Below are 144,179 nucleotides of genomic sequence, written 5' to 3' on the forward strand. Positions count from 1 at the left end.
GTATTTCACAGGGATGTAAAATCAGGATACACTCAGAGGATTGGTTTCTCTGCTGACCTAATCTAATGCCATTCCAATAATCTCAGAAAATTGCGCTGATCAATACGAGAAGTGACTCTGCTCCTGCAATGATGAAAGCAGTAATTCAGCAAAAACAAGTAAAGGGGACTATAAAGTTCAGAAGTGGTGTAAACGTGATGTTTACCTAAACCAATAATCGTAATTAACATAGGATCAGTTGAGTCCACAAAGTTACAAGTGTGACTTTAAAGGCTTTAGAGTTATCTCTGTGTGTTAGAATAGCATAGGTGGAAAAACATTAGCGTCTCCCCCTTTCCTTACTAATTAAACTTGCTGTGCAGCTTAAACAAACCTCTACTTGCATCACAGCCACATTTGGCAAGTTAGCTTTACTTGGGCTGTTTTAACACATTTAAGGAGTCCTAACTATGATTCTAGTGTATCAACTCTTTTAAGAAAAAAATACAGAAAAGCGAGGTTTTTTGTATGCATGGGAAAGCGGGAATGGCTGTTGTGACTGTGGGATTCATGTTATGCATTCTGATAAAGCAACTTTATAGAGATAATTATTAAAACATGTTTTTGTTTTTATAGACTGGTTTCTTTTGCTGCTGGAGGTATGTTGCTCAGTCTGTTGTCTGAAAGAAACTCATGACAAAATGGGCAGACTGACAGGAAAATAAGACCTAATGATGGAGAAAATCCAAATGGAAAGCTTGCTGCAATTTGACAAGGATCCACCAGAATCACTGGACACATTACAAATGTGCCACTACTGCTTGCAATCCTAACTAAAGTAAGTCATAAATAATAAAATACTTTTATAAAAAGGGCTATTGAAAATTTGTTGTACAGCTAAGAAAAATACAGTCATTATATCCTGCATTGTTTGGGATTTTATTATTCAGTTTGCCTCACCGATGTGTATGCAGGCTTTTTTATCTAAGCTAGAATATTAATGTGTCAGTGTTTGCCCAGGGTTTTTTCTGAGCAGTTACTGTGTAATGGAATGAAGTGAGGAGTCCAGAACTGCAGGGTCCTAGGTGTTCTCTCTCTGCTTTAGTGGGGTACTCTCAGTAGGCTCAGGAAAACAAAAGAGAGCAATATGCAACTGCGTCGTCACTCATGGTTAGAGATCAAGCTGTGTTTGTAGGCATGTGTGTGTAAGTGTGCACTGGCTAAGTGTTAACATGCTTAGTTTTGTGAAGAACTTTCCTCCTATACCGTAACAGGCAAGAGCTTCACATTTGGTGTGGGAAGTTGCCTGATAGCAGAGAACAGAAACCTTCTGAGTAGCTGATTGCTGCTTTTAAAAAGATATCAATTGCTATTCCCTACAAATAAGATGGTTTTTTTTAATCAGAGGAGAAATACAGGTTCTCTTAGGCTTACTGGGCATGGTAGTGCATTTGTTGGATGTTTATTCCAGGGGAAGGTAAGAAATGTAATTATTATTTTCCCTTTGGGTTTTGTTGTGTTGAGGTAAGTATCCATAAACACTTTAAGACTCCATTAGTTTTGTTACAGAGTAGTTATGATCAGATATGCTGAATCATCAGATCTTTTAGTCACCTTGACATCTTTCTTTTCCCAAATAGCTCCTTGTTTTTAGGCTCTCCTTGCCCATCTCTTGTTTTTCTGCCATACTTCACATAAGAAAGGTTTTGGTTTTGTCTCGCTGCAGGCTGTATATTGCAACTTTTCTGCTTGCATTGACACTGAAACAGAGTGTTGAAAAGTTGGGGTGCAGCTCGATCTTAGTGTGAACACTGCACAATAAGCAGCAGTGCCTGACTTCTAACTATGTATGTAAATCTCACATATAAAAGGTAGAGCTACTGTTTCTTTCTGTTTAAGGCTGAAATGAAACGATGCTTGTTTTCAACAAGCATTCCTCATTTCTTCTTTTCAAAGCCATAAGGATTGTTGACCTACTTTTCAGGTGGAAAAAAAAAGAGACGTGAAGGCAGCAATCTGCTTTGTAATACACTGTAAAATTATTTCCCTCCAAAGTACATAAACAGTTATTTACATTCCAAAATGACTGACCTTCCAAATCTGAGTATCTCCTTCGATTCCTCAGTTGCTGCTTTTTAAAGTGAATGGTCAAAGATTAAGGAGAATGCAGCATTTGCTCATTTAAACCAAATCTTTAGCACATCTGTTTTTTCCTGCTTACTTGAAAGCAGATTTGTTGTTTTGCTGTTGTTTTTCTCAGCTCGTATTTGGAGGTGGGTGTTCATACAGGGACTTGGTTATATATATGCTCTCCTTCAGCCTTTAGGCCAAGAAGAATTTAACCACGGTGCATTTATGAGACCTGTGGGTGTGATCAAGAAGCAGGTTTTCAGAATCAATTGAATGATGGCGTGGTGTGCTGGAAAGGGACGGAGGAGATCTGAATGGAGTCTCTGCATGGCGGATAGTGTTTGGAAAGGGTCTCTGCTGCAGAGGATCAGCAGCCTGTCATTCACCGCCTCCCACTTCAGTTTCACCCCATCAACAGAGAAGTCAGAGTCTGGAATGCAAAAGCTGCCTTCTCAGATTTCTCTCTGACATCCAGTACTGAATGTACCTTCTGTATCTGAACCGAAAATTTCATCACCTTTTTTACTCTTCTGATTTCGCTCTCCTCATTTTGTTCCTTACATAAAGCAGGAAACACAAGCAAGGAAAGGCAGCCAGAAGGTCCCTCAGTCTAGAGGGGGGCTGGGATGTTCAAGACAATTACTCTGGGAGACTGTGTAGCTATGCAATAGCAAAGCCAAAGAAGAAGCCTTGGGAATTACATCAGCTTTTTTTTTTTTTTTTCATTTTTCCTCTTCAAAGGGGAAAAATCCTGAATAGGGTTATGAGCTGTCTAACCCTAATCAGCATTGTCCTACTTCACAGGAAAGTGTGTAGAATGAAACAAGAGCAGAGCACAGAGCTCCTGCAATACAGTTTTCAAAACCCAAGGCACATAATTTCCTGTGAAATCCTAAAGAATGGAAAGGGATAATATGAAACACAGGCTTTTCCCTGGTAATCCTCTCTGCCTCTACTCCATTTCACCTTCAATCTCCCTTTGTCTCCTTGCTGTCATTCATGACTCAGCACTGGCTTTCAAAAAAACTGCCTCTCTCTAACATGCTGACAGCCTCACACTCCTCTTGCAGGACTGCAGATCTGCTTTCTTTGTACACATAACCTGACTCATACCTTCTTGGACACTGGCCTTTGCCACTCACTTCCTGATGGTACAAAATATCACACTGAGTCTAAAAAAAATCCCATTCAACCAAAATGTGTTCCACTCTAGGACATCAGTGTTTTAAGATTACTCGGGTAATTGCAACATCAACCAAGTGACATGTTTTAGCCATACCCAGGGCCGTGCAAGTGGGCTGCTTACTCACCTGTACTTCAGTCCATGCTGGAAACTCAGTCCTGTAGCATTGTGCTGCCTACATGGCTGGACATAAAAGCCTAAACCTAAAACTCACTGTACCTCTCCTGCTATGCAGTGGCAGCACCCACTGCTGTACTTTCTTTTGCTTCCATATCGCTTGGAGTTCCATCTCTGCAGGGCAGACAATTTACTTCACTTTGTGATTATCCAGCAACCTGTGACAGTAATGAAAGATTTAAGCAGTTGCCAGCCTAATGGTTCTGACACACAGACAAAATGAAATAACTCAGAGTGGAGCTGGCAACTAGGAAACTTCAGAAACAAATTGATCTGGCAAGGAGTTTTCATTATGCTTCAGGGAACAGGTTGATCTGACAAAAATAGAAGTTGGGAAATAGATTACCTCTTGGAAAATGACACACTGAGGTGGTACAGTGAGATGAGGGGCGGTAGCTGATCCTGGTGCCAGGAGTTGGGGTTGGCTGGCTCAGTGGAAATGTGGAGATCGAGCCCTTTTTGGAACAGATTTTGTCATTTGCGTGTTTCGTAAAGCACTGTGCAGGCTTGTGGCTTTCTCCCGTGGCTTCTGTTGCAGTGAGGAGGCTCTGCCAGTCTGCATCATTCCTGACTTTTCTGCAACTTGCTCAACAACATCACGGCATCACTGAACTAACAGTCTTTCCTCCTTCTGTCTCTGGGGCCTCTACTACACCTCAGCTTCCCTCCTAAGTGTGGCTGGGGAGGGTAAGGATCCCTGGAGATTTTGCCCAAATTGCTCAATTGAGGGGTAGCTGCTGTCACAGGTACTGCATGGTTTTATACCTAGGTGCCAAGCAAATATTTAATGACAGGAGAGAAGCAGCTGTTTATAAGCTGCTATATAAGCCTCTGGTATGGTAGGGACAACAGGCCTCCATAAAGGTTAAAAGATTTTTACTGTGTACAAAAATGTTTTCCCATTTGTGTCAAACCAAAAAGAAATTCCCTTACACTTACACTAGTAATTAAAAATAAGTTCTTTCTTTCCACCTGTGAATATTCTTCTAAAACATAGTCTGCTCTCTGTGCAAACTCCTTCTGTCAGCTTTCTCTCATGTATTTTCAGTAGGTTTTTAAACATTTTTTTTTTTTAGCAATTAATCTTTCTGCTGCTCACTATTACCTTACATGGTCTATGCATCTGGGCTTGTTCTTAATGACTGCTATTCTCTGCACTCTGTTTTGACACTTGGTAGGAATAATAACTTATTGCTATTTTGTAACAGTAGGCATGAAGGATTTGAGAAAAAAATAAAAATTAGCCAGTATGTTGTTTCCCATGTAACAAGTGCTGCCAGCTGAATGGTTTAGCTAAGTTTTATAGGGAGAATAAATCTGAGTCTCAGGGGCAAAATGCTAAATACTTAGGTCGTGGCACATGCGGACAGTTTCCTACGTATTTGAAGATGCAAGAATGGGAAAAGAATTTCCCCCATTACAGGAATATTATCTTACATTTTACTGTGGTCGTGATGATGTGTTAAAATTAATGCAGCATAATAAAAATTGGTGCACGTCACAGGCAGTCCACTGATACAGGTTGCTTATTTGTATTTTGGGAAGCCCTGTAGTGGGACTTTCATTTCCTGCTAGGCTAAGAGTGCACTTTTTTAGGAGAATAAAATCTCAGAAGGATGACAGAAGTGCACTGTGGTAGATAAACACAGACTATATAAAGGAGCTCTTGCGATTTTTGCCTTTTCTCCTTACTGTCATTCTGACAATCTCATGGTTTCCTCCTAGCAATCCATCTGTTGCATCTTAAGTTAGGGTAATGTATAAATCTTGCAGTATTTGTAGAAATATTACAAGGGTAAGGCTGTTCGTGGTGGTTGTTTTTTGTGTGGTTTGGTTTGGTTGCTCTATTTTATCTTGTAAAGTGGTTTGGAAAATACACAGATGAAAATACCTAGCAGATAATGATGACAAGCTCTTGTAATCACAATCATTATACTACCAGGAAGACTTTGTGAATGTATTTCAGTTGTATGCTGCTGTTAGTAAAGAATTTTCCAGTCAGTGACATCTACATTTTTGTGTGTATTATAGTTAGCATGTAATCCAGTCATGGCTTTGAACATTTAAAATTGTTTCCCTTAATTCACATTATCTTTCACTAGGCAACATCGACTATTATTATATTCCTGCCCACACCATGATTTCTAGAATTCCTCAATAATTTAGGATTAATTAGGCTAAATGATTTTGTATGATCTTGGGGAAAATATGCCACGTTTTCCTTTTCCTTAAAAAATGCTATCTGATTCTTGATTTTAGCCTGTACTTCAAATTAAGCTAAATTACTTGTGACCAATGATTATATTTAAAAGGTTTGTCATAGACCATTTTCTAAAGCTCAGGATGCTTAGTGTATTACCTGCCGCAGTTGAACTCTAGGTTTATTAGCCAGCCTGTGAGAACAGATCAAGTTAGCCAAAAAAATTGTTGATTCAACGTCAGATTTGATGGGTAATGGGTCGAAAATTCCCCCCAACATGAAATTGCCAGATGACACCAAGCTGTGTGGTGCAGCAGACACACTGGAGAGAAGGGATGGCATCCAGAGGGACCTTGACAGGCTGGAGAGGTGAGTCCATGACAGCCTCATGAGGTTCAACAAGACCAAATGCAAGGTCCTGCACCTGGGTCAGGGCAACCCCAAGTTATACATAGAAGTTATACATAGGATAAACCAGGTTGGAAGAGACCTTCAAGATCATCGCATCCAACCCATCAACCAATCCAACCCACCTAAACAACTAAACCCCATGGCAAGCACCACCCAAGCACCAGTATAGGCTGGGCAGGGACTGGCTTGAGAGCAGCCCTGAAGAAAAGGACCTGAGGGTGCTGGTGGATGAGAAGCTCAGCATGAGCCAGCACTGTGTACTTGCAGTCCAGAAAACAAATCACATCCTGGGCTGCTTCAAGAGAAGCAGAGCCTGCAGGTTGAGGGAGGTGATTCTCCCCCTCTGCTCTGGTGAGATCCCACCTGGAGTACTGTGTTCAGTTATGGAGTCTCTATTACAGGAAGGATCTGGAGAGGCTGGAAGGTGTCCAGAGAAGGGCCACAAGGATGATCAGAGGGCTGGAGCTCCTCTGCTATGAGGACAGACAGAGAGTTGGGGCTGTTCAGTCTGGAGAAGAGAAGGCTCCGAGGAGACCTAATTGTGGCATTCCAGTATCTGAAGGGAGCCTACAAGAAAGCTGGGGAGAAACATTGTAGGCTGTCAGGTAATGATAGGACTAGGGGCAATGGAACAAAACTAGAAATGGGTAGATTCAGATTGGATGTTAGGAAGAAGTTCTTCCTTATGAGGGTGGTGAGACACTGGCACAGGTTGTCCAGGGAGGTGGTGGAAGCCTCATCCCTGGAGGTTTTTAAGGCCAGGCTGGATGTGCCTGTGATCAGCCTGATCTAGTGTGAGGTGTCCCTGCCCCTGGCAGGGGGGTTGGAACTGGATGATCCTTGAGGTTCCTTCCAACCCTAACAGTTCCATGATTCTATGATTTGTAGGTCTGTGCCTGACTGATCTACTTCACAGATTTCTCCCTTTGCACTGTGTCACTTCCACAGCTACCCCACACTTCTAAACACTGATTTTCAATACTTTCAGAATTGCCAGTCATCTCTCTTTCATCTCTCATACTGAGGTACCTTTTCTCTATACCTTACATCCAGTGACAGAGAAAACTCTGTGGGAGAAACTTATTTCCATCAGTTTGCATATGTCTTTCTCTACCTTCCTGAGGTTTGGGGTTTTAGACACTGCCCACTGCAAACTGTGCTGTTTCTTGGCAAATTTCCCCATGTGTTTTGTAATATCAGCAAGGTTGGGATATTGCCTCTAAAATATAAGAGGCAGGTAGGCAGACATGGTTGTCACGTGTAGGCAACTTACTGATAGGCTTGTAGTAGCTAATACACAGAGCAAATAGCAAGTCTCAGATGTCTTTGTAATATACGATGACTAACTTAGTCATGTTAGTTAGCTAATTTATTTACGTGAACAGAAATTTTGCCCCTTAACTGTAATGTGTGAGCCTGGTACATCATCTGCTGTGCAGTGTCTGATTCTCCAGGCAGAACTGTTTATATTCCATGATTTTCTAGGTTTCTGTAAGCTATTTCTAATGTATCTCTGTTAGATGCATCTTGTCATCATGTGCTTTATTTCTCATTCCTAACAGTGAAATACAAACCTTGTACTTAGTCATTTTCCACAAAGCAAGAACCCTCTGCAACTTAGAAGTGTTGAACACTGATTTACTGTTCATGTGTGAACAAATAAATTCTCCAGAGATCTGTTGTTTGGAGTGCAGGGTGCACAGCTTGCATCTGCAGCTGTGTGGTGTGTGGATGAGGTCATTCCCAACCACAGAGCCAGTTCTGTCTGCAGGCCTGCTGCTGAAAAAATCCCAGCTTGGAAGAGGAAGGGAAAGTGTGCACTGGGGGTCGAAAGCAATGGTTTTCATTGTGATAAAATCTGACTCACAGTTGCAGGTTGTGGGATTTTTAGCACTGTCCTCCTCAGAAGTGGCACTTCTAACGCACTTTCTGTCCTGCCCGATGGGAGGAGCAAGCAGCAGTATACATGCATCTTAGAAAGATAGGAAAATAGATCAAATTGTTCAAATACATGTGTTACAGAAACACATATGAAATCCAAATTCATTACTCTTAGTCTGTAATGAGCTATCCAGTCCCTTTCTAGAAACAGAATGGTTTTTGGCTGACATTTTTTTTTCTGTGATTCTTAAAGCAAAACTACAAGAGCCTGCTGCAGGACCTAGGCTAAAGTCTGACACTTGACAAACTTTGCATTTTCTGACACAAAGTATTGTGGCAGTGAATGAACATACAAGCGTTAATGTTTCAGCATAAAGACATTGACACATTTAACATGTCGTACAACTTTATGCAGCCTTTTTACACATATAGTCACATAATTATGATAGACATTTTTATCTGCCCAGAAGCTTTGGGAACAAGCTCACCGAACTGTGACTTTAGTCAATTTTTGAACTCGTCTTAAGGCAGAACATGATAAACTATTAGTAACAAAATGAGAGTACTTCTATGATGTTAGTGCTACTGGCAGTCTGGAAGGCTTCAGTCTCTTGGACATGCCAGCTGAAAAAGAGATGAGAGATTTTCTCTCTGTTTCTCCCTTTTAATTTTTAAGTAAGATTGCCTGTAAAGGTGAATTAAAATAGTGTTCATGGAGCCAAAAAACAAACAAAACCCAAGAAAACAAAACAACCAAACATAAACCAACCAAACACTCCTCCCTGCAAAAAAAAAACCAACCCCAAACAACCCTTAAGTGAAAAAAAGGATTAGTAATGTACTCTATTGCAAATGAAAAAAGATCAATAAGTGAGAAAACCTAATGAAGTAGCTTTAGACAACCCACAGTAAAGGAAAAAATGAAGGAAAACAAAAAAGATCTCAAAGAATCTGCTAGTGTGTCAAGTGACATCACACAAAGAGATCTTCATAGGTAAACTCAAGTGGGTTAGATGGTTGGTGAGTTGGTAAGTGGCTCAACAACAGAGATTCATGGTCAGCAGTGCAGAGTCTAGTTGGAAGCCTGTGGTCAGTGGTGTTCCTAAGGGATCAGTACTGGATCCAGTTTTGTTCAATATATATCTTCATCAATGACCTGGAGGAAGGGATTGAGTGTACCCTGAGCAAGATTGCTGATATGAAACTGGGGAATGGTGGTGACACACTGGAAGACTCTGCTTCCATCCAATGAGATCTGGAGAGCTGGGTGAAGGTCAACCTCATGAAGTTCAATAAGGACAAGGACACATCTGGAGAGGAATAACACCAGGCACCAGTACAGACCAAGGGGTCATCTTGCTGGAAAGCAGCTCCAAAGGGAAAGACCGTGGAGTTCTAGTGGACAGCAAGTTATCCATGGCAGAGCAATGTAACCTTGTGGCCAAGAGGGCCAAAGGTATCCTGGGGTGCATTAAGAAATGTGTGTCCAGCAGGCCTTCCCAATTCATGAGAGACAAACATGTGCTGGAGAGAGTCCAACAGAGAGCTACAGGGATGATTGGGGTATGTGAACCTCTCTCCTACGGGAAAAGACTGAGAGAACTGGGGCTGTTTAGTCTTGAGAAGCCTGAGAGGGGATTTTACCAATGTCTGTATATATCTGAGGGCTGGATGTCAAGGTGAAGGTGATAGGCTCTTTTTGATGGCGCTTAGTGATAGGACAAGGAACAACTTGTACAAGCTAGAACACAGGAGGTTCCACCTCAAGACCAGGAGACACTTTATGGTGGTGGTGACAGCACACTGGAACAGGCTGCCCCAAGAGGTTGTGGAGTCTTCTTCTCTGGTGACTTTCAAAACCTGCCTGGATGTGTTCCTATATGGCCTGCCCTAGGTGATCCTGCTTGTACTCAATGATCTCTGGAGGTCCCTTCCAACTCCTAATCTGTGATTCTGTGAAAGTACTGTGGGTGAGGCTGGTGTTAAGAAAGGATTTTTTGTGTTACTTTCAATAAGCCAACATCTAAATGATGCTTTAACCCCCCTGTTTATCAGGGTAGAGAAACAACAGTTTAAACAAATAAGAAGACTTATATAGGAATTCTGACCTCAGACCTGTTCAGGTTTACAGAACAGAAATCTGTTAAAGAGGCTATGTTACATTAGAAACAAATTGAGTGTGTCAGGTTTAACCCAGTTATAAGAAAACTGGGGTCCCATGGCACACAGAGTCATATGGCTGTGGAATACAGAAGAGAGATTTCCATCATATCATCGTTCCCAGGACATTACATTTAAATAATCACTGAATAACAAAATATCTTCCCTGCAAATGATATTTTGCCCAGTAATGTAATTAGAGGAAAATGCACTGCTTCCTGGAGACATGTTGGTCTTTGTGAAAATGTTGGTTTCTTTCTTGCAGGATGGATAGCTGATCATAACAAAAACAGCTGGAATAGCTGATAGCTGACTGCAGCACTTACATATGTAATATGAAAATTTAAGGCTCTTCATTTCTCATTCTGGTCTTGCTTTTCTTGGTTCTGTAAAGAAATAAAGTACAAGTGTCCTTTTTGTTACGTGATGGAGTGAAAATGCTAACACTATTATTTTATCTGCCTTTTTTTTCCCAGTGTCATAATTTTTTAATTACACAGATTGTCAAAGCAGATCCTATTTGTTCTCTCATAAAAATATTAGAAAGACCTTGCCACGAGGAAAAGGATGGGTAGATAAATTTCATATTTTTGTGGTCAGCCGTTTTTCTTTGTTTGAGCTGTTGCCTCCAGTGTTTATTCACAATAATATGGGAGGCTGCTTCCTAGAGAGTTAGGAGTCTGCAGAGCTGTGGAGAATAAGCATGTTTAATTTAGAGCACAGCTCTGTGTACATTAATTCAGGATCTGTGCACTGTCAGACTAGACAGCGAATATAAATTAATCTGGATGAGGTATGAGCACACCATCATATTTTTGCTAAATTTTCCAATGCAAGCAACATGCTGTTTATGCCACAGTTAGGCTTTATTCTGTTGCAGAAAAGGCAAAAGACGTCTGATCTATCATTAATCTACCAGGACAAATTTAATTCTTAAAAGAACCCTATAAAACAAATGAACAAATGTTGAGCTGTGACTTTAGCAAAGCCTGTGGCATGGTCTACCATTACATCTTCCTGGACAAACTGGAGAAACAGGAACTGGCTAAGGGGATAAGAAAGTGAATGGAAGACCAGTCAGTCCCCAGCCAGTACTGATGCATGGGATTACTCCATTCCAGATGCAGGATTTTCCCATTGGCTTTGTCGAACTTCATTCAGTTCCTTTCTCCAGCCAGCCAAGGTCCCTCAGGATGGCATCCTGCACCCTCCACGGCACTAGCCACTTCCCCCAGTTCAAAATCATGGGCAACCAGTTCCCATCATGCAGTTCATTAACAAAGACATTAAACAATAATGATGTCAGTATCTGGCCAGTTCCTGGAAAGTAGTTCTGCGAAAAAAGGCCTGGTGGTCTTGGTGAGAGGCTGAAGATGGGTCAGCAGTATAACTTTGCAGCAAAGGTGATCAGCCCCACCTTAGGCTGAGGGAGCTTAGCCAGCGGATCAAGTAATTTTTTTCTCCTCTGTTCAGCACTTGTGAAACTGCGCTTTGAGAACTGTGTCCTGGTTTGGGTTTGCCAGTACAAGAAAGACACTGAGACGCTGAAGTCAGTCCAGTGAAGGGCAATCAAGCTGATTTGGGGCTGATTCAGCTGTTCTAACTGGCTCTGCTTGGAGTGGTGGTCTGGGCCACGTGATCTCCAACCTGCATGAATCTGCATTTCTCTCTTGCAGAGTTTGTACCAGCTGAGCACTTTGTGTCATGTGTATGCATGCTTCAACCAGATTTGTTGTGCCGTGGAACCGTGACCTCATTTTTTTGATCTGTGCTGTTGTGACTATTTCCCCAGGGCTGCAGAGGAAGTGGAAATCCTATGCATTCATCCATGTCAGCTTTGCCAGTTACACAGGCTGGAGGATTTATTGCAAGCTGAAGAATGTGCTGCCAGTAATTTCTGAGCTAATGACCAAAAATATGTGAAGATGTGCATATGCACTTACTGTGTAGTGAAAAATAAACATATATCTGGGGTTAAAGGGAGTGCAGGAGACGTAACCAACAGTGTGGTGTTATGGGTAGGATCTCAATGTTTTCCTGTCTCAATTGTCCAAGATTCTTACTGAAACTATTTCACAGTGCCCCAGTGAGGACTTGCACTGACACAGGTTCAAAGAGTTAAAATAATCAAATTGCTTAATTTATTAAACTGACAGATACAGCAGATTTGGGATTGGCACTGATAAATGCACTAACTTCAAGACAATCTCAGGTTAATAAAACCTGGGTAGCATCCTACAAAGTCAAAGATGGAAACCTTTGCAGTAGCTCTAATATATAAAAGAAGTGCAGCAAAAGTTAACCTGCACGTTGAAGGTGTAGCTTTTACCAAGAAGGATGTCACTGTCTTGGGTAGAGGAAGAAGGAGCTCAGCCTTGTTGACTGTCCTCATCTCTGTCCCTTCCAAATGCTGCTGCTCCTGGCTGCGCTGCACTTCTGGTTCCAGTGGCAGTGCCCTGCACCTCTGCTGGTACTGGTGCTGAAGCTGGCCTCCTGAGAGGTGTTCCCTCTTGTGGGTTTCATACCTTAGCCCTGACTGTCCGTGCCTTCGTAGATGATGTTTAGCATGATCTGGGAGGAAAGTTGATTAACATAATAATATATGTTTAGCATATACTCATTTTGGCTCATTCGCATACTGAGGGTATGAACTTTAATGTTAAAATTGCAGTTAGTTAGGCAAAGGTCTTCACTTGGGCACTCTGGCCTTCAAAATCTGTTTTGAAGTTAGGTGTTTATGTTATTTTAACCTTGCTTCATCAGTTTTAGGCAGAGCAGGACTGTCTTACCTTCACAAGTCTCCTCTTTTGACTTTTGGCGAGCCACCTTTGTGGATCTTCGTTTTACACAAACACCTGCTGATGGTAAATTACCTTGGTCCCAGGCATGCTGAATCAACCGACCTTTCTGTCCCATGGTAATATAGGCAGTTCACTCACTGCTGCCTGCAAGGCAAGCTAAGAAAAAAAACAAGCAACCCAGAGTAAATCTAGATAGTTCCCTCTGTCATTACCTTTTGCTTAGAAATTTTTACAGGCTTTCAAAAATGCTGTATTGAACTTGAATAAAGCCTAGGAAATGCAGAGTCTGCTCATGTAGGGCTGTATTTTTGCAGGGGTTGTTACCTGTTACCATTGATTTTTTCTTCAAGGTTAGGAAAGGGGATGATTTCCACAGTGACCTATCAGATGAAACTGACCAAAGAGGTGAATATCTCAAGTCTTGTGGCTGTACTTTGCTGCAGCATGGTGAAGGTAGCGCCTCCATTATCTTTCTCATATGCTGACTTGGGAACAGTTTCCCCTCTAAGGTGGATGTATTATCTGAGTGCAGATGGATGAGGGTTGATTTTGATAATAGGAAAATTGAATTTTCTTTTCCATTTCCTATATTTAGTTGTCATGCATTGTCTCACAATATGTTTCTTCTTGTTTCCACCCGTTTGTGTAGTATAGGACTTGCCCTCAAGGAAGTGGCACCGTGTTAGAGATTGGTAAAAATAAATAGGTAGACTTACCAAAACAAATAATCCAGAGATGCATTCAGGATTTATTTTTTTCAATACTGTGTATTATATAGCTCAATAAAATTTCTCCTTTATACAGCATTTTTTCTTCTTTTAATAATCCTGCTAATAGAGGGGGTGAAAAAGGAAAGAATTCTATCTTTTCTTTAAATGTCACTCAAACATGTAGGTTTTGGTGGCAGGAGATTATAAAACTGAGATATGGATCTGGACTTTGAAATCTGGACCTGAGGATCTAGTTCAAGATATCCCTGCTCATTGCAGGAAGATGGGAGTAGATGACCCTTAAAGGTCATTCTATGGTTCTGATGAGCATAGATGCCTCTATAGGAAATCGTTTAGGGAAATAGGCCCATTTTTGTTTTCTCAAGACCGAAAACTTCACAATATTGAAGCATTCCTAAAGATGCTTATAACCTATACTTATAACCTAACCTTCCTAAGGTTAGGAATGTTTTTTTTCTTTGCAACATATTTATGCTGAGTCATTGAATGTCAAGATTTTTAATTATTTTCTCACGGGAGTGTTGCTGACAGAATGTTCATTTGGTATACAAATATTCAGAATGACTCGAGGGAAAAGGAGTACTACATGAAATATCATGATGGAAATCCTTGAAATGTTTTGACTACTGCTTGAAGTATTTTTAGAAGTAATCAGAGAATCATTTCATTTGGAAAAGCTTCCTGCTAAGCCAAGCAGTCCATGTTTCTGTGCTATGGCAGAGTTGGATAGTTCTGTGTGATGGAGGAAATGTGGGCTGACCCTTGACAGGGAGTTTCCTGTGATTATCTCAGCTGTGCAGAGCTGTGGTCACTTCACACGCTGTCATAGGAAAAGCCTTTCATACAATGATACAACAATATGCTGCGTGGTTACAAAGAGAAGTCTGTCCACTCTGACCCATGAAATCCCTCACAGTCTCAGTCCTTTAAGAGTTTACTCCCCTAAGTCTGACTCCTAGTGTAAAGATTCAATGGGGAAAGTAGTTTCATTTGATCTCCATCACACTACTGAATGAATAGGAATGAATTCTTACAGATTAATTAATTCAGTCTGAGAGGGTTCCTCCTGATAAACACATGCTGGCTACCATTTCATATCATCTCATCAAAGCATAAAGATGTTTACCAATGGGCAGAATCATTAATAATTTGCCAGCTGGCTATCTACGCTGCTAAGACATTAGCTATTGAAGCTCCATTTTTGTGTCTGTCTCTGTTATGTATTGGAAAAGGCATTTTGATATTGACTGCAATAGACAGCAATTTTATCTTAGCCTTACAATGTGTGTACAAAACTCTTATACATGAGAATATGGCTAGGGTGGAGTTCTACTTGTACACATAAATGTTTACTATAGGGAAAAAAAAGGAAAGTAGCTTAAAATATTTACCATTTATCTGTTGACATGGAGGTAGTTCCCAGATCAGGGATCAGATAAAAAGTCTTTAAAGATATGGTGTATTCTCCAAATAAAGAGCTAGTTTTTTAAATCTGTGTGGACCTCACCATCCTGATGAGCTCCTACATGCCGAGTAGATAAAGGCTTTACTGACCCAGCAGCAATGTGACCATGCTTATGCTGTGCAGGAATTTGAGATACAGCAGTTTACCACTAACCTCACAGACTATGCAGTGATCATTATACTGCATCTGCATTACCAAGAGCTTCACACCAGTGAATTGATGAGTTTGTACAAGATCCATTTGGTCTCCACTGCAGTAAAGCTGCTGGAATGACAAGTGATTATTTCCTAGTAATCTGTTGAAAGTGCATATTGGAAGGGGAAATGTTTATTGCAAGTACAGCTTAAATAAGGAACTGTTTTTGGAAGATATTCAGGTTTGGAGAACTGGCTTCAGAATAAATGTGCAGGGACTGATTAATCTTCTAACATTGGAGAGCATTAAATAGCTTTATGAATTAATAGCTTCTTTGAGCTGAGACTGTTTATTGCTTTCAGCACTGCTCCTTCAGTAGCAGGCGAGTTTTGAGTCCTCACACCTTTATTTTATTTTATCCCCCCCTCCCCCCTTCTGTCTTGGGTTGTTTGTTTTTAATGTAGACTGTTTCTCTGTGAACTGACTCATCTGGAAATTGAGTTGTGAGGTTGCTTTGTACATGGGAAGTTTTGTTGTGAAAAGGAATTTACGTTGTAACAAGGAAATGTGTGGAGACAGGGAAACACAATGAGATCCTAAGTGTTCTTTTGATGGATTTAATGATGAGATTTCTTTAAGGAACCACACAATGAGATAATGTTTGGATAGAAAAACTCTTAACTTACTTTTTAAAACGGAGTTTGTTTTGATTTGATTGATTTTGGATGAATGCCCCTTTCCTGGAGGCTTTCATATTGTTTATACTTGGCTTTCAAAACTGATTTGGGTTTTTTTTTCCCCTCCGAGTATAACAAATACATGATGTGTATATTTGGGATAATTTCTTCTATGTATTAATAGTTTTTTTTAACTGCTGTTTTTTCAGCCTTCAGAATGCCATTAGAAGCTCTGCACATGTATGTACTTGCATGCATGTATGTGAGGTCTGTATTTGTCATTCTTACAAACCAGTCCTTTTAAAATATGTGTTCCATCTGAACCCGTACTGTAATTTGCAAGCTGCCCTGTGGCAAATCAAGTCAGGGCTTTTTCTGCCATGCTGTCCACAAAGTTTCACATTATTTTGACTCTGGCATAAGCAATTTCCATTGTACTTGTCAGTACTTTATTTAGTTTAATCTTTGAATATATTCTCAGCTCAATATATTGATAAATGGCTTTCAGTGCTAGCTCTTGTCTTTCTCAGTAGAGTTCATTTATTTGTAAGGCCAGAATGGAGAACGGGACATAGCTAAAGGCAGCTGGGAAACAACATCTCCCCATGCAGTATTGAATAGATTTATGATCCATTCAGTGTAAGGTCCAGACAAAATCGAATTAATTAGAAAAAAGGAAAAAGTGCTTCCCCTCAGCCTTGCTAAGAGCAATGAAGCCTTTTGGTGTCATCCTGTTAGTTACTATTACATACAATTTATGCTGAAATCAGTTAAGAATACTCAGGTAACCCATCATAAAGGTGGAAAAGGTGGAGCTGTGAGGAATGGTGAGAGAAAGTAGAAGAGACAGAACCAGAGCAAAAGGGTGCTGAAGGGAAATTTTGGCTGCTGGGCCATTTGTTCCAAGTATTAGAGAGTGTGTCAAGAGTGAAACAGAGAACTGGGAGAAGGTATAGATTACAATTTTGGCAGGGCAAGTGAATGTCATCTCAGAAACTGGTCTTTTACCTCATTTGGGTCACTATTCTGAAAGTGCCTGTGGAATCATGTCTTCAGGAAGACCACTGAGGCTATTCAGCTTGAATATTTTTGTAAGTAATCTCATGAAATTTGATCTTGAAGAGACAGCTTAGACTGGGAAAGCCTTACTGCAGGGTTATCAACTTTTCATTGCAAACCTGATACCTTTATGCTTCAAAATGCTTCACAGGAGGTCTTGCCAGGGTTTGCTCTGGACTGCTTTCTTTTAAATGGAATTTCATTAATAACATGTGTGATGGAACAATTCACATATTGTAACTGTGGAAACTTGTTAGAGTAAATTAGAAGTTTAGAGGAAAGATCAGAATTCAAACCATATTTAGAAAACAGGAGAGATGACCCAAATAGTTACAATGGAATTTAGTAAGGAGAAGCCCCCAGTGCTCTGTTTAAGCAGATAAAATCAATCACAGATACTCAATGGGAAATAATTTGTTATATAACAACCAAATCACAACAAATTACCACAAATTCAGAGATCCTTAGAGAATCTGGAGAAGAAAAGCTTAGCGGGCACAAAATGGGCTGTACCTGGCTGTGGGTCACCTGTGGGGAAATGCTCTTGGCATACGAGTTCTCGGGCCCCTGCAATGAAGCTGGAGTTTAGAAATTGAGTAGAAAAGCTCAGACACTGGACTGTATGGGTACAGCAAACTGTGCAAGTGTGTTTGTGGAAGAGAAAGAGTGTTTGTGGAAGTGTGTATGTGGCGGCCAGTCAGTAGTGGAGTCCCCCAGGGATCAGTGCTGGGCCCCATCCTCTTTAACATCTTTATTGATGATCTGGATGAGGGCATTGAGTCCATCATCAGTAAATTTGCTGATGACACCAAGCTGGGGACAGGAGTTGATCTGCTAGAGGGTAGAGAGGCTTTGCAGAGAGACCTCGGCAGGCTGGACAGATGGGCAGAGTCCAATGGCATGAGATTTAACACATCCAAGTGCCGAGTTCTGCACATTGGCCGCAACAACCCCATGCAGTGCTACAGGCTGGGGTCAGAGTGGCTGGAGAGCAGCCAGGCAGAGAGGGACCTGGGGGTGCTGGTTGATGGTAGGATGAACATGAGCCTGCAGTGTGCCCAGGCAGCCAGGAGGGCCAATGGCATCTTGGCCTGCATTAAGAACAGTGTGGCCAGCAGGAGCAGGGAGGTCATTCTGCCCCTGTACACTGCACTGGTTAGGCCACACCTCAAGTACTGTGTCCAGTTCTGGGCCCCTCAGTTTAGGAAGGAGGTTGACTTGCTGGAATGAGTCCAGAGAAGGGCAACGAAGTTAGTGAGGGGCTTGGAACACAAGCCCTGTGAGGAGAGACTGAGGGAGCTGGGGCTGCTTAGCCTGGAGAGGAGGAGACTCAGGGGTGACCTTATTGCTCTCTACAGCTACCCGAAGGGGGGTTGTAAACAGGCAGAGGTTGGTCTCTTCTCCCAGGCAGCCAGCACCAGAACAAGAGGACACAGTCTCAGGCTGCAGCAGGGGAGGTTTAGGCTGGAGGTCAGGAGGAAGTTTTACGCAGAGAGAGTGATTGCCCATTGGAATGGGCTGCCCGGGGAGGTGGTGGAGTCGCCGTCACTGGAGGTGTTCAGGAGGAGACTTGACAGGGTGCTTGGTTGCATGGTTTAGTTGATTAGGTGGTGTTGGGTGATAGGTTGGACACGATGATCTTGAAGGTCTCTTCCAACCTGGTCTATTCTATTCTATTCTATTCTATTCTATTCTATTCTATTCTATTCTATTCTATTCTATTCTATTCTATTCTATTCTATTCTATATGCAAATAAGATGGATTTTCATAGTTGGTTTTATGTAACACATAAGTCACAGACAGAGTACCAAGCTATGACTTAATGCCTGGGAAACTCATCTAATGACTTTCTTTCTACAGTGGTCCTTTCCTAGCAAGCTGGACAAGTGCCGTTAGACTTGTGCTGTAAGGTAAATCTTGGACTGCAAATCCATCTGTGACAATGGGTGAATAGTTGAGAAACAAAAAAGTCATCTTTGTCTTGACTAAAAAATCCTATACGATTTAATTTAGAATTAGGGTAGAGCCTGTCTGCAAGAATTTCAGTGGCAGTAGTCTGGACAGAGGAAAGACTAGGATTTGCTTGAGGGCTTGTGGCCAAAACTTACACTTCTGTGGGATTCCCTGAAAATATAAAGCAAATGTATGCAGAGAGTTGGAAATCTGCGTACCATAGATGTCTGAACCCCTCTTGGCTCCCTTCTCCTGAACAACACAATATAGTCAGGGGGAAAACAAACAAACAAAGACAGGCAAATGCTTTTCTTCTTATATGGACATTATTTACAGAGTTGTTGCTCCCTGGTGGAGTTATAAATAAAATGAATAGAGGTAAAGGGTTCTTTTGTTTTTTCTTGTAACTGCAGAAGCGTAAGAGTTGCTGTGTTTAGAAAAAGATAGTTATCTTGACTGGAGTTCAGCTGTTACATTCACCCATCTAAACTAAGCTCCCTTTTTTGTTCACTATGTATTTTGGGCTTTATGAGAGTATTCTCTCACATTTTTCCTAACACCCTCCTGCACACAGATTTTCACAGACTGTCTTACTTAGTGGTATAGCACTAGACAAGAATGGGGTTTAACATTAGCACTGACATTGTGTTATCTTCAAAATGTGGGCTTTCTATCTTCCACTTGAGATATTAATAAACTTCAAAAGCGACTTTCAATCTGAAATAAAAGGCTCCAGGGATACCCTTAACTATGTCGACACTGCTGCTTCGTCTTGATGATAATCTTATCATGCAAAGGTGAAAAAAACCCCAGCTGATCTATAAAACATGTGTGGCACAAACCACTGCAGTTTTGAAATACAGATGTCTGAGTATTGACGCACGGATCATTTCAATTACTTGCTGCTGTAGATATGCAGCAGTCTCTCCACCACCAGTCTACCACAATTTGGTTCCGATAGTGGGTAGGCAAGTGGGGAGAAATGTTTCCTTTCAACTGTTGACGTGCTGGCTGATAAGTAAATGCTTAAATATTGTCATGCTGACTTGCTGTGATGTGATGGAAAGTAACAGTTTGAACCACGTATGCAGTAGGAAAAAAGACAAGATCTCTTTCTGTGATATTGTCATGCCCTTGGTAGGAAGTGTTGGTGCAGCAAAGTTGAGTCATCTGTACTGAAGTTCATCCATCAACAGTCTGGAGGGGAAAAGGGGACAAGCATTGAAGGAGGCTGATTTGCAGAATTTGTGCTCCTAAATTTCTGTGAGGCAGTGGATGAATTCAATAGAAAGATGGAAGGCTGTGTGTTTAAGTAATTAAAAGCACTTTGGGAAATAATTAGCCATTTTGGGGAAGCTGTAAGTGAGGGCTCATGCCTTAATTCCAGACCTTTTTAAGCCGTGGTGCAAATGTGATGTGATAGGAATGCAAATGAAAGCAAAAGAAACAATTCTCTTTTAAAATTTTGATTCAAGTTGTGTAACTATTTGCAGAGAAGTTCAAACACTTTTTTATTTGTTTTCAAATGGCCTATGCACAGCCATGATTTAGGGTTAAAAGCCCCTTCACTCCAGCCGTCAGAGTTAAAGGTCCAGGCTGGTGCTGACAGTGGTTTATCTTTAAATGCTTATAAAAATTCCAGAGGCAATTCCTACCTCTGCTGATTGGAGTTAACCTCTGTTCCACATGACAGTTGCCCCTAATTAAGTAAATGTCTGTTCAGTATGCTTTATAATGACAGAAAGACCTAGTCAGTGGCAATATAAAAGACTGTACAGGCTTGGCTTCAGAGATGTAGAGGAAAAACCCTTGCAGAGTTTCAATGAAAAGTACAGAGCAGAATGATAAATATACAGAGAATAACACTTACACATACATGTATAAATATACCCCCTCTGCTTGTATACATTTGTATAATGAAAGCCCTTATGTCTTTCTTCTTTCAGATCAGCTAAGCCAGTTGCTGAAATGGGGCTGTTTCCAAGTGCAGACAGGGCTGAGGCATGCATTATTGACTAAAACACTCCATTCTGGCCTCCTGGGGCATATAAGCATTTCAAACCATTCATAATAACGGAGTCCAATCCTATGCTGCAGGGCAAATGACTGCATCAAATGGCCAGCACAAAGCAGCAAGCCATGGTGCATCGTATTACCTCCATCTACTCCTCCCCCTTGGTGCTTGTGTAGGAAGTGTGGTCCAACATTTTTTATGCAGATCTAACTCTGGAAATCTTGGCACATCCATGTCTTGAACTATGTTACATGCTCCTTAGCCACAGTGAAAGACTTGGTCAAAATTCCATGATTTCAGCTGAGAAAAGTGTCTAAACCCAGCTCATGTGCTTGTTTACATTCCCAGTTGTGCTGCCCTGCCCCAAAAGAGAGGATATAGGAAATCCTGGTAAAGCATTAATTGTAATCATAAACAAATGGCTCTCTACAATGCTGACCTCCTTCTCCAAAGCTCTTCTAAATGTTAATGGCAGAGCTAGAGATCTATATTAGGCACTGTGACAGCAGGAAGAAATCTGGCAGTCTTACAGTGTCATTTTGTGGAAAATACATTGGAGCTGCTTCTGGAATAAATTTACATGAGAGCAAAGAGGAATTAAATAGAGACGAAAGCACAGATTTGCTTGTGATGATGTGGATGAGGATGGCAACTGCACAGAATGTTTAGTTGTATATCTCCCTTCTGTTATTGTGCTTCTGAATGATCAGCAGATGTGATGGGTAACATGAAGCCTGTCTCCTTTCTTCAGAATCAAAAAAGAATTGTCACAGTATTTCTATTCTTTGGTGGCTTGGAAGTGAGACAGCTAAATGCCAGAAGCTTCACCATGAATGACCACATCTTTTCAGCTAATAGCATGTGCTTGTGTAGCTAATGTGCTGAAGATCAATAACTCAGGACTGGATTTTTCTGTACCAAAATTGTCCCCAGAACATTTAAGCAGACTCCATGCAAATATGCACATAGATATGCATACAGGCATATGCATATATGTATGGATATATTTTTAAATATGAACGTACAAGACCTGGGTTGGGGGTGAAACAGAGATGCTATATGTGTTTCTCATCATGGCTCTTTACAAGCTTCTCCTTCTGCTGTCTCAGGTCCCCTGAGGTGCTCCAGATTGGCACAACCATGGAGACCTCTACCTACAGACTAGAAAAAAGATAGCTCTCTACTTCTGGGATCAAAAAGAAGATAAAATTGCTGTCTGGATTTTTTACCCCCCTCTCCTAAAAAAAAACAACTATTCATTCACATAGTTAATTAAACAAATCTGAAAATCCTGAGGGACACCAAAGCACCTTTTTGTACTAGGGCATAGAAACTCTTACCACCCCGCTTCAGAAGAAACCAAAAGCCAAGTAGACATGAGGACTATGTCAAAGAAAGAGAAAAACAGACCAGTGAGTGTAATTTCCAAAAATCACGGAAAGCCAAATAACCAGAGACTTCATGTCAGAGGGATGTGAATGAAAGAACTACCTTTGCAAACCAATGGAAGCTTTTCAAACCAACCCATGTCCAAATATATGACCTGCTGTTGATATAAAATAGAAGGAAACACTTAAATTGTGGCTGCCATCAGATTCTTCATTCTGAAAAGTTTTGTAATTGCAATGTGAGGGAACACAAATTATTGCCATGTTGTGTAATGCTCTTTTCAAAGTGATAAGCTTTATCTCATTTTGAAACATTTTACAGTACTTTAAAACATACAGGCCAAAATGATTTTCTTTGATCAGTCTGCAGGGATGTGTAGAAGATTACATACTTCACAGAGACAGCTTGCAGAGTAGTGGTTCAGAAACACTTAGAAATATCTTGGCTTATTACTGTGTTTATTTATTGCTGGGTTCACTAGGAGGTCTGTAGACTAGCATAAAAGTTCTGCAAAAGAGGAGAGCTGCAGCAATACAACTTATTTTTGAGTCTGTGGCAAGTGCTGGTTCGGGGTTTATTAGGATTTGAGACAAAAACCTCCAAACTGAACGTGTCTGGTATGTAATTCTGCAGTGAAACCATGACCACACACTGTTTCAGAGGCTTGGGTTGTTGTGGATCCATAACCTCTGGGTCTGAAAAATAGTCTTAGAAAGCACAGATAACTATTTATATTTAGTAATGCCCCGAGACTGCCGTCTGCTTTGTTTGGAAACAATTTCTTTACTAGAGACATGCAAGGAAGTGAAGGCAAAAGTCTGAAATTAACTGTGCCTTAAATCAGTCCTCTAAGTAGGAAAGAGTCTATTACTACTGTTAATGTTTTTACAGAACTCCAGCCAGGGAAAAATTACGTGTGTATAACACAGCTGTGCTGAAATCCTTTCAAGGAGAGGATAGATTGTTGTTTGGAGGAGAAAGCTTAAAAATGCAATGATCTAAGTCACAACAATTATAGATCCTTCCAGTACCATTGTTCAAATTACAACTTTAAAGCTAGCAGATGCAAAAAGAAATGTTTCTGAGCCCTCAGAGTCAGATGAAGAGAAATCTATTCGCTATAAGCTACCACTACAAGTTTGGTTGTCAGATTTTTTTAAGCTGTTGCAGCCATTTTTCACAGGATTTTAGTAGCTAGTAGTAGCTTAGTGATAAAAAGAATAAGTTCCATTATGGCAATTTAAAAAGCAACTCTTTGCGAGTGCATTTTTACACCAGACCCTAAAATCAGTAGATGCTTCTAAAATTACACGTAAATGTTATCAGGTCAACAACACATAGGTCAATAGGTGCAATAGGTCAGCTTAACAAAGCTTTTAACCAGCAGACAACCTGCTTTTCAGGATATGTTGCTTTTCTTGGAAAGGTTGTCTCACTGCCTTTGAGTTCTGCAGCGCTGGTATGTGGACTTTTTTCATGATGGAAAGCAAACAAAGTCTTATGTTATATTATGTTGTGTTATGCTGTGTTTGGGGACATTGCTTCAGCTCATTGTGAAAATCCAGACATCCAAATATGCAGAATACAGGGATGGTGAAACATCTCTGACTGTCTTAATGTGCATACACAGGAACACATGCACGCTCTCTAGGGAGGTGTGCAGTTCTCTAACAACTCAAACAAATGTCCAGGCTATTCTAAATTTGGGGAAATGTATGTTCTCACTAAAAAAACCCAAACAAAGTAGCCTGAAGAATGCCTGAAAACCAGCAGTCAGGCTCTGAATAAACAGAAATGAAGTTACAGGTTTATGTGTTTTTCCAGAGGTCTCTAAGAACATAACATTCTCCTTAGCTAGGACTTTTTTGTAGTTTTCATGCAGAATTGTGGAATAGCTTAGGTTGGAAACAATCTGGAGGTGATCTGCTCCCACTCCCTCTTTAAAACACTATTGATATTGTCTTTTTTTCTTCCTTCCAGAACTGGAGAATTTAGCATTACTCTTCTCAAATTAATTCCTAGCAGCTCAAAAATTTAATTTCTGTTACTGTTTTTTCCCCAGGATGTAGTGCTGATAGAATGTCTATAAATGCCATCATTTCTGCATGATGTTGCTCAGCTTAGCCTTAATTTTTTTTGTCTGCTCTCTAAATGGGGACCTCTTCTTGTGGTCTGATAGTGGAAGACAAAAAATCCCTCATAGTTCTCTCTCTGTATGTTGTCTCCTGAAATTCATTCTTTTCTGGAGGAGAAGGGCATTTTGGCATTAGGCATGGATCTGCTGCTTCTTGCAACACAATGAATAATTTGCTTACCTATGTGAATCATACATCTTAAGAGAACTTTCTTAAGAACCTTGTTCCTTCTTCACTTGTTTCTCCCCAAACCAAATGACACTTTGAGAACCTTTCTTGCTATTGCTCCCCATCATAGGGCATGGCGGATAAGAAGTAGAGAGCTCTTTTCTGTGGAAAATGTACATTGAAATTGTCATAGCTTTATTATTCTAAGACCCTTATACCGTACTTATTCCCACAGCATGTGAGTGCTTCCCAGTAGCATTTTCAAAAACACCAAGTAACATTTTAAATAACATGGCTAACATCTGTCACACACTCATCTACTTCTTGGGTAGGGCAGACAAGCACTTGTGGTAACATTTTTGGTGCTTTCATAAAGCATATGCTATGCATTACTATTAGTGAGGGCGAGGTCAAAGCAATATGCCTTGTATTTGGGAAGTGCTGAGGGTTGTGAAAGTTCTCAGTTTCTTAAGAATCCACTCTACAACTGCAGATCAGCTCCTGAAATGATCTTTGCCCTCCTTGTAGAGCACAACTACATTTATTTTTACAACTAATTTACAAATACTTTCCAAGTTTCACTGGCTTTTATAAATGCCTGCTTAGTAATTTTCAGGAGAGTCAGAGAGCAGGAATTAGTGGGTTGCTTCCACCTTTACAGAGACAGCAGTTTGCTCTGGAAACAGGAGAGTAGTTCTTGCCCATGGCCGGGAGAACGGTGTGCAGTGCAGGCTCTGCTACTGGAACATGAAGGCAGTGTAATTTGACCAATGGCACAAATCTGGAGTTGTGTGTCTCTGCTACAGGTCTTTTATGGCGAGGGAGCAAATATTAAATCATTATCCTGAGACTTCAGGTTCTGGTTGTCTGCATCCTGGAGAATTCTTGCAATAACAGCCATAAAGATGGCTGTGATTCCCATTATTCTGGGAAGCTAACATAGAGGAAATAAAGTTTTATGGTTTTATGGTGGCATAAATGGTGGAAGAAATGTTCCAGCACTTTGTTTTAGATGGAGGGATTGTTGATCCCGATATTTTGTGCTGGAATATATTCTGTATTGCACTACTTGAGAAACACTGAGTTGCTTCAATTGTTTCATCCACTAGAAAGAGATACAGTTTTCTTGTCAACCTGATAAAACAGTCATGTTTGAACATGTCATTGCCACACCCTTCAGTATTGGTGAAAAATCACAAATTGCTTAAATATAGATGTCTAAATGTTGTCTCAGCCTGAGCTAGTCATTAGGTTCACATAATCTATGAAGAGAGATAGACGCTCGGCACAGTGATTTATCTGACCTATAGGTGAAATGAATTGCTCTCAGGAGATGAGAATCTCTCACTAGTGATTATATAAAGGGATCCCAGAATGACACTCTTATCCTTAAACATCTGTCATCCCTGTGCCTGTGTTAGGGCAGATGAGTCCCACCTTTATTTGTTCACTGACAGACTAATGAAGACCCTAAAAAAGTTCCAAATATTTTTGCTGTTGTTTAGTAGCAATTTCTTCTGTGCTAAGCCTCATGTTCAGCTATGTGATTTATCCATGAAGCTCTTCCATACCTTATGCCAAAAGGCATGGCTGTATCTGTGAAAGGTATCTCTCTGTGTCATTACAGATTATTAACATTTACATTATTATAATCTAAATAGTCCATATAATAGGTACTAAGGAAAAAAATAATTTTATGGTACACCAAAATAATAGGTGCCAGATGAAAGTGAGGTTTCCCTATCAGGTTTTGGTGGAATCACTCCAGAAAGGCTCAAAACATTCCAGTAAATTACCTTTTACTCTTGTAATTTCTTTTAGCAAATATCTCATAATCTCCATAAAACCATGTAAGTTGCACTCAAATGCTGCAGATATGCCCCAGATGAGACACCATCTTCTGTGTTCCCTCTGCAGAAAGAGGATCATCTGTGCTGCTAAATAGTCTCCATTCTGTGTTCTGGTATGATTTCAGACTCTTCCAGGTTTCGATCATGAGCATCAATTAGATGAGGTTGTAACTGGCCTTTGTTTAGTTATACTATGAGCTTACTCAGAAATAGTAGGGCAGGTTGGAGGGAAGAGAGCTGGTGTCCAGAAGTGGTTTTGCTTCGACTGAAGTATGATTTGGAGTTATCTCAAGTGTCTCTCATATGCTAAGAAATGCATAAACTGAGCTAAACATTAGATCTAGAATTAATGCTGTGAAATATAGTAATGCCACAGATTTCAGTGAGTGTGTACAGAATAATTACTGTTTGCTAGCAACTGTGAAATTTTCAGCGCAGCAAATCTAACATGACTCTTCTCTCCAGGTGTGGAACAGGTTTTTAAATATGCTTCTTTTTGTCTGTGTTAGGTGCTTCAACGACTGTCAGTATTTAAGTGGCTATTCGTCTTCCTGCATAGAGAATCAAAACTACATGGTCAGTAACAAGGAAACCTCATTTTATTAGCCAAGCATTCCTTCACCTTCATCATGTAAATGGAGTAGTGTTGACTTTTACCGTTCTTCACATGGCATTTATTGTAGGTCAAGAGTTTTTGTCAAGGGAAGAACCTAATCCTTTTTGATGTCTGAGGTTTGGAAGATATGAATGCTGTAATGAAGATAGTGAAGAATATAACACTTTGTTCTTTAAATCCAGGCCATCTCTTAACTACAGATTTCTAAGTTTTTACGGACAATGAGTTCTTTCATTTGTATTTCCTTGCAGAGCATTGATAGCCTTTCTGATAAATTTGTTGAAATCTTCAAAAGTGATTCATCTGATTTATTTCATAGTAGACAATCACAGTGTAGGATCATGGAATCACAGAACAGTTCAAGTTCAAAGGGACCTTTGAAGACCATATAGTCTGACTCCCCTGTGACTAGATCAGGTTGCTCAGGGCCTGGACCTTGAATGTTTCTAGGGATTATGCATCTATCACTGCTCTGGTCAGCCTGTTGAGTGTTTCACCACCCTCACTGTAAAAATTTTCTTACTCATATCTAATCTACATCTATCCTCTTTCAGTTTAAAACCATTACCTCTTGTCCTGTCATAATAAGCCCTGCTAAAAAGGTGGTCCCCATCTTTCTCATAGGCCCCCTTTAAGTATTCGAAGGTCACAATAAGGTCTCCCTAGAGCCTTTGCTTCTCCAGGCTGAACAGCTTCAACTTTCTCACCTTCCTTCATAGGAGTGGTGTTACAGCCCTCTGATCATTTTTGTGGCCCTTCACTCAACTCACTCTTAACAAGTCTGTGTCTGTCTTGTACTGGAGACACCAGACCTGACAACATTATACCAGCTGATGTCTCACAAGAATGGAATAGGGGGTGAGAATCATCTCCCTTGACCTCCTGGCCATGCTTCCTTTGATGTGGCCCAGGATGCAGTTGACTTTCTGGTTTGTGAGCATACATTGTTGGCTCATGTTCAGCTTTTCATCCACTAGTACCCCCTAGTCCTTCTTGGCAGGGCTGGTCTCAATCCCTTTGTCCCCCAGCCTGTATTGGATACAGGGAATTGCCATATCCCAGTTGTAGGACCTTGCACTTGGCCTTGTGAACTTCATGAGGTTCATGTGGGCCCATATCTCAAGCTTGTCCAGGTCTTGCTGGATATCCTCTCTCTCCTGCATGTCAGCTGCACCCTCTGCTTGGTGTCATCTCCAAACTTGCCACTCAAGTCAAGATGACTTTTGTAATTTATTTTAATTTAGATGTTGCCTTCCAGAGGTGAACTTGCCTGTTTTGTTGTTGTTTGCTCATGGCTGCCTCCTCTGCCCCACCCTTCCCTGGGAAATCTTTTCTATGGACTGATTTATAGGACTGTGAAGATGTTCCAGAGAATCCAACATCCTTATTACCCAGATAATATTTACAAGCAGTGTGTACTGTCTAGGAAAACTAATTTCTGATGGTGCTGTCATTTCACAGTGGAAGTTTAAAAATAACTATGGACTGATAGCATTAATGTATATATTTTTTTATTCATTCTCCCGTGAGGTCTGTTTCCTTACATTTTGAACCAAATTGGTTTCTATTGATATTGTTGCTTTTATTTCTGAGGCACTTTGCTGCACAAACCACCAGCAATTTTTTCACATTCGCTTTGATCATAGATCTTGTTAGGCATTTTAACTGCTATGCATAGTCAAATGGGACTTGCTTTAAAAGAGAAAGAAGATTTCCAGGTCCTTGACAAAATGCTATGCAGCCAGTCATGTTTGAAGTTTATCAGCTGATTTTGCTGTTCTAAATACGAATTATCTTCTGTGTTCCTTACTTTTTAACATTTTCAGGCAAAAATGGTGAATTATTCGCTGATAAATAGAATAGAATAGAATAGAATAGAATAGAATAGAATAGAATAGAATAGAATAGAATAGAATAGACCAGACCAGGTTGGAAGAGACCCTCAGGATCATCGTGTCCAACCTGTCATCCAACACCACCTAATCAACTAAACCATGCAACCAAGCACCCTGTCAAGTCTCCTCCTGAACACCTCCAGCGATGGTGACTCCACCACCTCCCTGGGCAGCACATCCCAATGGGCAATCACTCTCCCTGTGTAAAACTTCCTCCTGACCTCCAGCCTAAACCTCCCCTGCTGCAGCTTGAGACTGTGTCCTCTTGTTCTGGTGCTGGCTGCCTGGGAGAAGAGACCAACCTCTGCCTGTCTACAACCCCCCTTCAGGTAGCTGTAGACAGCAATAAGGTCACCCTTGAGTCTCCTCTTCTCCAGTCTAAGCAGCCCCAGCTCCCTCAGCCTCTCCTCATAGGGCTTGTCTTCCAAACCCCTCACCAACTTCGTTGCCCTTCTCTGGACTCGTTCCAGCAAGTCAACCTCCTTCCTAAACTGAGGGGCCCAGAACTGGACACAGTACTCGAGGTGTGGCCTAACCACAGGGGCAGAATGACCTCCCTGCTCCTGCTGGCCATACTGCTCCTGATCTCATGTCACAGGGCACTGGCTGGCTAAAGGGTTCATAATGGGATGTTGAGCTTTTTGAATTCCAGCTTACTTCTGTTCTTTACAAGTGAAACTGCAGAGATTCTGGTATCTAAGTGGCCTTGCAGCTGCTTTGACAACCTCAGTTTTTGGTAAACCAGTGCCTGCCTTCCTCAAGAGAGATGAGATTTTCCTCCAGGCTTTCTGACTGATATTTTACTATAGCATGTCTTCTAAAGATTTTCAAATGCATGCAGTATTCTTTCCTTCTGTTGAAATACTTCAGTTAGCTGGGGTGAATAGAATGAGAAAGTATAAGGGGAAAGCAAGAGTAATTAAATGAGTTATGTTCAGAAATTGCCGATCCTGTGTCTGTGCAGCGGCCTGCTCCATTGTACAGGTCTTGCTAAAGTTGGAGGCTTCCCCTGTTAGGCAACAATTTTGGTTTCTTTTTTTCCCCCATCAATGTGTAACTGTTGTGGGACGTACCTGTTGCTTCACAAGAAATGAATTTTCAGAGTCCTGAGTCTTTTAGCTAATTACTTTGGAGCCAGTTTCAGTTGCCTGTACAGACAATACATTTCAGGGTGTTTATCTTCTCTGTTGCAGTTTACTGAAATTAATAAAAACTTCTGGGGGACAACCTAGGGAGATGTTCATAAATAACACAAACCAACTGAGTGTGAGAACCAAATTACAATGTGGTGAACATCTTGATGAACATTTCAGACCATATTCTGTGACAGAAACTCTAGAGCTGTTAGTTTCTGTCTTTTCTTGTGACTGGACAAGAAATCCATTTTCCACTGTACCTCTTAGTAGATTTTTCATGAACTCTGGAACTGCAGCATTGCCTTAACTACTGGCAAAATTTGCAGTGACCTTAACTGATCCTGCATGAAGTATACCAAATCCAGTGACACAGTAACACATAGGAAATGCAAAAGCATGCCTGAAAAATATCTTAGAACATCCTCTTAAGCAAGGGAATAGATGTATACATTTTGGGATACACATTTAGTACTTCTCTGTGTCTGTCCTGCCCAAGCCAAGAGTTAAAAGTCTGAAGGCTGTGAGCTCAAAATATGTGTCTTTGTCTACTTAAGCAATGTATTCCCTTGCTTTGGGTTTTATAATTTAGAATAGAGGATGTGACAGTTACAAAGAACATAGACAAGTGTGCATTTTACAGAGATTTAACAGTTGCTACACTGTTTCTGACTTTTCTGATCAAAGCACAGTAAATCCTGTCCTACCACAATCTTGAGCTTGTCTAAATTGCTGAAAATTCAACAGTCAGTATTTAGGCATCTGCAATATTTTAAATATAAATAAACAAGATATATAGGTAATATTTTTTGAGTCTGAAAATCATGTATTATCCAATGTCATATGGCAGGAAAGGGATCATCAGTTTAGTCAGCACCTCTTCACAATTAGATTTTTAGCCCGGGGAGAAACAGAACTGCAGCTGTGAGCACATTTAAAAGAGTCCTGGGGCCAAATTTTCATCCACATTCTGTGGGTGACTTGCAAGACTTGTACAGATATTTCTGTCCCTTTTCCTCACAGGTAGCCTCTTTATTTGCACAGTGTGGATGTGGTTACAAGGCTTTCCAGAAAAGCCTAGATGTCACAAATGTGAAACTACATGGAACGTTGAACAAGGAGAGAAAAAGCAAAAGCAAGAAAACATACATTAAAGGCTCAGGGCTACATGTGGGATTCTGAAGGACATTATAAAATGCTGTGTCTGGAAGGATCAACAGCCAGAGGGTTAACACATGGTTGGATAAACTCTTTTGAAAAGTCGGTTCTCGTGATGCCAAAAAAGAAAGAGAAGCCTTTGGAAAATGTGGCTCTGTCTAGTCCAACAGTGAAGGAAAACCAGCCTTGTGGTAGCCATCGGGATGTTTTCTGAAAGCTGCTGTGTAGGTCTCAACATGGGAGGTGTTTTCCATTATATTCCCAAATGTAAAAATCTGTGCAAATTTTTAAATGGAAGTTCTTTTGAGAAACAGCAATTACATGACCCTAAAATGTGCCCAGGTTTGCCTCTGGTTCATGAATGACAAGGCAGATTCTGCCTGAAGCCCTGTCTGGATTAATGGCAGATAGTGCCATGGTCAGGGCCTGTGTGCTTCCTAGACAGACCTGCCAGGCAGGCTGTTCCACCACCACTGTGAGCCTGGTGCTGTATTAAATCCAGATTTTCCCTTCAACCACTTCTGCTTTGTAAGATCCATCTTCCAGAACTACCAGGAAACTAGGATTCTTGCTTAGCACAGACTTGTGGAATTTTACATTTGGCTTCCTACAAGCCATGAAGATGTGCTCACTTTTTGTTTTCCTTTAAACACCATTAGCAACTTGTCAAAGAAGTTCTCCACCCTGCACAAGAATGTCTTTTTCACAATTAAGAAGTAGAGTGAAATATAAGTATTGTAAAGGATGCAACTCTGAGTGGAAATAGACTTTCAGAAAAGCTAAAAACAATGACAGAAAGAGTGTGAATTTGCTCATCTGTGAAATTTATTCTTCCCTAAATATAATTTTTTAAATCTCAGGATTCTTATTTCCTGCTTCCAGCACACATACACGAAAAGCAATGGCTTTAATTGATCTCACGGTCTTAGTAAACTAGACAGCTTTCTGGCCAAGCTGGAGAAATACATCAGAAATGGATTAATCTTACTTACACTCTGGAAGAAAGAAATCTGCTGAAACTTCTCCCCATATGCTGAGGGAAAGAGATGTTCTTCTGTGTAGAAATCCCTACTCCCTCTGTTTATTGGATTCTGCTCTCATTTGTGAGTAAGGGAACTCAGTCTGCTGGAGTCAGTTAAATTACAATGGTGGAGAATTGGGCCCTCTGGGTGAACAGACTTAGGGGGAAAAAAAAGCATTGGTTATTTAGGATCAGCCAGTACAGCTGTGGCAAAAGTCTGTTGTTTATATTTACACCTTTCAAGAAGGAGACTGTGTTTAGTGGTGTGTTGCTGCAGCAGCATTTGGCTGCTCATTGCAACATATAATTAGAGATGTTACAATTTGATGTGCCAAGCTGTGCATCCACTTCACACAATTTTTAAGATGATAATCGCTTTTACTGCTGGAATTTCATTCACTGGAATAGTGGAAAAGCCAAAAAAAAACAATTAGAAAAAACATATCTCATCTCCCCTCAGGTTAGTGTTGACAACCATGAACTAATTGGGAGAATAAAGTGTAGAACTTTAACTAGACTCCAGGTCCCATCCTAGTCTCTAAATCTTTATGGGTAATGCAGTTTGTATCTCATGTGCCTTTCTTCAGTTCAAATCAGTGCTGAACGCAATCATTGGCTGGAACATAATTGGAATTGGACTCTCAAAGGATGATCTTTTTCTTAGTAGGGATCTGTAATTACGATCTTTTCTCTTAGTAGCATTCTGTAATTATGATCTTTTTTATTAATAGGGTTCTGTAATTATGCATTAACTGCTTATCTGTTGTGCTTGGGGCAGTAAAATACACCAGAATTTTTTTCTCTTCCCTGTATCTTTGTGTGAAGGCCAAGGGAAATTTTTAAAGCAGATGTTCTATTCAAAAATCCATAAATCCATGCTGCATTTTCATGTATGACATATTGCATGGATCCATGTACACTATGAACATTAACCAAGTAAGCTCAGTCAAGTTACTCCAGTAATCTAAAAACAGCCAGCGAGAGAGGAGGAAGGTGTTTTTCTCCTACTGTATTTTACTATCATAACGGACATCTAGAAGTGTAAAAAAAAATAAATGGTTGACTTCTCTGCGTTATTTTAGCCTGACAGTCAATAAATCTACCAGAGTTGGCAGCTCAAAATATATTCAAATGGTATTTTGGATCACTCTGAGGCTTAGCAGTGTTCTAGGTGGAGTGCGTAGCCCTATTGGACATGGTCCCACAACATCTATGGCATGTCATCCCTGTCTGTCTTCCCTGCCAAACCCACAGGACTCTAATGATGTTACTGCTGGACTTCACACAAGCTAATAAAATTAAGATTTTTGCTTCATAGGAAAGTGGTAGTCAATGAGTTTAACAGATGCTGTGTGTCCTCTTGGTTTAGTCAGGGAGTTTAATGAATCATGACTTGAAACTTTTTTTTTTTCTTTCCCACCCCTGTTTTGCAGGATGGAATTTTAGAGAATATTCAGAGGGCTGGAAGTTTCATTTGAGATGTTTATTTTAGGATGCTATCCCAAGCTTTGTGGACTGAAAGAAGCTGGGAGGTGGCAAATGGGAGGCACTATTATGATGTGAAACAAAAAGGCAAAGGCAAAAGGCTAACAATTGTTTTCAAATGTAACATCGTTTTTTTGAAGTGATATTATAAATCATTATACTAATAAAAATCAGCAGGAAAGGAGAAAGAAGTGACCAGTTGTTTCAAGCTAGTATGCTAACCTCAGCCGTTTTAAATCAGTAGCTCTGTAGAGGTTGGTGCTGTCCCTTGTGACATTATAGCATATATGGTATCAGAATAATTTAAAAAGGGCCTTCTGAAACCCAAACAGAAAGGCAAATTGTGCCATTTTGCTTTGGGAAATTGAACTGTCAAAGTGGTACTGGAACAAGACAGATACTGCTAAGCTGAAATTCTTGTCTTCCTAACTGGTGCATCGCTTTAGTGCCTCTCCTGTGACATCTCATTCCTACGGGACTTTGAGTAGGAATGATGTTTGAGTACTGTTATGTATACCCTACATGAAATAGTTCTGCAAATAATGTGTTTAGTGGAAGAAACATACCCATAGCTCACAGTACAAGCAATGAGCTCAGCAATCAGGAATATTCAATTGCAGGTGACTAACATTTGGGCAGAGTACTTTGTTAGAAAAAACTGCTTCAGCTACTGAAAATTAAGTGTGAAATTGCCTAAAAATCTTTAGGCACCCCAGTGAATAGTTTTGGCCTAAAAACCTGGGGGGAAAAAAAAAGAAAAACAAAAAGAAAAAGAAAGCATCTCAAAGCTGTGGCACTTGAAAAAGTCAATTTTAAACAAAGTGATGTTGAAAACTAGAATAATGATTAACAATATCGCTCTAGTTGTTGAGCCCATCTTAAAGAAAACCTATGATTTCAACAAACTAATTCAACCTCAGAGAAATAACAATATTTTGCTGTTTCTGCCCAAAGTCTACTTATTTGATCTCCGCTCCATTTCACAATAGGGAAAAAGAAAGGAACGGAGGGATTTGGAAGATCTTTATTCATCTCTTCTTACGCACATCCTTCTCACTCACAGAATAATCAGAATATAGGTGAAACAAAAGCAGCAATCACCCTTCCCTTTCCCAGAAGCAAAGCTCCTGCAGTCCCTCGGTGAGTACGAGAAACAAATTTTTGCAGAAGTCATGATATAAAGCAAGTAGTGTACTGTAAATATAAAGTTACATACTTTGGTTTTCCCCTGTGTGGATAAACCTTTTCCCTCCTGGTGTGGGGGTATGGTTTTACTGTACAGCTGCATTTATTTACATGTGTTCCTGGAACTGTGAAAATCTCTTTGCCTAGATTTATAGGTTTGTATGCGTACAGTGGTTTGGCTTCTCTTAACGTTTTCTTCCCAAAACAAACCCAGTTCCTCTTGGGGCATGAGGTGGCAGGGGTTTGTAGTCTAACCCATATTCGCTGGAGCATATCTTCCCTCTTCCTCTCCCCTTCTACCAGCTGGAAAATGGGGGTAGCTGCAGGACTCACGCAGAAGTAGAGAAATCACTGCATTTTTTGCTCAAGTCCAGGTAATTAGTGGGGGTGTTTTTGAAGCCAGGGGATTGCTAACAGAGTCTTCCAGATAAACTTCCTGTTTACAGAAATGAAGCAAACCATCAGCTTTGTAAGATGTGGTGTTAAGAAGTGTTCCTGTGGGAAGAGAAAGAGAGAGGAAGCAAAGTTGACAAGAGAAGATTGATCAGATTCTTGTTTTTAAAGAACTGTTTGAGGAAACAAGATGTGGAGCAGGGTTTAGCTATTCAGTGAACATGGTCAAAATGTGCACAGCTTTGTGGGGGTGTATGCAGTTTCTTTAAAACTGTAATACAAGGTGACTCTGAAAACGTGCTTCACTTAGCCATGCAATGGAGAGGGTCTGTGCATATGTGAATGCAGTGCATCTTCTCTCTTCTTTACTTTTTTTCTGCCGTTTCAGAGAAAAGCTGCTCCTCCTGTGGCTTTTGCTGTCAGCAATAGATGAGAAAACCCTCTTCCAAATCTTTGGTTCTGCTTAGGGTCTTCCTGCTTCATCTCTTAGATGAAAGACTCTTCTTAGAGGGTTTTTTCCTGAATCAAAGGGAAGCTCTCTTTCTTTCCCCCTCCTTCTTCTCTCCTTCACTCTTATCAGCTTAGAAGCTGACAGGAGGTGAATGAGACTGTAAGTTATTTAAAAAATAATTGGCTTATTTTCAAGATATTGGTAATAAGGATAAAGCTGATATACAGCACTCATTCTTAACTTTAAACATATTAGTAGTCTGAGCCAGTTAATGGAGACTCATTTCTGGATTCATCCTCATTTGAAAGAGTCCTAGGCAGTAGATATTGAGAAACAGCAGCCTGAATTTACTGAGGGTATAATTTTGAATTTGGCTCTAGCTTTGGATCTGTCTGAATAAGATTAGTCTGAGGCATTCAGAGCTTTCTGTTCTTGAGGTTTTCCTTTAGCAGCTTACAAATGTCACTGTTTATGACACTGGCAACATTTGGAAGCTATAAAGCTATTGCTCCAGAAATTATTTTTGTAATGTACGACGACTGAGTTTCAGATGACGTAAATCAAAAAGAAAACCAGTTGAGTAAATTCCTGAATTAAAAAAGTCCTTTTGCCAAAGTCTGAGAGCTAAATTTCATTTCAAGCAATTTTATTTTCAGCTTGCAATTAGTCTGAAGTGTTCAGATGGATGTGAAATTATCCCAGATCTATTTGTTTTGATTTAAATTTAACCATTTCTGTAGCTGCTTAAAGGGCTCAGTTTCCAATGGGCTGACCTTCATTTATCATGCTAATTTCTTGATCTTCTTGCAAACAGCAAACTGTATAAGAATGATTTAAGAGAAACAAATCATCCATCCAGTTAAAATAATTCAGGAAAGTGAAATATCAGCCAGATTTGTTTCTCCTAGAATATGGGAATGGCTGGAATACTCTGGAGCAACATTGCAGAGGAATATTTAAAGCAAGGACAAAATTTTTAAGTTCAAGGGAACCCTGTAGTTTCATCAAGTCACCTAGTGAAAAAAAAAAACCAAAATACTTAACCTGTCCTTAAAATAAATGAAGTGAATCGGCCTCTGTAAGTAACCTTGCTGAGCAGAGCTGTTAATTTACTGAGCACTCACTTAATGGTCCATCACATGTTGTTTAATAGGCGCACCAGAAGAGTCAAACCCGTGAGAGGGAGAGATGTGCACCGGTCCTTTCTGTAGTTCTCTCCTGAGCTGTATCAGAAGCAAGAGTGCAAAATTTTGTGGTTTTGAGCTATCATTTTTTGAAGTTTACTCTGCAGTAGGACTAAAAGTGAAAAATCTGTTAATTGCTCTTTTATGAACAAAATGTTCATAAATAATGGTCCTTGCTCCAAAGTAAGGTTGACAAACATTTTATAATAAGTAATTAAAAGCTTTGACATTTTGGAAGTATTTACTAAAATCAGCTGATCCAAATTCTGGATTTTCTCTACATGCCAGTACAGAATTCCTTCTTATTTGTGCAGATTGGTTTCATTCCCATACTCTCTTCTGTCAGTGTTGGCTTTATGTCTTTAGACTGTAGGAGTATGTCTTTGCCCATTTTACTGGCATGAAGGTGGATTTTAGCTTCAATAAGTGGAGATTGGTTGTAAGAAGTAGCCTGTTTTGTAGGACAAAAGAAAACCAAAGTGGGGTATAATCTGTAATGGAACAGAATTGTGCTCTCTTTGAACTGTATGCTTTGCATTTCATGTTCTCTTTATGACCTTTCTGAAAGCATTAAGAGAAGTTTCTTTTGGACTGAAAGGATGTTTAACCTTGGCATTAGGAGTAAATTGCTGAGCTCCTGTGAATCTTTCATGTTCACTGTTTTGAACGGCCAATAGAGTATAATGCTGAACAAGGAATGCAATAGTGAGAGCACATTTTAGGTAGCTGTCTTTGGTGGAGCAGTGGTATAGTAGAAAAACCCCTAGAAGATAAAAAAATCCCACAATTGTTCAAGGGTGAAAACAAAAAGTAAATATACATCCTGCAAACTTTAATCATCTATAATTTGGATCTGCAGTTGAGCTAATTATTCAGCTCTCCGTTAGTCATTCAACTTCCACCCATTGCTCCTTGTCCTGTCACTGGGCATCACCGAGAAGAGCCTGGCTCCAGCCTCTTGGCACTCACCCTTTATGTATTATAAACACTAATGAAGTCACCTCTCAGTCTCCTCTTCTCCAAGCTGAAGAGCCCCAGCTCCCTCAGTCTGTCCTCGTAAGGAAGATGTTCCACTCCCTTAATCATTTTTGTGGCTCTGTGCTGGACTCTTTCAAGCAATTCCCTGAGGTCCTTCTTGAACTGAGGGGCCCAGAACTGGACACAATATTCCAGATGTGGCCTCACCAGGGCAGAATAGGAGAACCTCTCTTGACCTACTGACCACACCCCTTCTAATACAACCCAGGATACCATTGGCCTTCTTGGCCACAAGAGCACATTGCTGGCTCATCGTCAACCTTCCATCCACTAGGACCCCCAGGTCCTTTTCCCCAGAGCTGCTCTCCAGCAGGTCAGTCCCCAACCTACAGTGGTACAAGGGGTTGCTCTTTCCAAGCTGCAAGACTCTACCCTTGCCCTTGCTGAACTTCATTAAATTATATTATATATAAATATTTAAGCAGATTCTAAATATCCAACACAAAGTTGTCTTTGCTGAGATGTGATCGTATGGGCTGAAAGGTTGCATTAGGCAATAACACAAATAATCAGCAGGGAATAGGGGCAGATACATAGGCAATTAGGACCAGACTTATAAATTTATTAATGTAATTTGCAGATTATGTCCATTTGTGAGTAGTAGAAATACTAGTGATTAAAAAAAAAAAAGTTAAAACGCAACGAGTTCCCAGAGAAAATTACTGCTAATAAAGGCCTTGGGGGAATATATATAGAGAGAAAATAGATCAAGGATTTAACTTTAAAAATAAGAACAAAGGTGAAGAGGGAAACAGCTGAAGTATTAAAAGCTCAGATGAAGGTAAAGCCCATGCTGCTTTGAACAGAAATGGAGGTGAAAGAGAGATCTAGAAGTGACACAGAACAGGAAAGGAGACATGAGGTTACTTCCCATTTATATACCATGTGGTATGGCAATAAAAGAGATGAGAACTACCTCGAGACTATCTGAAATCATGAGGGAGAAGTGAGTTTCTCTCTGTGTGACAGGCAGAAATGATTTCATTTAGCTTTGGGAATCTTGTTAACCCAAATATGTTATCAGAATGTGACTGGAAGAGATAGAGAGAAAAACAGGAAAAAGAGTGAACAAAGAAAATTGAGCGTACCGAGTTTGACTGAATCATAACTAAATGAGTTTCGTAATATCTATGTTGGAAAAGGTTAAGTCTGAGAAGGAACGTGATGAGAAGTAATGACATGACATTAAAAACATAAAAATTAAATGTAGTATTATGAATAATTTGAAATTAACAGACTGAGCAATTGTGGGTAAAGAGAGATTTTGGCCAAAGACACCAGGGAAAACCCTTGTTTTTGCACATTTTTAATGTCCACAGAACAGACGGAGTCAGGCTTTTAATGTCTCACTTAAAAGATGCATGCAGATGGTGTTTTTTCTTGCATTTGAAAAATGAATTTCTACATTTTGATTATGTTGTCATTAGCAGTAGCCTTACTTGGTAATTAGAAAGCTGGTTCTTAGCATGTGTGAGAGAGAGAGAGATTGAGAAAGGAGGATGCTATCTCTTTGTTTCCACAGGGATATAATTAAATGCAACCAACAACATCATCAAAACAGTAGAGGAGATTCAAACAATAACTATGCTAACTGGAAATGGCTTATTGTTCAGTGAAAAACAGCTGATCTTCATCAGAAAAGGCCACATTATTTGCTGATACTCATTCTGGCCAAGAAAGAAAAGGAAATTCCGTGAGAAAAGGATTTTCCCTTTTGTGAATGCTGACTATTTCGTAGGTAAGTAGCTTTGAATTATTATTGATCTAGAAATTAAGCTATATGCAAGTGAGATTTTCTTTCATTGCTCAGTAACTTTTTAAAACAGAGGATAAAAAGCCAAATATTGTGAAACCCGCTGTTTGTCATCAGAAGAGAAATGAAGAGTGAGAGTGCAGTGAGAATATTTCCTCTCTGGAAAGCAGCTACTCCTTCAGGAACAGCATCTACAAGTACCAGTGAAGAACTAGGCCTGCTTGCTGCCCACTCTTTCCACTGAACAACCTTTTAAGTTCTCAGAAAAGCAAAAAACCAACCCTGAACTCTTAGGTGTGTTTGGAAAGTGAAATGATGAGTTTCTCTCCATGACACATTCGTTCCAGGCCACAGACTGTGCATGCATGATTTTTGTTACTGTCTTTCTCAGCTTTAGGACTACAGCAGGTGGGTGTCTGTATCTTTTCCAGCCTGTGTTAAATATGAAGTTATACTGCTAAGCCTTTCAAATGTACCAAACCACCAAGCTTCATTCAGCCAGGGGAGCTCCCAGTTTAGGAGGCTGGAGCACCACAGCTTCTGCTCATACCTCCCTGGAGCTATTATTCTTAGTGCCTGGAGAATGAGGTTCTAGGCCAGATACCAAAGCATGCCTGCAGAAACTGGTGCTGGAAGCATGAAATCTTTGAACATCTTTCTCTTCACTATTGCTTCCTGAATTATTTGGGTCCTTTCTGTACATCCTCATTACTATTTATTTATCTTCCTTTCAATATATGAAAGAACTGCTGACAAAGATCACTGTACTTCCTACCCTAACCTGTTCACCTCTCAATTTACCAAATCCCTTTAGAAGCTTCTCAATCTTTTTCATCAAGTTCAAAAACCTGTCTTCACATTGTCTTGGCTATCTGTAATACGACCCATACATCCCTCTTTTAGTTTGCCTGACAATTCTACTTATTTTTTACTTTCTGTTTCCATCTTCATACTTTAATTCTGCTCCTCCCAGCACCTGCTTTTCCCACTTGTAGTTTCAGACTTTCTTTCTCATGAAACACCATTTTTAGTTCTGATCAGTGGGACACCATCTCTTCCCCTTAAAGTGTAGTTAATACGAATTTTCTCTGTTTCTCCAGCTTCAGCTATTTGTACTGTGGACTCCTTAAAAAGCCCATTCTCTGGAGAAAGGAGGGGGCTTTTCCTCCATTTCTGGGTTTAATCCTGATTTGGCTGCAATTTACTTGGGGGAAGAATTATTTGGCTGAGGTTATAAGGCTGAGGTTCAGCATTAGGGAGAAGAAAGGATTGGACTGTGCCTAAGTATTAGCAGAATGGTGGAATTTCCCAGTATTTTTCATGGACTACTTGCTGGACCAAGAGATAAATGTTTGAAGTAAATCTAGTAATATTGTTGACTTCTTTTGAAAAGCCTCAAGTCATTTTGCTAGAGAGAGCTTTGTTGTAGTCTGAACTTCGAGCACCGTGGAGTTGGGAAGCAGTAGTCATCTTCTATAACACTAGATGATTGCTTTCCTTTTATGAGGAAATCAATGGTATTTGATAAGTAAACTGTGTTCAACATAGGTTGAATCTCTTTTTTTTTGTCCCCTGAGTTGCCACAGCAACATGAAATTTCCTTTCCCACACATTAGCTTCTCTAAAATATACTTCACAAATTGTCTCAAAAAAAAAGCCTTACATCATGCTGACAGATTGTGCTGTTTGCTCTCTTAGTATTTGGTGTTTTGTAGAGTTAGGATTATCGGAGCAAACGTACCTGATGCACAGAGAACACAGCGTTTGCAAATTTAACCTTAAGTGAAGGAAATGAAAAGCTAAAGCTGAATTAGTTACACACTGATGGCCTAGTGTGGTGGGTTGAAATTACCCCCCAAGATAAGATTTGGCAGACCAGCTCAGATAGAAAGCAAATGAAGCTATATTTACAAGCACACGTGGAGAAGAGGAGGCCCAGGGGAGACCTTATTGCTGTCTACAACTACCTGAAGGGTGTTTATAGCCAGGAGGGTGTTGGTCTCTTCTCCCAGGCAACCAGCACCAGAATGAGAGGACACAGTCTCAAGCTGCACCAGGGGAGGTTTAGGCTGGAGGTGAGCAGAAAGTTCTTCACAGAGAGAGTTGTTAACCATTGGGATGTGCTGCCCAGGGAGGTGGTGGAGTCACCATCCCTGGAGGTGCTCAAGAGGGGACTGGATATGGCACTTGGTGCCATGGTTTAGTAGCCATGAGGTGTTGGGTGACAGGTTAGACTTGATGATCTTTGAGATCTCTTCCAACCTTATTGATTCTATGATTCTAAAACTGCCACACCTAGCAAAACATCTGAATAGTCTGCTGGTACTCCTTAGGGTTCGGTATAACTAGGATAGAAAGCGTGCTTATTCCCAGCATTCAGAAGACAAGAAGTGACCCATTGGATATATCATTAGGGATATGCAGTGGCTTAGGAAGGTTTTCTTTCACGCTTTTCTCTTGCACTTTTGCCAAAATGGTAGCAGTTCCAGCAGACTTTCAATTAAATATCAAGTGCATATACATTGTTCTATGAGAGAAAAAATACTGAAAAGATTAAATGAAAGGGAATTTGTCTTAGCCATCCTTTGTTGAAGGAGTGATTAGGATAAGAGTAACTGTTAAAATAAATTCAATTTGTAAGATTTGAGAATAGATGCAAAAATCAAATAGTTCCCACTTACTGAAAAATAAAAAGTCCATGTCTGTCTGTAGTGCCACGTTTATCAACACCATTCTTTCTGGTGCCCCTTGTGGGGTGCGTCTTGAGAGATGAGAATAATTTTGCACCTCTCCAGCGGATGTGTGCGGATTTAGCAGTGATGGCTGCGCTCCACAGCGTTAGAGCTTAAGTGCACTCGCTTATGTTCCTGTACATCAAAAGGGCAACTATTTTTCACTGTTTAAACAGTGCTGACTGTTTGGCCTCAGTGAACTTTTCTGCATGTGCCTTTTTGAGAAACTTTTGGTAGGAAACTCCTTCACTTTTTATGAGCTTGTGTAGGAATGCTGGTGTGAATACAGAGAAAAGGCAAGGAAGGCTTTCTGAGAGTAACCATCTTCTTCTGTGAGAAGCTTGCAACAGCTTGTAAAAACTGTAAATAAAACTGACCTTCCCCAATACTGCTGTCATTTCTCTTTACCTTCTTACTATGCTGGACATGAGTATCAAGCAGTAGTAAGGACAGGGGAGGAAAGGTTAATTTTGTTCTCTCTAGTGATAAGTAGAACACTTAATAGATGATAAATTGGGGAATATTGACTCTCTAGAGACCTAATCAAACATGAATCAAGTCAGTCTCTTGTCAGCATGGGATAAAATGCCAGCTGGTGCATGGCTTTTCTGTTCCAGCTGGTCTTTTATACTTTGTAATATATTATGATGATCAGTTTTAATGCAGCTAATACTTGCACTTAAATAAGTAAAAACTCATAACAACACCAAACTGTAGGTTTCAGAGTAATAAATGCTGTTCCTTGTGGAAAAGTACTATAACATCAAATAGAAGTGAAATTGATAAAATTTAGCTATACTAAAGAACTGAAGAGGGAATTACAGCACCAGTCTTGCATCTGAATTTCTGTGGAACCTTTATGCTGGTGTCATAATGAGTTAATTTTGATGGAATCCAGCATGGAAGCAAGATTCTTTAGTTGAGATAGAAAAAGTCTATTTACGTAACTATTTCCTATCATTTTTTCCCCCTCAAGGGAAATATATTTCAAGAGATTTAGGATTTCTTGTATAATCTTACTGCATGAAAGTCTTACTTATCATTTTGGCTTAGATAAGGGATGGAAAATTGGTGTAATGTTGGATATGGGTAAGAATCAGGGGGAGAGACCTGCAAGAGAGAGATCCTGGTGGGATTTTGTGATAGACTATCCAATCAGGATGAAGTTTAGTGGCCATTGAGGTGTTAGGTCAATGGTTGGGCTTGATGATCTTAGAGGCGTTCTCCAACCAAAGCAATTCTGTAATTCTATAATGTGCCTTGTGTGGTAAAAAATCCCTCCATGCCTGCACATGCACTCATGTATGTGCATACCCAATCTTTCAGTATACCACTTGCCTAACAGTGCCTTTCTCATGGGATTTTATTGTGACGTATGAAAATGAATGTGTTGCATGTGTAACATCTGTGAAGAAATAAAAACTATCATTTATTGTGAAAGTGGACAAAGAGTCCTGCAAAAATAAAAGCTGATGTTGTGCCAGTTTTGAGCACCATAGAAACGCAGAAAGCTTTGCTTTAAAATCTATTGGGAAAAGCCAGTGTCAGCTCTTAGCAAGACATTTTCCTAGTTCCTTCATCACTGGCTGACTTACAGTTAGCTTCTCTAAGCAGCATTAGATTTTTGTTGAAATTTTTCCAGCTTTTCTTTTTTACATCATGATAAATTATTTCAGAACAGCTCCTTTACATGTAACTATAGAGTTATCTGCTCTATTCTAAAAATACTGTAAATCTGAAGTACTGATTTTGCATTCCCTTCTCTAAGCCACATAGGAGCTCACAGAAGTTAATAGGTTTGACCTAGAATTTCAGGAGCCAACAATGGAAAATGGATATCATTAGAAAGCCTTGAAAAACACATACCTCATTTCAGAACAATGAAAACATTTCGATTGTTTTGGAACTGTCTGGAAAAATGAAAGAATTCTGAATATATTCTAATGATTTTTTGGGACCTTTTGCATTTTCCAACATTTAAACCTGTTTTATTTCTAAACTCTTCCCAATTGCACTTACTAATAGAGCTTTATGTGTGGCTATTTATTCAAATAGATCCCTTACTGACAACCTTCCTTCTTCCATGTGAAGTTGGGCTCTGTCCTGCTTATTTCTCAAACGCTAATAATGTGATCTGCCACGCTCACTGCAAATGATATGCAAGGCCCCTTTCGACTCAGAAAATCCACTGGCACAAGCTGGGGGTATAAACAGAAAACCAATATAAATGGCAAAGCTAGTTCTTAAGAGACCAAATCAAAACAAGTGGCTTTACATCTAAAGAAAGTACACAATGGTGCTTTGAACAATGTTAATTTGTTACTATTTACAAGCTAAATTGGGGGTCACTGGATCCAGTTCTTCTGGCCAGTGCTACAAAAGGCACTTTTCTAACAGATGTTTTCTTCAAAGAGGTGAAATTAGATAAATTGAGCTCAAAGAAAGAATGCTAGATAAAACACTGCTGCTGCTGCTCAAAACAACAGTACTTTTAAATATTCTAGGAAAATAATTTTTGACTTTTCTTCATGTGTGATGCCTATAGGGCAAAAATACTAACTACTGACAGCACAGCATGTGGGACTTCACAGGCATTTTGAGTGTGCAATTTGACATGCTAGACTGACTAGGCAGCATCATGGAAAGAACGCTAAAAATAGGCATGGTATAGGTTTTCTGAGTAGTCCCTGGCTTATTACAATATTCTTTAAAATTGCATTAAAGTGATGCAATGATATGCTATTGTATTGGTTTCTTCTTTTCTGATGTCATCTCAAAAGTTCTCAGGGGGAAAAAAGGAGGCTGAGAGAGATGGCAAGACATAGACAGAGCACTGTGTGTTTTTACAACATGGCATCCATTATACATGAGTAAAATAGCAGTCGCTCAGCTGCAGTAATGGTAGGCATGACTGTTTCTCATATAAACTCATATTTCATTTATTCATTTCATCTTTCATTCCAAGACCCTGAGTCTCCACACATTTCTCTGCAAGTAAAGCTATGCACCCGAACAGTTATAGTGACTTCAGTGGGGATTACTTACATGAAGAAATTTAAGCATGAGAACAGAGTGTTTATGGGACAGAAGCCAAATGCTGTAGATAGCTGAGCTGAAAAAAATTGGCAATAGTATAGTAATATAAACATTTAAATGCAGAAACAGAAATACAGACTACAGCATTCCTTTCCATAGCCCTTTGGCAATTCCTCACTTCTTTTTTTCTGCCTTTTCATGGTGCAAACTGAACACGGGATGGAAGTTTTGGTCCTGGTTAATGGAAAGGGTAGAAAATACTCCTTGCTTTCAATAACACTTTAATGAGTTCTAGTCTTGTTTTCTTTAGATAAATTGTGTATCTATTAATGACTATACTTTTTCTATGTAAGTAAGTTTACCCAGTACATTTGTTGGAAGCCTGTTGTTTTGCATTCCTTTTCTCTCTCATCACTAGTCATAAAGGACATTAAAAAATGTGGAAGCAGCCCATGATATCGCACTGTACATCTCAGCTGACCATCACTGATCATAGACTATATGCCATTGTATTCACTTTTCCTTCCCTGTGTTCATTCACGTTAACAAATAATATTTATGTTAACAAGATTGCCCTTACCCAAGGTTATGGGGTAACTGATCATTAATTGAGACATGAAGTATTTCTTCAGGTTTTTATTAAACCTTGAAAGCCTCCAATGCTGTTATACAAACTACAGCTGCTCAGTTTGCAGCATTTGAAAAGCTGGAATTTGCTCTGTTGCACCGCTGTTCTGTTTTTTTTGCCTGCATTGGAAGAGTGGGAACCTCTGAAAGCACCAGGGTTTTACATTGTTTTGGTCAGCTTAATTGCTGGAACATGGTTTTGGTTTCAGATCAATTGCTACAAGGAGTAAACGTCACAAGAAAATTGATATACATGACAATTTATTTCCTTAGACATCTGTAAAATACTACAAGCTTCGCAGATTGAGATGTAACATTTGGCTCACATTAGGACTGGACAACTAAGGTGTAACAAGCATTGGTTCAGTTGTTCAATAATTTTTTCCATGCAATGAATCCTCCTTATCTTTCATTAACTGCCAATCAGGCCCTCCAGCTGCCAGGTGCCAAAAATATAGCTTGTTGTTTATTAGCATTAAAGCTACTCTTAAAAGTCAGACTGAAAGAAAATGACCTTTGCCAGAAGAAAAAATAAATACATTTTGCTTCTTCCTTCTGGTAAAAACTAGTTGAGAAGGCATATTCTCTGTTCAAAGCCAGATGAAGCAGTATGAGACTGATCTGAGGCTAATGCTCAATATCCACAGGGCTGCTATGCACAAAATTGAGCGATATAATGTGCTTGTGCTTATCCTGTGGAAAGAGCTGAGCATTTGACACATTGTATATCTCTGTGAATCTGTTCAATACTCCAGCACAGGTGCTTATTTAACACAATTTGATAGGACTTAGTGGTAAAGAAAGGTTTACTGTCTAATGGTTTCCCAATAAAGCTCAAGTGGTTTTAGCTTTCACAAATTGCTTCCCCTGTTGGTGAAGGAAGAGGAATCTGGACTGAAAGAACAAAAAGCAGATCATGTATAAAGATATTTCTGTTTCCCTTACCTCCTGGTTACTGTAGACATTTCTCTCTCCCCTGTATCAGACATATACAATAGCATCTGCCTGTAGGGAGCTAGACACATAGCAGTGGTTTGCTCTGAAGTGCTGGGTACTACAATTTGGGAATCATATTTGATCAAGGCCCCGGCAGGAGCAAGGTCTGGCTGAAATGGAGATACTTGACCTGCAACATCCCTTGGAGCTGGGATAGCAGAGGCATGATGTGTGGATGCTTCCTGGTATCTTGAACCATGCTGAAGTGCCTGTTTTCCACTGCCTGCCCTGGAAACAAGCTGTACAAGGCTGCTGAAGCTAGGATGGAGCTGCTTCTGTCTGAAACGCAGGAAAGACTAAGATTAACCCCCTACAGAAGAGTCCTTGGTTCAAAGTGCAGCAAATCAAACCTTTCATTAAGTAAGGTTTGTGGCAATTCCACAAGATGAAAATAAGGCTGAGCTAAAATTCTCTTCTGTTTTCCTACAGTATAATAATTGAACTTGGCATTCCTGTGACTCTGGGAGGAAACACTGATATGTTTTTTGAAACAAAAAGTTCTGTTTTATCGTTACAGTAAATTAAGCAATGCAACTCCATTTTCTGGAACACAGAAATAGGGATGCAGTTACTTTAGGTGTCAAAAATAAGTTAACAATGATAATTAGTAAATGTGGGTATTGTTAAGAAATTCTCTGACAGAAATTCTGTTCCCTGCTGTGAGTACCAAGTTATGAAGAGCTGATTTTTCCTGTTTAACAAACTGCCTCATTCATCAGAGCTGTGTGGTGAAAGTAGGAAGGGCAAATCATTAAACAAACACAAGAGAGGATCAGAATCAATGACAGCACTGAAGAAGAAAATGATTGCTGACTGCTTTTATGCCTGAAGTTTCTAGCTCCCTTTGACTTAAGGAAATTTGGACCAAAATCCCATCTTTTGAATATTGCACAGTGTTTCACGGGACCCATGCTTTCTTTGCCTTAGACCTTTTTAAACTGGGAAGGGTAGGGAGAAGCAATGTTTTAGAAAGGCTTGGAAAATGTTTAAATCTGCATTTATAGGAAAGATTGCCAAAATACTTGCAGCTTGGAGTATGAGTTTTAGTAGGTAAATGAGGAAATCACTCAAAATTACTTGTGTCTGAAATGTGAAGCTTCACCTGAGGTAGGGAATGGGCTTCATGCTGCTAGGCATTAAATATCAGCGACAAATTCATGACAAGGCAAGGAATGATAAAACAGCATTCAGTTTTATTCAGCAAGCATGATCCAGCAGTCCAGCCTATGTTTTTAGGTAGGAGCAAACATTACAAGCAAGGATAAATCAAGCAGCTTTCAAAATTCTAAATGGATTTACTGAAGAAAAAAGGTGGAGCTGGTTCTGAAAAAAAGTAGCTAAGTACTTTTAAAAATGGAAATAAATCTCACAAAGGGATTCCAAATGGCATGTATACTTTTTCCAGGGTTCAGGAAGAGAGGGTTTGTATTGTATGACAATGTTGGTTTAATGTAAAAGAGAACTTTAAAGATGAACTCATAAGGGTGAAATTGTAAATTTACATTTAAGCTGTGTTAAAAAGGAGAACTACTTCCCAAGTGTGGAAACCCTCATATATTTTTAAGCTACAAATAGAAAACTTGGATATTTAAAACCAACCAACCAAAAAAATGACCACCAAACAAAAAACCTCCACCCACCCAAACAAGCATACAAACAAAAACACACAAAAGAAAAGCTCCAAGAAATTTTCATAGAGCCTAGTTTAACTGTACTGAATAAGTCAAAGCAGAAGAGGTGAGTCACTCATTTTCCCTTCACATCTAATTTTTTGGGAGACTTTCACCATGCTTCCACCTTGCAGCTGGGAGGCTGCTGGGACAATGGATGTTCAAGAACATCCATCCTATCAAATCACCACTGTGTATAGCACAGAACCAGATATGTCTTGTCTTGCATTGACATTTTTGCCAAAGAATAACATGTAGGTATCCCTAAATCATGCCTTGTGGTGGAATTCACATATGTTCAGCAGACAGTGGAATGGGAAGCAGCCATTGCCTTTATACACAGGATTGCTCCCATACATTAAGACACTTTGGAGCTCTTGGTGTCTCGAGATTTTACAGAGGGCTGCAATTATAAGATTATCATGCACTTTACAGCCTTTAGTTGTCATAAAATCCTTCTAGCAGGATAAGTATCACAGTATCACAGTATCACAGTATCGCTTAGGTTGGAAAGGACCCCAAGGATCATCGAGTCCAACCTATCAACACAGACTCCATGCCTAGACCATGGCACCAAGTGCCACGTCCAATCTCCCCTTGAACACCTCCAGGGTCAATGACTCAACCACCTCCCTGGGCAACCCGTTCCAATGACGAACGACTCGCTCGGTGAAGAACTTCCTCCTCACCTTGAGTCTAAAACTCCCCTGGCGCAGCTTGTGACTGTGTCCTCTTGTTCCGGTGCTGGTTGTCTGGGAGAAGAGACCAACCCCTTCCTGGCTACAACCACCTTTCAGGTAGTTGTAGAGGGCAATGAGGTCACCCCTGAGCCTCCTCTTCTCCAGGCTAAACAATCCCAGCTCCCTCAGCCTCTCCTCATAGGGCTTGTGCTCAAGGCCTCTCACCAGCCTTGTTGCCCTTCTCTGGACACGTTCAAGTGTTTCGATGTCCTTCTTAAACTGAGGGGCCCAGAACTGGAATCAGCAATGGCAATAAATTAATACCAGTAAATGAATAGAAATGCAGACAGATAAACACAATAAAATCCAGTGCAGCATCTGAAATGAATATCACATGGATCATTCAGTGATTACTTCTGAAAACCAGAGATTTTTGTAGTGTCACTTGTCTTGAGGACTAGGTTGTGAGTAGGAAAGGATGGTTATATTTGTCAAGCATGCCCACCATGACTCCATCATTCAGCGACCTCCAGATGTAAGATGTCCTAGAAAATGTAATGGAAATCAAAAGCTTCAACTTAGTTGAGGGATTTGCAGGCTGAAGTGTTTGGAAAAGTAATAATGAATTTGCAAATGAACAGAGTAATTTTCTAGATTCATTATTTGGTTTGAACATGTGCAGTCATATGAGCAGTACTCATTCTTGTCTTATTAAAAGGTTTGGTCAAAAGTGAATCCACATCATAAAGGCTGAACTTCATTCAGATTAACACCAATTTTAAGCAATATTGAACATATTTTTCCTAATTTATAGCAGGGCAAAAGGCTAAGAGAAACCTTCATCTTTTATAATGGCAATATGCAGCTATGTTTAACAGACTTCAGTTATTCTGTTGACAATCTTAGTCAAAATGAGGAATCTTAAGAAATGGGGTTTGCCTGGACCTTAAGGGCCAGACTCGGCAGACATTTATATTGTTTCATATTCATACAATTAAACAGGCTTGTGTCAGGGTAATTGAAAGGAGATTTGGCCTTAGATATTTAAACTGTGAAGCAAAGTATATTCAGAGTATTTATTTTCTCCTTAATTCCCAAAGCATTAAAGTACTCTATTATAGAAGGCAGCCTTGGTTTTGAGGATGTGCTGCTGAACTCTGGTGCATCGGATATCATATGTTAAATATTTCCAATCTTTTAAAAAATATGTACTTAAATATAGTATTTTTCAGAACTGCCATTTGGCAGCTGAGGTAGCTGATGACTTAAACAATTTATAATTAGTTTAGGTTGCCTGCTAACATGGAAAGTACAAAGCAAGGAAGGAATTCTGCACAAGAAATAAACAGTGATCACCTGGGAGGGGGGAGGCGGGGGGAAGGGGTGGGAGGAATGGGGGCAGGGGAAGGAAAGGAGGACTAAAACACAGAGTAGATGAATTCTGGGGTGCAAGAAAGATCCTGCAAAATGCCCCAAAGAAATGCATCCCAGAGGCTTCTGGCTTCTGACTCCCAGTGAGCTTTACCAGCTCTGGGCATCAGTTTCAAACTAGGCATATGCACATACACACATATCCATGTGAACACTCACACACCACGTCTGCACGCAGAATTTTGGATGCTGTTGCACTTAACATTGTTGTGAATAAGTAAAGGCAGTGGACAGAATGCTTTCCAGGGTAACAAATACAACCCAGTGGAAGGAAAGCCATGGTGTCTGTAAGGCACTGCTGGTCTTTCTGGTCCCAGGTTGCATTAGGCCTGGAGAAATGCCTGGTGTGATGTCCTAGCTGAGACATGGCAGCAGCTGCAGCTGCTGTGTGGATGATGGCCCTCACTGGTGGTTACCAACTCCTGCTCAGAGGCCAATACACCTTTTTTTCCTGAGCCTACACACAGTCTATTTACTCTTGTGTGTTTTAAGAACAGCCTAACTGTCTCAATGCTACCTTTGGTAGAGAGCTAAGGGAACTCACACAGGGAATGAAGTTCCTTGGCACTTTTGCTGCACCTTCACCTATTTATGGGACATAAATAAAGAAAACCCTGCTGCATGACAGCATTATAAACTTAAGAAGACAGCCCTGCTGCCAATTCAGGTTAGTAGAATTCAGTTCTCAGCATTCACAGAAGTTGGCAGTTTGTGAAGTTAATATTGCATTTGGTGGCCTCAAAACTACAAGCTGGTTCTGAAATCCTGCAAGAGAAGGAATTCTAGATTTCTATACTCATGTATTCCTAGATGCCACTTAAAATAAAAAAGGAAAGATTAATTGTAGTAAAATTCAGTGAAACACTGTGTGCTGCTGTGCAAGCAGTCATGGCTACTTTTGTTTGGCCGTTGTGTTCTGTCTGGGTTTTGTTCCTCAAGTGTGTGCTTCATATTAAGCTATAACTACTGCAAGACTAAAGAGAATTATCACATAAATTGTCTCCCATTTTTGTCCAGATAGAAATTCTGCCAAAATATTATATGGCCAAGAACTGGCCATATAACTTCCAGATGAAAATCATTACATACTAATGGAGCAGCTGGACAAAAACTCTGAAGTTATATTCTTTTGTAATGACACGAATTTATGGAAAGAGCTCCAAGGACTTGCCACCACTAACTAACTCTCCTCCTACCACTGCAGCATTAGTACACCTATTAGCCCTATTTGTCAGTTGGAAAACAAAGGGAAAATGTTATCTGTCACTTCTGCATAAGCGATGAATAACCTTATCTGTAACAGACTGGGAAGAAAGCAAAGAAAGTGGGTTTGTCTTGGTTTTGTTTGTTTGTGTCGTGGTTTTGTTTGTTTGTTTTGTGTTTTTGTTCAACACTCATTGGTTTGATTTTGTTTGGACCATAGTGTTTTAGCAAAGGTGAGCCAACTCAGCTAATGGTAGTGCCATCCATCTTGGCAGCTGAAGACAGCATGGGCATTCTAACAACAGTTATGCTCTTTTTTACAACTTTAGTCCTTCTCTGAATTGCACCATCCCCTCTAATGTTATGCCCTGCACTTGTTATGATTCCCTAGTATAACTTATACAGGAACCCTTCACAATTTGACCAAGTTCAGTCAACATGTCAGTTGAAGAGGTGGAAAAATCACTGCTTTTGATTTCTTCTCCCCTTCTCCCACCAACTGTTGGACTACCATAAAACACAGAACATTTCATGCTTTTTTTTTTCTTTTCCTTTTTTCTGGGGGGAAGGGGAAAATGACAGCTTCCTTTTCAGACATCAGAGGAGACTTAAGGGATTGGTTTCTCTAGCAACTGGAAAGGGAGTGAAAAGAAGCCATCATGAAGGTTTTTTCCCCCACCACCCCCCCTTTTTTTTTAATGTGGCAAAGCAGATACTTGCAAAATGCAGATAGTACAGGTTCTGATTTATTGACTGTAGACAGAAATATAAATACAGAAGCATATACACTCTTCTGTGCTCAGTAACACAGTAAGACTTAATGACTTCAGAGTTCATACTTCTTTTATGTCCTAGGCATCTACATCGACAAACTCTATTATTTACTGCTAGGCAAACATTGATGGCAGAGCTCACTGCACATGGACACTAAACATCAGCCAGCCAAATACTTCCTGTATCTTCTCCCTTCCCTCACAGCAGTGCTGGCTCCATGAGGTCCCAATTTACATCTTTGACAGTCATGCAGTTTATTGACCTGGCCAAATACTTTCTGTTAAGGTGTTGTAAATCAGTTAGTACCATAGATACGTAATTTCAGAGGACTCAACCTTTTGTCTTTGCCAGGAAAATTAAAAATGGCTTAGCGATTTGTGCTTAGTGATGATAGGAAGGACATTATTCTTTTTATGACTGTACTTGGCCCTTGGCTAAAATAAGGAAGTACTTCCTATATTTATTCTGCTGTGACCATTTCAAGTGTTACATGGAAAGAAAACAAAAAGGTTTACTTCAATAAAATGCTGGGGATGACATATCCCTTTTCTGCTGCAGTTGTTGACACTAGTAGATCATAGATGACAGTCTTGTCTGGTCTACTGTACCTCTGTCAGGGCTTCCAAACTGCAAGAAGTTTCAACATTGGTTGGCTTTGCCTTGATGCATTTGATACATTGAAGAGCATGTGCAGAAGTCAAATTGAAGCAGTGGTGGTATCAGGATATGGATGTTCAGTTTCCATCTTTTCTAGTGAAACTTTCAGAAAACATATTTCCACTGGGCAAAGCTCATTCTTTTAAGCAGAAGTTCAAGCTCAGTGATGTTATGAAATGTGTATAAGAGAATGTTAAATGCAAAGTTAAGGCTAAAGTGAAGTTGAGACGACAGTGAAACAATCTGAAAGGGTAGAAATCTTGTGCTATTATTCTTGCCTTTTAGAGTATTTTATTAAAAATACATGTAATTTGCTGCCCTAAAGTTTGCATCTCTGTGGTTTTAGAAGTTACATCAGGACTGCAACCCAGCTGATGCAAAACTGCTCAAAGAGGGGCTCTCAGAAACCATTTTTGATTTCTGATTGGAGGAGCTGTGCCCGTGACACTGAAGACAAAGCAGCACAAGTAGCATTTTTTTCAGTCCTCCATCTCCCCAGTGTAATTTCAAGCTGCCATTCTTAAGTGTACTGAGAACCTATAAAGATGATATATGGGTTTTTTATGTTGCCTCATATGCTTCTTGACACCATGATGCACTGTCTCTCAATGCACTGCAGCAGTGTCTTGCCAAGGGTTATTGGTTTGAACGGTGTGACTGTAATCTCTGAGGCCCACAAGATGCGCTGGGTTAGTGCTCCCCAGTGCACCTGCTTTTCATTGTGGGGTGCACACAGAGTGTGGGTGGCATGGTAGCTCTGTGTTGAAATGCTAGCATGCCCATGGGGCACTTTTACCTCAAATTTTATTTTCCTTGATCACTGCAGACATGCTTTTAAAGGCAGTTTAAAAAAATGGCATGAACGCTGTAGTGGCCAAAAAAGGCAAAACTATGAGATAGATAGTAGCTATTCAAGTGTATCTGGCATTCATTCTATTTAATGTTCTTCCCCCATGACCTGACACAGACATGTTTTCATGTTAAGGTTTTTTAGCATGAGCATGTGTGCAAAGGCTGAGGGAATCACTGGGCTGAGTTCAAAGGGAAAGCTTACAAGGTGGGCTGAGGGGTTGCAGTGGTCTCTGGTGGAAGTGTTCAAACACTCCAGGGAACTGATTTTGGGACAACATCATCCCTTGCAGCAGTCTTGGGACTCAGAAATGGCAGCTCCTCAGGTGCACTGATGCCTAGCAGGCACTGATACCTTGCATGCACTGATACCTAATGTGCACAGATTCCTAGCAGGCACTGAGAAAAATAAATCCAACTGAATACCACAACATACAGAACAAAGCTAAACACTGATGAATAGATATCAGAGGTGCAGTTCACCATTTCATACATTCTTCTGTAAACTGCTAGTGCTAGAATCTACAGGGCTGAATACGCATGCTGCCCAGAGTCCAAGTATCCAAGTCTTTCCCATCTGTCCTGAGTCTGCCTCAGTATTTGTGCTTTGTTCAGATTTTTTTTTTGTCTTTGTAGAGCTCCTCATTTCCTGAACAGCCAGCAGCTTTGTGGGCTAAAATTAGGCTTCCTTCTCTTTTCTGCCATGGTACTAAACTCTGGTAAATGCTGTGTAATGTTGCTACATGATACAATAGTTTATGGTGATCCTGAGGTTTCCTGGAGAGGACACTGGAAATTTTTTTCTGCATTGGCATTATAAGGGGGACTTGTGGTTTTGAAGCCAAGTAGCTTTTACAGTAGTGACAGCTTTGAAAAAGGTCTTTGTGCTAGCATTATATCTACAGAAATCCCTGAACCTTCATTTCTGGGCAAAGAGATTTTTACCCTGCAGAAGACATCAGTAATGCTGGCTGCCGTTTGCAGATGCTGTGTGCAGGAGCAGGTGACTGTGCAGGCAGTGACAGCAGCTCTTTGCCAGTACTTAGACTGAGATGAATCCTTGGGCTGGCACAGCAGTAGAGAAGCAGCAGGCAAGGCCAGACATGCATGGGTCTTACTTGCATATAAGGCAGGCAGAACACAACTACACAAATACGTCTTGTGTAAAATGGAGAAGTGGTATCTTCTCACCATCCATGGGGAATTTTATAAGACCACACGAGAAGAGGCATAAACATGACATCCTGAGACTCAGCAAAACACTTGATCAGTTTCTGAATTTCATTGGTAGGGCACACAAATTATTTCAGGAAAAGAAATAGTCTGGGCCTGAGTTTTAATATGCAAGGAAAAAAATAATTGTCACAGAGTATCTATATATACACACCCACACACAGAGAAAATGCAGCATGAGTATCTTTTCTGCTGAGGAAATCCAAATTGACTTTAAGATTCAACTATAAAGCCAAAAATAAAGTACATGCCAAATGATTTTGAAAAGGCCAAAACCCATCTATTCCTTGACCTGAGGAAAGTTCTGCAGCACAGTATTCCTCCTATTCACTTCCTTTGCAAGGAAATCTGTTTAAATGTAATGTGAAAATGTTATGTGAGACACTCAAAACAAACATAAAGCTCCTTGTATATAGATCATTTCCCAAGAGAGAGAAATCAACTTACCTTACAAGTGACATATATAAGTTCAATACACCTGTATGAACTAAAGGGGTTTGGTAAGGGGTTTGGAGTTTACAGTTACAAGAATAATGCTCTCTAATTGTGGTATGAAAAGCTTTTTAAAGTCAGTAAAAGAAGACTACTTGAAGACACATTCTATGTGGAAACTCATTGTTTCTATAAAATGTTACTCACAATAGCTGCAGCTCCATCTGTCCTTAGCTCTTTATTACTTTATAATTATTTTAAAAATATTTAATCTTTTCCCTGCTGGGCATGAAATGCTCAGCAACACAGCCTGGGGAACAGAATGACTAATTATTTAGTGAAAGCAGTAAAGTGGAAGATGGATAGAATATTATCTCATGAACAGGGTGATCATCTTTAAAGATGGGGTTATTTTTATTTAAGTTATATTACATTTGGTTTTCTTTATGAACTAAACAAAGTACAATATGTTCAGACAGAATGTCACTCTAGAGCAGACAATAGCCTTTTAATAATTCAGTCACTATCAGAAGAACTCAAGATCAGACCTGACCCTGTTTCTCAGACTAGAGATGTATTTCATGGACTCTCTACATGCTTGTTAGCTATTTACCCCTTTCTGTTTTCCAAAACAAGACACTGTAGGAAAACGGGGGGGAGGGAGGGAAGTATGTAACAGTCAGTGTTAGAAATACATTGTTTACTACACTGAGAGCATTTTTTTAGCTTGACTTCCCAGTGAAATAAGCCTTATGTAATTATAACTTTGAAAACCATTAGATGACTTTTTTTGGTATCTGAAATAAGAGGATCCTACTAATCTTAAACCCATGAAAAAAAATTATACAAATTTCAATGAGGAATGATATCAGTTTGCATCCAAGGATAGTGCTTTCTGTCCAGTTTGCCAGCTGCCTCATACCAGCTGACCATTTGGTACATATGGATCATGCTACAAGATGTGGTGTGGACTGCTGTTCATAGTCAAGCAAAAAGAGAGAGAGAGAGACATGAAGTGGAGCAGTTAAGAGGGCACTCGAGGAAGATGTGGGGAGGTACAGCAGCATGCACCTGTATTACAGCTGCTGCTCCTAACACATTTGTTTTTACTGAGAACTGTGATTTAGGATGCTGCTGCTATCTCTGTTTCCAGTAGTATTTCTTCCACTGGGAATTTATATAGTGAGGTTCATTGCACTACCCTTCTAAAGTTTAATCTGCTAATCAAGTTACCTGGATCTTTTTATTTCAATGAAGATGAATAGTAATAGTACTATTAAAGGCTGAAATGAATTATCTTCTGAAGAAGTCATTCTCCATCCTGATGGTAGAGGATATATAAATTACTAGTTTAGACTGAACACTTTTGCACAGATGACTTTAGTTAACATAATTGTGGTATCAAATATTCTAGTTACCAGTGAGCATCTTCTGTTATCATTCAGCATGGCTGGAAACAGAAGCTCCCTAGGCTTGCAAGAACACAACCAAGGGACCTTGACATTCTTCAGTCTTTCCTTGGAGAAGCAAAAAGGTCTCCTGGGTGTCTAGTGCACGATTACAAGGAAACACAATGATGACAGATCATCACATTTTATTCTTACACCAGTTGTACTGCCAGAAATGACAGTGTGGGAAAGCAGTTAAACTGGAAGATTAAATGGCTGGCTGGAAATTAAACAGCCAGTCTTTCAAATGGAAGGAGGTTACTGCAGCAGTACAGGTTAGGAAGTGATCTGCTGGAGAGCAGCCCTGTGGAGAAGGACCTGGGAGTCCTGGCGGATAACAAGTTATCCATGGATCAGCAATGTGCCCTTGTGGTCAAGAAGGCCAATGGGATCTTGGGGTGTATTCAGAGGAGTGTGTCCAGCAGATTGAGGGAGGCTCTCCTCCCCCTCTACTCTGCCCTGGCAAGACCTTACCTGGAATATTGCATCCAGTTCTGGACTTCCCAGTTCAAGAGGGACAGGGGTCTGCTGGAGAGAGTCCAACAGAGAGCTACCTGGCTGACTAAGGGACTGGAGCATATGCCCTATGAGGAGAGTCTGAGAAACCTGGGGCTGTTCAGTCTTGAGAAGAGAAGACTGAGAGGGGATTTAATAAATGTTTAGAAATATCTGAAGGCTGGGGGTTAAGAGGGAGGGGACAGGCTCTTCTCCATTGCACCCTGTGATAGGACAAGGGGCAATGAATATAAAGTACAGCACACAAGGTTCCACTTCAACATGAGGAAGAACTTCTTCACTGTGAGGGCCACAGAGGTAGTGATAGGACTAGGGGGAATGGAATGAAGCTGGAGGTGGGGAGATTCAGGCTGGATGTGAGGAGGAGGTTCTTCACCATGAGAGTGGTGAAACCCTGGAATGGGTTGTCCAGGGAGGTCGTTGAGGCCCCGTCCGTGGAGGTGTTTAAGAGCAGGCTGGATGAGGCTCTGGCCAACCTGATCTAGTGTGGGGTGTCCCTGCCCATGGCAGGGGGGCTGGAACTAGATGATCCTTGTGGTCCCTTCCAACCCTGACTGATACTATGATACTATGATACTGGAAGAGGTTGCCTGGGGAAGTTGTGGAGTCTCTGTCTCTGGAGACTTTCAAGACCCATCTGAGCATGTTTCTGTGTGACCTGTGCTGGATTCTATGTTCCTGCTCTGGCAGAGGGTTGGACTTGATAATCTTCAGAGGTCCCTTCCACCCCCTAACATCCTGTGATCCTGTGATCCTTGATCCTGTGACCTGCCACCAGACAAAGTAACACTGTGGGCTGATCTGCTACCACCACTCTTATTCTCTGTACAGTATTACAGCTCTAGGTACCATACAGTGATGACATCAACTGTCCAGAACCTTTCCAAACAATCCTGCTGCAACTCACCAGAGGCATGTCATCACTCTTCAACATTTATTATTATACCTGTGTCAGATTTTCCAATCTGAGTACCCCGCTTACTGAAGGCGAGTTCAGTACTACCTGGGGAAGCAAACAAACCAACCTGAACATCTGAGAATTGGCAGAATAAATAGATTCGGAAATACTTTAGCTTTCAACTCTGCAAGACAAGAAACTGATTTTTATGGCTAATAGTTTCAGCAGCAAAATGGGTGTGTATATAAGCTCCGGGAAAGGGAATATATCCATGCAAATGTTAGAAGTGACAAATGATGTAAAAATGTATTTTGCTTTCTAATTTTCCAGCTATTTAATCAACAAATATTTTCCTCTTTTTGTGTTTGGTGCTGAGGAGGCAGATTTGCTTTCTAGTACAAAATTATGATGGAAAGCCTTATGATTGATACAGCATTTCTAAATTGTGAGATTATTTTGTTACACCTAGCAATTTCATCTGGTTCCTATGTCTCTGTAATTAGACACCGTATTGCTATTGTTGCACCTTAAAATTCCAAAGCATGGTACAATTTTTAGTTTCTTTCCAATTTTACATACTGTGGGCAGAATGAAATAACATGAAAGTGATGAAAGGATTGATTGAGCACATAAATGAGATTGGCTGTATGGTATATAGTCCTTTTCTTTCATGGGTTTTTCAAAAGAGTGTATAGTTCCCCCAGTAAAGACTACATAAATGAAATACATGCTGCTTTTAATAGCCCTGGGGTAGATGAATACTGAGGCAATCATGGGCCTGTAGATGCCCCTAGATTATATGCTAGAGAATCCCAATGAAGAGAATGTCCCCTGTCTTGAGAATAAGAATACATTGAAGAAGATCACATTTTTCTTCCCTTACCTATTTTTTCTCTAGGTACCCATGTCCAGCATGTCTCATGGGGCTCTTAACAGCCAGAACCAGTCTGATTCATGTACTTGCATCATTTCCTCACATTTTACAGTAAGGTGTTTTTGTAGGCACACTAAATTGCAAGAAGAAGGAATATAAATACAGCTCAATACATTTCATGTGTATTCACAATGACAAGATGATGTGAGTTTACACAGCAGCTGTGAAAATGCAAGTTTGGTCCGAATTATTATGCCTGCACCTATGAAGGAAAACAAGTTCTAATAACAGAGTTTTCTATGCTGTTTTTAGAGACAAACAGACAACAGAATTCCATAGAGTTTGTAAATTCTTTGGAAATTTTTTTTTTTGCCTATTTTGTCCAAACAGCAGTTACAGCACAGTAGTTAATACACTACTGCTGTGTAATGTGAGTTTCTGCCCGAGTCCATTGCAGGTCAGAATTTGTTTTTCTTAATGCTAGTGAAATATGGAAGTTGCTGTAACTGAAGAGAATATTGAGTTACTCATCTGTACTAGTGAGGTTTAGCAGAGTTTCTGTATCATTTAGTTCTTAACAGCTCCGTGAAAGCAGTTATGTGAAGCTCTGTCAGCTTTCCAGATCAGTTGTTTGCACCGATATATTGTTTCTTTACTGACATGGTCAAAATGCAATAACCTGGTCCCAGATCTGAATCACCTCTACCTTTTGTTATGAAATTCTAAAACATACTCAGTAATGTAGCTGTAATTGGGACTACAAGCACAAAATACATTTCACCTTGGATGGTCTACATTGCGCTGCTGAGATACTTGAATGTTTTTGAAAATTCTCAGTACCTACTCTGTGATGAGCTGTAACCTGACTAAAGTATCTCATAAACTGGAATATAGTTCTTTGATGATACTTACAAACTCCAGTGTCTCTTTTCTTTGCACTTCAGATTCCTGCCAGTTTTATTTGATTTCAAAGTTTTGAATAAAAAAGCCCATTAGTAATAATGGTCCCTCAAAGCATTCCGCTTCAGATTTCAGCCAGATACATTCTGGCATTGTTAAGGATTTTGAGTGCTGCTGAGTAACAGTGCAAAGTGCATTTCTCAGCACCAAATGTCTGAGGCTATCTGATAGAGCTCACAAAAGAGGGAACGGGGGTGAGTGAGATTGTTTTAATACAATTACTCTTAGGGACAGAATCAATACAAATATATTTTTTTCACTGAGACAACGAGGTAGAGAGAGTGATGCTCCCTCTCCAAAATCCTTGCTGTGATTTCAACTTTTTCATTTTATCTGTTCAACTGTAAGAGGAAGATCAGTCACTTTTGACTGGGAGCATTAAGCCAACGAAAATGTCTGATTTGGAAAAAAGGCATCTGTGCCTCAGAGTTGAAACACAGATCTGGTTAGCCTGATTTTCAAGTTTGTAGCTGAATCTAAAATACCTGTAGGGAACTGTAAAGTCTAGAAATTTTCTACCAGCAGGAAAGAGAAAAGAGATTAAAACACCCAGGTAACTGATTGATTGCGGAAATCAGGGAAGAAATGTCAGCCCTAACAGATTCAGTGACTTCTGTGGGGTCTCTTCACACTCCTCTTGGGGAAAAAATAGAATAGATTAGAATAGAAGTAACCAGATTGGAAAAGACCTTCAAGATCAGTGAGTCCAACCTATCCCCCAACACCATCTAATCAACTAAACCATGGCACCGTGAGCCCCATCTAGTCTCTTCTTAAACACCTCCAGTGGTGGTGACTCCACCACCTCCCTGGGCAGCACATTCCCATGGCCAATCTCTCTTTCTGGGAAGAATTTCTTCCTAACATCCAGCCTAAACCTTCCCTGGCACAGCTTGAGACTGTGTCCTCTTGTTCTGGTGCTGGTTGCCTGGGAGAAGAGACCAACCCCCATCTGGCTACAACCTCCCTTCAGGGAGTTGGAGAGAGCCAGAAGGTCTCCTTTGAGCCTCCTCCTCTCCAGGCTAAGCAACCCCAGCTCCCTCAGCCTCTCCTCCCAGGGCTATGTTCCAGACCCCTCCCCAGCTTTGTTGCCCTTCTCTGGACACCTTCCAGCAACTCAACATCCTTCCTAAACTGAGGGGCCCAGGACTGGACACAGGACTCAAGGTGTGGCCTAACCAGTGCTGAGTACAGGGGCAGAATGACCTCCCTGCCACGCTGTTCCTGATACAGGCCAGGATGCCATTGGACTTCTTGGCCACCTGGGCACACTGCTGGCTCATGTTCAGCCCACTATCAACCAGTACCCCCAGGTCCCTCTCTGCCTGGCTGCTCTCCAGCCACTCTGACCCCAGCCTGTAGCACTGCATGGGGTTGTTGTGGCCAATGTGTAGAGCCTGGCACTTGGATGTGTTAAATCTCATGCCCTTGGACTCTGCCCATCTGTCCAGCCTGTCGAGGTCCCTCTGCAGAGCTCTCCTGCCCTCTAACAGATCAACTCCTGCCCCCAGCTTGGTGCCATCAGCAAATTTACTGATGATGGACTCAATCCTCTCATCCAGATCATCAATAAAGATACTGAACAGGATGAGGCCCAGCACTGATCCTTGGGGGACACCACTACTGCCTGGCTGCCAGCTGGATGTGGCACCATTCACCATCACTCTCTGGGCTCATCCCTCCAGCCAGTTCCTAACCAGCTCAGAGTGCTTTTGACTCTCTAATTTTTTTCCTGCATGACCTAGCAACATCCTTAAACATTCCATGGGTCACCTCTTCTTCCTTCCAAAGATGATGCCTCCTCTTTTTTTCCCTTAATTCACTCAGAAGCTCATTGCCCATCCAGGCCATCTGCCCCATCTTCCGTCACATTGGCACAGCCTGTTCTGAGCCTTCAAGAGTTCTTTCTTGAAGCAGGTGCAGCCCTCCTGGACCCCTTTGTTTTTAAGGGCTGTTTCCCAAGGTACCTCCTGAGTTAGTTCCTTGAGTAACCTGAAGTCTACCCTATGGAAGTCCAGAGTGGAGGTTTTGTTGCTGCCCCTCTTAGCTTGACTGCATATTGAACACTCAATTATCTCGTAGTCACTGGAGGCCAAACAGCCTCCAACCACCACACCCCCACCAGCCCTTCTCTGTTTGTGAAAAGAAGGTCAAGCAAAACCTTACCCCTGGTAGGCTCACGCAGCAGCTGGGATAAGAAGCTGTCCTCCATCACTCTAAGAACCTTCTAGGCTGCCTCCTCTCTGTTGTGTTGAGTTCCCAGCAGGTTAAAATCGCTGGGTCAGTTCTCCAGGGCTTCTCCCAGGTGTTCACCTTTGGGCAGCTTGATTTGTCTGAGCCCATGCTTTGGGCATTTTTCAGGCAAATTCACTTATCTCACAAGGGAATGAAACCCCCCCATGAATACTCAGTTGAAGGAACCTAGTTAATATTTTTATATAATAAGCACAGAATGTTGTGTACATTTTTAAAATCTTTTTTGCCCCATGTTTTTTCACATGAAAGGAAAATGCTCTTAGAGTCCCCACTCGATGTTAATCTACATCTCTTCAGATCAGCTGTCACCTCTCAGCTCTATATGCCATGTCATACTTCTGACAACAGTTATATCAACATTGTAAGATATTGGTGTGACACATGGTAGAGCAATGTGTCAACAAGGAAGTCTGAGCAAATGTCTGTAGCAATATTTCATACTTCAGAGAGTTACCAAAATGGAATGTAGAATAAACACTTAGGGAGCTTGATGTTTGACTAAAGGGCTTCATCTGGGTAGATGAATTCAGCTCAGGTGAGTATCTATGCCTGTGATGTAAGAAGTGACATCTTTACAATAAAAGCCTGTTTGTACTTGAAGGATGAGCCAGGATGGAGTAGGCAGTGTGTCACTCATGGAAGCACTTACTTCTCCTACCCCCATCCCTGACATTCAGTGAAAAACCTGCTGGCAGAGCTGCAATGAGCACTGGGTTAGAGGAATGGGTGAGACACAGACCTTGAGGCCGATCTAACTTTGTTCATTTGAAAAGCAATCATGTAAACTCACAGCATTTTTTCCCTCTTACAAATCAACTCCAAATTTGAGCCCTCATATCTATTCTGATTTACTTATTCATATATAATTGCTAGCAATGTATCTAACTTTATGGTTGATGTGGCTATCGGGAGACAAACGTTATGTTAAAGAGCCAATTGAAATGGGGTGGATACTCATTAAGGTACTATTGATACTAGTCCCTACTACTCCTTGGTTTCCCATTTTTTCACTCAAATTGTGATGATACTAATTCTGTAATTTAAGGGAGTTTGCTCTAGCATCCTTTACATGTGGCATGCCATCTGTACTGGCAAGTAATGTTGTGGGTTTCTTGTTTTGGTCTTAGTTCTATTTTAACATCTTCACAGTTCCAGTGTACTTTTCATATGTTTGTAGTAATTGTCTTTTTAGCTCCTTACTCAGATTACTTCCTATGCATCAGTGTCAAATTCTCTTAAAGAGCAGTACATGCACTATGACAGCAGATTACTGATTGCAGTGTCCTTTGTGAAAGCAGCAATTCCTTGTGACCCCACTGACCTCCCTCTGCAATCCTGCGGTTTAGTCTTTGGCCTTTCTGTATTTCCCTCCCTCCCCCAAAAAAGCAAAACTGCCACTGATACTGCTTACGGTGTGACATATAGTTGTCTAAATTTTGTTTGACATACAGGATTAACTTACAATTGCTTTTAAGCTATCCCTTTTTTATATTTATAAAATCATCAGGTAGGTTTATAGACTAGATAATACTGAAATGATTCCTATGGCATTTTTGAACACAGAACATGTACCTGGAAAAGGTCTTCATATATTTGCCTGTATGGAGGTGAAAAAAAAGATTTGTACCTTTGAAAATTAATGGTCATGCACTGATGCTGCCATTTAGAATAAACCAAACCAGGTTGGAAGAGACCTTCAAGATCATCACGTCCAACTCAACTTCTGTCAATATTCTCATTTTTGTAGGAAAAGCATGAAAGAGGAAAATCCAATGGTCATAGACAAAATTCTTGAGCCTAAAAGACACAATGCTACAGGCAGGGCAGTATCAGCCTCAAAGAGATTGATCTAATAATTGATCTGATGGATACATTTTGAAGGTTGTTTTTAAGGATTATAGAGAATCCTAAGGAATGTTGCAAAATTACCCAGCTTGATAAGGGCATTGATAAAAACTGCATTACTACTGTGATCACAGCAGTATTACAGCTGTACATGAGACATTTTCCACAGGATACACAACTAATTTAGGCATCAAAACCAATATTTGATGAAATTTTAAGGAATGAAGCCCGAATTTCCAGGCTTCTTCATCAAAGATCAAAAAGATCTTAGAAACTGATTGAAAATTGAAAGGATAAAATGTTTGCTGAAGTGTTGTGTATTAACAGTCTGGCAGAATCAGAGCCACAGAACTTGAGTTAGGGCCACAATAAGAAAATATATATATAACTTCCTGCTAATACCCACTGTGGAAACAGTGATGGATGAATTAATCTGAATGATCTCATGCTGATGTGTCAGGCTATGTGACAACACAACTCAAATAAAATACAATTCTGTGATCCACATTGTAGCCTGCTGTCACAGATGACAATAATGATAATATAAAAGTGTCTGACAGGCCTATACCCAAATAGAGAGAATTGCTTTAGATATTAAGTCTGAGCCCAAAAAGACTGCCAGAACTGTGGAGAGAGACCTCGTGACATCTTACATAGAATAAACCAGGCTGGAAGAGACCTTCAAGATCATCGCATCCAACCCATCAACCAATTCAACCCACCTAAACAACTAAACCATGGCACCAAGCACCCCATCAAGTCTCCTCCTGAACACCTCCAGTGACGGCGACTCCACCACCTCCCCGGGCAGCGCATTCCAATAGGCAATCTCTCTCTCTGTATAGAACTTCTTCCTAACATCCAACCTAAACCTTCCCTGGCACAACCTGAGACTGTGTCCTCTTGTTCTGGTACTGGCTACCTGGGAAAAGAGACCATCATCCGCCTGTCTACAATCTCCCTTCAGGTAGTTGTAGAGAGTAATAAGGTCACCCCTGAGTCTCCTCTTCTCCAGGCTAAGCAATCCCAACTCCCTCAGTCTCTCCTCATAGGGCTTGTGTTCCAAACCCCTCACCAACCTTGTTGCCCTTCTCTGGACTCGTTCCAGCAAGTCAACCTCCTTCCTAAACTGAGGGGCCCAGAACTGGACACAGGACTCAAGGTGTGGCCTAACCAGCGCAGTGCACAGGGGCAGAATGACCTCCCTGCTCCTGCTGGCCACACTGTTCTTGATGCAGGCCAGGATGCCATTGGCCCTCTTGGCCGCCTGGGCACACTGCAGGCTCATGTTCAGCCTACCATCGACCAGCACCCCCAGGTCCCTCTCTGCCTGGCTGCTCTCCAGCCACTCTGACCCCAGCCTGTAGCACTGCATGGGGTTGCTGTGGCCAGCGTGCAGAACCCGGCACTTGGATGTGTTAAATCTCATGCCCTTGGACTCTGCCCATCTGTCCAGCCTGTCGAGGTCTCTCTGTAGAGCCTCCCTACCTTCTAACAGATCAACTCTTGCCCCCAGCTTGGTGTCATCAGCAAATTTACTGATGATGGACTCAATGCCCTCATCCAGATCATCAATAAAGATGTTAAAGAGCTGAAAAAAACAAGCTGAAAAAAACCCACATTTATTCTCTGAACATACACTACATTGGTGGGAATTTGAAGAAGTCTTCACAGGATAGATTCTTCATTGGCAGATGCTTTGGTTTTGAAATGTCATCTTTCTTGTGATTATGTGTCAAGGACATACGAGTTTACAATAAGGCACCATATCCACTGACCTGGATTCCCAGCAGATCTGATTTGCTTGTTGAAAAGGCTAAAACGCCCTCAAATCCAGCTGTAGGAGAAGCTTTCCTTTATTGCCTCTGGGAAACAGACTGAAGTGTATTCACATTTCCTCTAATCTGTAAATATACATGTTTTTTGACCTGAATAATTAGATGAATGGATTCTTGCAAATACAAATGCTATTTTATTATCAAAATAATGTCTTAAATTTCTGTTGTGATTTTTTTTTTTTTGGTTCACACATTGGCAGGGAAGGCTTTTGAAACAGAACACAGGGAGCTCACAGTCATATTAAGATGAACCTGGCCGTGCTCCTAAATGACAAAAGTATGCCTGGATTTTGCCCTTTGGGAGTTGAAAATCTCTTTATTTCTTTTTTGACAGATGAAAGCTGCACATGGTTTTGTTTTATCTCTTTTAACCAACTTCAGGAGGTAAATATTCGGAATGTCACTGATGGATTTGGATTATTGATGGTTTTTTCCTAGTTGAATTGTGATGTTAAATTCCCTAGACAGTGAATTGGAAATTTCCTCCTAGGATTTTTCTTTCTGTTGCATCATGGGCATTGTTTGGAACTGGAAATTTTATTTGAGTTGGAGACTTCACACAGTAAGTTGAATTATTTCCAACTTTGATGCTGTCTCTTCTTTCATTCATACTGACACCAGTGATGGGAGATTATACCAGAAATTTAATAGGAGTGAAATGTCTAACACTTACCAGTACGATCAGCACACATGCCCAAGTCCAGTTGCTAGGTACTGCCTGGGTTTCTATTGCTGTTTCAGCGAGCTGTGCTCAAAACCTGAACTGCTGCCAATCCACTACATTTATCCAAATTTCATGGTTCAGACTGTAGTATTTTAATATAGTGTTTGGGTGGACCTTATTTACAATCTCTAGCAGAGGGCAAAACCCAACCCAACACCCTAGAGAGATAGGTGATATTTCAAGTTTTTAAAATTTGACATAGGGAAACTACCAAGGGCAAATTTTTATGCTGAGATGTAAGTTAATCATTGTAGATGGTAGCACAGTTTGCATACCCAATATCTCTAGTACACCCCTGTGGTCTTCCATCATTCTTCCTGACTGACAAACTAGACAGCTGAGATCAGTTAATAATAGAAGCTCATTCATCTATTAAGTTTTCTTCAATTGTATTTAATAGCAGAACAGATTACACTGCATGAGAGTGTACAAACTCACAGGGCTTATCTTCAAACAAACACCACTAAAATGCAGCAGATAATGTACGAATTTGTACATTGTACATACCTTTCTGTATTTCTTTAGAGGACTTGAAAAATACTGAGTTCAGTGTTACTAGTTATAAATAACCTATTTATACCACATTTAACGCTAAGCAAAAGTTTCATCTGAACTGCAGACAGCATCCATGTAATCCTGGAAACTCCAAGGTAAAGGCTGGCACAGGCTACATCTATGTTTTCTAGCTGCTGTAACACATCATCTTCCAAAGCATGTAAGCATCTGCACTTCTCTGTGCACTTGCCTTCCAAGTGAAGGGAATTTGAAGATGAGGTGTGCAGGCAGATGTGAAGGGAGAGGGTGAAAGACGTTGAGTCAGGGATGGGGCCAGTGAACATAACCACCAGAGAAGGGATTTCTTGACTCCTGGGAAACTTCGAGAAGTCACAACCTCATAGAATCACAGAATGATGAGAGTTGGAAGGGATCCTTAAAGATAATCTAGTCCACCCCCATGAAGGGGACATGGACATCTTTCACTAGACCAGGTTGCTCAAAACACCATGCAGCTTAACACTGAACACTTTCATTGGTGTCTCATCATGCTCATCATCCCTGGGGCCCTTATGGCTGGAGCGGTCACTTGTCCTGAAGAACCACTAAGGGGTAGCTGTAGGACCAATGGAAACCCAAACTATCCCAATAAAGCCTTCTTATAGCTATTCTTTCCTTGTGTGTGCTCCAGATCTATCAACTTGGGGATGCTTTTGCCCTTCCACTTCAAGGGAACTTTATCAGTGCACTTCTAGTGGACCCAGCTATAAACAAGAAACACTAGGTACAAAGTACACAGTCCTTAGAGAATCACCAGGACAAAGTAACAGGTTTGCTCATAGCATTTATGCAGGAATTTTCTTTTTAGCAACCCTAGTAAAAGTTAGATAATCCACCTTGCAATAAAATTTGTAAATCATGGAGGCACAGGATAATTTGACTTGGAATTGACTTTTAAAGATCATCTAGTTCCAAACTTCCTTCCGTGGGGCAGGGACACCTGCTAGATCACGTGAAGGAATTTATATGCACATGGTATAATGGCCTTATCTGAGAGCAAAATCCTGTCCCCAAGGAAAAAACAGTGGCAGCTTTATCATCACTCTCAGTGGAGACAGAATTTTGCTTGTAGTTTTGTCAAGAATCTGTCATTAATGGTATTGTTTTAAAGTGACATTGGATATTTAATTACAGCAATTGTCAGAGCTTTTATATTATAATTAAAAAAGAAGGAAAATGTAACTGGGCCAAGAGTTCTGTTAAGGCTGAACAGTTATATTCCACATGTGCCTGAAAGGTAAATCCTCTGAGAGAGTGGTATATAATAATGTTTAGGAGGTATTACCTTTTGGAAAATCTAGATACTCAGAATTATCCAGCAAATCCTTTCAGCACTGTATCCAGAATATTCTTGTTTTTACTGAGCATGAAAGTTTTAGATATAAAGAGCCGAGTCAGAGAAAGCTGTCTTAAATTTATTGGCATAAGCTCCTCTTTAAGACCCGATCTGACAAAGTACTTAAGTGTATTTTCAACCTCAGGCATGCTAATTGTTTTAGCAACTTCATGGCTGGCTGAAAGGGAGATTTAGGCAGTTTAAAAACCCTGCCTGATTCACAAAAATAATGGTCTCTTTGCATGCTATGTCTCACTGCAATGATATAAAGAAATTAAATGGAAGTGTGCAGGGTGGGGGGAGTGGAAATTGGCTCATAAAGTGAAAATATAATAAAAAATGTGTTTGAACTGTACTGTTCAAAGGATAAAACACAATTAAAAAGTGATATTTAAACAAAGTTGTATTTTAGTCCACTGTAAATATTTATACATGTTTGATAATTAAAACCACAAGAGGAAGTATAGTTAGTGAGGACCATCTGGAAGACCAAAGAACTGCTATTTTCACTCTTTCCATCTCCTCCCAGATTAAGTTCCCATCACCTTCTTTTGACCACTCAACCCAACTTATTTTCCTTCATACTTCAAGGCTTTGGTCCTGCTCTAGTAAGGAAACTAAAAAAGCCCAACAGTTTGTGGTGGGTTGAAATTACCCTCAAAATAAAATTGCCAAGCCACCTCAGATGGAATGCAAATGAATCTATATCTACAGGCAAAACTACAATCTAGAAATATGAAATGCAATGAATGTGTACAAAATATACAATATTTACATGTATTTACAATTTATAGACCACACAAGAACTCCCTGGACAAAACCAGGTGGGGCTACCAGTAGCTTCCCCTGCTCTGTTCCCTCCCCCCGCCCCGCCCCCTGTACAAGGGAAAAGAGAGAACAGCAGAGAGTAGTTTTTTAGTACTTAGCCACAATAAGAATTCAGCCAAGGTCAGAAAGCCAGCAGAAGCAACCAGTTAGCATGTGCTAGAGTAAAGAAGCCAGAGGGAGTTAGTACATACAACTAACTTAATGTTAGTTATCAGACCAATGGGATTATTTAGACCTTATCATTACTTTTCTCTTGCATCAAGTGGCATTTTATTTACATTCTACCACTTTCTACTCAATCTGTGGAAAAAATTCCTGGGCATCAGCCTAAAACTGCCACACAGTTCCATTCTTTATGTGGCTTTAACACCATGTGTTCAATTGTGTACAAAACCTGCATCCTGAACACAGTGCTAGAACCTTTGCCAGTTTGGGGGAAAAGCTGCAGGCCTTAGGCATCAAACTTGGATATCAAAATCTGACATTTTATTTTTCCTTCTTTTATAGGAAAATGTCCATTTCATCTTCGGTGTAGGTGTTTAGCAATAACCTTTTGGGAATCTTGCAGAAAGCTGGGTTTCTTTGCAGCTGGGGACAGGGCTCATAATGCACAGTATATACATTTTCCTTTAAATGTTATTATTAGCTATCATCTCTTTGAATTCCTCTTATTCCACACATCAAGGTATTTGTTCTGACAGCATGTTTAACTCTAAGAAGCTGTGCATGCAATCTCTTTATGTTTCATTGAAAGTAATTACTGGGCATATAATGAATTCTCCTTTGTGTCTCTAAGCAGATGGGTTCCTATTATCAGGGTTTCAGAACAAACTGGTGTTGAGTCACATCTAATTCCGAGAGTCAAGGAGGAAAATAACCTCATTTATTAATCATCAGGCAAAGTAAGAGAAATTCATTATCTCATACTTATTTTCTGTACCTGATTTTTACCCCCCTTGAATAAAGGTGAGATTACACTGCTCTGAAAGCTGGTGGTGAAAGGACATGCAATTTAAAATTGGTTTATGCTTGATTGTCAGTCTTCTTTGGAGTTCATAGAGGAAGCAGATCAAAACCAGAAAGAATTTCAAACTTTCACAAACCATCACTGATTTTTTTACAGAAATTCTGACTATAAAACATGTCGACAATGTTTTATGTCTACTATGGTCCAAATTTCTGCCTAAATTTAACCACTTAAAATTTAAACATTTAAAAACTTAACTAATTTTGGTAGAATTACAGCAGTAATGTGTACAACTCAATGGCTTTTCTCCTCAGAGTTATTCAGGAAATTCTAGCACAGTAGTATGAGTCTGAATTGATGATGGTTATATGTTGATGGTGGTTATACTGATACAAATTTATCAACTGGTTGGGGTAGTACTCTGAAGAGCTGACAGGCAGGAGAAAGGTAAGCAGCTTTGCCAGCCCTCTCTTCCAAACACAATCCCCAGCTCCCTAGAAATGGCACAACTTTAGACAAAGCAATTTAAAGATCAATCTAGTTGAAATGATGCAATCTGCTAATGCATGTACATTTAAATTAGCTAAATTGACACAGGCAACATTACAATCGATTTCAGTGTGTCTGCACTAGGCTTAGTCTTCGCTCAAGATAGATCTATGTTAAAATAAGATCAATTGTAGTTAAAGTGCTGCAACTTTCCAGTGTGGTCAAAGCCTGCCCCCACCTTGAATTTGGCAGCATACAACCTTGAGGAAGTTGATTTTAGATAATTTAAAATTTTGCTCCTCGCAAAGTTGATTTGGTCTATTAAAGCACGATGTTGTCATCATTTGTGTGATCCAGGGATCCTTCCTTTAAAAACAGGGTTCAAAGACCTACATTCAAACCTTTAAATTAATGGTCTGATTTTCAGACAGAATGACCACTCTGGGTGACTGCAGTAGCACTTTTAAAAGACCCAGATAACTCTCAAACCAGACAACTTCTTCAGGGGCTTAGCTTTGTATTAAAAAGGCTATTCTTTCGTAGGTTTTTAGAAGTTTTGAGTGCAGGATTTGTCCCATTTTCTGTTTTCTGTGTTATAATTCTTTTATGTATGACCACCCTTCCGTTTTACAACAATAATTTTAACAGCCCTTAAAAAAATAATTCTAAATATATTCTCCAAATTTTATTTCTTTTGACATTTCATACACATGGAACCGAAACAATGCACAGTTTAGCAAGCTGTATATTTTTGTATACTCATTCTCAGCTGCAGTCATCACTTTGCTGACAACCATCTGTGTTAACCTGCTTTTTCCTTCCCTTTTTGCTCAGCTGAAATGAAAATAAATTGACAGAAACAACTTCTGCAGGGAAAGTGCAGAAAAGTTAATAGAGTGGTGGGGCATGTCTCAGCATCTGCAAGCACATTTTATTCTATGTTAAGTTTTATTTGTATTCAAAACTTAAAAGCTATTTATTTCAAATCAAAAAAGGGAAAACAAGCACTGTTTGTCTGCTTACAAAGCAAAAAAATCTATTGCCAGCCCAAGTGGTCTAGCAGAACACAATGGCTTGACTGTTGAGCATTACAAGGTGAGGACTGTTGAGAGAAGTGGAAGATGCCACAGCCTGTCTCCCAGAGCTGGCACTAGGAAACAGCTTTAGAGAACCAGACCAAAGTAAGAAATGTCTCACTTCCTTTCTGCACAGTCCACCCTCTTCTCTGTGACCACACTCTTCTCTGTGTTTCACAGGCCCCTCTCACCCCACTCTCATTTTCTGTTTTTATGGATCCCTTGTAAGGCTATTCATCTCTGAAATCAGAGATTGGAGAAAAGGGACAGAAGAGAGGAGCTAGAAATGCTGCCTTCAGGATTGAAATCAAGCCAGACTTGTTGGAATGTGAGTTTGGTTTCAGAGGTGTTTTCTGAAGGCAACTGAAAAATGTTTTCATGACTTGGAGAGTCGTATATTATCCAGCAGTCCTAATCATTAAGTTCTAAGCTGACTAGAAGTTCCTATTGCTCGTATTTTGCAAACAGAACAAGTTGCATGATACACTGATTTTGATTTGTCCAATTTCTGTAAGCTAGAATGATATATTATTTTTTTCCTTCAATAAACATACATGTTAGCATGTAGGATGAAGTTCTGATGTTCTTTGTTTCAGTGGGAATTTTGCCATTTCAGAGAATCAGAATTTAACATATTCCCATGTTTCTCTTCTTTTTAAACCTATACTGCAAGAGACTAAACCCCTGCATCCTCTATCTGAAATATTCTCACCAGTCTACCAGAGCCTTGTCAAACGTCTCATCTGTGTCCACAGCACTGATTTTTCTCTTTCCATCATAAACAAGCATTGCCCACATTGTGTTAGTCCATATCAGACCTGTTGGGCACCAATTCATAAATATATTTAGCCTCTATTGTAGCCATGAAACTATAAATAGGTTTCTAAATCTATGTTCTACAAATCCATATGATTATGACAGATTTCTAAAGTGTGCTGAACTTGTTCTTTCTGCCTTAGAATATGTCATCCTATCGAAGATATGAAAAACATGGTCTGAGCACATGCTTCAGTCCTATTTGTTCATCCCAGCATTGCTTAACCAATGCTGTTTGAAGTTTAGACTATGGTTTTAAGAGCAACCCTGAGAAGCCTCAACAGAATTTCAGTCATGAACAACTATAGAAATCTGTGCATTAGAGCATAGATTTTTCTAACTCAGCTACCATTAAGCTAATGAGACATGGCACACCTTAGTCCAGCTATAATTCACAGAGGTTGAATGGCTGATTTAGAATAAACCTTTATTAGAATAAACCAAACCAGGTTGGAAGAGACCTTCAAGATCATCGTGTCCAACCCATCAACCAATCCCTCCCACCCACACAAACAGCTAACCCATGGCACCAAGCACCCCATCAAGTCTCCTTCTGAACACCTCCAATGACGGCGACTCCACCACCTCCTTGGGCAGCCCATTCCATAGCGCAATCTCTCTCTCTCTGTATAGAACTTCTTCCTAATATCCAACCTGAACCTCCCCTGGTGCAGCCTTAGACTGTGTCCTCTTGTTCTGGTACTGGCTGCCTGGGAGAAGAGACCATCATCCGCCTGTCTACAACCTCCCTTCAGGTAGTTGTAGAGAGTGATAAGGTCACCCCTGAGTCTCCTCTTCTCCAGGCTGAGCAACCCCAGCTCCCTCAGCCTCTCCTCACAGGGCTTGTGTTCCAAACCCCTCACCAACTTTGTTGCTCTTCTCTGGACTCGTTCCAGCAAGTCAACATCCTTCCTAAACTGAGGGGCCCAGAACTGGACACAGGACTCGAGGTGTGGCCTACCAGTGAAGTATACAGGGGCAGAATGACCTCCCTGCTCCTGCTGGCCACACTGTTCTTGATGCAGGCCAGGATGCCATTGGCCCTCTTGGCTGCCTGGGCACACTGCAGGCTCATGTTAAGCCTACCATCAACCAGCACCCCCAGGTCCCTCTCTGCCTGGCTGCTCTCCAGCCACTCTGACCCCAGCCTGTAGCTCTGCATGGGGTTGTTGTGGCCAGTGTGCAGAACCTGGCACTTGGATGTGTTAAATCTCATGCCGTTGGACTCTGCCCATCTGTCCAGCCTGTCGAGGTCTCTCTGCAGAGCCTCTCTACCCTCCAGAAGATCAACTCTTGCCCCCAGCTTGGTGTCATCAGCAAATTTACTGATGATGGACTCAATGCCCTCATCCAGATCATCAGTAAAGATGTTAAAGAGCACAGGGCCCAGCACTGATCCTTGGGGCACACCACTAGTGACTGGCTGCCAGGTGGATGTGGCACCATTCACCACCACTCTCTGGGCTCAGCCATCCAGCCAGTTCCTAACCCATCGCAGTGTGCTCCCATCCAAGCCATGGGCTGACAGCTTGGCCAGCGGTTTGCTATGGGGGACGGTGTCAAAGGCCTTGCTGAGGTCCAGGTAGACTACATCAACATTTGTGCGAGCTTGCAGCCAACTCCAACATTTTGTCAAAAGATTGAATAACCATCTGAGTCTGTGGCGAGCTTTATGGGACAAGGCTCAGGCCCAGTATAAACATAATTAAAAAGTGAAAGGAAAAAATAATGAAAGAATGAATCCTCTAAGCAGACTATCTCTCCATATCTCTGCAAAAAGCTGCAAAACATCACTTTATACCTTGAGAAGTTTAATGCATTGGGTCAGAGTAGGACTTTTCCTCATAACTCTACAGAACGTCTTACACCTTTTCGTCCTCTTTGTATTCAGAGCAGTCATGCTGTTTATTAAAAAAAAAAAAACACAAAAAACCAGAAATACTTCTTTATAGATGATGAGTGACAGAAAACCTACATGAAATCAGCACCAGCACTGCCTCACTTTATAACACGTTGAGTCAAAGCATGAGAGATACTCCATATAATGCAGCTTTAATAGAAACCATAGCCATTCTGCATAGATATTCTTGCTGGTTTTATGGCTAAATTCAAATTTACTGCAGGAGAAGAAATGGGGCAGCTTACTTGCCCTTAGCATTAGTGGGGCAGAAGTTGGATTACACAGCAAAAGACTGTCTGCAGAGCCCTGCTCTGTTCCATGAACCTCGGTACCGATTAAATGCTTCAGTTCCAGTCTGGCTTCTACAGCACTGGGTACTATATAAGCAAGTAGAATAAGTAGTCAGTCTTTGCTGAAGAGTGATAGAAGCCAGTACTATTCTCACTTTTGACTGGGATTGCAAAGAGATGATGCTATTTAGGATGGAGTCCAACACACATAAACAAACTGTCACAAGCAACAGACACTTTGACTGAAAGGCTTGGTTGTGCTTTCACCCCGGAGGTCTAAACCAAAGGTTTTTAGCAATCAAATATAGAACTAGTGTTTAGTCAGTTGAAGCAATTTCAAAAGTCAACTGACTAATGAATGTCAGTATACAATTATACGGGAAGCCAACAGTCTATAGCTCAACTTTTGTTATTCACCATTTTTCTGTATTTATAAATGAATGCAGAAAACAAACTGCCTATAAATATTAAAGAAACCCATAGTACTAGTGGCAGATTTTAAAATACAGTGGAAGTTTTGGGTTGGATTTAATTTTAATGTTGAAGTATTTGCCTGCAGACTGATATTATGCAGCATAGTATGTATGTGTATAAATTTTTATATATATGTATTTATACACACACACATATATATACTTAATATACTTCAAAGTCTATTACCTCTGTTATATTCTTGATACTAAAAATATCCCTATTACTTCATGGTGAGCCTCTAAGAACTTCCATATCGTGATTGCTGTGAGGGAAATCCCTGCTGTGGAATTTTGTGTTCAGCACATCTGGTTCACGTTTCTCTGGCATTCTGAAAAGATAACATCATAAGGGGGCTGAAAATGCACATGGCAGTGAAAATGCATTAAGATGACATTTACATAATTATTTCAAGAGTATTCTCGGAAGCAAAACTGCAGGAAGGAAAGCAGGTCAAATGTTTAAAATATTGAAAGGGTAAAAAGGTCAGAACACTTCTGTGCAGGTGGACTGTAATCCAGCAAAACATTTAAAACACATGCTGGGGAGGAAGCCACTTGCTGGTGAAAGCTTCAAAGAGCAGCTCCAAAGCACATCACTTCACCACACTCCCATACAGCTTCTCGCCATAAAATAATGATGGAGAAATCTCAGAGGAAAAGCTTTCATATGTTTCTTCTGCATTTTCTTTCTCCTGGATTTTCTCATAAAATGATATTATGATCTGTTAACATAAATTATTTTGGAGGAAGCAGAATGCTTTTTGCTGAAAAGATGTGTTTGAAAATTCCAAGTTTATCCATCAAAACCAGCTTATTGTCTTTCTTAACCACTGAAACTTGGCTTCATAAATGTTTATTGCTCACTAATTCTTTAATGAGGTAGCTAAGCTTTTTACTTATGATACTGGAAAGCTGTATAGGGAACCTTTTCAGTCATTAATGTCAATTTTAAAATACCTTAGAAAAAAATCCAGTTAATGCTGTGTCTGAATTTCAGCTAAGAAGTATGATGCCAAGGCAGTTGTAAACCTTTCATCTGTCTCTGACAACGTAGTGGTGTGGCCAGTATAAATGGCTCTTAATCAACAATAAAGAAGGGCACTCAAATTAGTGTTCACTAATTTGGTATATTTTTGAGCATATTACTTGTTGTATTAACATCAGCATAGCATAGTGACTTTCGGCAAACCTGTGACATGACATCAAACAACACCTGGAAGAAGAAATTAGGTTGGAGCAGAATCAATTGTCACTACAGCTATTTAAAAAATGTCTGGCAGCTGAGCCTCAAAATATGTCTGTAAACAGGCACTGCTTGAACAGACAGCTCGTGCAGACTGGAGGGGAGAGGCTGTTGACCTGTGCTATTTAACAATTTTTTTGTTGTCAATTTGGTGTCATGAGTTTAACCAAAATGTGCATGAAAGACTGCTCTTTGCTTGCCATTCAGGGGAAATTGAGCTGATCTGTGGTTTGTATGGGGAATGACACCTCCATAACAGGACCCACAACGGTGTGTAGTAAGATAGATGTAGATGCTGAAAATGGAAAGTGGACAAATTCAGAGTGAAAATAAGATGTGCAGGACCCCCTTAGGCAGCTGGGTGTTGGTCACGCAGTGCTGATGCAGATGTGAACAGGAGAGGTGGTGCCTGCCAGGGCTGAGTCTCATGCTGGCCCATGCAAGCCAAGCCAAGGCTTTTCCAAGCATAATTAAAGGTTGTCCCAGAGCTAGCCCAAAGGCTCTCTAGCAGACAAATGGTAGGGATGGGTAGTGAATCTGGCTTTCATTCAAAGAGTTTCATTGGAGACACTCTTATCAAGAAGTGAGGTTCAGCTCATGATTCTTGCTTTGTAGGTAGCTTATTCATATTGCAGGTATGCTTTTGTAAAGATGAAAGCTATGGATAATGTGAAATATTATAAAGCAAACAATAAGGAAATTAGGTTTTGTTTCATGGTAGCAGTGGTTACAAATATGTAACTTAAGCTTCAGCTGGGATGTGTTCATCAGAGTGGATATGGTTTAAAAATGCCCTAAGTCAATAAGTAAGTTGGAAGAATTTTTACAACCTCAATTTGTTTTGAAATCAGGAAAAATAGCAAGAGGCAATATTAAGAGACAAACATTCTTTTCCTCTCTGCATACTGGCTGCTGCAGTTGTTACCTGGGTGTTCAAATAGTTTCAGGGACTTCTGTCAGATACTCTTTCACAAATGCATTTAATTTCCTTTTCTGTTCATTGTTATGAAAATGAAAGTACATGAGCCTGTGATAGATATGTAGCAACATTAGTTTGTATTTGATTACTTAGTGCTCTCTAGCAATGGTAGTTTTTTTCAGTGTGCTAAATGCTGGAAGCTTATTTCCCAGAGCTTCCACTTGAAGGTTGTTCTTACTTGCAGTGGTGACTCACCAAGTGTACACAATGGAGTTATTTGCTCATACAGGAATCTGGGCATTTCTCTAGGTTTTAGAGAATTATTCTTTAATTAAATCTTATTAATGGCTTTTAAATTACACTATAGGTACCACATATGCATTTCATACATGCTGTCCCTACCAGCCAGTATGTAGTATCAGTAGTTTTGCTTTGGAATACTAAGTTTGCGACTGTTTTGTAGCTGTTGGTTGGTTGGGTTTTGTTATTTTTTTTCTTGTTTTCCAAAAGGTTAATGTACATTAAAATGTCCACTTAACCTGAGAAGCTAACTAGGAACACTGTCTGCCATACATTTTGCACTTTCTTATTCGCACCTAAAGCTGAAGAAATTTTTATTCTGCTGTCATGTATTTTGCACCTGATTCAGCCCTCCTTTTCCAACTGTCATTTCAACAGCATTGTGCTCAAATGTGACACTGTAAGGGTCACTTGGAGTTTGTTATCTCCTGCTCATTGTTTGATAGATTTTAAGATATTTTAACCAGATGAGAAAAGGGGAAGAATGGGAGAGCTCTAAGAAGAAAACACATCCTGTCATTTTCACCATTTTCCCTGGTGAAAATGCAGGGAACATTAAGCAGGTGAATTTGCTATGTAGATATGAGATATAAGGTAATGCCTGAAAGGCAGAGTAGAGGGTTAAGAAAAATGTGATGTGGTGCACATTCACCTAATGAGGAGAGGCTGAGGATGATACTTCGACATGCAGGCAGCTGGAAGGTGGCTGAAGACAGGACTGGAAAGTGGGAGCTTCTGGCAGGCTTTGGGCTGCCACACTGACCCTGTGCACCTTTCACCCAACTCTTCCTGAAATCAGAGAGAACAAAGTCTGAGTACTTCCTAGGACAACACTATAAATCCTTACACAATAACAAGAGTTCTCAGCTACGTTCTAAATCTGTGGTAATGACACTGGTCCCTTGGCCCCCATACCCAGGAATATCCATATAATTATTTTTGGTAGATGCATTTCTTTATTGTTCATGGTACATTGCCCAACTCAGAGGTGCAGCAAAGCCAAAGCACCTGAGTTAGCATAAATGCTTAATATCGAACAGCATCCAGTATACTTCAAAAGGTCCAGAATGAACATCAAGTCAATGCCATTTAGTTTAATGTACCATACAAATCCACTTAGGGGAAAAGTATTAGCAAAACATTGAAGCAATTCTGTCTCCTCATCCCTTTAGATCCTCAACAAAAATGTGTATTCTTTAAGGGATCTTTGGTCCCTTTGTTCTGAATCTTGGATTTTTGCAAACAAGAAAATCATCACAGGAATGTGAGACTAAGATCATCCACAAAATTATCAATAATCTCTTTTCAGGGTATCTTTAAGGTCAAGAATATAGCCTTAGCAATTAAGACCTGTCAGATTTGCAAGTGACTGAAAACTGTAACAAGAAGCCATGCACAAATAAATATAGAAGTTATTACCAATGAAATAGATAATAATTATTTGCTTCCAGTGTAGGATCTACGTGGTTCATAAATGTGTTTGATTTGTATTTTATGGTGCAAATGCAAGTCTCTGAACTCACTGGGGACTTTTGTAGCCTCAGATGACTCTGAAAGAGTGGGAGTATTTGGTCAGAAAGTAATTTCAGGTGAGCATGAGGTTCACAGAGGTTCACATCCATGGTTGTGACTTAGAATAAACCTTTTATTAGAATAAACCAAACCAGGTTGGAAGAGACCTTCAAGATCATCGTGTCCAACCCATCAACCAATCCAACCCACCCAAACAGCTAACCCATGGCACCAAGCACCCCGTCAAGTCTCCTTCTGAACACCTTCAATGACGGCGACTCCACCACCTCCCCGGGCAACCCATTCCATAGCGCAATCACTCTTTCTGTATAGAACTTCTTCCTAACATCCAACCTGAACCTCCCCTGGCGCAGCTTGAGACTGTGTCCTCTTGTTCTGGTACTGGGTGCCTGGGAGAAGAGACCATCATCAGCCTGTCTACAACCTCCCTTCAGGTAGTTGTAGAGAGTGATAAGGTCACCCCTAAGTCTCCTCTTCTCCAGGCTAAGCAGCCCCAGCTCCCTCAGCCTCTCCTCATAGGGCTTGTGTTCCAAACCCCTCACCAACTTTGTTGCTCTTCTCTGGACTCGTTCCAGCAAGTCAACATCCTTCCTAAACTGAGGGGCCCAGAACTGGACACAGTACTCGAGGTGTGGCCTAACCAGTGCAGTGTACAGGGGCAGAATGACCTCCCTGCTCCTGCTGGCCACAGTGTTCTTGATGCAGGCCAGGATGCCATTGGCCCTCTTGGCTGCCTGGGCACACTGCAGGCTCATGTTAAGCCTACCATCAACCGGCACCCCCAGGTCCCTCTCTGCCTGGCTGCTCTCTAGCCACTCTGACCCCAGCCTGTAGCACCGCATGGGGTTGTTGTGGCCAATGTGCAGAACCCGGCATTTGGATGTGTTAAATCTCATGCCGTTGGATTCTGCCCATCTGTCCAGCCTGTCGAGGTCTCTCTGCAGAGCCTCTCTACCCTCCAGCAGATCAACTCTTGCCCCCAGCTTGGTGTCATCAGCAAATTTACTGATGATGGACTCAATGCCCTCATCCAGATCATCAATAAAGATGTTAAAGAGCACAGGGCCCAGCACTGATCCTTGGGGCACACCACTAGTGACTGGCTGCCAGGTGGATGTGGCACCATTCACCACCACTCTCTGGGCTCGGCCCTCCAGCCAGTTCCTAACCCATCGCAGTGTGCTCCCATCCAAGCCATGGGCTGACAGCTTGGCCAGCAGTTTGCTATGGGGGACTTCTTCAGGAGCTGTTATTACATACCCTTCAGCTGGAGGAATGAGCCACCACACAGGTGAAGTGCTTTTCTTAGTACAAAGAGGGGATGAGATACTGACAATATAATAACATATGGTATGAAAATATTACTTAGAATACTTTTTGTTTACTGACCCTTTAGTTTCTATGTCTCCTCTCAAAATGGTACCTCTTTGGAAGTATTTAAAAATCCAGGCTTATGATGGCAGGTTGCTAAGGTAACAGTTTGCTATTCCATTGAAGAGACATCTCTGTAATCTCATCTCAGTATTTGTATCATATCTGTATGTATATCATGAAAGCTTTCTGCAGTTTTTAATCTGGAAATGGGTATGAACTTGATAAATCTGAAAATATCCATAAAACAAAAGAAAAGGATTATTATTTTTCTAGACACATGCAGAACAAGTATGAAGAAAATTTGTCCTGGATGTTTTCTGCTTTTTTCTTTTTAATCACAAAATAATCACATGATAAAATAATTGGTCAATGCCTGCAGCACAATCCTTGCCCCACACTATAAGCATCCTTGTATTTCTTGCACCCTTGGAAAAGGCTGCTGTTTGAAGTTACATAGACTGAGATGTTTTGAGGATCTGTAGCAAATGTGAAGTGAAAGCTCAGAAGTCAGGGAGATCTCATTATAACCAGACCCCAAGAAAGAGGGCTTGAGACAAAGTCAACATTCTTCTTAAAAATGCCAGAATTATAATGACTTTCATTTCCTATCTCAGAAGCTAGCATTTGATTTCTGATAAAACCTCTAGCTGTTATTTACCATGCTGAGTTAAAGCAAATTGCTTTGACTTAATGCTATATATATTTGGTGTCTTCATATGATTGAGTGAAAGGTCTGTAAGGGAATATTTATAATCTGTAAGCACTACCTAATTAACAATTAAAGTTCTTGTCAAATAATCACCAGGGGGTTATCAAAGTATTTCAATACTCTTCAGAAATACGAATAAATCAGATAAAAAGGCAACAAACAAAAGCAACTATGTTGTGTTTTGTCAGTATTATTTGGGCTCCAAACACAATCCTGTTTACTTTCAAGACAAAGACTGGTGAGAAAAGCAAAGCCAAACAGAAATACCATAAAGTGCTACTCCAACTCATTGCTCTGTTTAGTCTAACATTTTTACCTCAACAGAAGAAGAGATAGTGGAAATGCCTACATGAATAATTTAAGAGATCTATTATTCATGAGAAAGATTTTCTGGAACTATTTCTGTATGAAACATTGCCCAACAGAAGATAGAGGTGAATTCAGAGGTACATGTTGGGCTCAGACAAAAATACAAAGTGGGAGAGAGGCAGTTACACGAAACTTAAGGTTTTCTGTCCTGCTTGACTAACTCACGTCTCCCTGATACAGTGCCCTGATGAGTGTGGCTGGATGAAACAGAGGGAGAGGTTGGCTGGAAGAGGAAAAATGGAACTGAGGAACAGTGTGATCCACAAGGAAACGTGAAGAAAGAGAAGGGTGACAAGTGAGGAGTAAAGCTGTTCCATCCATCACAAGCCCTGTTGGGTAAGAGTCAGGAGGAAGAGTCCCCAGGGGTGGTGGAGGCAGAGTAGGAGACAGATATCTGTACATGGCTCTGCAGATTTCAGCAGACAAAATGGGAGATTTGTATCATTCCTGATTATCTGACTAGGAACGTCTTAAAAATGACGTCTGGCAGAGTTATGAAACGGAAAGGTGAGTCATTTCCTGTCCTCAAGGACAGAAGAAATAAGTACAGCACTGTTCACGATCACATCTGACAGAAGCCACAGTGCCCACTGATAAAAATGCCTAATTTTCCCAGACCAGAAAACACTTGATCTGAAACATACATATGCAGTGCTGAAGAAGCCAGCATCCCTGCTTCCTCCTGAGATGAATGGGGCTTATCAGTGGTGAAAGGAAGAGTAATTTTTCCAGTGCAGCAGAATATCCCACAGTAACAGAATTCACAATAAAAAGGGAGAAATATCTGGGCCTTTCCTTGTCTTTGAGGATATTTGTCCTCGAGGATATTTGTCCTCCTCCCTTCTTCAGCTTTCTCAGGGAATTGCATCAATATTTTAGAAGCTGGGGTGGCTCATGCACTTTGGTGGCAGAGAATGGTGCTGATCCAGACCTCAAAAGAAATGGTGTAGTCTGGGAAAAGGTGGGGTGTGTGGGAATAAAAGCAGATCAATTTGACTTTGATGATTGGTATGATTAATGGCATGATTTGGCTGGCTGTGTGTCAGGATGTTTCCTTCTGATTAACCTTGTTTCATGAAGAGCAAAAAGTACAAGAGGGATAAAAAAGTTGGAAGGGGTGTATTTTATTTTGCAAGATGAAACCAATTTCCCAAAGGTGATTCAAGCTTCCACTTATCACACACATCAAGAAATCCCCCAATACTAGCTCTTCCCTCCAGCCCTAATAGCATGGCAAAAAATCCCTAACAAATGTTGCATTATTTGCTCTTGACGGAGTAGTAACTGGACTGTAAAACATTGCTATGATATGTTTTATACTAAAAGTACTGTGAAGTAAACCCACCATTATTTTTAACCAGGAAAACAGGAGAAGCAGAGTTGTAGCTAATGCATCCCAGCGTTTGTTGCAATGCATTTTGCTTTAGGGCATGGCAAATACAGGTGCAGTATAAGTACAGCATTTTCTGGGTATCATCATGTGAAGTCTTAATTGCCTACATCACCTGAGAGGCTTTTTTGAGTCTTCATTTAGAACTGTCTTTTGTTCTGCTCTTGTACTCTGCTGAGCAGTGGAAGCTATTTTCCCATCAGTATTGGCTTCACCAAAACGGCTCTTGCTTTGGTGCAGATGAGCATAGATGGTTGATAGCTGTAAACACTCTTCTGACATCCTTAATATCTCTCTTTGTACTTTATTGCCTCTCCAGCCTGACAGGTGGCATCTCAACCAATATGATCAGCAGTGTGAGAGGAGGATTTATGTGAGCTAATAAAAAAAAAAAACAAAAAACCTTTCCCTTCACTTATCCTGTTGACTTTTCTGTTATTTACGTAACCAATCCCCTCCAGCTTTCAGAGATCGTCTTGTTATTCAGGAGAAAGTGACATCCATTATATCTATGCTTCCTTTTAATTACATCTTTAGGAAAGAAAACAAAATTATGGTGGCTGATCTGTGTGGACACAAAACTTTATTGTCATGGGTCACACTTATCATGAAGGTCACTGCAGCGAAGGGATTGTAATCTAAATCTAAGTTGCCAGACAGTGACAACAGCAGTCTTTCTGTCTATAGGAATCAGTTTGCAATCCAGCCTCAAGTGCCTTATGTCACTATAAAAATGCTGAGAGGCATTTCCGAACCATCTTAAGAATACCTAAAAGATAATTCTGCTTCAAAAGAGGTTAACATGTAACAACATCCTGCTTATGTTTTTCCTTCCTTGCCTCAGCTGCCTCAGTAATGGCATATCTATTATTTTCCCATAATGGTTTGGGGATTTTTTTTGCTTATCTTTTGTAGCTAGTTGGGTGTGCTGCAGTAATGGGAAATGCGCTGCAAGTATCCTTGCTGGTTATTTCTACCAGCTCATGTCTCTTTCTGTGAGACTCTCATTCCTTAATGAGGCAAGAAGCAATTTTTAATGTGATTTGGGCTCTCATTCTGGTGTGATAGGGAAGAGATGTGGAGAAGAGATGTGGGATACCTTTGGTACAGTTCTTGGCATTTTCTAGAGGACGAGTGAGAATACTAAACTAATACACCCCCCTCTTCTCCCCTCTCCCCACCCCCCTCCCTTCCCCCTCCTCTCCTTTTCCCTGCCCTCCTCTGCCAGTAGTTGTAGGATTAAAAAAACCATAAAAATCCTGCCCAACTCAAGGACTGGACAATGTTCCCCCCCCACCCCCTTTTTTTTCTTCTTTCCTTTTTCCTTTTTTTTTTTTTTCCTTTCCCCCCCCCCCCCCCCCCTTTACATCTTTGCATTGTAGCTTACACTAGGGAATTTTGGGGGCTATTTTTTTCTCTTAAAGTTGTACAGCCATCCTTCTCCTTTTCTTCTTTCTATACTCTAAAATAGAGTATATTCTATACTCCTTCTATACTCTAAAATAATAGAAAAGCATAAAGAAATTATTTGTTTTCTTTAAGGCATTGGGCCTATCAGAAATTAAGTGGTAGCAGAGAAGATGCTCATTAGCACATACACTGTGTAAATTCTTAATTGCCATGGATCATTTCTGAGTTAGATTATTTCTCCCTGGCTTCCCTCAGGCCCTTTCTGCACCTAATTATTTTTCATAAAGTATCTATATTGCAACAGAAAGCTCCCTTTGTATATTCACACTGGAAAAACAAAATCAAACCCTTCACAGCTCTCTGTGGTTGTGTGTGATGCAGCATGTACATCTTTTCATGCTAGATGGAAACCTTCCCCTAGCACTGAGCCTTGTTTTTTGGACTTGCCTGGCAAGTTGTGAGCACTGCTCACACAGCCTGGTAAGCCTCTGAGGAGAAGAGAAAGTAACTGCAATAAGCAATAGTGGTTGGGCAGTTGCTTTGCCTTCACCACAAGAAGCTGTCAGAAACCTCTTTATGGAGATTAAAACAAAGCCTCTTTCTCAGAGAAGCCTTATGTTTTGAGGCAGAGTATCAGAAAAGATCAAGATCTTGTTCTTTCTTTGATTGCAAAGACCAACCAAATCACGCATATGACAAAGCAAGCAATTTTCACTGTAGTACTGAATGAGCTCAGAATGCTCTTCAGCATTCAGCTCTCAGCTTCCTCTTGAGAAGTTCCTGTATTAATAACACAGCATAGTTGCTGCTCATAAAAGTCCTCTCAATTTGCCTCATTTTACCAAAAAGAAGCAAAGGCAAAAAAAAGTCAAAACCAACCAACCAACATCAAGAAAAAACCCCAAACCAGAAAAAAGGAACCCCAAATCCAGGAAAAGCCTTCTTTTCTAGGTTAGAGTTCATCCTGAAATTATATTAATCCACCTTTTTTTTTTTCTTTCTTTCTTTTTTTTTTTTTTTTTGGAACACTGTTTACAGTTATTAGATGTGTCTCCCTGTGGATAACTCCTACTTCTCTGTCATGGACAGCAAAAAGGTTAACCTCACACTCTCATTAGTAATCTGGTTCCCCAGTTCAAAAGCCCATTTGCACGGTGGCTAATACCTGGTTGATGAACTGTGGCCACAAGAAATCCGAATGTGTGCTTCATCGTAAAGCTTCTCCCAGGAGGTATGAATTTCTGGCAGAAGGGTGGCTGACAGCTGGGAGCACACTCCATGCTTTCTATGTTAGTGTAACAGCTCAGATGAGCTGTGCTCTTTTGAAATGTTCCCTAAGCACTGGTTCAGGTTGTAGACCGGTTCACGAGTACACAACTGAAGGTCTTTAAGAAGAAACTAAGCTAGAAGATTTCCTCCAGAAAATTGCATCCAGAAAGTGCTCCAGCTGATAAAAGGCATCATCATGTGGCTACTGAGACAAGACAAGAGCTGTTCTCAAGCAACGCTGCTTGTCCTCATACTGGGTCTGACTGGGATGGAACTAACTTTATAGCAGCCCATTGGTGCTGTGTTTTGGCGTTGTACCTTAACATTGTGGATAATGCAGCAATATTTTGGCTGTTGCTGGACAGTTGCTGAATACCAGGTCAACGCTTCTTCACTCTATCCCGCCAGCAAGTAGGCTGGAGGTGTGCAAAAGCATGGGAGGGGACACAACATGGGACAGCTGACTCAAACAGGCCAAAAGAATAATCGATACTGTGTACCACCATGCTCACCAATAGATACTGCAGCAGAGGAAGAAGAAAGATTGCCTTTGCTGTTGGAAAAGACTCAAATAATAATGTGATGACCATGCTACAAGAAACCATGTTTATGTTTCACCTCATACAGTCACCCCAGAGGCCTGAGGGTCAGCACAGAATTCACTTCTCCAGCTCTCACATCGTTGTATAACAGTGACAGCTTTGATTATATGCATTAAGAGAGCAAATTTGTAGCCCATTCTACCTTATTTGGCAAATCAAGCAAGAATCAATGAAATCCTAGGTGAGACTGTAGGAGGGAGACAGCAAGAGAGAGAGAAGCATACAGGGTAGGAGTTCAGCTCTTCTATTTCTTGTCCTAGTCGTCATGGATGTGGAGCACAGATTATTCCTATTGACTCTGTACCATCCTTTTATGTTTTATTGCACCTTCTGTCTTTTTTTTTTTCCTGAAGGAAAGTGTCACCAGTTCCTTTAGGCTTTGTAGATGTTTTACTCTTCTGACTGCTCTCATGACTACTATGTCGAAAGACGACAAACCTCCCAGTCAGCCCTTTGCCTCAGAATCATCTGCACTTAATCTGAGAAAAGCCAGTGGAGAAGTAATTGACAATATATTAGTGCATAAAAATACATCAAGAAGGCCACAGTGTCAATGTGGTGGCTGCTGTAGGAACAGTACTTTCTATGTGAGAGGTTTGACTATTTGATAAAAATAATTAACAAATTTTTGAATCCTTTTTTAGCTAAAACATGTAAGGCAAAACAGTCAAAGCATGATGTGACAGTGTTCCATAATAAGCGCATTCCCAGGTCTGCACTGAAGTGATGGATGAAGAAACTGGACTTCCATATTATTTCCCTATTTTGTCAGGGGCACAGTGAATTGTACATACATAACTATTAGCACTAGTAATATATAAAGAGAGTATGGGGTTTGATGAAGCATGCCAAAATAATGCAGTGAATTATTAGAAAAATAATGTATGACAATGCCTGTGTTGTTGACTGTACTCCATTTCTTACTGTGCCTGCGTCTTCAACCTGCATATCATGAAGTAAGCTTTCGGAAAAGGAGCTGCTTTTCTGCTGCTGTTCACCGAGCATCTATTACAATTAAATGAGTATTGATCCCTGTTTGATATCCTCAAGTACCACTGCAGGTGAAGTGAAAAACAGCAGCTCTTTTGAATGGATCTCTATTTCCTTTCTTTCAACAGAAAGACATGCACTGTCTGTTGTGGTTGAAAATGTCAGTACCAAAGGAATGATAATGAGTAAAAGAGAGAGGGATGAAGATACTAAAAGAGGTGATAACTTAGATATTTAATGAAAGAATAAAAGTGCCAGTGAGCTACCATCTTCATTTTTATTACTCTCTCATACAAGAGTGTGAATTCTGAGTATTATACTGTTGCTATGGCATAGTCAGAATGTAGCATTTAATATATATATATATATACACTACTGAATATTCTTAGCATATGGTTCCCTTTACAGGCCTTGAAAAGAAAACAACATTGTACTATGGTCCTTAGAGAAAAAGACTTGCAATTAATAGAGAGTTCTTTTCTATATTTTGAAATATTAAGATAGGAGCAGCTCCCTAAGATGACTATGGGATGATATTTTGGGGGAAGTTTCAGAGAAAATTCACTGAGAGGTTGAGCTTTCAGTTGTAAGAATTATTGTATTTTACTTCCTCTTTTTTGCTATAATGAATTAATGTAACAAGGCCTAAGAAGACCATGGCAAACCTTAAGAGCTGGAATATGGCATGTCTTCTGAGATGCTAGTCCTGTCCACAGGTATTGCAGAAAACTATCTTACAGAGTCCAGCTATGAAACCATACTCATTACCTGGCCACCAATGCTCCTGTTGGATCTGCACACTAAACACACTGTCAGTGTTCAGCCTAAATTAATATATAGGCACATGTTTGCTGTTGTACTCATGTTGTTCATGTTCCTCCCTGTGCTTATTTCTGTCTTAATTAATCTTTCCTTAGCAATGGTAACCAGATCTTCACAAGGTTTCCTATATTAAATCTCACTACAAGCTATATGGTGCTATTCATCATTCTCTGTCTGCACTGGAAGTGTTTTCCCATTGTACCCTAGGATTTTATTTCTCCTGTTCATTGCCACATCCCATTAGTGGTCACATGCATCCTGTGAACACCAGATGCACACAGTTCTTTTCCTGTAACTGTTGCTCTTAACTGACAAGTTGTCTGTTCATAATAGTTAATGCTGAGATTCAAATCCTGTGTTTTATGTTATTTCATTATCGAACCATTCTCAGTTGCCTTCTAGACCACTTCTCCCTGAATGATCATTCCCCTGTGTATTTACAGCACAGTATTTCCAAATTTTATGTTATCTGTTCATTTTGCCAGCATTTTCTGCTAATGTTGATAAGGAAACAGTTGATTCTTCCAGGGCACAGCCTTAAGGAGCTCCACGGAGAAACTAGCTTCATCTCAACAGTTCCCCTGTTTGTAGAACATACTGTATTTGCCTTACTATTTGTCCATGACTCTTTCAGACTTGTTTCAGAATTTGATTGTCCCTGTCTCAATTTTATTTGCACCCTTTGCTTATGGATCAATGGTCTGTATTCTGGAAATTGTTTCTCAGTTCTAGAAGGAAGTTTGGCTAAACTAACTGAGTGCACTTTGAGTACTAGCATCTATTTCCGTTTCACATGCCTTCTCTGATAATACATACTTGGCTATCTTCTCACTGAAGCACCTAATGTGTGCAGGTGTGCTTTTGGCTATCCTTCCTAGATAAGGCAATAGAATTTGGGGGATTTATGTTTTGGGTTTTTTTTTTTGGGTTGGTTGGGGTTTTTTTAATGTTTTTTGTTGCAGCGTTGCTGTGTGCGCCTCTGAATTCACTACTCATGCATTAAATGTGTTAATTGAATGCCATGTACCTCTCTCTCCATGAAGGAATAGGCTTCAGCTCTCATCAAGATGATGGATGAACCACGATGGTGTTCCTCTACTTCCAATATCAAAGCTACCTTCCATTTGTGCCTCATTCTGAGCACTAACCCACTTTATTCTAAATGTCTGTTATTCCTGATGCCTGTCTAAGATTCTGTTTGCTTAATTTCCTTTGCCAGAACTCATTCTAATTAATTTTTTTGGCAATCATTCACTTCATCCTTACACTTGTTGGCTATGTTGGTTGTAGACCTTTTATTACTGACTAGTCATTTTATAAACAGAACTCCCTTGTTAAATGCTATAGAGGCTGAAAGGACTCTCTAGTACTCTTGTAACAGCATGCAAAAAAGAGGAAGAGGAGAAACCTTGTAATGAGAAATAGGGGTCTCCATGAAAACTAGGTCATGGAAATAGGATGAAAAATAATTCACTAAAGTCAGTAGACTGCTAATAATCCTCTGCGGTATCTCATGTTAAATTACAAATATTGTAAGTGTTTTAAGAGTTGAGCTGCAGCATTAGGTCATCTGTGGGAATTCCTTCTTTTCACAAAACAAAAAAAACAAAGTTGGCCTCTTGCCAAGACAGTTTAGAATTAGATGAATCATCTCCACATCTGAATTCACAGCATGCACCAGAAGGAGATAATGTACCATTAACAAACCTTTATAGAACTCACTAAATTCCAGATGATTTTTTGTTAGCTTAAATTAACTACATCATTATCAATAAGGCAATTCTTTATGAACCATATTCAGATTTAAGAACATGATTCTTGTTTATGTACCAGTGTTGATATTGTATATCTAAATATTGGTCTTGGCCACACAGCCTTCATCTTATTAGTTTCTGGTGTTACTGGAATCTTATGTCAAATAGGAAAGGTACTGGAGAAGAGCTGAATCTGGCAAAGCATCATTTTTACCTGTAGCAGACTGCAGGAGGTGATTCACCGAAGCCTATTCCCAAAGAGTTTCAAGATACTGTGTGTCACAGGATACCGCACGAGATGTAATGAGATGTTTTTGGAAATGCTTTGTATTTTAGAAATTTGGTTCTTTATGCAGTTTATCACCACAGGGGGGAAAAAAAGAAAGTGAAAGTAAGAATCAGAAGGACAGCATATGGCAGAATTGGAAAGTTAAAGTTATGTCCAAATTTGGGGATCATCTGAGAAAAACATATCACTATTTTCCTTATCATCCTGTTTTCTCAATTGTAGATTAACATACACTAAGTGGATGGACATTTTTTATGAACAGTTTGTTCTGTGGGTATACATGTGAATGAACATGTTCTAAGCAGTTGCCAGGAAAATGTTCCTTATGACAGCTTTGAAAATTATGCTTTGTCTATGTGTCTGTAGTTAAATCACAGGAAAGGCCGTACCATGACAGCTCTATGGGACTTGAAACTGTCTGCCTGATAAATGTATTAGTGAAATTGTCCTTAATCTAGTTTCTGCTTCTGCTGAGAGCACAAAGGAAGAGACTTATTTTCTGGCAATTATAATGTCAGTTAGGTGGGACAAGTCTGTGTGTGTTCTTATCCTGTCATGTCCCCCCCACCAGCCCCATCACAAGAAGGTCAAAACACCCTTAAAGGATCCCTGTTCCTGGCTCATACAACTACAGTTTAAGCCACAAATTCTCCAAACAGAATTTAATCCACAAATTTTCACTCTCAGTCTTTTGGGACTGTGTACCTTGTTTTCACCTCATCTCCACTTTTCCTTGCTGAGCATTTTTTCCTACTTGTCTCATACCAGTGATTTCCACCAGGCAATATCCATACCATGGATTTGATAAATCAGACTCTGGCATTTGTGATCTAGCATCTGTTCGTGCCTTACTAAAAAGACTGTAATTTAACTGCTTCCTTGGACAGTTGGGGTTGTTAACAGTGCAATTGCTAGGCCTACCAGTTTCAGTGTGTTTTGTCCCCATTGTGACTGGAAGGATGACTGGGAACAAACACAGGCACCATAGCAGCCTGTTTTGCATTTTTAGGCATGGTGCCAGATCTGGGAGATTCCCTCTAGTTCTACGTTACATGATACCATTTTTACCAGCTTTACAGATGACAGCTGTTAGGAAGAAGGGATGAGACCCAATCAGCTGTGCATTTTCTTCTTAACTCTTCCGCCCTTGATTCTTCTGCTTCCCCACTCCTTGAAAGGCAGAGAATAGGCTTAGCTACCACCAAAAAGAGCAAATCCTCCAATACCACAACTTGTGCACACATGGAGAAGGAAGTTTTTCAAGTCAGTGTAGAAGAACACACTCACTCAACATAGCCAAGCTTGTAATGCTAATTATAGGTACAAGTTCTCCTTTTGCCAGGCTTGTAGATTTAAATGGTTTTCATGAACTCAGAAAAGAAATTCCTTTTTACCGTACCTAGAGTAGCACCTTTGTTTCTTCTGCAGTTCATATCTGCAGAAAATGTCTGTCTGCCACATCTCTCCTGAAGACCTGACATGTATCACTGGAGATTTGGGGAACAGACAACACGCTATCATCAGGCAGGATTTACAGACAGCTGCTCTTGCAACAGTCATTTGCTTTGTTGAACTCTTGCAGACCTTTATAAGGCTGCTTTCTATTATTCCTGGTGCAGAGGTGTTGCCTACATTACAAAACTTATTTGTATACTCATAAGACAGATGGATGTGTTGATTTCCCCAAAAGAAGATAATTAAAAGTGCTCTCTCCTGCCCAGGTGTGATGGCATGAATAAAGTTTTAGCATTTGTTATCTAAAATTAGATTTTTATAATAATTTTTTTTATTTAAATAATGTAAATATTTCCTATGCATATGTTGTAGAGTATTTTTAAATTACCTTTGCAACAAATACATAGACAGCAGGTACCTCTGTTCATTTCACAGGTGGAAATACATAGTACTTCTGACTGAAAGAATATTCTTTACAAATCATAGAAAGGGACAAGTCCACACAGCCCACACTGCCCATATTAGACCGGATGAAAGCGTGACATTTTATGGAAGAAAAAGATGCAAACGTGATTTTCCTGTGTTACTTGTGCATTAGGTGTTAATGACATTCTGGTCTTAAAAAGATGAAACCACAAATTCCGTAGTATTTTTTAAAAGGCTAACCCTTTATTGTTGTGATTGTGAGTTGTTAGTGCATTCGATACAATGCAACTGTTAGACTAAACTGATTTCTTCTCAGGATGCTAATCTGGAATCAGCACAATTTTTCTGTAAAACCTTTATAGAAAGAAAGTTGCTTTGGCACTTCTGTAAGAGCCAAATAACATGTGGGTTTGGGTAAAACCAGGCAAATCAGATTTATGAAGAACTGCTTGGATTGTAAAAGAGGGGTGCTTCATTGACACTCCAGTCACAAACTTCACTGAAAATGGGTCATTTAGCCAAGAAGGAAGTCTTGCCTGCCATACATTCAGCTAAATAAAAGAACTGATTTAATGCACAAAGTTGCATATGCTATGATACACAGGAATGCAGATTAGTGTGCCAAGGTGTTTTTTTTTCCGTTCAAAATATCCAGATTAAGCTCAATAGCAGAGCCAGGATCAACAACCCCAGATTGTTCTACTGATTGCAAAGTACTACTGGTTGAGCTGTTCTCCTGGTTCCACTCTCCCATTAACTGTGTCCCTTTCCAGATGAGCTGTGGTCAGTGAGGTAAAATCACTGCATTGGGAAGGAAATTCTAGCTGGTTCCCTTCAGCCAGGGAAAATGTGCCAGAGCCAGATGTTTGCTCAGGGAGAGGGAGACAACAGCCAGTTTAAGGGCAGTGCTTCCTGTCAAGACAGACAAAGGTGGGCAGGTGTTGATGGAAATCTCACAGCCCCTGCTGCTTCCAGGAGGGATTTCTCCTGGAGATCTGCAGGACTCATCTCTGCAGGGCTTTTCCTGCATCAAAGATCTTTCTTTTCATCCTATAAATATAACTGTAATAAATCACTCTGAAAAGCCTGCAGCATAACTGCTTGTGATATCCTCTACAATAACTGCCATGAAACATTGCTGCTGCCATGCTGCAACAAAGCTCTGTCGGGGCTTGGGGCTGGGGGACCAGTAATTCCTGTAATACTTTAATCTAATGCCTACATTTTCAGAGCTGTTCAGGAGAGCACTGTGCAGATTGATGGAACTTAACTTTTAGAGAAAATGAATGGCTGACTTCACAAGCCTGAGCATATCTGAGCTACAGGGATCTCCAAGTTGTTTTCTGTGGATTTATTAAAACAGTTAAATACCTATGAGTGGGCTAACAATTAATATAATGACCATTAAGGTCTCCTAATGTCCTAGCAATCCACAACCAGTATTTCCCTGTGATCATATAAAAGACAAATGACATATAGAAGGCCATGATATGACCTTTTTAAGATCTGTTCTGCTTATTAAAGACAAAAAGAAGCAAATAGAAATCTATCTTCATATACAGGGCTAGTTGACCCCCATGTAGAAGCTTTCTCAGGTGATAGTAAATTACTGAGTGCAGACAAAGGAAAATCCATGCCTCTAGAAGATAATTGTTTTCCTCCACTCCTCCACTGTTACTCCAAGCAGGAAGATGTATTCCCTCCCTGAAGCTGCTCTGTCTGCATTATGCAAGTGTCTGGAGTTTAGGTTTTGACATGACAGGTCTCATTATCGGGACAAATGTGCATGTGTCTCCCTCCTAAAATGCCTCTTACCTTAGTACTTTCTCACTCCTTTCTCACCTATCACTGAGTGTTAGAATGTCAGACAGGGGGTCAGAGCCCCAGAGTAAGGCTTCAGCTGGGACACAGCAACTTGTAGGTAAGGACAGGAAATCAAGCTTGGGTAGCACACAGTAACACATGCAGCCACTACAGCCCTTTTTTGTCTCAGATCCAATGCAACATCTTGAAAAAGTCCTAGTCTGTATGAATTTCTTAAACCACCATGGGGCTTATCCTTCTGATAGGGACAGATTTGGCCTAACAGCTGCTTCAAGCCACTTATGCAGATCTTTCCTTTGCAGTGAGATCACCTGGACTACTAGGGAAACCTCATTCCAGTAGGCTAAACACATGCCACTTGCTTCTGAACATCCAGCATCTAATAAATAGTTTATACATATTCATTTTTAAGCTTGACTGAATATGCTGATTAAAAAAAATGAGGTTAGATTTAAATTAGTCTTCTGAAAAAATAAACTGTTTTAAAATGCTTTAAATTATCAATATTTATATTGCTATTAATTTGTGGCACTACTAGTATTTAATGGTTAATTATTACAACTAATGTGTTTAAATTATTCTAGAAAATTTTCCATTATTTTTTCAGTGAATACTCATTTCTGCACTTACACCTTCTTCCTTGATGCTGAGGATGAAGTGAAATGTGATTAGAGCCTTTTAAAAAACCCAGATGTTCAAAACAAACATTGTCTCTCCAAGCACTAGGTTGTTCATTTGTTTTTGTTTTCTATTTTAAACCAGCTTAAAACTAAATGGTACTCAGTTATTTTCCACCCTGTAAGTAGATTTTGGTATCGGTCTTACATTCAAAGATCTGCTGGCAGATAATAATAAGAGCCAGACCCTGTGCTAGAAAATTCAATAAGGTGTAGGATGCTCTTCCATCTTCAAGGGCATTACTGGACGGCTATCATTGCGACCAGTAAGGGTTTGCTTTTAGTTCATTCAGTTAAAGATAGGACATGAATTTAAAATGCAACACATCCTAAAAACAAATAAACAAAAATTTCCCTCTCATGGGAAGATGTTATTCTCCAATACAAATACTTCTGAAGTCTCTTTCTGATAGGTTAAATCTCACTGAAACTCATGGCTACAACCAACCTTTTTAAAGCACGTGCAAGAAATTACTGTATTCTCTTCCTAACAGTTCAGCTACCATCTTCTAACCTTTGCCATTCCATGTGTGTGAAATCTCAAAGTTTTAGATATCCATTTTAGGTCAAACAAGAGCATCATACTGAACAAGTGATAGGAAGGTAATACCATTGTATGTTAGTTATATTTGGAGTGGAGCAATGTCACATAAAACATTTGCAAATTATGATACAGGAAAGTTAACAGAAATGAACATGAAGGGAAAATTCCTTCTGTTAAAACCAGGGTCCCTTGGGATGCTTAACCTTCATAAAATGCAGACCAAGCTTGTTATGTCAAAGATACAAAAATATCTTTCATGCTAGAAGCATCCAAAAACCTCAACATGCAGTGATGACTATTAGTTTCTGAATAATGGAGCTCTGATAGTTCCAACAGTTTATACAATCTTGCACAACAAAACATGCATGGGGAAAAAGGAGGAAAAATATTTTATTTATACACCTTGTATTTTGCTCGCTTCCTTTAGCCTGGACACTCCCTTACCTGCATTTCTCAGTTTTCATCACTCAGGACAAATTGTTGTCTTTTTCTTTGATTTTGGTAGGGGATCAGAAGGTTGCTTTGGGCAAGAAGCATTAAGCAAGCAAGATTTGCCATATTTATTTGTTTACTTATTGGCAGCTAACTGAATCTGGGAGGAAACTAATCCTGTGATGTTCTGTATGTTACTATGATATGTGCAGAAAATAGGAGCAAAAAACACTCCAAACCCTAACAAACAAGAAAATACTGTGAGAGTGGATTTGGCAAGGAGAGCCAAACTACCATGTACAGGAAGGAATAAGGCATTTTGTCAAAGTGATTAAAAGGTTTAAGATACATTAAGGGGGATTCTGATTAGACATTAGGAAAACTTTACAGTCGTAAAAATAGAGACAAGCACTAGAATAGGCTGCTTGAGGATGGCATTAAAATATAATTGATCTTACCTTTAAGCATAAGATTGAGTTAAACATACCTCTCATGAGGTGTGTTTAAATTACAGGACTTGGAAATGAATCTCTGGCTGAGGCTGGTGCTGCCAAAATGCTGCACAGTTGAAGGTGTGGAAGTGGAGGTCCCCATCAGTATCCTCACTCCAGATGGCCAAGAGATGGAGGCTGTGTCAGCCCAACATTTAAATGGCATTCACAATCCTTTCTTTTCAGTATTTATTTCTGCAAATCTGTGTTACTAAAATGTTTCTAGACAAAGAAATTCAATTGAGTAGAAGGAAAGCAATAAAAAAATTTGATGTTCAAATTAACAACAGTGCTGGATCATTTCTAACAAACCTAATGATCCTTCGCTAAATATTGCCCAGAATGTTTAAGCTTAATTTCAGAGTGGTCTGAAACATAGCTAAGTCTTGAACTCTCCAGTTCAAATTCCAATGTAATTCTAATACCATGAGAGAAAAATTAAATCCTAGCACATAAAACTGTGTGGAAAAGCTTTTCCCCACTCTGATAAACTTGTCAAGATTAAAAAAAAAAAAAACGAGAGAGGAAAAAAAAAAAAGGTAAAATCCTATCCAACAGTAGAATTAAGCTCAAAAAGCTTTCTGTAGGAAAAAAAAAAAAAAAAAAAGGAAGAAAGGAAGAAAGAGAGTCTGATTCAGTCTGATTCTTATATAATCTCAGAATTGTCACCTGAGAGCAAAGCTCACTGCAGGGTCTTGCACATCACAGACGAGCACATGGGCATAAAAGTTTGACTGATTTGGCCTGCCCTTCCCAGGCTTCCTTTATACAGAGGGAAAATGATTGAGTGCGTCCAACTAACACGGGAAATCCAAGTTCAAACCTATTTGAACCAAAAGACCAAAGACTTGAACCATGGTCTGCCATGCCTCAGATGAGTGCACTTCTATTAGGCTCTTGTGGATTGAGGGGTGAGTTAGATGCCCACCCCTACATTCACCATTTTCCCTGTCCCCTCATCTTCCCCACTGTGCCTGCATTTTATCTACCCATCTTCCTGAAACTGGTGCCTACATGCTGCAGCACATTTTATTTATGACAAGGTCACCTTTCTAATGGGAAAAAAAAATATTTGCAAAATTCCAGTTATAGAATCACAGAATGGTGGGGCTGAAAGGAACCTCCAGAGATCACATAGTCCTAAACCCGGATACAGCAAGTTTGCCTGGATCAGGTTGTGCAGCAACTTGTCCAAGTGGGTTTTCAAAGTCTCCAGAGGAGACTCTGTGCCTTCGCTGGGCAGCTTGTTCCAGTGCTCGATCACCCTCAAAATAAAGAATTTGTTTCTTATGTTGAAGTGAAACCTTTAGTGTTCTAGCTTGTGCTCACTGCCCCTCGGGCACCACTAAAAAGAGCCCAGATACACTCTCAATCTTCTCCAGGCTAAAAACTCCATGTGCCTCAACCTCTCCTTGTAAAAGAGATATTTCAGTCCCCTAATCATATTTGTGGCCCTCTGTTGGACTCTCTCCAATAGTTCCCTGTCCTTTTTGAACTGGGCAGCCCAGAACTGGACACAATACACTGGGTGTGGCCTCACCAGGGCAGAGTAGAGTAGAGTGAGGAAGGGAAGCTTCCTCAGCCTGCTGGCCACACTCTTGATGCACCCCAGAATACCATTCTCCATGGCCACTAAGGCACATTGCAGACTCATTGTGCCCTCTCAAATGCATCCTAGCAATGTGATAATTTAAGCTAACAGATAGCTCTACAGCACTTGATACACTCATTCACCGCATGCCTTCTGCTGTTACAACACAGTGACCGCTGCTAGGTAGACCTAGTTCAAAGTCATCTCATCAATCACCTCAAAAGCCATGAAAAATAATTTCTAAACTAAAGCATTTTCAATTCATATTTTATGTGTCATCAAAGGTACTTGGAGCTGAAATCTTTCTTATTATCTGTCTCTTACCTCCCACCTCTGCAATCACAGCACTCGTCACTCAGAGAGAAAAAGCTGCAGAAGGCTACATTTTCATAAAAACGTTTGGGATTTTTTTTCAAGATAGCTCTCATTAAGAAGTCAGTGGGAGAGACAGAGCTGAAACCATGGCAGAACATTTTGAAAACAGAGTCCTGTGCAGAAACGTTACCATGTAAATAAAAAGATGAAAGAAATAAGGGTTGGAAAAGTGATAGCATAGCGACAAAATTGAAAAGTTATGTCTCATTTTCAGTCATGTATTTCTATAATATCTTAATAAGCTGCGTATGTCTTATAATAAGCACATTTTCTAACTGACATATCTTTGGGGACTTCAGACCTATCAGCACCTTCACAGTATACTGTAGAAGGCATCTCCTTTTGTCTTTTGTATGACCATAAAAAGCTTCAAAATATTTGGAAGTTAAGGTTTTCCAAAAGAAGGATAATCTTTTAATGCTGAAAGCACAATTAGCTAAAACTATTCAGATTACACATTCTATTTATTTTCCTTAGTTAGTGAATTAAAAAAAAAAATGAAAAGTCTGATTGTTCATAGTTCAGGTGTGTAAAAGTGGCATAGTCACCTTTTTAGTCTCTGGAGGGCTTGATCTGGATGAAAGCTTTTCAGCTCTACAGGGTGTCACTGCATTTTGAGAGGCTTACACTTTATCCCTGAGTTTTACACAGCATGTAAAGAAGTCTGGGACTGTGGGAGAGGAGGTGTTTTGGGTTTGTCAGTACTATGAGGTATTTTTGGGGGCAGGCTCTTTCATACCTTACAATTTTGTTATCCTTCCTGCTTGCACTAAATTTTTGTTTCCAGTTCTCTCATGCCATGTTACCTCAAAGCACTCCAACTTCATGGCAATTCAGACTGAATAGTATCCAATTCACATCAAACAAGAATGGGATATGACTGATAACACAAAGTTTGACAACCTTTCAGTAAGAAACCAAAAGCAAACCACTGCCAGGATAATCCTGATTACAGAAAAGTCTAAACTGCAGAATTTTAAAGCTAATCTAGTTTTGTAGAATGATATTATTTTGTAAGAATTGTTAATAATTAAAAAAAAACAATATACTTAAAAATTACAATCAGGACAATTTAAAAAGGCACACTGGTTTCTCTTTTTATTTTATATATCATTTCCAGGTAGGCTGAAAGTAGTTATCCTCTCTTCTAAAGCATATACCTTTAATTCAGAGGGAGTCTCATGTTCTTCACAGATAAACCCAGTCCCCTGCAGATGCAATTATTTCAGCTAATAGTTCAACTGAGCAGCCTGTGCTGATTACCAGCATTGACCTGTCCTTTGTCTGGTAGAAAATCTTGCCTCTCTCTTCACAGAGAGAGCTAAAGCAATTTTTCACATGGATCAATATTTAATTTTTAGTCTCAGGTTTATTTTGCCCTTTTTTGTGTTTGTTTTGTTGTGTTGTTTTTTTTTTCCTCTCTCTTTTCAGTTGAATTGAACATCAAGAGAAAGTGAAAATCAGGAGGACATGATCTATAAGATTTCAACTGAGCTTCGATTGGTTATATAGCACAGTTTTAGAATTTTTCCTTTCCCTTTTCTGGCAAATGTTTACTTTTGCAGTTGAAAAAATACTGAGCTGAAGAATTCTTAAGCAAAATGCACGATTGTACATTGTTAGTAGCAGTGCTGCTGCTAAAATTTGTTTAGCTCTCTTGTAGCACCTTGTAAATGCAATTGTCGATTGAAAAAAGAATTTTTTTTTTTTAAATGGCTTTCCAAGAGTTCCCTAAGTAAGTAAAACCTGGCCCCCAAACATAAAACCCTTTATTTTGAAGTGGAGACAAACAAACCACACCAGATATAATTTATTTTCTGAAGATATTTCTAAACTTTCCTATATGAATATTAACTTTACCTTCCTCTTTAAGTAGATTTTAAAATTATATTGCATCTCTTTTTAATTAAGACCAAATGTTATTATTTTCTGTGCATTTATTCCCTTGTACTATGCAAGAAAATAGAAATTAAAAACCATCTTCATATCTACTTTGGATTTATTAAACAGTACAACCCATGGGGTGGTTAGTATCTGACACTGTGGAAACCTGCAGACTGCTCTGGAGTTCACTGACACCATGTGAAATGCCCTGTGCAGGGTGACAGCTGATGCTGTGGTAGGTTGCAAGTGAGGACACTGAACCATGTCCAAGGTGTGAGGACACCAAACATTTTGCAGCTCAGATGGAGAAGAGAAGACTTTGAGGCAGAATCTCTTTGAATATTTGGGTGTTTGTTCTCTTTAGACAGAGGACCCATGGTGTAAACAAAATTGAACCTGTCTGGTCTGAATAATTTTTGTTGAGTTAGACTTCATAGGCCATCACCACAGGAACTGACTGACATCAGGTAATGTGAGCTTGGTCTTTGAAATGACAATAAGCTATTTCACTTTTAAATTCTGCTTGTTTTGAGAAAACAAGGTTTGTAAACACCTTTCAATAAGCAAGTTACTCACAAACATGGTGATTTTCTATATGGTGGTTTCCTTCAGGACATGTTCCTTTGCTCCCCAGCAGCACCTGAAGCCTCTTGGCCCTATGGGAAGTCCAGTCAAGCTCTTCCCAAACCTTGGGCAGCTTTTGCTAAGGTGGCCAAAGAAGGTAGCTATTAAGCCTTTTCCCAAACCCATTTCTTCAAGAGATGTATTTAACACCCCTTAGCAGTGTAATTTACCTCATCACTGACTTTTCTTTTTTTAAACTCAGGTTATTTTTATTCAGAACAGCATTGTGATTAGCAGGCATAATGCTGTTGACAAGGTACGGAGTTGGGTCTAGCCTCTCAACCCAAGTGACGTGTCTCTCTTTATGGTAGTATAATCAGTCACATATACAGTATACCATGCCTCCTCTATTTGCTATCATCTTTTATCATGCACATTTTAACTTACCTAATTAGCCTATCCATATGTTACACATGCTCCTAAGCTTCAATTAGTAACAGCACCTGTTCAGTTATTGCCATATACTTTTTAATACTACATTTAGACATTCCTGCCTGGGAATGAAACATTGGAGGTCTGCTTGTGTCCAGGTTCATGCCATATTGAGAAAATATCTGAGCAATGAAAATCAACGGAGAAATTCAGTTCAATTTACCATAAAATAAACATCCAGTGAGAAATTCAGTTGCCCAGACAAAGGCATGCATAATTCCATCTTATCTGCCTTGTGATGTCTAAGCACTAGCACTTTAATATAGATATATTTTGAGGATAGCTTCCCCTTTTCTTCCTTTCCAACATTAGGTTCACGTCCTAGAGCTGTCTTGGAGCACCGGGAGCAAGATTTCTTTCAACTAAGCCAGACCATGAACCCCAGAAGCACTCCCACTGAGCTTTGATCATTAATGGATGAAGTCCTCATGCCCTCACTAGAACTTGTCAGAATTGTACCCCACATAAGTGTACAGTTTATATGGCTGAGTTATCAGCACAATTCTGTCAATGGGTGAGTCTGCTGTGTGGCATTATACCACTTGCCTTGGCTAGAAACTACGCTCTGTCCAGTCTGGAAAGTATGACACTGGACCTAAAGGTGCTGCAGGCCCTTCTGGGATGGGAGTGAAGTTAGGCAGCATTCCCTAGGGTGCAAATAAGGATGTTCTGCGTCTGCATTGGGAGAGCTGAGTCCTGCTGTTGGTGGATACTGTCAGTTGAACTGTTTGCTAGCTCTGCTGCCTGGCACTCTGCAGACCACACTATGAATTTAGAACCCATGTGTAGAAGCCCTTTAAGATCAGAGTCTCAGTTCTGAACCACAGTATCACAGTATAACTTAGGTTGGAAAGGACCTCGAGGATCATCGAGTCCAACCTATCAACACAGACCCCATGACTAGACCATGGCACCAAGTGCCACGTCCAATCTCCTCTTGAACGCCTCCAGGGACGCGATGACTCAACCACCTCCCTGGGCAACCCGTTCCAATGACGAATTACTCGCTCGGTGAAGAATTTCCTCCTCACCAAACTCATCCCTTTACAGTTTTCATTTCTCCTTTATATAATAGCACCTGAGACTTATGTAGATGTTTTCTAGACCTCTGATGGGTCAAAATATGACATTCCTTAGTTTGTTTCGGTTTGCTTTTCAGTCACAATCTCCCTCATCTGCAGTGCTCTTGTATTTGGATTACATTATATAAGAATTGAAAGGTCACAAGAATGATTGAAACTTTCCTTCTTTAGATCTGCTATTTTAGTAGCCCAGGCTTTGATTTCATATATATATGTGTGTGTGTGTGTATACATATACACACATACATACACACACACATATAAATAAAATATATCTTCTATTAAAACTGCCTATGTGTTCTATGTATCAAAACTTTAGTTGATGATATTTACTGGCCTGATGGAGAAAGATTCCTATTTTCAGTTAAACCTTTAACAAGTTATTCACAATTCTATTCATGACTAAAAAGGTAAACATAGGTAAATATAATTTATTAATCTTTTCCCATTTAGTTTTCATACACACAGTTGTCTAAGAGGCAGGTATCCTGCATATTGGAAAGTCATACTCCTGTGCAGCCTAATGATGTGTTTGCAATTCATTTTCTCTGTCTATCTAAAGGCAAATACATTACTGTATGCAGTTACATAATACACAGGCATGAGGAAAAGCAGCAGACACACCTTTGGCAAGAGCCTGTGTACATCTCCAAGACTTTCACCCATGTTTTCACACATGTCCTCTCAGAACCCATCTAATCCCCTACATCAAGGTTTGATAGATGATTTACACACATTGGGACTGGTGTAGCATAGAGCCAAGTATGCAAAACCTGCCAGCTGGCCAGAATATTTGATAAATGTGAGAACAAAAAAAATCCCACTCATAGCAATGAAGTGATCTATTCCTGGAACACCAGCTGGATTGTTGTAATAAGCTATTAAACCAGTGTAGTAAAATGAAACCCAGATTCACTATACAGATTATAAAGCAGATCCATTTCCTTGTACAGTGTGCTTTGATTGCTTTCATTTTATGTTATTGTTCACTTAAAATGATTAGAAATATATGCAATAGACTGACCTTTTAGATCACAAGGTTTGAACTAGAATGCCCCAAATTAAAGTTGTACAGGACTGCACCCCTGGCACCTTAAATATCTGCTTCCATTTCAGATGACTCAGTGAGACAGATTCTGGCAGACTTATTTTTCAAAGAAACTATATCCCAGACTCAGAACTGAGATAAATGGTTACAAAAGACCATCTGAGAAAACTAAGATCTCAAATACACACCAATGTAATGCAGTATTTCTTCTTGAAATAAAGAAAAATTCAAATGTCTAAAAAGAGATGAGACGTGATCTTCATGGCCATGTGTAATAGCACCATCTTGTGCTTCCTGGCAAAAAAATTAGAAAGAAATATCTCCACTGGAAGCTGTAATTTCTGATAACTCAGTCTTTTCATTTGTGACTCCAGTTATCTTGGGACTGATACATGACAACAAACTAAACATTCAACCATAGAGATTATAGTAATTGAATGTAGTGGAAAACGGCATTAAAGAACTTGCAAGGCTGAAATGCATTTTGTTATCATTATCTTTCTTGCTGGTGACTAAAGATGAGAAACAGCAGCAATGTCCCAGTTCGCTAGTGGCTTTTCTAGTCAGACATACTGTTTCTTCTCATAAAAATAATGTTGCAAAGGCTATCTCAGGAATCGACACTACCACCAGTAAATGTACAGAGATCATCTGTCTTGTTAGCTCTTTCTTCTAGTTTTGTACAATGAAGACTTGGATATTTTGGTTCTCTGGGGACTGAGAAACTGTAGGAGTGACAAACAGAAGAATGCCATCCTGTCTGTTGCTTATCATGACTGTCTAAAGATGAAATAGTGTGAGAACAGATATCTCAGGGTAATCATCGAATCATAGAAAGCATGGGGTTAGAAAGGACCCTCAAAGACCATCTTGTCCAAATCCCCTGCAGTGAGTAGGGATATTTTTAACTAGATCGGGTTACTCTGGGCCCCAACAAGTCTGACCTTAAATGTCTTGGGGGGGGGCTTCCACCACCTCCCTGGGGAACCTGTTCCAGTATTGCACTGCCCTCATCATAAAGAACTTCTTCCTATTGTCCAACCTAAATCTACCCTGCCCCAATTTAAAACCATTGCTCCTCATCCCATTGCTTACATGCTCTTGTAAACTGTCTCTTCCCAGCTTTCTGGGCAAAAGCACATTTGGAGCTTAAACTGGCCTCTAATGTGAAGGACAACAAAAAGTCCTTCTACAAATATGTTAATAGCAAGAGGAAGGGAAAGGACAACCTCCACTCCTTGGTTGACATGGAGGAAAATGTTGTATCAAGGGATGAGGAAAAGGCAGAGATACTTAACACCTTCTTTGCCTCAATTTTTACTAGAAGGACAGAACGTCTTCCTGACAGCTGGCCTGCAGAGCTGGCAGAAGGAGCCAGGGAGCTGCACAGTTTCCCTATGTTCCATGAGGAGGTGGTTGGAACTCTCCTTAGCAGCTTGGATCCCCACAAGTCCATGGGACCAGATGGGATCCATCCTAGGGTGCTGAGAGAGCTGTCAGAGGAGCTGGCCAAGCCACTCTCCATCATTTTTCAGCAGTCCTGGCTCACTGGCGAGGTCCCAGAGGACTGAAAGCTGGCCAACGTGGTGCCCATCCACAAGAAGGGCCGTTTGGATGAGTCAGGGAATTATAGGCCTGTCAGCCTGACCTCAGTGCCAGGCAAGATCATGGAACAGGTCATCCTGAGTGCATTAACACAGCACTTATAGGATGGCCAAGGGATCAGGCCTAGCCAGCATGGATTTAGGAAGGGCAGGTCCTGCCTGACCAACCTGATCTCCTTCTATGATCAGGTGACCCGCCTGGTGGATGTGGGGAGGCCTGTTGATGTAGTCTACCTGGACCTCAGCAAGGCCTTTGACACCGTCCCCCATAGCAAACTCCTGGCCAAGCTGTCAGCCCATGGCTTGGACGGGAGCACACTGCGATGGGTTAGGAACTGGCTGGATGGCTGAGCCCAGAGAGTGGTGGTAAATGGTGCCACATCCAGCCAGGCACTAGTGGTGTGCCCCAGGGATCAGTGCTGGGCCCCATGCTCTTTAACATCTTTATTGATGATCTGGATGAGGGCATTGAGTCCATCCTCAGTAAATTTGCTGATGACACCAAGCTGTGGACAGGAGTTGATCTGCTGGAGGGTAGAGAGGCTCTGCAGAGGGACCTCGACAGGCTGGACAGATGGGCAGAGTCCAAGGGCATGAGATTTAACACATCTAAGTGCCGGCTTCTGCACATCGGCCACAGCAACCCCATGCAGTGCTACAGGCTGGGGTCAGAGTGGCTGGAGAGCAGCCAGGCAGAGAGGGACCTGGGGGTACTGGTTGATGGCAGGCTGAACATGAGCCTGCAGTGTGCCCAGGCAGCCAGGAGGGCCAATGGCATCCTGGCCTGCTTCAAGAACAGTGTGGCCAGCAGGAGCAGGGAGGTCATTCTGCCCCTGTACACTGCGCTGGTTAGGCCACACCTTGAGTACTGTGTCCAGTTCTGGGCCCCTCAGTTTAGGAAGGAGGTTGACTTGCTGGAATGAGTCCAGAGAAGGGCAACAAGGTTGGTGAGGGGTTTGGAACACAAGCCCTGTGAGGAGAGATTGAGGGAGCTGGGGTTGCTCAGCCTGGAGAAGAGGAGACTCAGGGGTGACCTTATCGCTCTCTACAACTAACTGAAGGGAGGTTGTAGACAGGCGGATGATGGTCTCTTCTCCCAGGCAGCCAGTACCAGAACAAGAGGACACAGTCTCAGGCTGCACCAGGGGAGGTTCAGGTTGGATGTTAGGAAGAAGTTCTATACAGAAAGAGTGATTGCCCATTGGAATGGGCTGCCCAAGGAGGTGGTGGAGTCACCGTCATTGGAGGTGTTCGGGAGGAGACTTGATGGGGTGCTTGGTGCCATGGGTTAGCTGTTTGGGTGGGTTGGATTGGTTGATGGGTTGGACACGATGATCTTGAAGGTCTCTTCCAACCTGGTTTGTTTTTTTCTAAAACATCAGGTTTATTCTTGCAGGTCTCCTTCAGATACTGAAGTGCTGCTATAAGGTCTCCCCAGAACCTGCTCCAGGATGAAGAATCCTAGCTCTCTCAAACAAAAAAATGCATCAGACTGACAAAGCACTACATTTCCAAAAAATAAATGAATAACATAACAAGGGTCAGTTGCAGATATATCTGTTTCAAGCTACTTAGGAATAAATACATGTCTCAGATGACATAGCCTATGGTAAATTTAAGCTATGGTTATAAGTAATCTGTGTCACTAACAGGAAAAGCAAGCAGGACACAAATGATTTCCATACTACACCTGACTACCTTTCACAGTATGGGGAATGGAAACAAGTCTGTGGCCACCAGAATTTTTCTTTAAGTCTGGATATAGCCAGGAGTTACCCCTTAGGTGCTTTTGCTTTGTAAATCTGTCAGCCTCTAAGGCTTTCATAGGCAGTATTTCATACATGACCATTAACCAAGCAAGTTTAGTTAAGTTCAGTGGCTTCGAGAGTGCCCAATATTTGCCAGAAAACAGCTGGTAAAAGCTGTAAGAACTGAAGAACGCCTCTCCAATTTTCACCTCCCATATAAGATTTTAGTGAGACTAATTAGAGATGAGGAAGAATTTTGAGTAGAATTTCTCTATTTGACATTTCAAACATAGCAGATATTCAAACAAATCCTGGCAGGGATTTACCTACTGGGTTCTCAGGTTTCCCCAGTGGATGTTATGTGACACCTTTTCTAACAGACACATAAACTAGTCATCATTTTCAGCAGGACCAGATATAGGTCCTCTGTGTTACTTATCTACTACAGCGTTCACATAAGCCATGCTAAGCCTTTTCAGTTGCAGTGTCAAGAAAAGAATTTATGTTAAAAAAATGCTGATTTTCTGGCTTGGCAATTAAAACCATTCATCTGTTAGAGATGCCTATAACATAAATCAAAACTAATATTCATATGGGTTAACCTGGGGACCTTACCAGTCAGTAAAGAGTGCTTTGCAGAGCTGGCATTTGTCCTTGTAGAAGCCATCACTCCAGATGAAGCAGGCTATGTTTAGCACAGGTTAACAAATGTGTTTTTTTCCTACTGCAAAGAGATTTGGGGAGTGATGAAAGGAGGGGAAGTTTGCTGCAACTATCTCATTCTGAATTACTGAAGAGAGGCAAATCTCATCTTTGAGGAGTAGAAGGTGCACCATGTGTTTCTTTGTGTTGCAAGACGGCAACTAAGTTGTCAGGTACTTCTTTTATTTCATTTTTTCCCTCGTGTTGTTGTTGTGGAGGTGGGTTGTTGCACCTGCAGCAACTGAATATATCTTCTGGCTCTGATCCTCAGAGCAGTCTATGTTGTGTTTAGAGTTTACAAATAATTGAAGGAGTGCTTGCAAATGGTTTTGAAAATAAGATTTTGTAACTAATAAGCAAAGAAAAAAAACCCAGGTTGTTACCTGTTAGTTGGTTAGTGTGTGTGTGTGTTAGTAATGTCAGTGGTTGCATATGTAAGACTAAGTGTCAATACATGGCAATTTTTTCTATCTACCTATCATTCTTACAGATGTTTTAAGTCCCAAGATCATTAAATTAGGCTTTAGTACACTTTTCTGTGCATAAAAAGATATTCAAAACTTGAAAACAACAAAACAAACCACACCACAGACAGAAACAAATTTCTGGTGTCCTGGGTTATCACTATTGTCACCATTAAGGCAGTGTGCACCCTAACCAGTTGCCTGGCATGGTTTTCTTGACACTCAGCAGATGTTACTGACTTGAACAAAGTAATTGAAAAGGTGAATCATTGTCTCATTTATGTTTAGAATGTATTCACACCTGCTGTGGCTCTTTGGTACTTCATGATGTTTTTGATCTGGCATGGCCTGAGCTAGCACAAATCCAAAAGCACTGCTGCCATGGGTTAGCTCCAGGTGTACACTAACAGGCTGTGCTACAAGGATGCAGGAAAGTGCCTTGTGGAAGTATCAGCTTGGGCTGATGCCAATTTGAAGATCTCTGCACTTTGGCCTCACTATGGGTAGGCTTGAAAAACTGTTAAACTTTGGGAGCAGATGAAACAGATGTAAGGAAGATGAGGGAATTGAGAGCCTGTGGGTTAAAATCAGAGGGCAGCCTAACAAATCTGACATCCTGGTTGGAGTCTGTTACAGACCACCCAACCAGGATGAGGAGGCTGATGAATTGTTCTACAAACAACTGGAGGCTGTCTCAAGATCATTAGATCTTGTCCTTGTAGGCGACTTCAACCTCCCGGATATCTGCTGGGAACTTAATTCAGCAGAGAGGAGGCAGTCCAGAAGATTCCTGGAGCGCATGGAGGACTGCTTCCTAACGCAGCTGTTAAGTGAGCCTACTGCAGCTGTTAAGCGAGCCTGCCAGGGGACAGGCTATGCTTGACCTGCTGTTCTCCAATAGGGAAGGGCTGGTGGGAGATGTGATCATGGGAGGCTGCCTAGGGTGCAGTGACCACGAGATAGTGAAGTTTTCAGTATGCAGGGAGATAGCGAGGAGCACCAACAGAACCTTCACCTTGGACTTCCGAAGGGCGAACTTTAGCCTGTTTAAGAAACTTATTTGTAAAGTCCCCTGGGCACCAGCCCTCATGAACCAAGGGGTCCAGGCTGGTTGGAGCTACTTCAAACAGGAGCTCTTGAAGGCACAGGAATTGGCGGTTCCCACGTGCCGAAAGGCAAGCTGGCAGGGAAGGCGACCGGCCTGGATGAGCAAGTAGCTCCTGGAGGATTTAAGGAGAAAATAGAGGCTGTATCACCTTTGGAAGGAGGGGAAGGCTTCTCGAGGTATGTTCAAGGAAGTTGTTAGATTATGTAGGAATAAAATTAGGGAGGCAAAGGCCCAGCTGGAACTGAAGCTGGCCACCTCAGTCAAAGACAATAAAAAGCACTTTTACAAATATATTAACAATAAGAAGAAGGGCAGGAAGAACCTCCACTCCTTATTGGACCTGGAGGGGAACACAGTGACTGAAGACAAGGAAAAGGCTGAGGTCCTGAACACCTTCTTTGCCTCAATGTTTAACAGCAAGGCAGGAGGAGTTCAGGACGAGTGGCCTCCTGAGCTGGGCGATGGGGTCGGGGAGCAGTGTAGTGCCCCGGTAATCCATGAGGAATTGGTTCAGGACCTGCTGAGCCACTTGGACACTCACAAGTCCATGGGACCGGATGGCATCCATCCTAGGGTGCTGAGAGAGCTGGCAGATGAGCTGGCCAAGCTGCTTTCCATCATTTTCCTCCAGTCCTGGCTCACTGGAGAGGTCCCAGGTGACTGAAACTGGCCAATGTGGTCCCCACCCATAAGAAAGGTCGGATGGAGGAACCTGGAAACTCCAGGCCAGCCAGCCTGACCTCGGTGCCAGGGAAAGTGATGGAGCAGATTATCCTGCCGGCAATAACTGCGCACCTGAAGGATGGCCAAGGGCTCAGGTCCAGCCAACATGGATTTAGGAAGGGCAGATCCTGCCTCTCCAACCTGATCTCCTTTTATGATCAGGTGACCCGTCTGGTGGATGTGGGGCAGGCTGTGGATGTGGTCTACCTGGACCTCAGCAAGGCCTTTGACACCGTCCCCCACAGCAAACTGCTGGCCAAGCTGTCAGCCCGTGGATTGGACCATTACACTCTGTGCTGGGTTAGGAACTGGCTGGAGGGCCGGGCCCAGAGAGTGGTCGTGAACGGTGCCACATCCAGCTGGTGGCCAGTCACCAGTGGTGTCCCCCAGGGATCAGTGCTGGGCCCTGAAGATGTGCTCTTCAACATCTTCATTGATGATCTGGATGAGGGGGTAGAGTCAGTCATCAGCAAGTTTGCAGATGACACAAAGTTAGGGGCAGATGTTAGTCAGTTAGAGGGTAGAAAGGCTCTGCAGAGGGACCTCGACCGACTGGACAGATGGGCAGAGTCCAATGGGATGGCATTCAACAAGTCCAAGTGCTGAGTGCTGCACTTTGGCTACGGCAATCCCATGCAGAGCTACAGGCTGGGGTCGGAGTGGCTGAGAGCTGCCAAACAGAGAGGGACCTGGGGGTGCTGATCGACAGCCACCTGAATATGAGCCAGCAGTGTGCCCAGGCAGCCAGGAGGGCCAATGGCATCCTGGCCTGCATTAGGAACAGTGTGGCCAGCAGGAGCAGGGAGGTCATTGTGCACCTGTACTCTGCTCTGGTTAGGCCGCACCTTGAGTACTGTGTCCAGTTCTGGGCCCCTCAGTTTAAGAAGGACATCGAAACACTTGAACGTGTCCAGACAAGGGCAACAAGGCTGGGGAGAGGCCTTGAGCACAGCCCTGTGATGAGAGGCTGAGGGAGCTGGGATTGTTTAGCCTGGAGAAGAGGAGGCTCAGGGGTGACCTCATTGCCCTTTACAACTACCTGAGGGGTGGTTGTAGCTGGGAAGGGGTTGGTCTCTTCTCCCAGGCAACCAGCACCAGAACAAGAGGACACAGTCACAAGCTGCACCAGGAGAGGTTTAGACTCGAGGCGAGGAGAAAGTTCTTCACCGAGCGAGTTGTTCGGCACTGGAATGTGCTGTCCAGGGAGGCAGTGGAGTCACTGTCCCTGGAGGTGTTCAAGAGGGGATTGGACGTGGCACTTGGTGCCATGGTCTAGTCATGAGGTCTGTGGTGACAGGTTGGACTCGATGATCCTTGAGGTCTCTTCCAACCTTGGCGATACTGTGATACTGTGATACTGTAAAAGTCAGTAGCGAAGTACAGGAGCAGTCATGCTTAGCTGCAGATAATGACAGCAAAACAGACAAAGCTCAAATAATAATTTGTGACACTTCTTGAAGAATAAAAAAATAAAGAAAGTTCTTACAAGGTACAAACATTTGATACCCTCAAGCAACTTATGAAGATTCAGTCCAGATAACTGGCTTAACCTAAAGGTTAGCAATATGAAGATTACATTCTGGTTTTGTCATTTTTCAAGGCTTATGAAATTGTCCAGTGTTACTTGACATGATTTAAATTCTTTTGCTCTTTTCTTTTCTTGGATGTGTCCCCTACAGGTAAATCTCTAATTTTGTGGTTTTTGTTTGAATCAGAATCACAGAAAGCTTGTCTGAGGAGTTAGCAAATACGTTTCAGTGTATTTGTGTCTCAAAGTGTGTCCTCATCAGGCTGGCACCCATGCCTGGCTGTGGCTTGTGGCACATATGACAGTTCATTTTACAGCTTCAGGAGTCATACTGTGGGTGAATCAAGGGTAAATTTGTTTTATGACAACATGTAAAACAACCACATTATTTCACAATTTTATGTTGAAGATGCAGAGTAGAAGAGTCAGGCACCTTCATAAAGAATCTTACCAACTGTCACTTTTTATTTTTGTAGCCATTCCTATGCTGCAAGACAATGAGAGGAGAAAACCCTGCAGACTGATTGTTATCTCCATTAGCAATAGAAGGTATTTGCCCATAGAGGCTGTCATAAGCCTGTGATTGAATTCTGGACAGAAATATGCAGGGGAAGAAAAAAAAAAAAAAGGCTAACACATTTCCATACAACCCTTGAGACAGAAATTGGCTGAAAGACGTCTGGGAATAAACATTTTAAATTTTACTCAGTCTGACCTATTTACTGTACACTTCTACTGCTATTTCAGTTGATTACTGCAATTATTTACTGAAAAACAGATTCATTAACTATGTTCCATAAATAAAATCATGCTAAGCTTATTTTCTAATCACTGATCATTGTTTTTAGACTTGCAGGGTGGAGAGGAATGCATTAGATATCAGTATGCTGTGTTTTTCAGGCTATACTTATCACTTACCATTTAAGCTTGGTATCATATCAAAAAATTAAATTACCCTCTGTCACAAGCCTAGAAAAGAAATAAAATTTGAAAATATGCAAAACAGTTCAGCGAGACTGTGGCAAGTGAGTGTTTTCTGGTTAGACTGCAGAGCTGTTAAAATACTTAAGCCACAGGGCTGTGCAAAGGGACTTCAATAGTAGAGTTGAGAAAGAGGTGGAAGTTGAACTGACCCTGAACAGACTTGCCCCCTGCTCAGTGCTCAATGGCCTGTGTCTTCTCTAACACTGCCACTGGCAGTAGCCCAATTAGAAGAGCTTGAGATTGTTGCCTGTCACTGCAAACATTCCTATGGAGCACAATGAATGGAAGTCTACACTTTCTGACTATGTTCCTTTTGCACTTTGTTGTTAGAACTGATGGTGAGCAAAGCAAACAGCATTCATTAAGACATAATGTGCATAAGTAGTTTTTATAGGAAAAGAATTACCTTCCCTAAATATGAAAGAATGAAGAATGCAGACATCCTAGAAGCTCTTGCTCTTTTGAAGAACAACATCTTCTTTGTTGGTTTTGAGTGCTGAAAATGAAGTCTTAGCAAAATCATTTCATACTGTGTAGAAGACAACCAAGATGCTTTTATATGGTTACATTCTTAGGACTCATTTGACCAAAACTTTGGATATTGCAGGCTACTTTGGAAAAAAAACCAACAAATAACATTGGAGTGGCATATTTTTGACACTCTTCTGCTCAGTTTAGAAGAATATGTAACATCCTGACATTTCACAGGAAAAAAAATAATTAAATAATAATCAAGCTATCAGCAACAGTTCCAGATGAAAATCTTTTGTAGCTGACATAATGGGATAACAGCTGGGTGCCTGTGTCCTTCTATCGTATCACAGCAATTTTGGGTTTAGTTTTCAGTTGTGTTTCCTATTTTCAAGCATCCTTTCTCATATTTCAGCCAAAGAAAGCCCCATCTCTGCCTGGAGAGCGTTTCAATAGCTGAGCAATGTTAAACATACATGTAGGGAGTCAGGGAGAAAGGAAAGGAAAGGGAACAGAACCTAAATTACAGACAGCAGTTGAAGTCCATCTCCAAGAGGCTCAACTGAAGCCAGCTGCATTCTCTGTTTCCACAAAGCATCAGATGGAAGGATCTGTTCCAAATCTTCTCTCCTGTAGGAAAAAAATTGAGTTGAAGTGGTATCAGTGAAAGCTGCTTTACAGAATATTTTCCTGCCTATCATCTTCACCCTTTGGTAATTGACTGGTAATTCTGAGAAGCAAAGTATTCTCTGACCTACCATGCTCACACTTTGGTAATTGGTAATTCTGAGAAGCAAAAGTACATGATGTTAGAGTAAGCATGAACTGTAGTCTGCCTAAAGCCTGTGTTATTCTTTTTCTTTACAAGGTTTCATTCCAGAATTACCCTTACAGAAGACTTTTTATTTCCCCTGCTCAGTCAGTTCATTGTTTAGGGTTACATTTAGAAGCAGATGCCATGTTTTTGCAGCAGTACAGCTGAAAAGGATGTTGCTGTATTGATTGAAAGTCTGTCTAAAAAAAACGCATAAACAGTGATGGGCATTTAATCAATTGTTTAGATCCAAAGAATACATTCTACTTACCAATGAAAGTGGGAAAAGTCTCTCACCACAGCTTTTCTTTAAAGAGAAGACAGGAGTCTGTGAAGAAGGGTTATGTTCAGAGCAGTTTTATATAGATTGTATATGATGGAGAAATCCCATACTGTAAAATGGAGCAGTTTCATACTTGGGATTTAGGCAGTTCTCATTTGCAGCTTGCTGTCTGTATGTGTGTATATGCACAGTACCATGGGGAGGCATGCTAGATTAGTGTTGTCTTCACAAATGCATGTAGGAATGCTAAAAGTGCCAGTAAGGCTCAGTGTGCCTAAGCCATTTGAAAGCCGTAAGTAAATGTTTTCTTCATCCCATCAGCTTTGATACACAGCATCCAGAGGAAGTGGCAGGAAGAATGTGATGACCTGTTGTGGGAGGGCTTTCTCAGGCATTTTAATGGTTGCTTGCATATCTCAAGGGATACATTTTCACTTCATAAGCCAAATAATATTTATCTGGACCTCCAATTGGGTATAGTTCAGAGAAACAGCCACTAGAGAGAGATAGAAAATGTTACCACAGATGATGGATTTTTGAATTAATATTCACAATGTAAAGAAAATTAAAAATCCAGTCTAGAGATAAGAAATACTATTGCTGCTGAGTTTCCAAATCACTGGGAAATAATTTTTACTTTCAGTCTTAAAAATAAAAAAAAAAAAAAAAGGGAAAATTTCTCTTCCCAGAGTAGGGAATTCTGTCACCCCCTAATCTTCACTTTCAAATGATTATAGAACGTGCTTTTTTCTCTAAGGTGTGCTTTTCTGTTTTGCTTCTCCTCTGTAAACCCTCTTCACCATTTTACCATCTTTTCTGATCAGTGGATATCATGACTGGGCACAACAGTTCTGTAGCAGGTTCAAGACCATTTCAAGAACCTGAAGGTGCACAGGTCCATGGGACCTGGTGATATCCATCAGCAGGTCCTGAAGGAACTAGCAGATAAAATAGTCTGGAAAGATCCTCCTGAAGCTTCTGCTAGGGTACACTAGGTGGTTGGTGGCAGCAAACACAGCTTCACAACAAATCCTGCCTGACAAATTTGTTGGCTATTTATGATGGGATCAGAGCATCAATGGGTAAGGGAAGAGCAACTGATGTCACCTTCCTGGACTTGTGCAAAGCATTCTCTGGAGATTCAAAACCTGCTTAGGTGTGTTCCTGTGATGTACTTTAGGTGATCCTGCTCTGGCAGGGGGGTTGGACTAGATGATCTTTTGAGGTCCCTTCTAGCCCTAAACATTCTGTGAATCTGTGATTGATTCTGTGATTCTATGATTCTGTATGAGTCAACACTGTCCTGCACAACATCCTGGTCTCTAAATTGGAAGCTCATGGATTTGATGGATGGACCAATCAGTAGATAAGAAATTGGCTAGATGGCTAGTCTCAAAGAGTTGCAATCAATGGCTCCATATCCAAATAGAGACCTGTGGTGAATGCTGTCCCTCAGGGATTGATACTGGAACAGCTGCTGTTTAGCATCTTTGTCTGTGATATGGACAGTGGAATTGAGTGGACTCTCAGTGAATTTGCTGATGACACCAAGCTGTGTATTGTGGCCAACAAGCTGGAGGGAAGAGACGCCACCCAGAAGGACCTAAACAGGCTGGACAGGTGGGCCCATACCAACTTCATAAAGTTCAGCATGGCAAAGTGCAAGGTCCTGCACCTGGGTTGGGGCAATCCCAAGCACAATACAGGCTGGGTGATGAGTTGATTGAGAGCAGACTTCCAGAGGACTTGGGGGTGTGGTTTATGAGGCACTTGACATGAGCCAGCAATGTGTTCTGGCAGTGTAGCGTGCCAACCGTATCCTGGGCTGCAGCAAAAGATTTGTGGGCAGCAGTTCAAGGGAGGTGACTTTGCCCCTATCCTCTTCTCTTGGGAGACTCCACCTGGAGTACTGCATCCAGCTCTGGTGCCCCCAACACAACAAAGACATGAAGGTAAACAAAAACCTGAGCTTGAGAAGCATATAGATGTTGTGAACTTTGATGGGGGAAGAGGATCTCTGAAAAGTTCTTACATTAGCTAAAATTTAATTTGAATGCTGAATTAGTTGACTGGATTCTAACAAAGCCTTTATAAAAGGTCAAATGCAGCTGGTTTTCTGGTAGTACAAAAGTAATACATTTATATTGAACACACACTGAGATAATTTAAATAATTTAGTGTACCTGTTAGTCATATTTTAAAATTATGCTAATCCTTTTAATGCTTTCCAGGTTTCTTGTTTCAAACCAGTGAAAGAATAACATTTGACTCTTGAAACAAGCTATTATAATGAAGAAGGCAGAAAATCCAGCTATTCAAATCTGATGGTATTTTTATCCTTTTTTTTTTTTTCTTTTGTAATACATGGCCACAAAATTTCCTAACTGATTGAACTGATGGAACTGATTTCCTTACTGATGGAATTTCCTCTGTTTGAGGGTAGATAATATTCATAGATAATTTGCAAAGTGCTTACTGACCTCTGGGGTTTATTGTCAGAAGAGCAAAACTCTTCTTCCACCTGTAGTGTCTCAGTATTTCTGATTTTATATTAACTTCACATAGGCAAAAAAGCTCACAGGCCAACTGACCTAGCTACCCCTAGGAGGTATTAACTTTGCTAGCTTAAATAGGCTGCCAGCTTTCCACTTAATTTAGTACACATCTGTAGAACAATCTACTCTACCCAGAGAAAAGCTGGAAGAACAGAGAGGGAGAGCTAGCAGCAGTAGATAAGTGAAAACTTATTTTGATCTAGAAATTTTGGTTAAGTACATGTAATTTTGGTAGTAATTTTTCAGATAAATGAGACCATAATGCTTAGAAGGTTTGTGATATTTACTGCTCTTCACCCTAGAGCAGCTTTGCAAGAATGAGTCATACTCTACTTGTGCAGTAAACAATATTATTTCCTGAAGGTACATTGATTGGCCCTAGACATGAAAAGTTTTACTAAGGAAAGCCAGTGGAGTGGACATGATTGCAAGTTAGCAGTACGATGCAGAAGGAAATCATCCAACTTGATTTTCAGACTGCTGATTTTTCAGGGTTCTGCAACAAAGCTGTAGGTACATGTTTTCATATACGAAATTCAAGAGAAACAAACAAACATGAAACATTATGTGGTGATGTTTTTCTCCACAGAACAAAACAAACATGAAGCATTGTGGTGGTGTTTTTCTTCACAGAACAGATTTTGCAGAATGACATTCAGCATTTTCTTATGATAAGTTTTCAGATATCATCAGGAATACAGATGGGTTAATAGTTTTCTTGGTTCTGTAACCTAACAGGGAAAAGCAAAAAAAAAAAAAAAGCAGCTATTCAAAAAGAAGACTGAGTTTTGACAATATAGAAAAGCTGCAGAAAACCCTTTTATTGAATTAGAACCTTGCTTTTTTCTTTATTTAACATTCAGTGGTTAACTGAAAATACTTTTAATTTAACTTAAAATAGGCAATTCATAAAGACAAATGCCACTTTCAAAGGCTAAATTGAAAAAAAGACATTGTATGTTTTATGTGAAGACACCTGCCCAAGGAGAAAAGGAGAATTCCCAGCAATGTTTAAGAACTGCCACAGTACTGACAGATGACTGGTATGTTTCATTTCCTTCCTGGGGTACATACAACCTTTTTCTCATCACATGACAAGAAGTGATAAAAATAATCTTTTCATGTTTCTACAAATCAATCTTCAGCAGTAGAAACAGAATTAAACATATCAGCTCTAGAAAATTTGTGGTGTTTTGCCCTGTCACTTGATTATTCTTCATCAGTGCCATTGTGATAGACACAAATGATGATGAGGCACAAAGACATATTTCCATATGAGAATATACTGTCTCATTTGTTTGAAGCAAAGGCATTACTTAAAGGCACAGTAAGCAAAGGAATTTTCCAAACTGCAGGGGGTCAGGAGAGGGAAAGGAAGGAGTTAAAAGGGTTTTCTCAGAAGCAGTTTGTAATGATAATGACTTTCTAGGAGCCAATGTGCTGATACCAAAGCTATTTAGGAAACCTAACACTATAACCCATGACTTTGAAAATATTAAGTGAAATCTACCTCTCTGTATGCTCTAGAAATTGAAGACAATGGGAAATCTCAGCAATTGATGTGGAATAAATTTGTAAAATTGAAAATGTTTGGCATGGCATGGTTCCATGGGTCAATTTCAATGGTCCATGTCCCAGTGGAGGCCAGGGACAAGGGGAGTGCCTCAGGGATCAGTCCTGGGACCAGGCTTGTTCAACATCTTTGTGGGTGCCATGGACAGTGGCATTAAGTGCACCCTCAGCAAGTTTGCTGGTGACACCAAGCTGTGTGGAGCAGCAGACAGGCTGGAGGGAAGGGAGGCCATCCAGAGGGACCTTGACAGGCTGGAGAGGTGGGCACGAGCCAACCTCAGGAGGTTCAACAAGACCAAGTCCAGGGTCCTGCATCTGGTTCAAGGCAATCCCAGGCACAAATCCAGGCTGGGCAGTGACTGGCTGGAAAGCAGCCCTGAGGAGAGAGACTTGGGGGTGCTGGTGGAGGAGAAGCTCAACATGAGCTCTCAGTGTGCACTTGCAGCCCGCAAAGCCAATCAGATCCTGGGCTGCAACAAGAGAAGTGTGGCCAGCAGGGCAAGGGAGGTGATCCTCCCCCTCTACTCAGCCCTGGTGAGACCCCACCTGGAGTACTGTGTCCAGTTCTGGAGCCCCTATTACAAGAGGGATATGGACGTGCTGGAAGGTGTCCAGAGAAGGGCCACGAGGATGATCAGAGGGTTGGAGCACCTCTCCTACGAGGACAGACTGAAGGATTTGGGGCTGTTCAGTCTGGAGAAGAGAAGGCTCCAAGGTGACCTAACTGTGGACTTCCAGTATCTGAAGGGGGCTACAGGAAGGCTGGGGAGGGACTTCTCAGGATCTCAGGTAGTGATAGGACTAGGGGGAATGGAATGAAGCTGGAGGTGGGGAGATTCAGACTGGACATGAGGAAGAAGTTCTTCACTGTGAGAGTGGTGAAGCCCTGGAATGGGTTGTCCAGGGAGGTGGTTGAGGCCCCGTCCCTGGAGGTGTTTTAAGAGCAGGCTGGATGAGGCTCTGGCCAGGCTGATGTAGTGTGGGGTGTCCCTGCCCATGGCAGGGGGGTTGGAACTAGATGATAGATGATCCTTGTGGCCCCTTCCAACCCTGACTGATTCTATGACTCTATGATTTTATGTTTTTTTGTAAAGATGACAGGAGAGGATAGTCTTGCTCAGCTTTGTTTTTCTGCCTGTCATACACCATGTCACAGTTTTAAGTAATAGAAGGCCTGGGATGGGCTTATAATGTGTTAGAAATAGAAAGACAGCATGAAAATTTCCACCTAGAAACAAAGATACAACAGCCAAATGCTGTCACACAAGCAAACAGTGTGACAAAAACACAAGGTAGTAAATGTCACGTCACTGCATGAAACTTTGCTTTATCTCCAGATGGAACCAGTTCACACGCAGAAGGCAGTTGCTGAACATTCTACTGCTATGCCTTCATTCCACTGCCTCACTGCAGCAATGTGATAGCTGTTCATGCTTGAAAATTCCTATGATATAGTACTAAGTATGTATCACTGTAACCAGGACAACACTATGGTTGCTAGGGAAAGTATAAGAAAACAAAGAACTGAACACTGAACTTAGAGTCAGCAGAAAAGTTCCACTGCAAAATTAGAAACAAAAAGGAATGAGACACCACATTGACCATATTCTGCAATTCATCATTATTTATCCTTTGGGATTATTCACAGGACAAAGGAAAAAGCAAGAAAACAAAAACCTCTGCCAGCCAGCCTCAACGTTTGGTGTTTGATCTGTGTCTTAGAAGAACATGTATCACATAATTCATCAGCTATTTTTTTAAAGTAGTGTTGTCCTTTAATACAAAATCTCCTAAATTCACAATGAAATTTTGAGTCATTTAAGTCTTACCCTGAGTAAAATGAGAACATGGGAATACCAAAGAAAACATTGCTTTGAAAGATCCCAATCTCCCTTGGGTCCATTTCTACTAGTGTTTTTGTTCCGATGGATGGGCTTTCTGGAACTCCTGATATAAAACTCCTAAAATAAAATAGAACTCTGATATTTTATTATTTTATTTTTTTTAGAAACTAAAAGTTCACAATGGAGATGGCTACTTCTTACTTGGGTTTCTGTTATTGTCTACTATATACTTGACAGATTTATTTTGTTGTATTGACTCCAATTATAATGTGGATTTCTCATTAAAGCTTAAATTATTGTCTCAAAAGTGAATGGCAATCTGGCTGTTGTCCACTGATAGAGAAATAATATTCAGGCAATCCAATATCACAGAGATGCTTCAAGTCTAAGAATAAAACAGAGAAGCTGGAGGTGGGGGGGAGGATCAGTTTCCTCAAAAGACAGGGACCTAAATTGAAGAAGTCCTGTACAAAAGAGGTGAGCATGACAGAGGCTATCACCACAAGTGAGTGGATTTCTGAGAGCAATTCAGTTCAAACTCCAGATGTCTTTTATTATTTTTTTTAAATGCAGGGTGGGAATACATAAAAAAAAAATATCTCAGAACCAAAGTCTTAAGAATCATTTTAGTTTTCTAGTTAGCTAATGGGAGCAATTTGGACCATTTTGAAAGGAGATTCAAATGAAATGATTCTCTGTCTCTGTTAATTGTATGGGACCCCACTTGTCAACTGACATTGGCTTATAAAGCTCTCCTAACTTCATAGGGACTTTGCTGAGCATCTGTCTAACAGTAATATACTTTTTCCTGCTCCATTCTTGGACAAGTGCACTTAAAGCTTTAGGACAGGGACAGGGGATGTCTGTCAAAAAACTTGCTCTCAGAGATCCTCTTTAGACTTTTACATCTTTTATGATGGATGCTCTTCAGGGCAATGCGCAAGACATGAAAGGCGTCCTGCCTTGGGAGAGTCAACAAAATAGTGTAAAAATCCATCCAAAACTGAGTGCTCCATGAAAAGTATACCTGGGAAGCAACTTGTAATTAGCAAAACAAATGCAGCATATAGGAACACAGCATAAAGGCACTCACACTCACAGCAACTTCAGATCTGTATTATGGGGAATACAACCTACCCTTTACCACTGTGACCATTTAGGTTGGGTGCCTCCAAAAAAAGAAGCAACAGAGTTGAGACCTGCAGTGTCTAGAGTGTCCAGCCCAGTAGATGGACACAGGAAATAGTGTATTTCTACCCATAAATCCTGTACCCTCATAAATCCGGCTGCAAAGTTATTGTCTTTCTCTTTCTTCCCTCTCTGCTCCTGTGGGAGAGAGATGCTCTTGTATCTGGCAATGATGGGGGAGTATCAGAGGCCTCTTTGACCTGAGTATCTCTTTTGTTGGTTGTTTGATTTTTTTTCCCCTTGCACAATCTTTGCCTATTTAGGCCTAATGCCAGTGTCAAAAAAAGGGGGGGGGCGCCAGTTCAGACCTGGCCAGCCTGAAACCAGCCTAGTAATGGGGGGGAAAAGGGGAGGGGGAGGAGCAGTAAGAAAGAGCCCCAGGGTTTATGGTGAACCCCAGGTGGGGAGAAGGGGAGTGTTGGGTTTTTGGTCTGGTGTAAAGAAACTTTACTATGCTTTGGTATGCTCACCACTCCACTTTGGAGTTTTTGCAGTATATGAGTTGCTTTTCCATTTAAACTTTCCATAACTGTCCAATCCATCTGTGTGAGTGTTACTCTTTTGTCCCTTTTGGAGCAATAGAGCAGTCTGTTCTGCTCTAAACTGGGACAACCACGAAGACTCATGGGTGGAAGAAAAAGCAGCATCCTACAGTTGCTTGGAAAAAGGGCTGGTGGGTGAAAATTGTTGACTTGTTTCACAGACATTTTAACACTTCTCCTTTTTTTTTTTTTTTTTAATTTTTTTTTCCTTGCAGCTGAACTGAATTCATCCTCACAAATTGCTCTGCTTCGGAACTGGCCAATGAGATGAGATGATAAAAAACATGACTGTGTCCATCTCCTTCTTCTGGATTAAAGCCATGTTTTTCACTTGCTTAAGAAATGGAGTCTGTTTCCATTCGTACAAGGCCAGTGAAACTCACTTCTGCAAAAGTAGATCTCATTGTGGTGTGCAAAAGTTGATGCAAAGAGCCAGTACTACTGCCTTACCTGATGTATCATGGAATGAACAGTCAGTCATACATTTAAGGAGAGAAAATATGGAGAAAATATAAAAGGTGATTTTACAATTGCTTCATCTGAAATGAATCTACGCAGTGGTCAAGCCTAAACCAGAGTTAATACTTCCCAATCTTCCCTGGTCCAGCCCCTTCTGAACTTGAAATGTCAGCAGCCTGTAGAGGTGATGAGCAGCTACCTGTAAGAGCATCACACAACTTTATTTTTCAGTCTTTACTCTGACTTGAGGGTGATGCCATAAAATGCAAAATATTCTGTTCTATTTTAAAAAGAGCTTACATTCTCAAGTAATGTGGAGTTCTTTATTGTTCAAGAGTAATGAGTTGTCAGCTTTCTCCCCACACTTTCCTTAACAGAACGAGATACATCATCTTTCAAAAGAAGCAGTGCTGCTGTGACATTTCAAAAAGGTTGTTCTAGAGAATCTGCACTTTTTTTTTAAGGGACTACGATTTACAAAGTAAGATCGCTTAAGCTAAATGAAAAGAGCTCAGATTTTTTTAATGCATGCTTTATACAGCAACTGTAATGTGTCTAAAAGTCATACTTCTTTTCACTGCAACAGGTAGATCAGATAAAGGATTGTCTGTTTTCACCACTGGCGCTGGCTGGAGTTATATTTCCCAGTCACATGGGAAGAGCACTGAACTTCAGTGCTAAAATCTATTAAAATCTTGGTGTGGAATCATGACATGGAGAGCGGACTCATAGCAGCATCATGAATGTGTGGGGAGAGTATGTGGAAACTTCCAGGAAAAGACTGTGAACTTTTCACATACTGTGGGATGAAGTCAGAATGGAATGGAATGGAATGGAATGGAATGGAATGGAATGGAATGGAATGGAATAGAATAGACCAGTTTGGAAGAGACCTTCAAGATCATTGCGTCCAACTTATCAACTAATCCAACCCACCTAATCAACTAAACCATGGCACCAAGCACCCTATCAAGTCTCCTCCTGAACACTTCCAATGATGGTGACTTGTTGCACACCAGTATGAAAGTGAGGTAACAGGATACAGCATGGGGCCAGTAAACAAACTGGAAAGAGATATTTTTGAGTAAAAATGTTTCTGACCCACCAGGGACAACAGCAATAGGTGCAAGCCAGAGTAGTATTGTCCTTGGTTGGGAAGCTCCAGAAGAAGCATATGACTTTAAGAGATAATTGACTTTCCTCCAGCTTAGAGATCATTAAGACATTCCTCTACACTTGGCAGGCTGATGCACTGTAGGCTTGAATTTTGAACCAGTTCTGTGTGCAACAAATGACATTACATTTTCAGCAGTTGCCTCGCATCATGTGCTTAAATTCCTTTCTGCTAAATTCAGTACTGAAAGATAGGACTGGAAATTGGTCTCCCTCTACAGGGTCCAGAGTGGTGCCTGACACACAATTTTATTCTCTTTCTACCTGCAGAAAAAAAAAAAAAAAGATGTTTTAAAAAGTAGAATGACACCCTTCCACACAAGCTCCATACACCTATCCCACCTTTAAACTATGCAAATAAACCTATCTGTTTACATTACAAATGCAGCTGAACTGGCAAGGCAATAGGGAATTAATTGAAGAACTTACTCGACAATGAAGACTCGTATAAAAAGGAATTCAACCATTAAATTACTTGCAAAAGAGAATGGTAATGGTGATTGGAGCCCTACTAAAAATAAAGGCCAAATGAGATGGAATGAATAGTTCCCAGGATATATGTGCAGCACCTCATACTCCAGATTTTCTTGCAAAACTAAAACAAATTAAAAGGAAAAAGAATTATAGAAGAGAAAAATGTGTGAAAAGAAAAAAGTATAAACGAGGGAAATGATATAAATGTCTCTGAGGAAGATAAAACCAGGAATGACAGGAGCAAACCAAACAGCATTTCTCATGGCTATTGCTACTTAAATACCTGACAGCTCACATATATCACACCTTATCTCTGAACTTAAAATTTTTCCTCTTCTTCTTCATACAGATAAATTCTACTCTCTGTCATTTCACAAGGGAAGGATACTGAGACAAAGGAGGAAAGCACAAATTTTCCAGTGCTGCCCACTGCTTTGGCTATGAGCCCATGAGAAAGTACAGGCATCTTGACTATCTGGAAGAGATACTCAGATCATACGACCCTGCTTTGTGAGTGGAAAGGAGCAAGTAAAGAAGAGGCAAAATCCTACTGCATTGACATACTATTGTCTAGGAAGGGCTATGGGACTGGCACAGCTGTGTGGGTCAGGATTACTTACAGGATTCAGAGAGTTTCTGCTTCCACTGTGCTGGTTTTTTTTTTTTTTTTTTTTTTTTTTTTTTTTTTTTTTTTTTCCCCAGGGTACCAAAGTTTGTTCCTGGATTGAAGGAGAGATGCCTGTATCTAAATGTGGTCAGAACAGCCAACCATCCTTTCAGGGAAAGGAGAAAACCCCTACTGAAGCCAAAAAAGGAAGAAAGTTTGGAGGTTGCAGCTCTTCCTCCACCTTTCTCAGCACTCAGTACAGAGCCCTAGCAATGTGGAAAGACTTGGAAAGGAACTTCGTCAACTATGAATTTGACAAAATAAAATTATTTGGGACAGAAACAAAAGAAAATATTTTTTTTGCCCCTCAGTTTTGAATGTCAGAAAATTACAGTACTTAGTGAGGTATTTGGAAAGTCAAGGTTTACCTGGGGCTGTCATTAAAGGACAAATAATTAACACTTCTGCATGTTACTTTGGCTTGAGAGCAGTAGTCCACATAATAGATGTTTGACAACGTGAACTCAGTCAGATATTCAGAATGCGGGCATTGCCACTTGGCTGAAACAGGCTTACTTGATGAGGCTGGTTTTGGTCATTCAGCTTTGGCAAACTGCTTCAAATGCTTCAAATCAACTGAAGCAAATACTGCGTCCCCCCACCTTGTCCTGAGTGCTGATTTCACTGCAGCACCATTTCTTTTTTTGGATGGAGCAAAACAGGAAGATGCACTCAAGAAGAGCATCCATTGCACTACCTGCTAAAGAGAGATGCTTTTGGATCACAGGGGAGACTAGAGCTCAACCAAAGTCAAGTCCCCCAAACCTGTGCAATGTCAACTTTGGGTCCTCAGCACCAAAGCACCGTGTGGCTTTTCTGATGCATTTCTGCTGGGCCACACTACATGCTAGTGAAAACAACTTCTGTGGTTCAAACCACCTGGGGATTAAGATCTGCCCACCTGCAGTCGAGTTAGGGTAGCAATGGAAAAACATAAGGCTTAAAAATGTAACACTTTTCCTCCTAGTTGTGCCTTTAGGCAACACAGAAAAATTAGAAAAGGAATGCCTGAAAACAGATGTTCTCCACCCACTCCTTCACACTGTTTATAGAGTTCTGTTTACTTCTAATAGCCCCGCTCATACAAGTCAGCTTACTGTAAGCAATTAAATCATAAGTATTTTAAACTAAATTGAGCCATGACAATCATTCGTTTTGGTATCCAGTGCTGAACACCTCTTGGAGAATTTACACTGCCGATAAATGGAAAATATGTGTGCAATTTTGATAATATTTTTGCTGACAAAGTCATTTACCTGATGGCAGTGAAATCTAATATTGGAAGTGAATCACACCAGACAAAATAATTGTTGCCTGCTACAATTTTCCCCCATAAAGGCCACCTACATTATTTATATGACCTATTAGACTGCATATTTTCCAAGAGTGCAGTTATATATTCAGAGTGACCTATTCAAATAAAACCAGCATTTTTCTAGCTCTGTATTATAAATACCACATAAAAAGTATTTTTATAATTTTATATTAAAACAATGAATGGCAGTCATCTAAAGTGAGAGAAGGGAAACAGACATACACTGGTACTTAAAGGGCTCTGTTCTGACTTGTCTTGATTACTGCTGTGTTTGGCTAGGATGGTTGGTCTGGTTTAAGAGGTATATTTCAGCAGTGGTTTTAACTTTCCCTGGTGGCTTTTTAGGCAATACAGTTTTGCCACACAATTTTACAGACTCTTCTCTGAGAAGTGCTGCTCTGCATTGATACATAGTCCTGATCACTTAACCCAAGCTTAATTTTACAAGGATTGGGAGTTCTTCAAGTAGGGCACTCTGCAGAGGTCTCATCTGCAAGGACAAATAGTAAATGGACAATAATAAAATGTGAGAGCAAGTATTCCAATGCCACCATGAGCTTACATGGCCATTCCTTACCATATTTAAAATGTCTCTCTTCTATTCTCCTTAGAGCATAATCCTAGAGTTGATTGAAATTTGGCTTCTGTTTTTGATCTAAGAAACATTGCTCTTGCCATTTCTTTGTGCTGATGATGTTTCAAACGTCATTCCCATAGAAACTTCAGCAATAAAAAATCTTCTCTATGCCCCAGGAATAATGCTAAATCTTAGTCGCAACAGATATAATAACTGCATATTAAAAAGTTTGGGGGTTTTGTAATGGTACTTATAAGGCTGCTGTACAGAACTATTAAAATGCATGGTTGTCATTTTCAAATGTGCTTTTCAAAACTAGCACCTTCAAATATCGTTGATGCTATTTTCAGTCTGACTGTTCTCTGTTACACTGCCTCTAACACAACCCAGAGGTGTTGAATTATGCACTTTGGGAACAAAAGTCTGTAACTAAAGATGAATTTATGAACCTCCTGCAAGCATCAGGCACTTTCTGCTCCCTCATAGGTTATTTTACAAATTATAGAGTTGAATAAAAGGATGGCATTGAGATACAATTCAGTCAGTATTGCAGCCAAGCCCAATCTTCCTATATATGTAAGAGAAGGTTTTCATTTTTGTGGTTAGATTATCATTTTTCACCAGAAAATTGATATGAGAAAGCAAGCAGAATGAAAAGTGGTTAAAACTGATTAAAAGTGTATGGATCAGAAAAAAACAATGATCATCTTAATTTCTTTAATTAAACAGAGATTTCCCCCCTTCCCCCAAGGGTGTAAAATAACCCTCTGAGATACAGCATGAGTTTTAATAGATTAAATTCAAATAATTTATTTTGAACCTGAAATCAGACACATTGGTATATGCCTTGCCTACCTGCCACTGAAGTCATGGTACAGGCTCATGGGTACTTATGAATTGGACATATGGAAGACAATGATCTCTGTGTGGCTGGAGAAACTCAGCCCAGTGGTAGTGAATAGCAAAGAAAAACCACAGTACTTGTGAATCACTAGTCTAAAACTGAGATTAAAAAGTATGTATTTTATAACCAGAGACATTTGTCCCCCACCTCTGAAATTCAAGCACTTTTGTAGCCTCACACCTTGTCCACATCCAGGCTTATGTCCAGCTGAGGGCTGTAAATCTTTTTCTGTGTGGGTTATGGTGCCTCTCTGTGAATAAGAAAGTAGGTACAATCCAAATAGTTTGTTGATTTTGGACTTCTCCTTCATGTTAAAAATCAAAACATGTGACAGCTGTCTAGGGAGCCTTTATATTTTATTTTTCATGCTCAACCAATTTTATGGATCGTTGAGGTATTTACACCACATCTTAGCCATACAGTAGTCTACATCATCATCTTTCTAATGAGAATTGATTGTTACTGTCTTCTTTTCATTTCCTTACTCTTCAGCTGGCTTTTTATTCATAACAGACATCACCTGTGACCTAATATTTGTCAACTTTCCTTAATAACTTTTTGAAGAACAATAAAAAGAGCCCAACAGCTTCAAAAGCTTAAAAAGGTATGAGAACAAGTTTGTCATCATATACTGTTTGGTTAGCTTTAAAAAGAATTTTAGTGACTGTTCTAAAGCAGTATTAAGCTTTTTCTTAATTCATGCAGCATAATTGTATGAATTCAGGAGGGAAGTCTTTATCATCTTTCTCATCTTCTGAATTTAGATGTTTAACATGACTTTTTTGCACATAGTTGGTTGGTTGGTGAATTTGTGTGTGTGTGTAGTAAACTGAGAAAAAGAGCTGCTCGTTATATTATTGCAGTTTATATCATTGAAAAAAATCCAGATTTGTCCTTGACCCAAAGTCAGCTTAATTTATTGTAAGAAATGGACAGCTGCCATCTTTTCCAATCCTTCCTTAGCACTGCATAAGTATTTTCAGACACTTAGATTCATTCATAATGTGAATGTATTTGGAACCCTGATGCTGTGCCTGAAAGCTTAAAAAATAGCATACTCTAATCTTAAATAAAACAAGACAGAGTAAAGTACCATTTGCAAGCAATGATGAAGCAGTGGATTAATTTTATGAAGACATGATGAACTAAACTATTTGAAAACAATAGTTATCAGAGCTGTATATAGCAGTTCTTAATCTATGTTTTGAATACATCTTTATTTAACCAGGATGAAAAAGCTGCCTAAACTTTTGACAGAGAACATAACCAGATAGCAATCTCCACAAAACTTGTAATTCTCAGAGAAATTGTTAACAAATTATAAACATATCACAAAATATGAATGGCTATGATGCATTTTAAACACAATTATGATAATAAAGTATAGCCAAATATGTGCAAGCAGTAGCAATTACTAGTGCATATCATTAAGCCATCTGCAATTAATCCAAAGCAATAATATGGTTTATTTAATAAGTTCCAGCATTTCCCTTTGAAGATGTGTACAGAAAAATAAGTGGTTTATGTCTCATGAAGCAGGAAATGATTCTGAGACTAGAGCTTTGCTGTAACAGCTTGGAACCTCTCAGATATTTTTATGTAAGGGTTGTCACTACTGCCATAATTTTAAATATTACCAGGCTGCTGGGAGCAAAACCTGCAAAGGGAGAACAAGAATGCAAGGGCTAGCTTTGAGTAGGAAATAGTCTGTAACAGTTAATGGTCTGATCACAGAAGAGAAGAGGTCATCTCCAAAGCCTGAAATGAAAGGGGGAATTTCTATTGATTTCAGCAGACTGCATATGGAATGGGAACACTCAGTACCAACAGATCTAAACTTGCTTAGTTTTACTACGGAATTCACTGGATTTATGTAACTGCTCGGTCTGGCTAAATACCTTGTAGATAGTGTCTGGTATTTTAAGTATCTCACAAAGATTTTTCTTCCTGTCATCCTAAAGTTTGTTGCTAAACATACAGAGTGTTGTTTCTCTTGTCCTTTCAAGTGAATATCTCTTATCAGTTACCTTATTTCCTCTGTGAAAAAGTCCATTCTGTCAAGTACAAAGGCCTATCCTGTTGTAATGAAACAAAATATTTAAATTATATTATCATTTAAGTATAGCATTCCCTAAAGATTCAGAAAACATCTTTCAAACTGCACATTAATACACCTGGTGCCATATCTTTCAAGAAAGCTTCATTTTCCTCTTAAAGAAGGAAAGATGTTGCAATGTATTGCCTTGTGATCTTTGTAGTGTCTGAACTGCCACTTCTATAAATGATAAATTAGCTTGTGCAAACCTTAGGAGAAACAGGATTAAGCAATATTTCCACCAACCAAGATGATGGAGTTTCTCCAGAGAAGGAAAGGGGGATTGTGGGGAGACAAGGGGAGGAACAGTCAGCTTCTATTTCTCTGGAAGGAAATACTGGAGGGATTTATCTGTTGGCAAGTCAAATGCAGAAAATATTACATGGTAAAAGGCTGTGGTGTGATCCATCAAATCCTCTAAAGAAGAAAATATAGTGCAAAGAGAATAATCTACTATTTAATCCACTGTAAGGATAAAAGCATTTCATATGGATTTTATCTGACAATATGATAGAATGAGCTAAGATGAAGAAAAGAAAAGAAACACTTGACTTAGCATGATCCTTAAATTTTCAAATAAAGGAAAAACACAACTTTGCATGTCTTCTTCATGTGAACAAGAGAGAACAGCCAGGGTTTGAAGCTGAATTTAAAGGAAAGACTGCTTTACAGTAGAAAGGGAGCTGATTTTTCATTCCTTGCAGTACTGCATACTTCTGCTGCCTGAAAGGACAGGTTGTATGGCACCCAGCTTGTTGCAGCTGCCAGCTTCTTTGAAGTGTATTACACCTACTTGATATATGAGTCCAGCTGCTCAGTTTGATCAGAGGCATAAAGCAACACTGACTGTGGCAGGACTGCTGTGGTCCCACTGTGGTGTCCTGATCTGTGGTATCAGTCTGGGAAGAGGAGCTAGGCTGAGCCAAACCCCCAGTGACAAGCACACAGACTGCACAAAACAAGTAGGACTCTTAGATTCATCCTTTCATCTTCAGCAATGTGGCTGCAATAGAAAACTCCTTTCAATGGTTAGATCAGGCACTGAGACCAACAGACAGGTTTCCTCTGGGTGCCTAAGCCAACAACCAGGATATGGGAAACATTGGCCAAGCCAGGTCCTTGGTGAGTGGCACTCAAGACAATGCTTAACTGGGTTTGTAAGAGCAGTCTCTCAGTACTTCCACTCCTCTCCCTGCTCATCCCTTTGTTCCTCATCAGGCAAGAACTCACCTCCTCTAGCAGTTGGAATAACTACACGACAGTGTGCCTAGGCACAGCTCTGTAATAGATTTTCCTTTTTTTGCCTCTTTTACATGTTTGAGGGTGAATAGGGTTAATCTTTACTTCTCTCAAGTCTTACATGAGATTCTGAAGTGTTATCACAAGCAGACATGTGCTGTTCATGTACATGATTTACATTTAAATGTTACTATGTATGTTTACTCCTGTTACTCCAAATTTGGCATCTGATATTGAATCCTTCATAGTTACATGAATCCAGCTTTAGTAACAAGTAAGAGAGAGCACAAAGCTTAAAGATGTTCAGTGAGCTCACCACAGAAAAGTCAATATAAACTAGCAATTAGAGCAGGAAAAAAATGCTTTATATAAATATAAGGAAAAGTATTTGTCTTTGTGACTAATAGAGGTCCAGGAATACATAAAAAAAAAAAATTAAAAAATCTCACTCATTTGATGTCTCAGTCAGAATAAATCATACTGTAAAAAATATGATTTTACTACCCCCTGAGACTTAAAAAGATCTCAGCTTCCACAGTTCCTAGGGAAACTGAATAGGAGATTTTTAAACTGCAAGTTACTAGATGAAAACGAAATATTGCTATTTGGACTTTATACAAATAAAAAAGAAGGAAAGAGAGCTTATTCATTAAATAAAGCTGAAATACACAAATTATTAAATGCAGCTATAATGATCTACAATCTATACACTTTCACACAATCTATAACTTTGACAAGAATTTCATGCAATACAGGGGATTTTGAGAGGAATGAGGAGATGTCATCACTTGTTATTCAGACTTGAAAACACAAATTTGACAAATTTTAAAGCCCAGGATATTACAGCTACCTGAGGCTTCTACTTATCTCCTAGAACACTCACCGTTTTCTGTACCTTTGTCGACAGTAACTAGCTCAGGCAAGTCAGATATAATAGGCTGTCAGTCATTCTCCTTACTAGATACGTGGATAAATAAGTGTTAGGGTTTCTTGATTCACTAATGTATGTAGGCATGTGTAGGAGTCTAACATTTCATCTTATTTCCCACAAGAGTGTAAAAGAAATCTCTTTGCAAACAGCAAAGGCCTTTTGGGGAGCTACTACTCTGTAGTAGAGGAGTCGATGTGCATTTATAGACTAAGAGGCTCAGACATTCTGGGCACATTTGTGGCTTGTGAGCAGGCCTTGAGCATTTCAAAGGCAGAAACCAACTCAAAAATCTGGGTTCAAGGCTGTGTTTTGGTGCCAGACCCTCCTCAGAGGCAGAAGGGAATGGCCTTTTTGCGTGGATGGTTACACCGATTACAGTGAGAGTATAGTTATGAAAGAAACTCTCATGCCTTCCTTCAACTTTACTCTGCCGTCCTCTTTCACCCATTTCTCTTGCACTTTTAAAACAGAACAGTGGACAAAAAATTATTTTGTTTTCAGATTTTCCACAGAGCTCAACGTGCAGGCAAACATATTTATATGCAAATTGGTTACATGAAAACTGCTGCTCACTCTCTTCAAGACCATATCAGAAATGAAGCACTTATGCCTTGGCCAGTAGCACTCAGTTAAATATTACAGTGATTTTTTTGTATTGTGACTGAAGTGAATTACAGAGGACTGCTGAGAGTGAGAAATGACCTTTACTCCCTTTAAGTATACTAGAGGCTGATTGTTGCACAGACTTCCAGGATAGTAACTAATTGCTTCCAAAGCAATCCCAGCACTTCTGAATACTATTAATTAATCTTGTTATTTTACAAGTTCCTTATTATTTGATTAAAACTTTTGTTCCCTTCTTTAATTCACATTCTTTTTTTTTCATGTTCCATGTTTCTGCTCTAGTCCCATCACCCACGGTGTGACTAAAGATGATGCATTATCCTTCCAACTGAAATAGTCTGTTCTACTTTATATGCCCACAAAGACTATACCAAGTTCTGAAGAGACAGCAGTTAAAAAACATAACTTCCAAATGATGAAATGTCTAAACTGAAGTATTTGCCATTGAATCTGAAGAAATTCACACCTGCTCTGCTCCCAGATACTCTCCTGGGACATTGCTAGTTAAATCATGATGCTGAGTCTGGGGCTTGATCTGGTCTTCTACAGCAGTTCTTACTCTACCATTTAACTTCTGGAATTTGACTCAGTCTGATTTCAATCTTTATTTCTGTAATTTCAATCAAAGGGTTTACCAGAGCCAAGGTTTGATAACTAATAAGCTTTGTAACAGGGCTTACTTGTTTTCTTAAGCATTGCAGTCAAAATGGCCAAGTGTCCTGGCAAATTCTACAGTTTGAGCACCATGAATTGTAAGAAGTTAACATTTTGTTTAAGTGCTTTTGGTTAAATTTTACTTGGCATTTTATACAGGGACACATAATTCTTCAAAAGAAAGCAAGCAAGCAGTGCAGTGTCTAGCTGCCATGCCTGACTTCTCCCTGGAAAAACGCTTCATCATAGAAGTAGTTTGCATACACACAGACACACACACATATATGTATATTCTGACATATATACATATGTATACATATATTCTAAAAAATCAACTTCAAATTAGTCACAAAGAGGATCTCATTTCCTCTTTGGAGTGAGAGAAGTCAACAGTTTTATTCTACATCATCTGCCATTATTCCTCTCTGTCTTCACCCCCTGAAAAGAAAGCATTTTAAACAGCTAAACTTCATGGTATTTTCTAGAAATGTGTGTGGACATAGTAGGTGTGAGTGCTAAAAAGCATGATTCATATTAAAATTATATTCCTTGTATGGCTTCCAGCAATAACATCAGTCTGAGATTAGAATGAAAACAATCACATAAAAAAGTGCTGCAGAGAGGTGTTGAAGGGAATATTTAGCACCATTCAGGGAACTTCAGGCAGACTAAAATAAGTTAACAAATGGCTCAGGAACCCTCCTGTGAATTCTGTTTTTCTCAGATGCCACTTCTTAAGGTACAACACTGAAGACACATTGCAGTCTCTCTGAGCATACCTTTTGTATTTGCCAATATTACATTTCAGACACCAGCTTTTTTTTTTTTTTGCATCCTCATTAAATTCTTTTGTAATTCATTCATGCTCTGCGAGTATTGGCTTTAAAAATCCTCCCGCTTTTGTCATCTGTAAAATTTGGTGCAGTCCATATCAAATCAATTTCTAAATCACTAATATAAATGTTAAATAGAAAATAGCTCCAGGCAACTTCATCTGTCATATTCTGCCAGGAGGATCCTTTATCATGTATTATGATCCTTCAGGGGCACGTTTACTACCCATTATTAATCCATTTTCCCTGACCGGGCTTCATATCTCCCTCTTGACTTTCCTTACCAGTTTCTTATGATCTATGTTTGTAAAAGTACTGCTAATCTATACGCAAATCCACTTCACACTCTTAACCTGTTAACCATAACAGACAAAGTTCGCATTAGTCTCTTTGATTAGTCTCCAGTTTCATGCTGACATCAGCAAGCTGACTTATTCTTTATGTATGAAAATGCTGTTCCAACTCAGGCAATATTAAATATTAGCAAGATCTACTTTCTTAGCCTTTGTCAAAATGGCAAGAGTGGTCCTCTACTTTTTTCAGTAAAGGGGTGGTTTCCTGTACCTCAAAATAGAAGATCAGAGAGTTCTTCCATGCAGCTCAAGTAATTCCTTCTCTAAAACAAAGTGGCCATGTTTCTAAGCTGAATCATGCTTCCTAATTTGCAGAGGGAACTGTTTATACCCTACCTTCCAGTAAAACAATAAGGATCAGCTAATTCTTCTGTGAAGCAGGTGTTTAATTATCTGCCAGTATGCCATCACCACAAAATGATTGCTTTTCAGGTGGAAATTGTAGTCCTAATACCTTACAAATACTCATCACACTTACATCTCTTGTTAGGTATGTTTGCTTTCAACACCTGCAAAAGCACTGTGTAGACAGTGAAGAGAACAGCCATAACAACTGCTTTTTGATACCCAGGAATTCAAATTCCAGTTCTTAAATCTGATGTAGAATAAAAATGTTGCTCCTTATTGAAGCAATGGCCAACACTCCTTTCCTAAGTTTAAGGTACAATTGCATAGCTACAGAGTATGTTGGTGACTTCAGGATTTTGCAGAGATAAAAGGGAAGAAGATGGCTGCTGGAACAGCTACATCATACAGGATGTGCTTAGGTGTTTTTCCTGATGAGACAGTCAGGTGCACCATGACAAGTGTTACACAGCCAGACAGCTTGGGTACAATGCTGCACTAGCTCTAGGGAGAAGGAGGAAGTCGAAGCTATGTGCAAGTGAAAGAATGTGAGATCTTTTCATGGCATGAAGAAAAAATTTATTCAGATTGAGATAGCTCAAGGGGTCATCGACCAGTAGACTGACTCTCTGGATGATATGGTCCCTGGAAGATGAAAAGGAATGGCAAAATGCACAACCCTTCTCTGTCCAAAGCTGAGAGTGGGTGAATTATACTCCACTTCTTTTTTTCTGTATATATAGTTGTAGTAACTCTTTCTGCCTATTTGAACTGTTATTTTTAAGAAGAAAAGCTGTTTAATTGTGTAATTACACAGAATATTGTTTCTGCCCTTATAGAAGCTTTTCTAATATTTGGGGAAATGAAGGCAAGTCACAATATGAATAATTTCCAGCCAAAGTGGTGCATGCTGATTCTTTAGTAAGAAAATTTTGCTGTTTTTTCAGGAACTTCTTGAAATTTCAGAAGTTGAGCAACTTGTGCAGGAAGGCTGGGAATTTTGGCAGAAGCAATGCTTGGCTGAGCAGTCTGCTTATTATTGAACTAAAACACAAAAAGGAAACATACAAGAGGTAGGAAAAAGCAGAAAAGATACCCCCCCCCAAAAAAAAAAAACAAACCATATAGTATTACTCTCTGCTTGGTCCTGGTGATGCCACTTCTGCAATACTGGATTCATTTTTGGTTGTCCCATTTTAAAACGTAAGGTGGGAAAACAGAAGTTGTTCAGCAGTGCATTGCCAAGGTGGTCAGGGACCTAGGATACATGACCTGCAGAGACAGTTTGAGGGAACTTGGTTTATTGGGTTTGTCGAAGAGGAGGCTAAGGGATCATCTAATTGCAGCCCACAAAACTTAGAGAGTAGTCACAAAGATAGTGGAACCAGTGTGTTCTTGGTAGAGCGAGGTGGTACAGAGAGGTTCTGTGGTAACAGATTGTGGCTTGGTAGTTGCAGTAAGTCTTCTGAATGTTAGGAAAACCCACTTCACCAGGAGCATGGTGCAATGCTGGAACAGGGGTCTGTTCTTTTCCTTTGAGGTTTTCAAGATTTGGCTAGACAAGGTCAAGGCTTATTGGTGCTGGGAATAGCCACTAGTTTGAGTAGGAGACTTCTAGAGATACTGTTTAACTGATATTTCCATGATGAAAATTGCTCATGGCTATGACTTTTGTGTATGTGTATTACAGGAAACTGGAGCATAATGGCAACAGTGGTCTCTAGATTAGGCAGGTGTACAGCTTCTGCTCTCTCTTCTCATGTTGCTCAGTAGTTCTGGGGGCCAGAAAATCTGAAGGGCTCAAGGCAGATGGGTCCTGTCTGTCAAATATCTACATCTTAAGAGAGACTTGTTGGAAGCCTTGGCTTCTTCAAAGCAAATGGTAAAACTCTTTTAAAGAAAAAAAGAATCTATATAGATAAATACACAATAAAATCTAACAAAAAAAGAGGAAGTAAAAGGTAACAAGATGTGATAAGACAGACACCCTGTTAGTGCATGGAAAAAGGTAGCTTCAAATATTGTCTACATTTTTCAGGATATGAAAGAGAAATACAGAGTACATGCCTCATGTAACAATCCTAGGAAGGTCTTGGCTGTCTTTGTAGTATGTGAAGGGGATAAGACAGGCAGCAGAAAGAAACTCTCTCCTGGCAGATAATGATTTAACTTGAGTTACTCAGTCGTATGTTGTTACAGCTGCTGATGACAATAATCCTCTGTGGATGCAAAGCCAGTGGACTTCAGGGAACTGCAGGGGTTGCAACATGTAGCATCTTTCTAGAGTGACCACAGTTTGCACACCTCATGGCCATTTACCTGTCCTCTGCACTCCTCCATAGAGCAGAACTGATATTGTCTTTATTCAGAATGTGGTCAGTGCTTCAAGTGAGTGGGTGTCCAAATGTACATCTGCAGTGTATGTGGAGAAAACTGAGCTGGTTTCTAAACACACCATATAACAAATAGCAAACAAACCACATGAGAAAACAGAAAATTAGCTTATGTGGAGATTTGTGATATGGCAGCTAGACTAACTCCATTTCCTAAGCTATCTCAAGAACTGCTCCATTATACTGAAGTTCAGACTAACAATATAGCCTCAGGGATCCACATTTCCAGCAAAAGCTTTGCAACTGGGTAACCAAGGACAGGCTTGTGCTAAAGATTTGTGTCATTTTTCAAGGTGGTCAATGTGTTGAATGCTGAGTTATCCAGAAAATTACTAAGGGTGAAATAATCAGTCATCAACACAAGATAAGTACCTCATCAGATCAAAAAGTACCATACACCAATGATCACATGTTACTGTAGCTGCATTCAAATTGCATGACTCATCACAGGGATGAAATCATTGGGAGCTTGTCAGGCTTCAATTGGTTTTGAACATTCTCCTGGGAAGGACAGTTGCTATAACCCTGAATTTATAACATTGACATCAATGACAGTGTGACAACTATGACGGTGTGACAACTATTCTTGTAAACATCACCTCTGGGGAATAAAAATGTAAACAAATCTCAGTCATGCTGTTCAGCTGTAAAAAGGGAATAAAGATATGAAATACAGAAATATCTAGATGTCTCTGAGCCTAAGTCTAATATTACTCTTCAGATACCAGCTATACCATAGTCAAAGTCAGATGAAGGAAAAAAAGCTCTCTGATCTCCCCCCCCTTTAGGATTTGTTTTGGACCCAATGAAAAATGGAGCTGTGATGCCTCCTTCTGGCTTTGTTTGTATGACTTAGCCTTATCTGTCATGCCTCAGGAAAGCTGTGTTAATGTAATGAAAGTAAAGATTGCCTCAGATCAGGTCTCTGATATAAAGATTTGGAATTATTTAAATTTAAAAGTAACTCCAAGAGACAAAAGCATTAAGCGACTCATAAATAGATGTCCAACAGGAGCTACACATGCATATTTTTTTTTCTTACAATTCTGCTTACTGAATGGATAAGGATTTTTTTGGCAGGTTATTGATGATATAACAAAACAAAGTATGTTTTAAACATTGATATTACTCTAACACCCCCAAAAAAGTCCTTTGATTTAAATGTTGATCTGATTCAAAACTAACAAAGCACAATCATGCAAATAATTTGGGTGTTTTTTTGGTACTACCTCTTTTTCACAGGCTGTAAATTATACCAGACATAATTTTAAATTGCTATTGAGATGAAAAGCCTGATAAGTTGTTATATCTGTAGCAAGAATTTGTGTCCCAATACTAACATATATATCTAAATTTCTCATGTGATCTAGGAAGGAGACCATAAATCAACAACAAAAAAATTCAAAATGTTTAACAAAATGTGTCTGTTATTATTTAGGAAAAAAATTGTTTTGGGTTGCTTGTTAAAACTACATCTTTTAATAAAAGGATTGTTCTGATAATTGCAACAGTGGGGGGTTTTGCAACAAAGTAGATGTGAGTGGTGTTCCACCTTTGGCCATCCTGTTAGGCAGGATTATCCCTGAAGAGGTGCTGCACAAGGTTTCAGAGGTCCCTTCGTGCAATCGGTGATACATCATTACTAAGCATGTTCTGGACTGCCCAGCAATGATCCATCCGTCTGTCCTGTAATCAAAACACACTCTCTTCAGCAGTTCCAAGTGCTCCTCCCATTTCAAATTCTCTTCTCGATGACAATTTTGATTGAGATGGACATATTTAACACTGGTCAGAACAGGATCATTAAATTTAACCTTGGACTATTTGTCCCTGAGGAAAACTCAAAAAGGTACTAGATATACATTTAGATAAATGTGTACTATGAAGTAAAAACTATATAGCAACCATATAGATAGGATTAAGAGCTTTCAAATCACCGTAAGCTGAAAAAGCAGAATTATTATGTAGTACATTTTGCTGGTAATTCAAAGGAAGCACGATCATTTGGGCTAGATGGAAAGATTGAGGACACAGAGCAAGCAGCTTTCACAGCTAATAGCTGCTGCCGCAGAGAAGGAAAGAACCTCAGTTGGGAACTTGAAATGCACAAAAAGTAAACAGAAAACAATAAGAGAAATCACAGAATAGATGTACAAGGGATCATAACACTCATTTTCTGAGCTGAAAAGATGAAAGGGGAACCTATTAATTCATAAGCTATCATTTTGAACTCATTCAAATTTTGATGGACACAAATAAACAGAGTAGAATGAAAGTCACAGCTCTACGCAGAACCTGAAAAAGTTTCTAGTCTGGAGAGAAAAAGGACGAAGCTTGAACACATTCGAAATTCCTATAGAGCTTGGTACAGAATTCTGTCTAAAGTTCCTCTCAGGCTCTTTTGTGAAGAGCTGACTTTTATTACAGCTAATATTTCTTCAGGAACATGATAAATTATTTGACAGGTCGAAGAGCCTAGGTAAGTGAAGTGACTCATAGGCTAGCTTTATTTCATCTGTCCATGACAAAAAGGATTTTTTTCCTCATGGAACAGATACTCTGCATTCACAACTGTTATTCACATTCATGTTGTCTGAGGACAACATCAATATCAGATAGCACGAGAGGTGGAAATTACTTCACAGAAGTGTGAAAAGCCAGGTCTTTTATTCAGGAAAATGGGGGGAAAAAAATTAAATGTGTGTGTGAAACAAGGTACACATTGGCTCTTTATCACACTCATGAAGTTATTCCTCTTTTATTTCAGTTGCGATTTTTGTCACTGTAACTATTTGTGTCATCTCATCCCTCACTGAATCAGGTCAGTTCAAAGGTTGCTTGATTCTAATAGCAGATTCTGGGTAATATGTTAACAGTAATAGACTATAGCACTATTAAACTTGGCTGAGAAAATTACTCTAGTGTCTTCTAGTTTGAGTTTAGTTTAACAGAGCAAACATTATGTTGTAAATTGCAAAATGTCTGGCTAGCTGCTGTCTAGAGTGGATTATATTAAGAAATGTATTGTATTACAACACACACATTGTGTCAATAACTATACAGAATGAGCATTGTCTTTTAAATGTTTTCTATATTATTATATTGAACATTTTAGTTCACCATTATAATAAAGGTATTTAAGTTATTGACACCATTTGTTTCTCATTTTTTTACAAACCCCATGTAATTATGGATTTTAGAAAAAACTCAGGGAAAAATATTACTGACATATTTGAGGACATATGGTTTTGGAAGCATTATGTTAATTCACAGGAAATTATTTAATAAAAATGGATTTTTCTCCCTCAAATAGACCCCTGAAAAAATACCTTCTCATAAATATTGAATATAGAAATGTCCTTACCGTAAGGACTGCCAAAGTTCTACCTTGAGTAATAAAAAGCTTAATAAAGTTCACTTTTGGTTAATGATGTTTTTCCCCCTCTAATTTTTTTACTAAATGCTAGCTGTTAATAGCCTAAGCCAACGTGCCCCTACCTTATTCCTAAAAACATCCATGTAGAATACTACCAGAATTGCACCAGGTGTGATTTTAACATGATGCCCTTGCGATGCAGATTTTACAGTTTAAGGTAAGGCAAGTTTGATTCTTCAAAGATCTTCCCATCCTCTTTACTTTTGTTCACTCCAGCCAATTCCACTGAAGTCAATGGAATGCAAATGCACATGCACCTTTGGAGGGTTGAACATGATATTGGCCAAATAGAATGACCACTAAATGGCACTCAGAAAAGTGAAATAGGGCGAGTAGAGCTGGAGCAGATAAATTGCTCTTTATCCAGGCACACCTGGTAAATATCAAAACACCAAATGCCTAATGTACTACTGTGTTACTCCAGGTTTATGTCAGGGAAATCCTATGTGCCTAAGCAGAGGCCTTTATATACCCGGGGGCCAAGGGTCAAATTCCAAGCCTCAGGAGTCCCTTCAATTCTAGCCCCAACTTTCTAAATGTATTTAGTGATTTCCTATTTTAGTATCTAGCCACCTTTGAAGTCACCCCAAACACCTAAAAGGGATCCAAATCTCATTTACTTAAAGGGGAAATGAATCCTAAGCTTCCAATTTCTAGTGCTTAGTTTGTCTTTCATAGGTGCTGAGAAAGTGGGAGTGACTGCCGATGCTATTACGTGGAGCTTTCCCAAGGCTACAGATCCAGCAACCTTAACTAATGCAAATCTTATTCACAGTCACTGCCCCACTGCAACTAACAGGGGTAACATTTGCTAGTCTGAACTCATCATTTTATGTTTTATAGCCCTGTGAGCAGCATTTCCAGAGATCCCTCAAGTGTGTATGCCCCATTTCCCTGACGTGTACTCTCGCCCTAGATTTGGCATAGTCTGAGAATGAAAAGAACATGGAAAGAGATTAAGGACTGAGTTTGCCTACCTAACACACAAAAATAATTTGGCAGCTGGGGCTCCATGGGGGAAGATGTAGGCAGGAAAAAACACTGTCTGGTTTGTAATGAATATTTTTTAAATCCTCATAAGCCTAGGTACTTACTGACAAGCCCTGTAACCAATGTATCATATTATGAAAACATTTTACTTTTTCACCCAGCACCTATTTTTTGAGCACCCATCAATATTACTGCAAATAATCAATGGCAGTTAGTCTTAACAGGTCACACACACAAAAAAATATATTTTGCAATAAAAAATATTATTTAAATGTTATTAAGTAGCATTAGCTCTATGGTAACGCACAATGGTACGTTCTGTACAAGCAGATAAGCCTGCTCTTCCTACGCCTGTATCTGGGGTGCTGTGCTGAGGTTATTCTCAGAGGGAGAAGGATATGACTACAGAGATACAACAAAATCACACATTACAGTCATTACAGGGAAGAGGGAGGGAGAATGTTAAATGTATTTAAACTGCAGGAGGTTAAAACAGTGTGTGCCCAAAATCTCTGGACATGTCAGGGTTAATAACAGCTGGAAGTATGAGCAGAACTGACTCTCCATTCTTAATGCACAGTGCAGTATTTAAGGTGCCAGGATGCTGAGTTTCTCTCTGATTTACCAAGCTTTTTATTTCTGTTCCAATACCCCTCTCATTTAATGGGCATCACTGATGATAAAGAGGGTACAAAAATGTTAAACAATAAATTAATTTCTTACCTCTGTTGCAGCCAAGGAACAATGTTTCAATACACTGGATTATGCCTTCACATTCTTGAGGAATAACTAAGGAGCAGCAATTAAAGCAGTTTAAAAAAAAACATACCAATCCAGGGGTTCACTCTTGATGAAATGATCTGAGGGAACAGGAAACTCAGAAAAAGCATGTGGTTTGTGAATACAGAGAGCTTTTGAACAAACCCTCCTCCAATAAGATCAGAAAACATCTAAATCCTTTAGATCCACGAGGTGCAAAATCTGAGGGAAGTGGCATATGAGGGACACTGACTGATTGCATTACAAGCTGCATTTGAAGTGAGGACCTTCAAAGCTACCATGTATGCGTATCTGACTCTGGATAGCCAAATTCTGCTAATGGTGGTATGTTTTCATCTTTTGACAGCCAGTGGGACCATTTCTTTGATGATGCTTATACACCTCTTGTATGGATAAGGAGGTTTATTTTAAGCATTTAAAAGCCCCCAGTGTTAGGTTAATGAGCAAAAGTTTGACAATAAATGCTTGCTTATGTTATGAATTATAAAAGCATGAACTAAAATGAATATTGCCCATAGGAGGTATGCATTAATATCTTTTAATGGACGTATACTACAAGCAGATGAAATCTTCCATTTCCTGGCAAGTTTCTTAGTTCTTCCTTTTATCAACTGCATTATCAATGCAAGTAAGTGTGACAGCTATTTGCACTATGTGTCCAGGTAAGAAGCAGAGCTATTAATTTCTGATACCATAATATAGTCCCTCTAATTAATAGTAGTTTTTACATAAAAATCCCAATTATTTCAATTTTATATCTGTTCTACAGCAGAAAGACTGAGTCATAGCGTGACAAAACAATCCTGCTCCAAGATTACGCAAAGACTCCACAGACGATGCAGAAAAGCACCCTAATATCTCATCTAATTCATAGTCCCTGCAGGGACTTAAATTGACACTGTGCTAGAGTCAAATGTAACCAGATCCTAAGCCAATAATTTAGCAAAGAGAATAAAACCAGATAATTCTCCACATTCTATCCCCACATATGGATGAGTAAAATCAATACAAATAGTCAAGTTGGCAAATGCAAGAGTGGCTGTTGTAACTGAAATGTTACGTTTTGTTTTATGAAGAAAGACACAGATGTAATCTGGTAATTGTGTATGGGCTAAGCAGTCATCAGCCTTTAATGTGTATGACATAAGGAAGCAAAACTGTTTATCTTTTCTGCAGCCAGTCAATCATGTTAGATGTAATGGGAGCTATATGTGGTTACCCTAGTGAGAATAAATTCTATACATTACTACTCTGGGATAAAACCAGTAAAAGACTTATGAGGTTTTTTTCCCCACAAGGCAAGCCAGATACTTAAATTTTCCTTTAAGCCAAATCACGTTTTGTAATGAAGCACAACTCAAAGCCAGAGTGAGCACAAAATGAGTCACAAAACTGTGACTAATTAACAGCTGCATGGAGGGCAGCTGTTCATACGGGTTTGCCATAGGATGCCACTGTCTCAGTGGAAACTGGGTGGCCGGAGAAGTCTATGTCTTAGACTAATAGGGTGCTACTGGAGATGCTTGCCAGTTCAGAATGAAGCCAGTACACTGCTATGTTTGTTTTGTCACTTCAAAATCAGACAAGGAGCTTCTGCAGACCAGGCATTGTGGTTTGTGCACTAAAAGTGCTCTGAGGGCTGGGAGTGAAGAGTCTGGAAGAGCTGATGACTGGTAAAATTTTAGACTGTTCTCAATTCCACACATGGCACGTCACAGTTTCTGACACA

The 144,179-nt window shown here is 40.2% G+C and overlaps 1 long non-coding RNA gene across 2 annotated transcripts; it reads left to right on the plus strand.

Annotated features, from left to right (window-relative positions):
- Positions 1–624: 624 nt before the first annotated feature.
- LOC137453696 (uncharacterized) lies at positions 625–88,331 on the plus strand. 2 transcript variants are annotated; one of them, XR_010990438.1, is made up of 5 exons: positions 625–817; positions 34,797–34,947; positions 39,581–39,796; positions 82,848–83,003; positions 86,506–88,331. It is a non-coding gene; the product is annotated as an uncharacterized lncRNA (long non-coding RNA). The 2 variants fall into 2 exon arrangements; XR_010990437.1 differs by lacking the exon at positions 625–817 and having other exon boundaries at positions 33,626–34,947.
- Positions 88,332–144,179: the final 55,848 nt, after the last annotated feature.

Source organism: Melanerpes formicivorus, unplaced genomic scaffold (genome assembly GCF_026170545.1).
Source record: "Melanerpes formicivorus ecotype bairdi unplaced genomic scaffold, bMelFor1.0.p_v2 SCAF_70, whole genome shotgun sequence".
NCBI lineage: Eukaryota > Metazoa > Chordata > Aves > Piciformes > Picidae > Melanerpes > Melanerpes formicivorus.